Source organism: Dipodomys merriami, unplaced genomic scaffold, assembly GCF_024711535.1.
Source record: "Dipodomys merriami isolate MVZ:Mamm:240054 unplaced genomic scaffold, mDipMer1.0.p SCAF_29, whole genome shotgun sequence".
Taxonomy (NCBI): Eukaryota; Metazoa; Chordata; class Mammalia; order Rodentia; family Heteromyidae; genus Dipodomys; species Dipodomys merriami.
Genome location: NW_027204381.1, coordinates 18,911,626 through 19,016,400, shown reverse-complemented (window position 1 = coordinate 19,016,400; position 104,775 = coordinate 18,911,626). Strand labels below are relative to the sequence as shown.

Genomic DNA, 104,775 nt, shown 5'->3' with positions numbered 1-104,775 from the left:
GCCTTTAGCACAAAGAGGCTCAGGGACAGCACCCAGGCCCTGAGTTCATGCCCCAGGACTGGAGGAAAAAAAAAAAAAGAATTAAGAGAACAAGTTTCTATTACCCATCTACTCACCAGAACACAGGGCTTAGTTTGCATATCTGCAAGATGGGGACAATAGGGACTGTCATTTAGAATCTATAACAGAAGAAAAAAATATGACATAGTGTATGGACAACTCTTGCCACATATCCTGTCTAGCAGAAGGACTCATAATAATATAATTCCAAAGAGTTTTGCTTATATGGGGGGAAAAAAACTTTTCTCTCCTGTGTGGCCAGTCTCCATAATAAATGGAGCAAGGACAGCTTCAGACACTCTGCCAATAGGAAAATAGAAACAGAAAAGTGGAGATGTCTCATTGCTAGTTGAAGGGAAGGCAATAAGGCCAAGTACCCGATAGCCAGGACATGTAGGACTTGAACTCATGGCCTAGGCACTGTCCCTTTGATTTTTTCACTCAAGTCTAACTCTCTACCTAGTTCCACTTACAGCTTTTTTCTGGTTAATTAGAGATGAGTCTTCAGACCTTTCTGTCTGGGCTGACTTCAAACTGTGATCATTTTTAGATTTCAGTCTACTGAGTAACCAGGATTACAGGTATGAGTCACTAGTGCCCATCTAGGGATATGTTTTTTTAATTTCAAACTTGTTTGCCATAGTTCAACCTGTGTTTCCTCTCATCTCACTGCAGTTGATTCTTTTCCAGATTATTTTAATTGGTTCTCCTTCCTGTCCTCACTCCTTAAAAGTCTCACTAAGGCCCTGAGTTCAAACCACCTAAATAAGCAAACAAATTTACTAGACACTATGTTGAAAATGAACTACACAACTTGTAGGTGTGGACAGGAAGGAAAAACTGAGAGATAGCAAGGGAAGGGGTGTCATTGTCCAAAAAAGAAATGTACTCTTTACCTGACTTATATAACTGTAACCCCTCTGTATATCATCTTTATAAAAACAATAATAAGCCAGGCACCGCTGGCTCATGCCACTCAGGAAGCTGAGATCTGAGGATAGTGGTTCAAAGCCAACCGGGGCAGGAAAGTCCGTGAGACTCTTATCTCCAATAAAACACTAGAAAACCAGAAGTGGCGCTGTGGCTTAAGCAGTAGAGCTCTCGCCTTAAGCTGAAGAGTGCAGGGACAGCGCCCAAGCCCAGAGTTCAAGCCCCACAATGACCAAAATAATAATAATAATAATAATAATAATAATAATAATAATAAAATAAGTAGTCTTACTAAGGAGCCAAAGGAACTATTCTGAGAAGTACACCAGATCATCCACTACAGACCTTATAAATCAGGGACTTCAAAACACCATTGGGGGGGAGGGATAGTCATGGAGATGGGGGGGCAGGGATGGTAGGGGAAAAACAGAGGAGGAGGCAATAATGCTTGATAAGAAATGTACTATTACCTTGCTCATGTAACTATATGGTATTTTCACAATAAAAAAAAACTTATTAAAAAAACACCATTTGTATCTCCCTGTATCCAAAACTGCCATCAATCTTGTCCATTTTAATTATCATCAAAATGCTTAACTTTAGCTGGGTACTTTACAGGCTCATGCCTGTAATCCTAGATACTCAAGAGGCTGAGATCTAAAGATTGTGGTTCAAAGCCAGCTCGGGCAGGAAAGTCTGTGAGGCTCTTATCTCCATTTAACCACCAGAAAACAGGAAGTGGCACTGTGGCTCAAGTGGTAGAGCTCTAGCCTTGAGCTGAAGAGCTAAGGGACAGTGCTCAGGCCCAGAGTTCAAGCCCTATCACTGACAAAAAAAAACAACAACAACAACAACAACTTTAAACTAGGTGCCTGTGACTCACACTTATAATCCTAGCTACTGAGAATCTCAGTTTGAAGCCAGCCTGGGCTTTTCTCCAATTAACCACCAGAAACCTAGAAGTAGTGCTGTGGCTTGAATGGGTAGAACACGAGGGCTGGGAATGTGGCTTAGTGCTAGAGTTCTTGACTAGCATACATGAAGCCCTGGGTTTGATTCCTCAATACCACACAAACAGAAAAAGCCAGAAGTGGTGCTGTGGCTCAAGTGGTAGAGTGTAGGCTTGAGCAAAAAGGTGCTCAGGGACAGTGCCCAGGCCCTCAGTTCAAGCCCCAGGACTGGCAAAATAAAAGAGTGGAAGAGCACTAGCCTTGAGCACAAAAGCTCAGGGACAACACCCAGGCCCTCAGTTCAATCCCATGGCCAATAGCAAGGGAAAAAAAAAAAAAAGAAAGAAAAGCTTAACTTTTGGCAGGTATGATGGTCCAGACCATTAATCTCAGAAACTCAGAAGTCTAATGCAGGAATATTGTCAAGGACCTAGGATACACAATGAGACCTGAGTAAAAAATAACCATGACATTTGTCCTTAACATGAGTTCCTAGGTAATAAACTACAGGATGCTGTGAGATCTATGGAGTTATCCACAGTGATGAGCAAGTCACATTTTAACAGGTTCCCCCCATAGGTCCATACTTAGAAATGTGAAAGCCCATTTATCAAGTGCTCTCAGACAAACATACAATTAAGAAAGTAAGTCTTTGGAGGAACGTAAGAAAAATGACACATACCAAATCAGTAGTGAAGAGAGGAATTCTCAATCATCATAAATCTTCTTCTATTAAGGCTTTTTAATGAAACTCAGGAAACACGCAGACTGGACTACTTAAATATTTGGAACTTCCATCGAATCAGAAGTACCACAACACATTAGTAGTCCAATTCTGGCTCTTCCACTCAGTAAGTGGAAACCCACAGGCTCATTTCTTCACCTTCCTGGGATATCTCATTTCCTCATTTGCAAAATAGGATAATAAGAATATGACTTCAAGATGTAAGAAACAATGAAGTACTCCATGTAAGGCATTTAGAATGGTATGTGGTGTGTTGTAAATCCCAGATGTGCATGTATCTGGGGTGGACCATTATTTCCTTTGCTCTACTTCACTAATGAATTTCTTGGTCTCTATCTCAATGTGCCCTAACATTCTTCTTTGCAACAACATCAACAATCCATACCCAAGGGCTAGGTAAAGGCCTCCTCCCTTTGGAAGATGTTCCTGGACCTCACTGGTTCTAGTAACATATGAATCACACACACACACACACACACACACACACACACACACACACACACACACACACACACACACACACACACACACACACACACACAACGAGCTGCATGCTACAGATTGAACCCAGGGCCTTGAATATGCACAGCAAATGCTCTACCTCTGAGCCATACTTTAGTCCCTTATGTTTGTTTAGCTGAAGTCTAATCACATCATTGCTAGGATTTTTCTCTCATATCATATAATCTGCAAATAATGATCCTTTTGCTTTCCAATATTTATACCACTTGTTCTATTTGCTTACTGTATTAAGTTGGCCAGACTAATCTAAACCCTATGGAATAACAGTGGTGATAATGACCTTCCTTTCCTAAGCCCAACATCAGCGAGAATAACCTTAGCATTATGTGTGTGTGTGTGTGTGTGTGTGTGTGTGTGTGTGTGTGTGTGTGTGTGTGTGTGTGTGTGATACTAGGGCTTGAACTCAGGGCCTGAATGCTGTCCCTTAGCTTTTTTACCCAAGGCTAGCACTCCACCACTTAACCTTGACTACATCCTCATTTCTGGCTTTTTTGGTGGTTAAGAGTCTCACAGATTTTCTTGACTGGGCTGGCTTTGAACCATTATCCTCACATTTTGCCTTTTAGTAGCTGGGATTGCTGGTGTAAACCACCAATGCCCAGTATCTCTCTCTCTCTCTCTCTCTCTCTCTCTCTCTCTCTCTCTCTCTCTCTCTCTCTCTCTCTCTCTCTCTCTCTCTCTCTCTCTCTCTCTCTCTGTCTCCCCTCTCCTTCCTTTCCTTCTCTCTTCTCTTCTTCCTCTCTCTCTCTCATCCCCTCTCTCACCCCCTCTCTCTTTCTGCCTTTCTTTTGTCTATAATAGAGTTTGAATTCAGAATGTTACCATCCTGAGTAGCCAGAATTACAAGCATAAGGCATCAGCAGCAAACATTAGCTTTCTTTTTTCCCCCTGCCAGTTGTGGGGCTTGAACTCAGGGCCTAGTACTGTCTCAAGGCTAGTGCTCTATCACTTCTACCACTTTGAGCCATAGTGCCACTTCTGGTTTTCTGGGGATAATTGGAGATAAAAGTTTCGCAAACTTCCCTGTCCCAGTTGGCTTTGAATCACAATCCTCGGATCTCAGCCTCTTGAGTAGCTAGGATTGCAGGAGTGAGCCACCCGTGCCTGGCTAGCTTTCTTAACATATTATGTTTTCTAGACTCTCTATCATAATTAGTATTAATTATTAGTATCATCATTGCTTTTGTTTTGTTTTTGTCTAAGACCAGGATGCAAACTTGCTGATGCTTGCTTTTGCTCATTGGCTGGGCTCTACCACCTGAGCCATGCCTCCCTTTTTTTAAAAAAAAAATGAGAATGACTACTGGTTTTTTAAATACAATTTTGTTATTATGACTACTGGATTTTATCAAGGTCTCTCCATGCTTGATAAATAATGCGATGACACAATCATAAAGCGTTTTCTCCTTTAAGCTACTAAAGCTCTACAGCTCTTCATCTTAAGCTCTTTTCAATTAATATGCTGACACGTCTTGGAGAGATAACACTTCAAAGCTTTCCACAGCCATTTATCCTTGGCCTGGTAGCCTGGCGGTGCAGGAAGCACGGAGGGCGGGTCCTGAGGACCCAGACAGAGAAGACAGGGCTGGCTCCTATCTGCCCACAGATTGCAGACTTGGGAGGTGGGGGGAGAGAACACACAAAATCAAAACACACCGACTGCACATTCCCCTGTGAGACTCTGCTCCTGTGGTTTGCAGTCGAAAACACCCATGCATCCCTTTAATCTTGCTCCCCCAATCGCTGCTCCTGCGTAAACTGGGGTTCAAATTAAATACCAGCTCCTCCCGTGGCATCCTCCTACGGGCCACCCGCCATGGGTGCGCAAACCCCGCCGCGGCCGGAATCACCCCGTCCTCCCCTGTGGAATCAATTTTAGGGTGTGCTGGGTAGCCCCAGGGCTTGGTCGCACGCCCTGGGCGCTCAAGCCAACTGCAGGCAGGGCTGACAGGTGAGAGGGGCGCCGGCCACCCGTCCCCCTCGCTGCCAGGGGCCTGCAGGGTGGACTCCGGCTCGGCAGAGGGCATCCCAGACCCCTCTGCAGCTCCGGAAGCCCCGGGAAGACTACACTTCCCAGCGACGCCAGGGACAAGCGAGAACCCCGGGCTTTGACAGCCGTCGCCACAAGTCTTTCCGCCTCCCCGGCCCGCCTGGGAGCCGGAGCGGGATGGTGGTGTCCTGAGCGGCCGGCCCCTCTCCGAGCCGTGGGCCCCGCGCCGGGGGAGGACCGAGGACGCCGCCGGGCGCCCCGCTGCCATGGCCGCCCCTCCCAGCCGCCCCCCGCCGCGGCCGGCCGCCCCGGCCCCGCTGTAGCCCGGCGGGGTCCCCGGTGCCCGCCCGCTCCCTCCTCGCGCGCCCGCGCCGCGCTGCGGATTTCTCCGGCCCGCCGCTTCGCTTCCACCGGCCCGGACCCGAGCGGGTTGGCGCAGGGGCCCGGGAGATCTGGGGGTCCCGATGCCTCCGGGCCCCCGCTCCTGAGACCAGCCACCAGCGCCCGCACTCGGGGCAGGCGACAGGGGCGATCGTGGGCCGGAGAGCGCCCAGAAGGCCCGGGCCCACCATGGCCCCGGCCCTGCCCTGGCTCCTGCTGTGGGTGGGCTGGGGCGTGCTGCCTGCGCACGGCACCCAGCGGGGCATCCGGCTGCCCCTGCGCAGCGGCCTGGCCGGGGCTCCGCTCGGGCTGCGGCTGCCCCGGGACACCGACGAGGAGCCCGAGGAGCCCGGGCCGAGGGGCAGCTTTGTGGAGATGGTGGACAACCTGAGGGGCAAGTCTGGCCAAGGCTACTACGTGGAGATGACCGTGGGCAGCCCCCCGCAGACGGTAAGGGGATGGGGCCCGCGAAGCCCTCCTTCCTGCGCGCACAGGGGGACAGGACTGGAGTGCAGCAGCTAAGGGGGGGGTCACCCCCCAAAAGAACCTTTCCTCCTGGCCATCTCGTTTCCCCCGACCCCTAGGCCAGCTGCCCTTGCTTCTCTGCCTCTCTGCACAGTGTGGATTTGGGGACAGAGCAGTTTAGGGGTCTCCTGAGTTAGAGAAAGGGGTTTCAGGGGGAGCTCTAACAGGTGTCAGCCCCTCTGGTGCTGACCAACTCTTGACTCCCATCTGTCACCCCTCTAGGTTCTGGTCACCCGACTCCTCCTCCCATCCGTGTCCCCAGGCCCTCCCCCACCCCAGGCTTTCTGCACTCAGTCCCCTCCCCCACCTATGCCTCTCTGCACAGCCAGGAAGGAACTGAACTGAACCTGTGGAAAGAAAGAACTGTAGGAAAGGAACCCCATTCCTTTCCAGAGTGGGGTCCCTCTGGTGGCAAAGGGCCTGGAAGTGATGGAGGAAACACTTTCCGCTCCCCCTAACCCTCCCCACCACTGTCGAGGTGGTAGAGGTTGTGCCCTCATCTGCCCACCTGGCTATGGGAATGTGGGCCAGAGTGGCCCTCCATGTGGGGTGCCTGGCTGGCCTCTGTGAGCATCTGCCTCCTCTGTGGGTGAGTCTGGGCAGCAGGCGGCGTGGGTCTGTGTAGGCTGGTACGTGTCACCTTGAATCTGATCCTGCACTTCTCTCTCTCTGTGAGCCACCCCCAGATCTGTGTCATGTCTGTCCAGAAAGCTTGTCCATAGAGGGTGTGGAAAGTCAGAGTGTGTTGGATGTAGGAGGAGCGCCTGAGTCTGTGCCATCCAGGAGCATTTACATTGAGCACCCCATTCCTTCCCCCCCACCCCCTTCCCTACTAACTTTCCAGAAGTAGCATGCATCCTGTGCAGGCCCAGGCTAACACAATGCTAAGGATTGTCTGAGAGCAGGAGCCGCGTGGAGACTGAGGTTTACTCTCTTTACTGTTAGTCACATTGAGCAACTGCCCAGTCCGTATGACACATCTCAGGACCATGCTGCTCTGGCCCTGCTGCTGAACCAAAAAGACCAAGGGGTCAAACAGACCAAGAATGTCCAGCTTGTCCTGTACCCCTAATAGCTTTCCCTTTTCCCAGTTGTGTGGCCCTTAGACAACTTATATAACTTCCCTGAGGCTGTGGCTTTCACTTTAAAATGAATGAGATGCTATCTCCCTTGTGAAGATTTCATGAAATCTTGTAGGTGCAAGCACCTTGAACATAAGTGACCTTCAAAGAAGTATTACCTCACTTTCTCCTTGACTGGTCTGGCAGCTTCTGCCTCTTCTGTGCTCTACAATGAGGTGTAAACACCTGGATGGCTGAACCTCCATATTGTACACTCGGGAACTTGGGATTCTCAGCTCAGCACCTGGAAGAGTACCCTGTGCTCATCCATTCCTTTGAGTTCTCTAGAAGTTAGAGAAACGGGCTGAAACTTGCATGTCGCCCTAAGAGCCAGTGCCTGCTAGCCCTCAGTACAGCAATTCTGTGGACTGCACGTGGCTCCCCTTGGGGGCCTACGCCAGCCAGCCTCTGCTCTGTGGGCCGTCTGGCTACCTTTGATCCAGTCCCCAGCAATGTGTAAGAAGGGCGCTCTTTCTCCCTACATGGTTGAAGGCATCAAATGAGAAACAAAGAAAATGTAGGCAGCAAGTTTATGTTTGGAGACTGATCCACAAAGATCAAACCTAAAGACCTTAGATAGAATGGCAATGAAAGTAAGGGCCAAGGTCATCCAGAGCAGTACTGGGGCTTGAACTCAGGGCCTGGGTGTTGGCCCTTAGCTTTTCCACTCAAGGCTGGTGCCCTACCACTCGAGTCACAGCTCCACTTTGGACTTTTTAGTGGTTAATTGGAGGTAAGAAGAGTCTCACAAGCCGGGCACTGGTGGCTCATGCCTGTAATTCTAGTTACTCTAGAGGCTAAGATCTGAGGATCACAGTTCAAAGCCAGCCCAGGCAGGAAAGACTGTGAGACTCTTTTTTTTTTTGGGGGGGGGTCTGGTCGTGGGGCCTGAACTCTGGGCCTGGGCGCTGTCCCTCAGATCTTCAGCTCAAGGCTAGCACTCTACCACTTGAGCCACAGCGCCTCTTCCGGCTTTTTCCTTTTTGCTTATGAGGTGCTGAGGAATCGAACCCAGAGCCTCAAGCATGCAAGGCAAGTGCTCTACCACTGAGCCACCTTCCCAGCCCCAACTGTGAGACTCTTATCTCCAATAAACCACGTAGAAAACTGGAAATGGTGCTGTGGCTCAAGTGGTAGAGCACTAGCCTTGAGCTGAAGAGCTGAGGGACAGCACCCAGGCCCAGAGTTCAAGCCCCACAACCAACAACAACAAAAAAGAAGAATCTCACAGACTTTCCTGTCTGGGCTGGCTTTGAACCTTGATCCTCAGATCTCAGCCTCCTAAGTAGCTAGGATTACAAGTGTGTACCAATGGTGCCCCACAAAGAGAAATTATAAATAAAGGGATCATCTGTAGGTCCTTATCATCAGATCCTGCTAAGTAATTAAGTTCTCTGGTCCACATAGACCCCTGGAGTCTCTGGGAGTGGGGCCTGACCACTCTGTCTCATGCTTCAGGAACTCTGAGATGTGGAAGTGCAAGGGGTGAGGCTGGGGGATACGTATTCTAAGTATTCTGGAGATACAATGAGTTCATTTGGGAAGGCTTCACAGAGGAGGTGTGCCCTGAGCTGGGATTTGAAGGATGGTTAGGAGATGAGGGGCTCCTACTCCTGTGTACTGTAATTGCACTCTTCTGGCCTTCCCACTCTTCCTTCAGACTAGGAGAGGCTACCGTGAATGAGAGAATAAGCTGTGTATGATTGGGCTCCTGTATGTTTGTTCAGGAGACAGGAGAAAGCCACACCAGTTAATATTACAGCTTTATGCTGAGAACAGATATATCTGGGTAAATAAAATAGAGCTAAATTGCCCAAAGCCTTAAATGTCAACCTATAAGGTTTGGTCTTGGGTCTTCTTTGGTTAATGAGACAAACATGAATTCATTTGTACAGGGGAAAGAAATGAAAGAAAACCATCTCTTAGGAATAGATGTCTGAATAATAGGAAGAATGGAATAGAGAGATTTGGACAGCTGAAGGCTCTGTTGGGACAATCCAGGTGTGAGGCTGTGATAAACAGAGAGCGAAGGGAAGAGGAGGATGTGAGCAGGGTTCCAAGGTAGGACCTGTGATAGTTGTTTGAAGGCTGAGGAAGACTTCCTGGGAGAGTGTAAGTGGAGGGAAATGGCAGATGGCTAATGGAAAAGTCCGCAGGTGAGCATAATTTAATAGTACTGCTTTACTGGTTTATTCCAAGCATATGCAAAGTTTCTTTTATGTATTCTATGTGTATTATTTTGCTCTTTACAGCAATCCCTGCTATATACATATGTATACAGTTAGTATACATATCAGGGAACAGGCTAGTGAGCTGAGAACCTGCTCACTCCTTGTTCTTTCTACTGTGCTGTTGTCTTGCAGGAGAATAGTTTATCCCGAGTATCCCTCTTCCACTCCCCTATAACATCTTCTCTCACCCCTCTTAACAACAGTGGTTTTGATACACTGTAACTGATTTGGGTTCCCACATCAAACTTCAAGCTCTTAGGGCTGGAAATGTAATTCAGTGTAGGGTACATACCTCATGTGCAAAAGAGCCTGGTTCAATTCCTGGCATTGCAAGAAAAAAGTGGGGAGGGGAATCATACTGTATTTTTTTTTGTCGGTTGTGGAGGCTGAACTCTGGGCCTGGGCGCTGTCCCTCAGCTCTTCAGCTCAAGGCTGGCACTCTACCACTTGAGCCACAGTGCCAGCTCCAGCTTTTTCTGCTTATGTGGTGCTGAGGAACCGAACCCAGGGCCTCATGTGTGCAAGGCAAGCACTCTACCACTGAGTCACCTTCCCAGCCCTCACATTCTAATACCTATGACATTGTCAAGTTTAAAATATGTTTCTCAAAAATGTTGGGTGAGCCTGTCCGCCTAGCTATTCAGGAGGCTGAGATATGAGGATCAAGATTTCAAGCCAGATTTAAGGCTCTTATCTCTAATTAACCAGCAAAAACCTGGAAGTGGAGCCATGGCTCAAGTGGTCGAACATCAGCCTTGAGTGAAAAAGCCAGGCAATAGCTTGCAAGACCTTGAGTTCAAGCACCTCCAATACTGGCAGAAAAAAAAAAAGAATATTGGATGAGTGAATAAGTAAACTGCAAGAGATCTAAGCAAACTGCTTATGGGCAGTTATAAATGTTGAGGTGGAATTCCTGGAGAAAGTATTTATTCTTTTCACTAAAGAGGATATTATGATAATATGAGCATCATCAAGCAAACACGGGGTAATAATATATGTGTTATTAATGAAATTTGGTAATAATCAGGATAACAAATACTTATTGAGAACTCCTGTGTATAGAAAAGAAAGATAATAACATAGTCTTAGCCCTTAGCAAGCTCACAGTTCGATGTGAGACATACAAACAACTATCATCTAAGACCAGGTACACCTGTTCCAAAAGCAATAGGTCTTGGGAGTGCCTGGAGAGGCACAACTACGTGTGTGTGTGTGTGTGTGTGTGTGTGTGTGTGTGTGTGTGTGTGTGTGTGTGTGTGTGTGTGTGTGTGTGTGTGTGTGTGTGTGTGTGTGTGTGTGTGTGTGTGTGTGTGTGTGTGTGTGTGTGTGTGTGTGTGTGTGTGTGTGTGTGTGTGTACACTGGTACTGGAGTTTGAACCCAGGACCTTGCACCCACCCTTAGCTTTTTCACTCATGGCTGACACTGTACCATGTGAGCTGTACCTCCACTTCTGGCTTTTTGCTGGCTAAATGGAGAGAAGAGTCTCACAAATTTGCCTTGCCCAGGCTGGCTTCAAAACTATGATCCTCAGATCTCGGACTCCAGAGTGGCTAGGGTTACAAGCGTGAGCTGCCAGCTCCCAGCTGTTTCTACTTCTATACATTGTAATTCTGTAAACTTGTACATTCTGACAGGATACAGGCTTGCTTGAGAAGGAAGTATTCCTGTTACTGCCTTGAGATTTGACTATGGCTTTGAAAGATGATGAGACAGCTGTGCTCCATGGAGGACGATGTGGGAGGATATGCCTTTCCATGAGCTGTGATGAGAAAGAAGCTGGAAGTTGTAGTTGTGGTGGAGTAGAGTTTAGGAAGCCATCAGGAGCCCTAGTAGATATGAGAAGAGGGATGATGGCATCTAATTTTGGTTGGAGGAAAATGACTTCAGTGTGGAGGAGGACTTGAACAATCTAGAGCATGAGACAAGGAATCTGAATGCAGGAGGTGACAAAGAGGGCAGAAGGGAGGAAAGGTTTCACCGAGTGTCAGAATTCACAGCTCAGTCTTTCTTGGTCTCTGATAATATTTAAGGGGTGAGAGAGAAGGGTGAAAAGCAGTTGGCTTCTTGTTTAGCCTCAGACTTGTGTGTGTTTGGGAACATAGCAAAAGGAGCAAAGTGTGTGTGTGTGTGTGTGTGTGTGTGTGTGTGTGTGTGTGTGTGTGTGTGTGTGTGTGTGTGTGTGTGTGTGTGTGTGTGTGTGTGTGTGTGTGTGTGTGTGTGTGTTAGATTAAACTCTGGGCCGCATCCTGTCTATTAGCATTTCTACTCAAGGCTGGCTCACTCCCACTTGAGCCACAGCTCCACTTCTGGCTAATTGGAGATTAGAATCTCACAGACTTTCCTCTTAAGACTAGTGATGAACCATGATTCTTAGATCTCAGCTTCCTCTGTAGCTAGGATTACAGGTATGAGCCACCAAGGCCCAGCCTGGAGTAAGCTTTTAAAACACACTATAGTTGACCAAGTTCTGCATTTATTTTTCTGCTGTAATTATGAGGGCTCAGGTATTGGCATATGTCTTTTGGTAATGAAGAAATTTGGCTTAGAAAGATTTAATTGTCTTGCCCAAAGTTACTTGCTAGGAAGAACTGAGCTGGTTTCGGATCTAGTCTTTAGCAGTTTCAAATACCAGGTTTATTCCTGTGTTTTATCATTTTGGACATTGGTTGACATTGGGGTTTTGGTGGAAGGTCAGCACAGCTCTTCAGATTCTTGCTTAAGTAGCCCTAGATGAGTTAGGAGAGGTTTACAGAATTACAATGCACCTGACCTGCAGAGTTGGGTTCTGAAGTCTAGGTCTTGGTTTTGTTAAGCTAAAGATACCTTGTTCCTAGACCTCTTTGTTGTTGACCCCCCTTAGGCTTAAATAAAATCTTTCTTGAAACCTTGAGTGGAGGCCTCATGGACTTCTTGTGAAAGCCCTTGACCTTGATAGGCTATTTTGATCTTAATGGAAGCTAGTTACCTGTGAGTCTGCGACCTTATGATCGCTTCTTCCATCTTGGGTTTCCTGCCCACATTGCCAGCACTGCCAGCTGCTACCTGTGTGGCTGGCCATGGGCATCCTGGGTACCAGAAGGGCACTTAGAAGGGGAAACATAGATTTGGAAGTTATCCACAAAGGTGGTTGTAGAAGTCAAATTAGGTAATGGACTTGTTCTGTAAGAGAATGGAGAGCTAAAAGAGGAAAATGGTTAGAGAAAGAATGAATCTAGGCAAGGGAGCTGGAACACCATCAGAGCCATGAGGTTCAGGATCTCAAACCTACAAGTGATTTTTCTTTTCCTCCCTCTCTCTGTCCCCCATAACTGCCTTCTTTCCCCTCTTTCTTTCTCTTTCATGTGTATGCACACATGCCGGTCCTGGGGTTTAAACTCAGGGCCTAGGCACTGTCCCTGAGCTTCATTTTGCTCAAGGCTAGCACTCTACTACTTGGGCCACAGCGCCACTTCCAGCTTTTTCTGAGTAGTTTATTGGAGATAAGAGTCTCATGAACTTTCCTGCCCAGGCTGACTTAGAATTATGATCCTCAGATCTCAGCCTCCTGAGTAGCTAGGATTCCAGGTGTGAACCACCAGAGCCTGACTCTATAATGGTTTCTTTCTGTCTCTTTCTTTTCTTTTCTTTCTTTATTCTTTTGGCTAGTTCCTGAGGCTTAAACCCTGGGCCTGGGTTCTGTCCCTGAGCTCCTTTTGCTCAAGGCTAACACTCTATCACTTGTGTCACAGAGCCACTCCTGGCTTTTTCTGTGATTTAATTGGAGATAAGACTCACAGACTTTCCTGTCCAGGCTGACTTTGAACCTTGATCCTCAGATCTCAGCCTCCTGAGTAGCAGCTAGGATGACAAGTGTGAGCCACCAGCACCTGACATGCCTCACAGAGCTGTGTCAAGAGATCTCAAAGGCAAAAGGGAAGGTTAAGACAAACTTGAGCAAGCAAGGATCCGGACCTCCTGCCCTTCCTAGCACAGAGCGGTCCATCCTCTTATCTGTCCTCCTACTCTTTATTAATTTACACAGTGGACTTAGGTTAAAAAATCACTGAAGTCAAAGAGCCATCGTCCTAACCAGGCAAAGCAGGCAAAGATTGCAGCTGCCAAGTTGCCTCCCCAGTCCCTGTGAACACCCGTGGCCCTCCCGGCTGGCTGGCTTCGGGTGGCAAGCAGGCCTGCACTGAGCTCTTCAGTCATCTCACATGCTTCTCTTCCGCCTCCCCAGCTCAGGGGAGCTTTACCTGCTCAGCAGGGTAGAAGGTCAGGGGCCCTCCTGGAGCATCTCCAATAAAGAGCCAAGCAGAAACTCTGGTGGATAATGCAGGAAGAAGACACACTTCCCATCTCTGACAACTGTTTTCTGCTGGAAGCCCACTCTCTTGGGTACCTGAGCAGTAGAAAGTTCTGGAAAGGAGCCAGCCAGGCATGCACAGGTGTTCCCTGGGCACAATGCCAGCCAGGCGGTTCCTGAGGGTGGGTGGGTGTTTTGAGGAGGTCTCTGTATCATAGTCCCAGGGGTATTTGGACACAGGAAGTGGAAACTCTTGAGTCCTTCCCCCGCTACCCGTGCTACCGGTGGCCGTCCCTGCCCCGCCCCCCAACCCACAACCCCATGCAGAAATGGACAAAGCCGTGGAGCACTAACCAAGCTCTGACTTCCCCAGGCCAGTGTCAGCCCTTCCAACCTGCTTTCATCCTGTGGGTGTCTTCTCTGCTGCCTGCTGTACCTGCATTGTGTGCAGCCCAGATGTTCCCTCATAGGACTGATAAACCCCACCACGTCTCCCTTTCCAGTGCCTGGGGAGATATCTTTCCCCAGGAGGCCGACGGAGTGAACCCTGTGTGAAGAGCACAGGTGCCACTGAGGCCCTGACTGCCATGGGGGCAGCTGGGCAGATGCCAGAGATCTGCGGTCAGTTTCCACTGGGGTCGACCAAGACAAAATGAAAGTCACTCTAACTTGGAGTTGAGACAAAGTGAGACAGCAGGAAGGACTTACTGTCTGCTAAGGAGAAGGTAGCTGATAAGGCAGCTAGTAGCTCCTGTGGTACTTTGTAGAGAGGGGTTTTGCCAGGTAGGTTCTAGAGCACTGGCTGGTGACTCACACCTTTAATCCTAGCTACTCAGGAGGCTGAGATCTGAGAATCACAGTTCAAAGCCAGCCGGGGCAAGGAAGTCGATGAGACTCTTACCTCCAATTAACTACCAAAAAGCCAGAAGTGGAGCCCGTGGCTCAAGTGGTAGAGTACTAGCCTTGAGCAAAAATGCTCAGACATAGCACTCAGTCCCTGAGTTTAAGCCCCAGGACCAGCAACTCCCCCCCCCCCAACACCCTACAAAAAAATAAAAGGCCTCAAAAGTCAGTACAAGGGCTGTGGGGTGCTGCTCAGTAGTAGAGAGCAGTAGGTTAGCATGCATGAGGTCCTGGGGTGGATCCCAGATCCTCATCTACCCCTAAAAATATATTAGAAGCATTGTCTTGGAAGTGTTCTTTAAGAGCACTCATGAGCTGAGTGCCAGTGGCTCACGCCTATAATCCTCACCACTCAGGAGGCTGAGATCTGAGGATCCCAGTTCAAAGCCAGTGTGGGGAGGAAAGTCTGTGAGATTCTTATCTTCTATTAACCACCAGAAGACTGGAAGTGGCATTGTGGCTCAAAGTGGTAGAGCACTAGTCTTGAGCTGAAGAGCTCAGGGACAGCGCCCTGACACACAAGAGCACACACGAGGGCTGAGAATGTGGCACAGTGGTAGAGTGCTTGCCTAGCATGCATGAAGCCCTGGATTCTATTCCTTAGTACCACATAAACAGAGAAACCCGGAAGTGGCACTGTGGCTCTAGTGGTAGAAGGCTAGCTAACCTTGAGCAAAAGAAGCTCAGGGACAGTGCAAAAAAGCTCTCACATGACAGTTTTCAAATGTCCCCATCCATCACCTTATCTGAACCAGAAGCACTGATCAGTAGTAGTTGGGCTGGCATGAAGGTTGGGAAGAAAAGGAATATCCTGGCTAAAAGAAGGAATGAGGTAAGTTTGGCCCAGGGTGACCCAGCCACTTTGGGATTCCTTAGAAAACTAGCCTGGCAGGGATGGGTAAGTGGTGCCAGGGAGCCTGTCTGCTCCCTGGGCCCCAGCTGCAGCCGGGAGAGGAAGTGGAAGGTAGAGGATGTATCTGGGAAAGAGAGCCTATTTGCCGAGGGTCAGCTGTTTGGTTCAAGGTGGGAGGTGGAACCTGGACAGGGCCCAATCCTGGACCCAATCACAGGCACGAGCTGCTGTTGGCCATAAGCCACTCCCAGATGCTGACTTTTGGCTCTCACTGTCCTTCCTTGCCCCTTCTCTTAGTCTTGGACCAGCTCCAGACTGGGCAAATCTCCTTAGGAAAGCAGATAGAGCTGACTCCAAAGGCTCTGGGACCTAGGAGCTCTAGAGCCACCATGATGGCTTTAAGAACCAAAAGGCCCCAGGCAGACATCACTGTGCTTAGGTTTGGAGGGTATCGGTTGTCATGGTGACTGTGCACAGTGGTCATGTGCGGTGCCAGGTTGAGAATCACCCCTGCAAGGACCCTGGGGCTGAGAATTAATAGCCAGTGTCTGTAGGCTCATTGGGAACCAAACACAGAAAGTAAGGTAATTACTGTCAATTAAGAAAAACCAGTGTGGAGCATTACTCACCTACTGGGGTTAGGGGAAATTAGGTAAGAAGGGTGTCAAGGGCTCTCCTCCCTGTGGGCTCAAGGTGTGTGTGTGGTCGGGGGGGCAGGGGGGAGCAGATGACATTAAATGAGTGATTCAGGCTGGGGAAAGGGTAGCCAGAGAAGCCTAGGAGCTATTGAGGACCTGCTGGAGGGGGGCTGGAGGGTGGGAGGAAATCTTGCCTGAGGAATCAAGACTCTCAGGAGACAAGATGTTTCACTGAGCAGGAAGACAGGTGCAGGTAGGTGGCTTGTGTCTATAATCCTAACTACTCAGCAGGCTAAGGTTTTGTTTTGAATCCAGCCCAGACAGGAAAGTCCAAGAGACTCTAATCTCTAATGAACCACCAGAAAGCTATTAGTGGACTCAAGTGGTAGAGTACCAGACTTGAACAAAAAAGTTAATGAACAGCACTCAGGCTCTGAGTTCAAGTCTCAATACTACAGGAAGGAAGGAAGGGAGGGATGGAAGTAGGCAGGCAGGCAGGAATAGGGCACACAGGAAGAGAACATTCCAGGCAAGGGAAAATCATAAGCAACACTCCTCAGGAGGTCATGGACCTCCTAAGAAACATCACAAGAAGCAAGATGACAGTGGCAGGTGGTGATGCTCCCTGTTGGCCCATGGTTGATCAGATGTCCCCAAGGTCAAGGGTCCTAGGACTAAATTCACGGAGTGTGCGTCAGTTACCTGATATTTGGTAATAAAAATGCCAAAATATAGTGGCTTAAAATGAGTCATTTGTCAGGATTCTGTGGTTGGCTCGCGGTTCCTCCAGTTGAGCTCAGTGACGTGGCTGTGTTAAGTTGGCAAGTCAGCTAGGGCAGGACTAAGCCAGGTCTGCTGGGATTTTGGCTCTGAAGTCATTCAAACTCAAGGAAGCTGGACTGAGCTGCTTCCACAGAACCTCAGGGCAGGGTTCCAAGAGGATGAGGGTGATCCCGGGTGCTGTGTGAAGCACCTCCTTGTGTTTGAGGATGTCCTGTTCCTTAACGCAAGTGTTGTGCCTACTGACTTACACCCCATGCCCCATGCCCAGCCTAGGTTAATCACTGGAGATTGTTCAAAGTAGAAAAGATGTCTCCTGAAATGTTATTCTCATCCAAAGGGATCCGACCCAGCTCTGTCTGCTGGACAAAGCTGGGGTCAAGACTGGTAGAATTTGGGGGAATGAAGAACTCATGGGCTCTGATTTCACTCTCCAAAAGCGGTGGCTGAGCTCAGAGTGTGAGCCAGGGCAGGTGTGCCTTTCCCTGTGGGGCTTGTTAGCTCTTCCCACCTAGCTGCCTACCCTAGAGGCCCCTAGGGGGCACATTTGTTTATTAAGTGATTGGCACTGACCTAGCCCTGACCCCAGGCTACAGCCCCCTGGGCATCTGACTTCGGGGTCTGTCTGAGCCAGGGGACCAGGTAAATGGCTGCAACACCACAGGCAGCCTGCACACAACCTCCCTTGTGGGGCCTGGGAGCCAGGTGTGAGCTGGCGTCATTCCTCCAGCCTACAATCACTGGAGCCAGGGAGGGATGGCTCCTGCGCACCCACCACTACAAACAGGATAAAGCTCTTCCACCTTCTCTTTTCCTTAAGCATTCATTGATTCAAGAAAGACTTACTTCCAAGCACTGAGGCCACTCTAGGAATTTAAAAAAAAAAGAAATTCAATACAAAGGGAGGTCAGCATCAGAGTAGAGAGCTGTGGATAAGGGAAAGGGACCTAGGCTTTGTCCTCCAGGAAGCCCCTTTTCAGTTCAGACTGAAGGAAGAGGGATGAGCAGGCAAAATCCAAGCGAATGGTTGGTCCAGGCAGGATGAAGGCCTGCACAGCTGCTTCTGTAGGGAACACAGGTGTTAAGGACGTGCAATGAGGCCCCTGAGACTGATGGAGGCGGCTGAGGGGAGGAGGGGACAAATGGAGGCAGGGCCAGACTGGGGAGCCTCTTGTAGGAAACGTTCACGCTTAGAGTCTTTGTTTTAGTGGCAAGAGGAAAAAGGTTGGTTTAAGCCGGGCGCTGGTGGCTCACGCCTGTAATCCTAGCTACTCAGGAGGCTGAGATCTGAGGATGGCGGTTCAAAGCCAGCCCGGGCAAAAAAGACCGTGAGACTCCTATCTCCAATAAATCACCAGAAAACCGGAAGTGGCGCTGTAGCTCAAGTGGTAGAGCGCTCGCCTTGAGCTGAAGAGCTGAGGGACAGCGCCCAGGCCCAGAGTTCAAGACCCACAACCGACCAAAAAAAAAAAAAAAGAAAAAGGTTGGTTTAGGAAAAGATTGATTTAGGAGGGTAACCTGGTCCTGTTTGCACTTTGGAAAGATGGTGCAGAAAAGAGACTGGAGAGGTCAAGGGTGGGTGTGCGATGATCAAGTGGAGACATCCTTATCATAGCCCAGGGTGAGCTGATGCTAGCTGGGCCCTAGACTGGCAGAGTTTGGAGGACTTTCAGGCCTGCAGGCGCTTTGAAGGAGAATGATTGGCCAGGATGTGAAGAGGAGGGTGTGAAGATGTCTCTGAAGGTGCTGCCGGACCAAACAGATGGGTGATGACGTCACTCACTGGGACGGGGACCTGGGAAGGACACTGTAAGGTCAGCATTGGAGATTCTGGCTTTGAGGTGCTTGGGGGTGGAGGGGGTTCCATATGTGCCTTGGAGCTAAAAGGGAAGGAAAGGGTGAGCATTAGAAGCTTAAGGTCTAAGGACTCTGGGGGAGGTGCTCAAAGAGAGAGGAAAAATGAGGAAGAAGCTAAAGCCAGCCTGGGATGTGAACGGATGAAGATGAGGAGTGAGGACTGAGGTGGAGACTGACTTGCAGTGGTGACATGAAATCACCGTGAACTGTATGTAGTAAGGGCTGCTTGCGAGTAGAGGGCTCTTGGCAAACCCAGTTTTAGAATAGGTTGAGGAATGAGTGGGAGGTGAAGAAATGAAGACGGCTTGGCTGAGAGCTTACCCTGTGAAGGGAGAGAAGGGTGCTGGAGGCGGGTGTGAGGGGAAGGAAAGGTTTTTGTTGTTGTTGCTGCTGCTGCTGTTTTTTAAATGAAGAAACTCAAGCATTTGTAAATGCCAATTAGAAGAATCTAGTTTGGTGATGGGGGGGTGGGGCTGGGGAAGCAGGAGCTACCGGAAGGAAAATTAATCATTAATAGGCAGGTGTACTGGGAACAGAAGCACTTGCTTGTAATCCTGGCCACTTAGGAACAACTTGGTTTGTCACCAACTTAGGCAAAAAAGGTATCCATATCTCATCTCAACTAAACAAACTAGTCATGGTGCTGCCTGCCTACAGCATCCCAACTATGCTAGAGGTGAAAGTGAGGATCTCATTCAAGGCTGGCCTTGGGCGAAAAGCAAGACCCTAACTGAAAAACAGCCTGAAAGCCGGGCGCTGGTGGCTCACGCCTGTAATCCTAGCTACTCAGGAGGCTGAGATCTGAGGATCTGGTTCAAAGCCAGACCAAGCAGGAAAGTCTGTGAGACTCTAATTCATTACCAGAAAACTGAGAGTGGCGCTGTGGCTCAGATGGTAGAGCACTAGCCTTGCAATGAAGAGCTCAGGGACAGCGCCCAGGCCCAGAGTTCAAGCCCATGACTGACAAAAAAGAAAAAAAAAGCAGCTGGGAAGGTGGCACAGTGGTAGAGTGCTTGCCTTGCATGCATGGGGCCCTAGGTTCAATTCCTCAGCACATAAGCAGAAAAAGCCGGAAGTTGGCTCTGTGGCTCAAGTGGTAGAGCACTAGCCTTCAGCTGAAGAGCTGAGGGACAGCGACCAAGCCCAGAGTTCAGGCCCCATGACGGACAAAAAAGAAAAAAAGCCTGAAAAGCAAAAATGGTGGAGATGAGACTGAAATGGTAGAGTTCCTACAAGACCCTGAGCTAATGCCAGCAGGGAAAGGGAAAGAGAAAGGACCTGACAATGGAGGAGGCAAGAGGCTCCTGATCCTAGGTGGACGCTGAGGCCTGAGCCTGGTGAGCCGGCTGAGGGTAGGGGGTGGGGCGGCCACAGGCATAGATGATGGGTCGCAAAGTGTTCTCACTGAATGGCTCCAGCCTGGGAAATTAGGAGGTGAGATTCTTCTGCATATTTCTATCTCCATGCCCCCCGAACTGCCATGTTCCATGATGAGCAAGCACCATGTGTGACCCAGGCTGCTGCCTTGCGAGAGGGAGAGAGGCTGCTGGCTACGAGGAGGTTCCCATAGAAACGTTGAAGGACAGCAATCACTTCTCAGCTTCAGACATTTCCTCGGAGGGAATCTCAGTGTTTACTCTGGTTTTCCATTTTGTGGTGGAATATGGACAGGCTGAGGCAGAAAGAGCGAGGGCCTGAAACTGGGGATGGGAGCAAGGTGGTTTCTTTCCTGGGTTTGGGCTCCTTAGCGGTGGAAGAGGGAGACCAGAGGAAAGAGAACTGGACTGGAAGGGCAACAGGAGTACGTGGGGTCGGAGGAGAAGTAGCAGCCTGCAGAGAGAGGAGAGGGGGCCCAGGGAGGGGCTGGGGACAGCAGGATCCCCTCCCCCCAGATCAAAGCTCCATGCCACTGTCAAGACGTAGCCGTATTTGCTAGAGCTAGCCAGTTACACACACTGTAGGCAGCCCCTTGCTCTCACAGGCTACAGGGACAGTGTGGTAAGGCCTTCTTTCTTTGAAGTCCAGTGGCAGCAGATGAGGCCCACTCCTGGTGCTGGGGAAAAGGGGTCTAGGGGAGGGGACAGTGGAGCAGCTTTTTAAAATCATTAACCTGGTTGATTGAAATCAGACCCGGGGAGCCTCCCAGCTCTATTGATTTTCTCTGAAAGCCCAGCAGCTGGAGCTGGTAGCTGCCCAGAGACCAGGAAGAGGGACAGGAGGAGAGGTGGAGAGAAGGGGGCAGGGAGGGAAATGGGACCAGGGCCAGGACGGCAGGTTTGGGGAGGACTGGCAGCCAGTGCAGAGGGGTCTTTGGGATGGGAGGGTGGCCAGGAAGCCCAAGCAGGCATTGGGGGAGTGGCCAGCACAGCCACACAGGCTCCACGGAGAGCAGATGATTTGGCAGACGGACAGAAAGCAGCACAGTGACCTGCTCAAGGGGACAAGGTCAGAGCCTGGTTGCTGGAGGAAGCTCTGCTGACTTGGGTGCACTGAGGAGAGGATATAGAAAGGAAGGCCCTAAGGTCAGGGCAGAAGCTCTGGAACAGTGGTCTTTCTGAGGGCAGGACCTGCCTTCTTTTGCTCACAGAGATACAGTGGAGGGCTGAAGGAGGGGGCCAGGACAGTGGCATGTCACCGAACCAGGCCTGTTGTGTCTTCTGTGCAGTGTGCAGTTAATGAAATGACAAACTTTGCAAAGCGTTCATCTATGAGGTGGCTAAATATGAGGAATAAGAGCTCCCAGACTCAAATCTGTCTCTCTGAGGAGGTTTAGAGGGACTTATAGGGTAAAGAAACATAATTTCTATAGTTTGAATTGTCCCCCAGAGGGCCCATGTGTTGAAGGGTTGGTCCTCAGCTTGGTGCTATTGAGAGTAGAACCTGTATGAGGTGGAGCCTACAGGGAGGAAGTTAGGTAATTGGGGGTGTGTCCTTAAAGGGAATATTGGGAACTGAGCCCCTTCCTCTCTCTGCTTCCTGGCCATTGAGAGATGACCAGGCCTCCTTTACCAGGATATACTGTGCTGCCACTGGCCCAAAGCAGTATAGCCAAACAATCATGGACTGGAATTATGAGGCAAAACCTTCCTTTTAAGTTGATTTTCTAATACCATTATAGACAGAGTTATAGGAGGAGGAAGGGGAGACAAGTTAGATGAGATGCTAGGAGCACCTCAGCAAGGAACATAGAGAAAACACCTGTCTGTATTCCCTTAGCCAAAACAAGCATTGACAAGATGAATTTTCACCAGGACATCATATGGGGCTCCTGAATCTCCATAATTTCTAACAGTGGCACACGTAGCTGAAATGCCACATTCTGGTGGGCAGGGTCATACACACACATGTGCATCATGTGCCATCCTGGTCCCCATGACTCCACTTGCCAAAGCAAATGCCTAGAATATCTCTTCTTTTTTTTGGGGGGGGGGTCTGGTCGTGGGGCCTGAAGTCTGGGCCTGGGCGCTGTCCCTTGGCTCTTCAGCTCAAGGCTAGCACTCTACCACCTGAGCCACAGCGCCACTTCTGGCTTTTTTCTTTTTGCTTATGTGGTGCTGAGGAATGGAACCCAGGGCCTCATGCATGCAAGGCGCTTGCTCTACCATTGAGCCACCTTCCCAGACCCTAGAATATCTCTTCTGAGCTGAAAGGGGATGCACCAAGCTTCTTCATGGGAAAACTAGGAAAGGAGGGGAAGACAGACTCTGTCAGCTATACAAAGAGCAGAGGCTCACACCTATAATCCTAGCTGCTCAGGAGTTTGAGGTCTAAAGATCGTGGTTCAAAGCCAGTCCAGGCAGAAAAGTCCCTGTGAGACTCTTATCTCCAGTTAACCACTCAAAAACCAGAAATGGAGCTGTGGCTCAAAGGGATAGATAGCTATCACTTTGATAAAGAGCTCAAAGACAAGCCAGGTGCTGGTGGCTCACGCCTGTAATCCTAGCTACTCAGGAGGCTGAGATATGAGGATCTCGGTTCAAAGCCAGCCCGGGCAGGAGAGACCGTGAGACTCCTATCTCCAATAAACCACCAGAAAACCGGAAGTGGCACTGTAGCTCAAGTGGTAGAGCGCTCGCCTTGAGCTGAAGAGCTGAGGGACAGCACTCGGGCCCAGAGTTCAAGCCCCACGACCAACCAAAAAAAAAAAAGAAAATGTTAGGATTCCACAGACAGAAGCAGACACAAAATTCCTGAGGCCATACCAAGGGCATCTTAAGACCCAAAGTTCTGTCTATGGTTGTATCCAGCAGGTGCCAGCCTGACCAACCCTGCATCATGGAAATTCTGCCCTGGACACTCTAATAGGAGACTATACTATGGGGTAAAGGCCCACCAGGCTGGTGAGCCCAAAGCTACCTGGTTGTTTATACCTTTCTCTCCTTTCTGACAGCTCAACATCCTGGTGGACACAGGCAGCAGTAACTTTGCAGTGGGCGCAGCCCCTCACCCTTTCCTGCATCGCTACTACCAGAGACAGTTGTGAGTCATAGCGGGGAGTCCCAGTGGGGAAGAGCCTGGGCTGGACAGCCTTTCCCAATGGGAGTCAGGGGAGGGGTGAAGGGGGAAAGGTAAGAGCCTCAGATCCTTTGGTCCTGCTGGGGAAGTGGAAGGAAAAAGAAGCCAGCAGAGGTGAGGAGAGAAGGGTTGGGGGCCCATACCACAGCAATGGTGGGCAGCTTCCCAAGAGAGCGAGCTGCCTCATGGACTCACATCTGCTCAGGGGCTTGCAGTTTTCTGACATCAGCAGCTGACTCTAGGCTATCACGCTACAGCAATGAGCTCCCTTTGCTCTGTTTTTACCCAGGGGCCACTCCATCCAGGTGGCTTCGAATGATTCAAGGATGTGAAGGAAAGAATCTTCTCATAAGGCTGTGAGGGCCCTTATGTCCGATATCTCTTCTGTGGACCACCCAGAGTGCCAACAGCTGGAGGCAGAGGGGGTTACAGTGGGTTTTTAGGTAGGAGAGCCAGGAGGGGTGATCTGGAAGGCCCCCTAGCATACAATCAGGACAGGAAAGTGGTGAGAGGCTGTCTTAACATCTAAGGTAATCTGTGTGTGACAGAACATGAGCACCTGGCACTTCAAGGAAGATGTGAAGCCTTTTCCCATTTCCTGTCTTCTATGACCCCTTTTCCTTGAATCTTGAGTATCCTTAGCTAAGGAAATAGTTGGGGAGGGAGAGCAGGACCAATGGCAAGGCATTCATCCAGGCCTTTATCCCAGTCCCACCCTAGCGGCTGCCCCATGCCAGGAGACACCACCTCCCTGCTCTGCTAGGATGCATGTGCAAATCTCTTCCCTAAAACTTGCTGCAGAACTTCCATATTTACCCTGCTTGGCACATTCTCCACCACTCAGATGGCACCACCGTGCCCCAAGGCACCATGACTGTCAATGGCTCCTTTTCTCTGGGAGCTTGCTGCAGTGGGGGAGGAAGAGATGTCCGCGAGCTGTCCCTGCAGGAGCAGCAAGCACAATGCACAAAGCCCAGCTTGTTCTTCACAGGCCTGAGCTCCAGATCCAGGAATATGAGCTACAGACACAGGAGAGCAAGCCCCAGCACTAGCTTCCCGCCACCCGCCCCCACCCCCAATCTTGCAAGGTCATCTTACATTCTGTTCTGGGAAATAGAGCAGACTCTAGGACGCCTTGAGAGATGTTGGCATTGGGAAGTAGGTTTGATCCTGGATTCCTATGCCCATTGTGGGTTGACATCTATAGATCTCTGTTTACACTCCACAGGTCCAGCACATACAGGGATCTCCGGAAGGGTGTCTATGTGCCCTACACCCAGGGAAAGTGGGAGGGAGAGCTGGGCACCGACCTGGTGAGCATCCCTCATGGTCCCAACGTCACTGTGCGTGCCAACATCGCTGCCATCACTGAATCGGATAAGTTCTTCATCAATGGCTCCAACTGGGAAGGCATCCTGGGACTGGCCTATGCTGAGATTGCCAGGGTAAGAACAAGGCTTTGCACTCCTCAGAGTCTGCACCTTGCACATTGCATGGGACACAGGAAGGGATTGGGAGAAAGAAAGGGAGTGGACTAAAAGAGGAAAGCAAGTCAGTTGGAAGTATTATTGGACAGAGCTAGGGTGGCAATCTGAGAGCAGCTGTGATAGGCACTGGAATGAACAGATCTTGATTTCTATATACCTTGAGATCTTTAAAAGGCCTTGTAAATCTGAAGTACATTAGGCTATGGGGAAGAAAGACTATGGCCCTGTATTTTCCTGTATACATCTCCTGCTAGTGTTCTCTCATTCTTTCTTTCTGTCAAAGCTTAGTATCTCAGTCTTACCTAGGGAACACCCCAAGTTTTGCTTTTACCCTCCAACATAGGTAGGAATCTAGGCTTATTCATCAGGACTTCCACAAAAGGACTCACTCCTTGTCTCTTCCCACCACAGCCTGATGACTCCCTGGAGCCCTTTTTTGACTCCTTGGTAAAGCAGACCCACGTTCCCAACCTCTTCTCCCTGCAGCTCTGTGGCGCAGGCTTCCCACTCAACCAGTCTGAGGTGCTGGCTTCAGTCGGAGGGAGCATGGTGAGTATGTCCTCAGGGAGGGGAGGTTCTGACATTAGGAGAGATGGTACCAATGTGCCTTAGTGTCATGATAGTCTTGGCTCTACCACATAATACCAAGGGAAGCCATCTCTACTTGTTCCCCACTCTTTTCTTCCTTGCATTTGATCTGAAAGGCTTCAAGGCACTTGAGGGAAAAGTCAAAAATGAATTAGGGAAAAACCAGTTGTTTAAGGATACAGGTGGACCTGTTGCAACAATGAGAAGTACAAGTTGTCATGTCCAAAACGAGCTTTACAACGTTGGTGCGGGGGGGGGGGGGAGGGGGGAGGGGGAGGAAGGAGAAGGATTGGGATTGGGGGGGAGGGGGGAGGCTGGGAAGGGATGTGAAGGGTAAACCAAAGGAGGAGGGTGCAATGCTTGGTAAGAAATGTACGCATTATCCTGCCCATGTAATTGTAACCCCTCTGTACAGTATGTTCACAAATAAAATTAAATTAAATTAAAAAAATGGATTAGGAATAATTCAATGGAAATGGGGGTAAAACATACTAAATTTGATTTTTTTTTTTTTTGGTCGGTTGTGGGCCTGAACTCTGGGCCTGGGTGCTGTCCCTCAGCTTTTCAGCTCAAGGCTAGTGCTCTACCACTTGAGCCATAGTACTACTTCTGGCTTTTTCTGCTTATGTGGTGCTGAGGAATGGAACCCAGGGCCTCATGCATGCAAGGCACTCTACCACTGAGCTACTTTCCCAGCCTAAATTTAAGATTTTTTAAGTCTGATAGTCAGAAGGCAAAGATGTAAGGAAGTTAAAATCTATTTATTGACTAGGACAATAGTGAAAGGTTCCTCAACAGGCAAAGAAAATCAAACTTGTAACAGAAGCACATAATAATTCACTCAACATTTATTGTGCCAGTGTAAGTTTTAAATAACTTATATCAGGGCTATGGGACTCTGAAACAAATAATTAAAAATCCTGGACAGTCTCTTCCCTTGAACACACTTAAGAAAATATAAATCACTTGAGGGCATGATTTGATTAGAAGCTGGAAGGGAAAACAACGAAGTGTAAAGGACCTTTGTTGGCAGAAACAACAGAACTTATTGCTAGGTCTCCACGTGGCCTGCTCTCCCCTGGGCCAGGACATGGCTGTGAGCTCTTTTTTTTTCAGATCATCGGGGGCATTGACCATTCGCTGTACACGGGGAGTCTCTGGTACACACCCATCCGGCGGGAATGGTATTATGAGGTGATCATTGTACGGGTAGAAATCAATGGACAAGACCTGAAAATGGACTGCAAGGAGGTAAGAACCCATGGGGGAGCTGAGGGGAGAAAAAGGTTAGGCATCATAGTGAGGGGATGCTGTGCAGAGGTACAGGATCTATGAAGTTGGGGCTGGGCCCAGAAATTGGAAATTACTGGTCACACTAAGCCTGAAGTGCAGGGCGGCAGAGCACTCTTACCCAGGGCTTGTAGTGAGTGTAGAACTAGCTCCTGTCTGGACCCCAGACAGTCTGACTTCATGGCCTTGGGAAGCCATTTATAGGGTATGATGGAGTTAAAAAGACATGAATTGGAGTCTATCTGCTTTACAAGCTATGTGTCTCTGGGCCAATCAAAAACTGGTGAAAACAACTTCCTCAGGGACTGTGGAAAAGATTGGATAAAGTTCAAAGTGTTAATCCCTGAGGCTGGCAGTAGCCAACAACTGCCAGCTAAAGTATTTGGATCTCCTTCTCTAGATTCTTTTTGTTGTTTTTGGTCATGGGGCTTGAACTCTGGGCCTGGGCGCTGTCCATCAGCACTTCAGCTCAAGACTAGTGCTCTACCACTTGAGCCACAGCGCCACTTCCAGTTTTCTGAGTGATTTATTGGAGATAAGAGTCTCACAGACTTTTTCGTGCCCAGGCTGGCTTGGAACCGTGATCCTCAGATCTCAGCCTCTTGAGTAGCTAGGATTACAGGCGTGAGCCACCAGTGCTCAGATCCTTCCCTAGATCCTTACGCATGATAAATTAGAATAGATAGAAAACTACTGAACGGTATCCATATTCTAGAACTGAAGAATGCTTGCCCACGCTAGATAAAAAAAAAAGTTAACATTTACTGAGTGCCTCCTATCTGCCAGGGAAGTTTAATTTAGTCCTCACAATAACCTTTGAGGTAGAGACCCAGCCTCCTTTTGAAGATCAGGAAACTGAGGCACAGAGGTTAAGCAACTTGCACAAGGAGGTACACAGAGGCAAAACCAAGAAACCAACCCAGGCAGGACCCCAAGCAGCCAGGCTCATGCTCCAACTCTCCTCAGAGTGGGGCATCAAGAAAGCTATTCTCACCCTTTCTTTCCTCTCTTCTTAGTACAACTATGACAAGAGCATTGTGGACAGTGGTACCACCAACCTTCGTTTGCCCAAGAAAGTGTTTGAAGCTGCTGTCAAGTCCATCAAGGCAGCCTCGTCGGTCAGTAGACTAAGGGTGCGGGCGGGTACCAGAGATGGCATGGTATCAAAGGAGTCAGTGACACTCCCATTCCTCATAAGAGCTGAGATGCTTTCACTTAAAGCTCTTGAAAACTATTCTTGTAGCTGGGTGCCAGTGGCTCATGCCTACAATCCTAGCTACTTGGGAGGCTGAGATAAGGAGGATTATAGTTCGAAGCCAGCCCAGGCAGAAAAGTCCACAAGATTCCTCCAATGAACCAGCAAAAAAACACTAGGCTAGAAGATGCGTCAAGTAGTAGTGACAGCCAATCAAGCTCAAGTCACCAAATTCCAACTCCAGTACTGGAATTTAAAACGCCACCACAAAAAAAAAAAAAAAAAAAAACCAAACCATAAAAAAAAAAAAAAAACGAAAAAATTGTTCTATGTACTCACTATACAATCCTCCTTGTACAAAATGATTTTGTTTTGTCAGTCTCACTACAGCTAGCCCAGGCTGTAAACTCATGATACTTTGGCCTCAGCTTCCTATGAGCTGGGATTATAAGTGTGTAGCATGCACCTTACTGTCCTGATACATATTTCTCCTGCTCTCTCTTCCTGGCCTCTGGGTTGCAGAATTCCCCTACTTTGGATGTTTCCCAGAAATAGCTAAAGCAAATTAAGAGGCCAGTCAATGTTATATGAAAATGAAGAGGTGAAAGAGTGACAGGCAGATGATTAGTCATCTATTTCTCATTGCCACAGACAGAGAAGTTCCCAGATGGGTTTTGGCTAGGGGAGCAGCTGGTATGCTGGCAAGCAGGCACCACCCCTTGGAACATCTTCCCGGTCATCTCACTCTACCTCATGGGTGAGGTCACCAATCAGTCCTTCCGCATCACCATCCTTCCACAGGTAGGTCCCACCCTGAGACAGTGGGGTCTGTGAAGAGGACAAAACACCCATGGGCACCTATGGGGACAGCAAGCCAGTGTGGCCTCTGAGGACTTGGAAGACAAGATAAGGAGAGTTAGTGGTAAAGGGGTCTTGGAAAACCCAACCCCTCAGGGCTCAGGAATGAACCTGGTGGGCAGATGGGGTGAAGGATGGAATGAGGAGGGCACCCTCTCACCCTGCACTCATCTACCCCTAGCAATACCTGCGGCCAGTGGAAGATGTGGCCACGTCCCAAGACGACTGTTACAAGTTTGCCATCTCACAGTCATCTACAGGCACTGTCATGGGGGCCGTCATCATGGAGGGCTTCTATGTTGTCTTTGATCGGGCCCGAAAACGAATTGGCTTTGCAGTCAGTGCTTGCCATGGTAAGAGCACCAGGGACCAGGGTGGAGCCAGTCTATCCATATTCTTCAGTTAGGCTACCTGGATCTGTGCGGGAGGTAGGAATACATCCACATGGTGTACAAAGCTGGTATAAGTGCTGTTCTGCTGCCCCTGCCTGAATCGTGAAGCTCTGGGGCAAACCTAGAGCATCAGGAGAAGCTGAGGCATTGAGAAGCCCTGGATGGGGAGGCAGGAAGCTGAGCCTTTAGTTTAGTGAGCTACCCCACAGGGAGGTTGAATGCTAGCAAAGGTGGCAGGATCCACAGCTGGACTTGCACAGTGGCAGGGGAGTTTGCTATGGGTGTGAAGGGCTAGCTTCAGAAGGCCTCTTAGGTATCATACCTAAATGGGGTAAACGGGGAAGGGTGGCTGTCCAATGGCCCTGCGGGAGACGGTCACCTAGCACTGGGTTCCTTGCCTGCCCCCCCCCCCGAAAGGTGAATGAGCAGCCTGCAGGGGTAGGAAGTTCTTTTTATTGTGTGACAATAACAGCTCGCCTCCTATCTGCCCTTTCTCCAGTGCACGATGAGTTCAGGACAGCAGCGGTTGAAGGCCCTTTTGTCACCCCTGACATGGAAGACTGTGGCTACAACATTCCACAGACAGATGAGTCAACCCTCATGACCATAGCCTATGTCATGGCTGCCATCTGTGCCCTCTTCATGCTGCCACTCTGCCTCATGGTGTGCCAGTGGCGTTGCCTCCGCTGCTTGCGCCATCAGCACGATGACTTTGCTGATGACATCTCCCTGCTGAAGTGAGGAGGCCCGAAGGTGGAAGACAGAAATCGCCCAGGACCACATCTGGGTGGTTCGCCTTGGTCACAAGTCGGGGAGACACAGGTGGCCCTAAGGACCCTCAACCACCCACCAAATGCCTCTGCCTTGAAGGAAGAAAAGGGCCACAGGGGGATTCCAGGGCTTGCACCTGTAGGAAACGGAAGGGAAGCAGCAGCACACTGCTAGCGGGAATGCTTTCGGTCACCTCAAACTCCACTTGGGAAATTCTGCTGCTTAAACTTTCAGTGCTGAACTTTTGCCCACCATCCCTTTAGGTTTTCCAACCCAAAGTGTTCTTTCCTTATGTCTGGAAGTACTTGCATCATGCCCAGGCCATCCTAGTGTCTCTGTGGTACCCTGGCAGAGAGAGGGCCAACTTCATTTTTCTGCTGACCTAAGTGAAAAGATGCAGTTTGATATTTGTTTTAGAGATAGGGCCTACAGAAATAAGCCTACACTGGTGCAAAGACTGTTCCTGAATTAAACCAAGAACAATGGGATGGAATATTTGTACTTATGGGGGTGGTCAGAAAGAAAAGCTGGAGGCATAGCTCAGTGGTAGAGCACCTGCCTAGCAAGTGGAAGACCCTGAATTCTAACAGTTACCACCACCACCACCACGACCCCCCCCAAAAAAGAAAAGGAGAATAGAATAAAAAGACAAGGAGCAGTTGAAATGAAAAGCTAGAAAAGGCAGGAACACAACAATTGCCAACCCCAGTTTTAGACCTCATCTCCAAGACACAACTCCACCTCCTAAGATGGTGTGGTTCCCCCAGTGTTCAGTGGTAGAAGTGAGATGGGAAGAAGGCTGACACAAGCCAAAGAGATCTCTTCAGTGAAAAGTACCCACAAGGAAGTTCACATAAATGAATTCCTACCCTATTAATCCCACTTGTCTCTACTTACACCCTTCCTTTCAGGTATGATAGTGGCATTGAGACATCCCAACCACCAGAGCCCAGTTCCCTGTAGGAGAGCACTTGGAATGTAGCAGGGCAGGGTGGACACTGTCTTCCTGATCACAGGCTCACTAACCCCCCCCAACCCCCCATGATGGCTCTTGAGCTTTGTAGCCGAGGTGCTAAAGCTATAGAAAGGAGGCCTCTCCTACCTAATCCTAGTGAACCTTGAAGATTCATTCAACAGGTACAGGGTTGACACCTATAACCTCTACCTGGATTTCTTCTGATTAGTGGTACCAAGTGGTAAGACCTTTAACCCAGTACTGAGCAGTTTCACTGCTTTCTCTCCCTAATGGCCCTATATTTATTTGGCTTATGCATTCACACACTGACTAGTATTGCACCATGAATGTACAGAATAGAAGGCTTTCTCCCTTGGTCTTCAATATCAAGGCCACTTGGAGTAAGAACAGGAGCCTCAAAAAGCTTCTTGTTTTTCTTCTCCATCTTCCCCCACTGAAGGCCACCCTCTTTCCCTATCCTGTTCTCTGTTCCCCACTCCCAGTAGTACATGGGTACCCAGGCTGGTTCTTGGGCAAGGTCATGGGGCCACATTCATTTCCTCTGTCAGTTCAAATACCATGGTTCATGTGAGTGGGAAGGTAGCTGCTGCATAGCCTGTTCCTATCTGGTCTGCACAATGCCTCCAGGTAGGGCACCTGCCAAGGCAGAGGGAAATGTAAGGAGGGCCTCTGGAGTTGCTGGTCTGAGCCAGCTGCCCACAAGCCATAAACCAATAAAACAAGAATACTGAGTCACAGTTTTTATCTGGTTCTCTTCATTCCCACTGCACTTGGTGCTGCTTGACTGATTGGGAACTCCCCATGACTCTAAAAACAAACAGGAAGACTGAAAACTTGTCCACTTCCAGTTCAGACTTACAGTGTAAATCACCTAGAACTGCTGCAGGAAGAAAAGGACACATTCTGCTTTATAGTTCATACCTATGTCGGGGAAAACTGGCTCTTTCCAGGCATAAATCTCAACCTAAACATTAGTAACTCTTGTTGATCTATTGTTTGTGACTTGTTTTGTTCTTTAAAGAAAACTTGCATTTATTTTTCTTTTTACAGTTACTTCCTTTTTACCTTGAATCTATGAATTCTAAGTGTAAAAAAAGATCTTGACAACAGCTTCTTGCTTGTAAAAATATGCATCATATATCTCTATTTTCAAAATTTTATTCCTGAAATGAGATAGTCCCATCTCCACACACTGCGTTTGGGGCCTTCGTCACTGGGTCTGCAAAGCTTGAACTACTGAAGGCCAGTAAGCAGAGGGAGAAAGACCAGAATGCCCAAAGCTTAAGTGTGGCATCTGACTGATCAGGCCTCAACTCCCCATGTACAACTTTCTAGAACACTTGCCCTCCAGCCAGAGTTGGCCTCTCACAGGAAGCAGCTCTGCCCTCCTATTTAGCTCATTTTCTCATTTTTTTTTCTCTCTTTCAGCTTCAAAGGTTGTAATGGGGAAAGAAATAATATTCTTTATGCCAATTTCTGGATTTTCAGGAGACACAGGTAACTCAAGGCTGTGCAAAGTTGAAAGAAGAGAGAAACCTAAGATTGTAAAATAAAAAGTGAATCCTCCAAATGAAAAGAACAAAAGAACTGATCTTCCATTTTGCTACTTTTCCTGTTCCTCTTACTTCTCCTGTTTTCCAAACTGGAGAAAGTAATATTAGTAATAGGCAAAGGAAGTACATCATTTGACCTCTAAAGAGTTGGTACTGAGGCCATTCTAGTTGCCCTACAAGATGATGCCAAGGCAGGCCAGGGAAGTCCAGTTCTTTAGACTGATGCTTGTCAGTAAACCTGGACACATAAGGCAAGAGCAAGAAAATCTGTCTGTGAGCTAACAGGCAAGGATGAGAGACAAAGAGAAAGATGGTAACAAGAACAGAGAATTTAGGTGGATCTGAAAGGAAGTCTTTGCTACCCTGATACATATTACTAGAACCAATGGACTTTTCCAAGACTCAGAATGGGAAAATTTGATTGCTAATAACAGGGATACTGTTCCCCTGGAGCCACTAACACTTTATAGTTACTTGTTTAATTCTAAAAGAGAAGGGAGCTAAAGCTATGTCCTCTAGCAATAAAAAGAAAAAGATTTAAAGCTCTATTAGAGCTATTGCCTTCCCAGGTATAAAACCTAAAAAATGGAAGTGCTTAATAAGCAAAGGTAGAAAAATGACCCAGTTCCACATTAACCATAAAGTCCCACACCACCCTTTTTCATCACTTTGTTTTCTATTTTTCCAGAACAGGAAACATACTATACCCTCGCGTTCCACCTCTTCCCTCCCTTCCCACCCCCCATAGCTTTCTTGCTCCAAAAATTAACCCAGCATCCCAAGATAATATTTGGCAAGTAACTGCACAGACATCTCACCCCAGTGCCTGTCAGGAGCTCACCCAAGGTCACCCAACAACTTGGTTGTAAACCAACTGCCTTAACCTTTGAGGGGTTTTGGGGGTTTAGCCAGACTAGCAGACCAGAGGAATGGGTAGGAGTGAGGACTTCACAAAGCTGCATTTTCAGACCTTGAGTGGAAGCCAAGTCAGTGACCAAAAGGAATGGCTTAGCCTGGGAAAAACCTGTTGGTTGTGCTAATTACTACCCAGGAAATGGGGTGGACAGAAGCTTGTGGGGGAAATGGGACCTGGTTATATTGTTATTCTTGGACTGTGAATTTTGTTGATGTAAAACAATATTCTGTAAACCTGATGTCTATGTATAAATAATGAGCATTAACACAGTAAAATATTCAATGAGAAGTCAAACTACTAGGATTACATTTTTCCCTTCATGAGTCTTATTTTATCTGTTCAGAGTGGAACGGCTACAACACTGAGGCTTCCAGAGGCTCTCCACAAGCAAGGCATCTGGTTGGACAGCAGGTGAGCACCAGGCTGCAAATCTGCACACATGAGCCTTAAGAAAATGGACTAGGGGCTGAGCCAAACCAAAGCAGGATGGCCTTAGAGCGACAGCAGCTTCCTAGATGTATTTGAAAACAGGATATCATAATTTTGAGGCCAAACTAAACAACATCTTCTCTACAATCTGCCTCCCCCAAAAGGACTGCAAGATGAGGGGGAAACAATATTTCTGCGTTATATACATATTTTCATTTACGAACATCTGAATACAGACTTTCTATACACACATTACCTATAGAATAAAAATGTACATGGCATGAGTATATATCACTGTATAAATATAGAGTTTTAGAAATCTCCAACCCGTGCTTCCTGCTCACATCAGTTTCTCCTCTTCTTCCTGCTCAGACAGGTCAGTCATTTAAGAGTTGGACAAAAGGGACAAGTGTCATTTGTGTTGGTCTGGGCCCAGAATTTGATACACTGCAGAGAGAGAGAGAGAGACAGACACACCTCAGGTTTATCTGGAAAGATGAAGGGAAGGACAGAAAGAGGACCGCTAAGCTTCACAAGGTCTAATGCCAAAGTGTCCTGATTGGGGAGACTAGGCGGACTATTTCAATGGCTCTTTACCTCCCCACCCCCAAGAATCTCTACAGCAGGCAAACACATCCTTCTCTCAAGGACTAAGAACACTCAGGGTGCTCATGAGGCTGCTTTTTGTGGAGTAATAATGTGGCTCGCCTCCTCCTTATGATCATTTGGCCTAAGATGAGTTTCACTTCATATCCTTTTATCCCCAACCCTTATTCAGGGCTTTATCAAGAATTTAAGTATCAGTTCAGTTTCTACCTTTTGGAGAAACAAATGAACAAACCAAAATCATTAAGGAATAATGCCCTTGCTGCTGAGAAAACTGTCTCTGCCTAGCAATATACAGAACAGGACCGACCTGGGGGTTAGTGAAGATGTCTTGTTGTGTCAATGGAGCTGCTGATCTCATATTCAGGCTCCCTATCCACTCCTATTGGCTAAACAAATTCTCCTGACAATGTATATTTAAAACAACCACTAGACCTGAGGAGCTACCTTACTGGCAGTTTTCCAGTGCCCTAACGGAACTGAGATGGAAAGAAGCAGATACTAGCTGCAGTAGGCTGCTAGTATCTGCTGATGCTCAAGCTACAATTTACTGAAAACATCGTGATTAGATGTTAATGATGAGAGAACCAATCCAATGCTCAAGAGTAAAATGCTCAAGAGAAATGATCTCAGCTATTGGAAAAGAGTAGACCATGAGGAGTCCATAATACCCACCTCCTTGTGCAATACATGGGTACATGCCATTGGGTGCAGCTCACTGGGCTGGACAAGTTTCTGGCACATCAGACACAGCTTACAAGTGGCTGGAGCCTGCAGAAGAGAGAAGTGATGGTTTGGCCACCAAGGTAGGGAACTCTGGGTCCAACTTGCCTTTATGCCCATAACTACACCTGTTGTTTCCATGTAGATAGAAGGGTCTTACACCAGAAGAAAGAAAAGTCGAAATATAGATTCTTGCCTGAAGTACTTGTATACTCCCAGGAGGGCTACCAACAATGCAGCTAGTGATGGTTTCCTCCTGCAAGGTACCTGCAAACCCACTCCTTCCTTACTCTGAGCTGATGCATACCCTACTGTGCAGAGAAAAAGAGTTATTACCTGTGAAGACCTTCCAGAATATGAAACCTGGGCAGAAGGCAGGAACATTGGGGTACTGATTTGGGTCAATGGGGCAGGATACAAGGCCCGGATCCGACCAAGTGGCTGTGGGTAAAAATAATATAGAGTAAGAGAAGTCTGAGTAACACAGCATGCAGCAGAAAGACATAATTTCCTTCCAACTCCAACAAAGCAAGAAAGTGGAAGAGAAGCCCAGCTATAATGCTTCTTCCACCCCAACTTCTCTGGAGTCTGCCTCTCCACCTTTCAGGTGACCTCCGTTCTTTCAAGGCTACCCATCTTACCTGAGTACTTGCTGCTGCCCGCTCATGCTCTGCCAGCCGTGCAGCTACCAGCTGGATCAGCTCCTCCATGGTCAGGCCAGCCATGGTGGTGCGTGCTGTCTTGATCTGCTGAAGAATGTTGGTCAGCTGGGCCCTAAAAAAGAAAAAGTTGAGGATGGAGACCCCACACTACATCCATGGGGAACAGTCATGAAAATTATGAATGAATCCTTAAATCCACTTACTTATTACACTGTGGGAACCGAGTCAGCAGCTTCTCCAGGATCTTCTCCAGTTTGTCTACTGGTTGGGGTCGGGGAGTTTCAGTAGAAGCCTTAACACCGCCCAAGCCTGGGGGAGGCGGGATGGAGGCGGCAGGGGGCATGTGTGGACTGTGGGGGCTGACAAGGGAACCCAGACCAGGGCTATTTCTCCCATGGGAGCCAGGGAGGGGTGGGGAAGGCTGGTTGGACTGTGACAGGGCAGGGTTCAGGATTGGGAAAGACAAAGAACGAGGATCTGCACTGGGCATAACCATGGGCATTGTGACCTGCCCAATGGAGAAGGGCATCCGAGGAGCCAGGGAGGGACTGGGTTGAAACACTTGAAGCATGAAGTCTGTCTGCAGAGGAAAGAGTGGAAGGCAAGAGAGATAAGAACAAAGTCTAGGAATCTAGAGTAAAAATGAATAAACAACTCTTTACACTAAACAGGAATAGACCCAATAACTTTATAAATAAAGAAAAAGGTAGCAGGGCACCAGTGGCTCACGCCTGTAACCTAGCTACTCATGATTCAAAGTCAGCCTAGGCAGAAAAGTCCCGATGAGACTCATATCAACAATTAACCACTCAAAAACCAGCAGTGGCATTGTAGCTCAAAGTGGTAGAGCACTAGCCTTGAGCAAAAGAGCTCAGGGACAGTGCCCAGGCTGACAAAAAAAAAAAGAAAAAAGAAAGAAAGAAAGAAGAAAAAAGAAAAAGGAGAAGACTCTGACTCTGCCACCAATACAGAAAAGTAGAGTCCCAAATGCCAGTTCTCTTACCTCTGAGGGGGGCGGAGGCAAAGTGGGGGTGGGGATTTGAGGAAGGCTGCTTAGCTTGGCTCCATTCCTCACTAGCTGGATATGACTATTAAATTGGTCCTAGACAAAAAGGAAAAGAAAGAATCATCCTTCACTGTGAATGGAGTGAGTCTCTAAAGAAGCACAACATCCACTCTCATAGAAACCCTGAGCAGCAGGCAGGCCCAAAGTGTAACATAAAGACTGCCTCCCTACTGCCAGAAGAGCTGAAGAACAAACGAACACTGACTAATAGCTACCTGCTACTACACTTACTTACACAGACATTCTTCTTCATCATCCGAACTCCATTCAGTCTTGTTTCCCATTCCTGTTTGGAACGAACTGTTTCCAGTGTTGGAGGAGTTGACCTTTTAAGAAATCCAAAAGGAATTTATGCAATTAAAGAAAATCCCATTCCTGGTTCTGAGAGACAGCAAGAGCTTCTGGGTAATGGGCCTTGAGAGAAGAGGTAGGAACAGGTGCAGGAGCAGCCTAGGAGTCTAAGCCATCTGTCTCATTAAACTCTATTGTCTTTTAAGGCAAATAGTGGAGAGAGAACTACCCAGAGAGAGGGTTGTCTGCCTGAAAATATGCCCCAGGGCTCATCCAAATCCCACAGCAGGAAAAGGAGAAGTGGCTATATAAGACTCAAACCTCCAAAGCCTTTGTTATTTTGACAGCTTGACAGATTGCATTTATTCAAGTGACAGTAATACAATAAAAAGCGCTAAACTCTTTATTTTTTTCTTTTAAATTTTGTTATTAGCCTACATTAGTTATACAGAGGAACAGGGATTTCATTGTTACCTTTCCTCATATTTCAATGTATTCAAATCAATCTCACTACCTCTACCACTCTCCCTGCCTGTATTGTATGGAATTATATTGTACTGAATTGAACTGTACTGTACAATATTATAGAGGCAATGTAGTTTAGACATGTAATCCTAGCTACTCAAGAGGCTGAGATGTAGAGGACAGTGGCTGAAAACCATCTGAGGCAGAAATACTCTGTCTCCAAAATAACTAGCCAAAAAAAAAAAAAAAGCAGAGCTGGAGTTGTATGAGTTCAAATCCTAGTACTACCAAAAATAAATAAAGGCAAAAAACAAACAACCCACTCTAAAAGGAAAGAATGAGAAAGTGTAGAATAATCACTGAGCAATTATAACTGCATAGATAGAAATGGCTTTAAAATTCTCATGAAGATAAGGTAGGTACCAGGATTTCTGGCCTAGGGATTCAAACACCTGTAAACAATGAGTCAAGTGGCACTATGGCTCTAAGTGGTAGAGCATTAGCCTTGAACAAAAAGAACTCAGGGACAGTGCCCAGGCCCTGAGCTGAAGTCCTACTACCCACAAAAACTAAAATAAATAAAACAAGTAAAATAAAATACAGGCTTTAGAATGAGAAAGTACTTACTTGAGGTAAGTAAGATGTAGCTCCGCTTCTTTTTCTGCTTCTTCTAGTTTCAATACTAGCAACTCTTTCCGGCTCTCTAGTGATAAGATCTAAGGAAATCACACATATATACATACATCTCATTAATTTTATACACACAGAACACCTAGATAGTTAAATGCTTATCAGCTATTTAATACTATACCCAAAGCATATACCATTTGGGAGCCCCAAAACAAGACTTTCAAGATGTCAGATTTTCTCACCTCCGCCTTCCAGGCTCGTTCTGTCTCTTCCATGATATTACGATTAATTTCACCATCCTGATTCTTAAGTCTATCCAGTTCCATTTCCCACACTTCCCTGTAGGATAAGAAATAAAAAACATCAAGCAGAAAAGGTCAGATAAGTTGATATTAGGGAAATGAACCCTAAGATATGTATTCAAATGTTTTTTTCTTTCATGCAATTGTTTCTAACATATTTTTTTGGGGGGGGTGGGCCGGTCGTGGGGCCTGAACTCTGGGCCTGGGCGCTGTCCCTCAACTCTTCAGCTCAAGGCTAGCACTCTACCACTTGAGCCACAGTGCCACTTCCGGCTTTTTTCTTTTTGTTTATGTGGTGCTGAGGAATCGAACCCAGGGCCTCATGCATGCAAGGCAAGCGCTCTACCACTGAGCCACCTTCCCAGCCCTGTTTCTAACACATTTATAAGATTATTTCTTTGTTGCTTTGTATGTCCCTCCCCTACAGTATAACCCCTGCTTTCACTGTATTAGATGTCGGTATAATTTGTGGAGGGGAAAAGAAAAAACAAATCGTTTAAATAGGGATAGAGGTGGACCCATTGCAACAATGAGATGTACAAGTCGTTATGTCGAAAACGAACTTTACAACTTTGGTGGGGGCGGGGGGGGGGGGGAGGCTTGGGTAGGGGGTAGGGGGAAGGATGGGAAGGGTTGGGAAGGGGAAACAAAGGAGGAGGCTACAATGCTTGATAAGAAATGTACTCATTATCTTGCCCATATAATTGTAACCCCTCTGTACAGTATTTTCACAATAAAAAAAAATTGAAAATGTTAAAAAAAAAAAAAAGAAATAAAAAACAGGCTGAGTGCAGGTGAAGATGAAAACAATCGGGCTGGGAAGGTGGCTCAGTGGTAGAGCGCTTGCTTTGCATGCATGAGGCCCTGGGTTCGATTCCTCAGCACCATATAAACAAAAAAGAAAAAAATCCGGAAGTGGCGCCATGGCTTAAGTGGTAGAGCGCTAGCCTTGAGCTGAAGAGCTGAGGGACAGCGCCCAGGCCCAGAGTTCAGGCCCCAGGACCGGACCCCCCCGCCAAAAAAAAAAAAGATTAAAACAATGAATGATCTAGAAGGTGACTTAAGATTTTTTTTGGACACAAAATACATGAACTAGTCAGGTACTGGTGGCTCACATCTGTGATCTTAGCTACTCAGGAAGCTGAAATCTAAGAATTATGCCCAGCCTTATCTCCCATTGACCACCAAAAAGCTGGAAGCAGAGCTATAGTTCAAATGGTACAGCACTAATCTTGAGTAAAAAAGCTAAGGGAGGGCTGGGAAGGTGGCTCAGTGGTAGAGTGCTTGCCTTGCATGCATGAGGCCCTGGGTTCGATTCCTCAGCACCACATAAGCAAAAAGAAAAAAGCCGGAAGTGGCGCTGTGGCTCAAGTGGTAGAGCGCTAACCTTGAGCTGAAGAGTTGAGGGACAGCGCCCAGGCCCAGAGTTCAGGCCCCACGACCGGACCCCCCCACATACACACAAAAAAAGCTGAGGGATAGTGTCCAAGCCTTGAGGTTCAAACCTTAAGACTGGCACAAATAGTAACAAACAACACAAGTCTTCAATACCAAAACAATACAAGCAACAAAACTGTTATCAATCACCATTTATAGTTATTCAACCAGAGGGAAAAGAAAATACACATCAAGCTGGCTGCCAGTAGCTCACACCTGTAAATCCTAGCTACTGAAGAGGTTGAGATCTAAGGATTGCGATTTGAAGCCAGCACAGATAGGAGAGTCCATGAGATGCTTATCTCCAATTAAGTACCAGAAAACTGCATGTAACACTGCGGCTCAAAGTGGTAGAACACTAGACTTGAGCAAAAAAGCACCTAGGGCCTGAGCTCAAACCCCACATAAGTATGTATCAACAAGAATCAAATCACAAAGCCCACCTCCCCAGTGCCTACTCTTTAGGAGATCTGTTAAGCTGCCACATGTACACGTCTGGAAATATGCATCATCCTTGCCACATAGACCATGAAAACAAAGCAGAGACCAATGCTGCCGTAGGGCCAGTTGCTGATCACTGTCAATGCTTGCACAGTGTACTGCTCTGCAGTACTCTACGACACTGCTGGGAAAATGGTCACCATGAATGACTGACTCATCTCCACCACACAGTGTGAGACTAGATTCTCAACAGAACAAGTGAGTGCCCTATAGGCTTTCTCCCCAATGTTCTCCTCATAGAAGCTTCCAGTTACTTCTCTCAGACTTGAATACTGATTCAGCAAGTAGCTTACTACTTGTAATTTCACTCTCTCTCACACATTTGCAGAAGCCAAGATTTTCTCAATAAATAAAAGTGCATGTTAGTGAATTTGAGTAAAATCAATACAATATTCAAAGCTAATTTCCAAGCAGCCTATTGTAAGAAATCTGAGAATCTGACCAAATTCTATGCTCACCTGGCTCTTCCTGCAGTACCCAGATGATTCTCTCACGAATAACTTACAATGTTATTTCTAAAATTGCTTTTGGTGGGCTGGGAGCATGGCTTAGTGATAAGAGTGCTTTCTCTAACATGCATGAAGCCCTGGGATCGATTCCTTAGTACCACATAAACACAAAAAGCTGGAAATGGTGCAGTGGCTCAAATGGTAGAGTGCTAGCCTTGAGCACAGAGAGGCTCAGGGACAGAGCCCAGAACCTGAGTTCAAGCCCCAGGACTGGCAAAAAAAAAAGGTAAAATTGCTTTTGGTGCTGAATAACATACATCTTATAATCAGTCAAAATATTCTCATGGCCTAAGCTTGTTTTAAAAACTCAGGTTTTGTTGGGGGGGGGGCGGGGGGAAAGGGATGGTAGGGGAAAAACAGAGGAAATGTACTCATTACCTTACTCATGTAATTGGAACCCATCTGTACAGTATTTTTACAGTAAAAAACAAATTTAAGAAATCTCAGGTTATAAAGCAAGTGAAATAGTGCTAAATGCCAATCAAATTGTTTTGTTTTGAGTACTGGAGTTAAAACTCAGGGACTTGCCCTTGCTAGGCAGGTGCTTTGCTGTTTGATCCACACACCTAGTTATATTAGTTCTTTGTCCAATTCCGTCTTACATTTTTGCCTGGGCTAGCCTGAACTATGATTCTCCTCTTTTTGCTTCCTGCATAGCTAGGATGACAGGTGTGTACCAAGCCCAGGTTTTATTTGTTGAAATGGTGGTCTCATGGACTTTTTGACCAGGCTAGCCTTGAATCTGAGCCTCCAAATCTCTACTTCCATAGAATTACAGGATGCCACCTTAGCTGGCTCAAAATTTTGATCATATTTAGAACTCAACAATTTAATGCTATAATTTTTAATACTTTTTTTTTTGGGGGGGGGGGGGTCCGGTCGTGGGGCCTGAACTCTGGGCCTGGGCGCTGTCCCTCAGCTCTTCAGCTCAAGGTTAGCGCTCTACCACTTGAGCCACAGCGCCACTTCCGGCTTTTTTCTTTTTGCTTATCTGGTGCTGAGGAATCAAACCCAGGGCCTCATGCATGCAAGGCAAGTGCTCTACCACTGAGCCACCTTCCCAGCCCTTTAATACTGTTTTTATTAGCATACATTAGTAGCACAAAGAGATTTGATTGTGATCATTCCATAGATGCATGTAGTGTACTCTGATTAAATTCACCTACTCTATTATATTCCTCCCCCAGCTTCTGCAAACAGAGAGAGAGAGACAGAGAGAGAGAGTGTGTGTATATGTGTATAGATAGCATTATGAAAACAGTTGAAACTTTTTTTTTTATGCCATTTGTGGGGGTTTGCACTCAGGGCCTGAGTGCTGTCCCTGAGCTTTTTCAGTCAAAGCTAGCACTCTACCACTTGAGCTACAACTTCACCTCTGGCTTTTTGGTGATTAACTGGAGGTAAGTCTCACAGACTTTCCTGCCCAGGCTGTCTTTGAACCTTGATCTTCAGAGCTCAGCCTCCTGAGTAGTAGGATTACAGGCGTGAGCCAACGGCACTATCCTTGAAACATTTCTTATGACATAAGGTGTTGAGAATGCCAAGTCACTGGGGAAATTTTACTTGGGTGTTTGTTTTATAACTACAAATACATTAAAAGAAAAGAAATTAGCTGGGCATTGATAGCTCATGCCTATAATCCTAGTTATTCAGGAGTCTGATACCTGAGGACCACAGTTCAAAACCAGCATAAGCAGAAAGTCCATGAAACTCTCATCTCCAATTAACCACCAAAAAGCTGGGGCTCTAGTGGTATAGTGCAAGCCTTCCACAGAAAAGCTATGGGATAGTGCCCAGGCCCTGAGTTCAAGCTTCGGTACTGACACTACAAACAACAAACAAACGAACAACCAACAAACAAAAGCACCAAACACAGAAAAGAAAAAGAAAAGAAGAGAAACTAGCCTGGTGGCATACCCTTGTAATCTCTACACTGGGAGGCTGAGATAACAGACCACAAGTTCCATTCCAGCCTAGGATAAATAGTGAAACATACAAGTGGGACTGGTCCATTATGCATATGTGTGCACATGTGTGTGTAAGGGTTTCATTCTTAACAGTAGCATTACATTACCTTCTGCCTTTCTCACAAAGCTTCTCAATTTCAGCTTTCAGATCCTGCTCCTTCTGCAAAAACTCCTTTTTTTCTTTCTCTATTTTCTTCTTTGTTTCTTCCCGCTTTATGGTCACATCCTGAATAGCCTTCAGTATCTCCTATAGCCCAAACAATTACAGTCACACAAAAGAAGGAAACAAATTTGTTCTTCTGACCTGAAAATCTTTTTCTCTCCCCCTACTTTATTTTTTTTTTGTGGTGCAAGGGTTCAAACACAAGGCCTTACACATGGTAGGCCTTAAATTCACTATGTAGCCCAGGCTGGCCTCAAACTCTCAATCCTCCCACCTCTGTCTTATGAGCGCTGGAATTATAGACCTGGGCCTGACAATACGAATTATGAATAACCTTTCCAACAGGTCATTCACAAATCATATTATTACCACATTTGAAGTTCACTTTACCTCGCGCCCCTGATAACTTACTATATAATGGATCTTTATTTATAATTTCTGAGATTTCTGCCTTGCTTAAAATGACCCCTTACAATGTGAAGTTTTAAATATTTTAATTTTTTTTGTTTTTATAGGTGGATTTTTAATCCACTTGGAACTATAATTTTTACATCTGAGACAGGAGAGTAAACAAGTATTTCCCAGGTAGTTAACTTAAAGCATATTAAATAAATCACTTTTTTCTATATGAACAAAATAGAACTAAGAGTTTAAACAAGAGGATACAAAGCTTCTTTGTATCCTTAAGCTGGGCATGATGGTACATGCCTAATTTGGTACTCAAGAGCTTAAAGCAGGAGAGTTCAAGCCTAGCTTGGGCCACACAGCTAGACCCTGTCCCATACAACAGCAGCAACAACAATCATTAAGAAGTAAATACTGAACTGGGTATATATAAAACACATATGGGCTTTGTGCTAGTGGTTCACACAATCTTAGCTACTCAGGAGGCTGAGATCTGAGGATTGCAGTTCAAAGCCAGCCCAGGCAGAAAAGTCTGTGAGAATCTTATCTCCAATTAACCACCAGAAAACCAAAGTGGCACTGTGCCTCAAAGTAGTAGGGTGTTAGCCTTGAGTGAAAAAACTTAGGGTCAGGCCCTAAGTTCAAGTCCCATGACACACTTAAAAAAAAAAAAAAAGTAAATACTGATTTTCTTTTTCTAGTGACTCAGAAACATACTAAAAGTCTGATATTATTCACTGACAACTTAATTTTTATTTGATTTGTTTTTCTTTTTCTCCTTTGCAGTACTAGGAATCAAACCAATGGCCTGAGTTATATCTTCAGATGAACAATTCAAATATAAGCAAAATACCTGGTGATTCTTCATTTCTTCCTCTCTCCTTTGCTGCAGTTGTTTTAGTTGCACTTGGAGCTGATTCTCCACCTGTCTCTGCTTGTCCAGGACTTCCTGGTAACGTTCCTTCAACAGAGTTCTTTCTGTCATCATTTTGTCCTGTTGGAAAAGCACAAGAAAAGCTAATTCCCAATTTAATAACAAGAAATAACGACCCAGTGGCTGTCAAGAATGTTATAAAGAGCTGGACACCAGTGGCTCAAACCTATAATCCTAGCTACTCAGGAGGCTGAGATCTGAGGTCTGCAGTTCAAAACTAGGCTGAGCAGGAAAGTTTGTGAGGCTCTTATCTCTAATTAACCAACAAAAAGCCAGAAGAGGAGCTGTGGCTCAAGTGGTAGAGTGCCAGTATGAGTAAAAGCTAAGGAAGAGCCGGTACGGGTGGCTTACGCCTGTAATCCTAGCTACTCAGGAGTCTGAGATCTGAGGATCATGGTTCAGAGCCAGCTCGGGCAGAGAAGTCTGTGAGACTGCCGGGTGTTGGTGGCTCACACCTATAATCCTAGCTACTCAGGAGGCTGAGATCTGAGGATATCAGTTCAAAGCCAGCCAGGGCAGGAAAGTCCATGAGACTGTGATCTCCAATACACCACTAGAAAACTGGAAGTGGTACTGTGGCTCAAGTGGCAGAGAGCTCGCCTTGAGCTGAAGAGCGCAGGGACAGCACTCAGGCCCAAAGTTCAAGTTCCAAGACTGACAAAAAAAAAAAAAAAATTAAAAAAATTAAAAAATTAAAAAAACAATGTCTAAGGAAGAACAGGGCCCAGGCCCTGAGTGCAAGCCCTACCCTAGTCACATACAGGTGCAGACAAGTACACATGAACACACACACATATCTTTTTTTTTTTTTTGGGGGGGTGGGGGGTGGGGTCTGGTCGTGGGGCCTGAACTCTGGGCCTGGGCACTGTCCCTCAGCTCTTCAGCTCAAGGCTAGTGCTCTACCACTTGAGCCACAGCGCCACTTCTGGCTTTTTTTTCTTTTTGCTTATGTGGTGCTGAGGAATCAAACCCAGGGCCTCATGCATGCAAGGCAAGCGCTCTACCACTGGGCTACCTTCCCAGCCTCCCCCCACACATATCAAACAAGCAAACAAAACATTATAAAGAATTCTATCACTGCACTAACCATATGTAGCTATCTTGAAATTAAATACGATTAAAAAAAAAATCCAGGCCTCAGTAGCCCCACTTTAAGTGTTCAAAAGCCACATTTGACTAGCGAGTACCATCCCCAACAGCACAGATGAAAACCATCCCCAGAGCTGGAAAGGTAGCTCAGTGGTGAAGTGCTTGCATTGCAAGCATGAGGCCCTGGGTTCAATTCCTTAGTACCACTTAAGCAGAAAAAGCTGGAAGTGGCACTGTGGCTCAAGTGATAGAGCGCTAGCCTTGAGCTGAAGAGCTCAGGGACAGAGTTCAGGCCCACAACCAACAAAAAAAGAAAGAAAGAAAGAAGAAAACCATTCCCATCACAGCAGAAAGTCCTATTACACGACACTACTCTATTTTTTTATTTATTATTATTTTTTTTTTTTGTTGGTCGTGGGGCTTGAACTCTGGGCTTGGGCGCTGTCCCTGTGCTCTTCAGCTCAAGGCGAGCGCTCTACCGCTTTAGCCACAGCGCCACTTCCGGTTTTCTGGGGTGTGTGTGTGGGGGGGGTTATTGGAGATAAGAGTCTTTCCTGCCCAGGCTGGCTTTGAACCTCGATCTTCAGATCTCAGCCTCCTGAGTAGCTAGGATTACAGGCATGAGCCACTGGCTCCCAGCTATGACACCATCCTAAAGCAAGGCTGAGCCAAACTCATCTACTGGACAGCCATTGCCTGTCTTTTTTTGTTGTTGTTCTTTATTTGTGTTTGTTGTTTAGTGCTGTATATGAAGCCCGGGGCCTTGCATTCGCTCAGTCTTAAGATCAGGTCCCTAGACCTCTTCGGTAGATCTGACAAACTATCGCTTCCTCTTATCGTTCAGAGCAAGGGTTAGCAAGTGTTTTCCGTAAAGTGTCAAATAGGAAATATTTTGGCTTCTGTGGGCTCAGTGCCCTTGGTGTAACCAATCCATTCAGCTGTTACAGTTGGAAAGACCCTGTAAACCAATGGGCGTGGCTGTGTTACAGTAAAAATGTCATTAACAAAATAGTAGGTCTGGGAGTGGCTCATTGGCACAGCACTTGCCTAGTGTACCCAAAGACCTGGGTTCAATTTCCAGCACCACAAAAAAAAAAAAAAAAAAAAATACAACCACACATACATAGCATAAGGCAACCTGTGGAGAGGTTTAAACTGAGACCATTAAACCAAGTTTGTTCATCAGCAGATTACTATTTTCAAAGAAAAGGAAATTTCCAGAATATGGAAAAACTTACCATATCATGACCATAAAAAATAGGCCCTCAAGATGATTTAGCTTTGGGATAAACTAGTCTGCAGTCCACGCTCTGAAATGTGACTACAGCTACCCACACAGCTGTTTCCTCAGCTCAAATCTCTGCAGGAATTCTCAATCTGGAGTCTGTAGACAGCCCTTGGGATCTTTGAGTTTCATGTAGGGGTGCGTGTGTGTGCATGCATGTGCACGTGTTTATTTTACTGAATAAGTATTCACAGATTTCAAGATTCTGAAAGAGGCCCTGCACTTAAGAAAAGTTAAAGTTTGAGAGGCAGTCACTCAAACTAGTAGTTAAGAGGATTCTTTTCCTTTTAACCACAACCTTCCCTTTGTCTCATGGTACCTCCCTTGTCCATGATACATGCTTAAACAGCACAGGAGAAGGGGAAAAGTGTTCACATCATGGAAAGAAGTCTATTAGCACATATAGAATAGCACATACTATTAGCACACAGGAATAGACACACTAAAGGCATACAGTAAATCACTTAATCCACTGTTACTTTGTTCCTAGAACCGGAAGTAACAGTTTGAATTGCAAGTAGTTGGCTGATGACCTTAAATATATGGAAAGGGGAGAAAATAAACAAGTCTAGGGATATAGCTGATTGGTAAAGTGCTTTCAAGAAAGAAAGAGAGGGATGGAGAAAGGAACAGAAGAAGAATATAAACAGTGACATGGCACAGGCCTATGACACTTATGAGATAGAGGCAGAAGGATAAAGAGTCCAGGGTTCTAGCTTGACCTAAATAAGACCCCACCCTAAAAATAAAAAAGGACTGGGGTGTGACTCAAATGATAGAATGTTTGTCTAGAAAGTGTGAGGCTCTCAGTTCAAACTCCAGTATTATCAAAGAGAAAAAAAAAAGGAGCTAAACAGAACCCACATTTCTTATACTGCCATCAAGCTTAACACCCACCTGAGCAGGAAAAGTCCATGGGACTCTTCATCTTTTTTTTTTTTTTTTTTTGTCGGTCGTGGGGCTTGAACTCTGGGCCTGGGCGCTGTCCCTCAGCTCTTCAGCTCAAGGCGAGCGCTCTACCACTTGAGCCACAGAGCCACTTCCGGTTTTCTGGTGGTTTATTGGAGATAGGAGTCTCATGGTCTTTCTTGCCCGGGCTGGCTTTGAACCGCGATCCTCAGATCTCAGCCTCCTGAGTAGCTAGGATTACAGGCGTGAGCCACCAGCGCCCGGCTGGGACTCTTCATCTTTAATAAACTACTCCCAAGGGGCTGGGAAGTTGGCTCAGTGGTAGAGCGCTTGCCTTGCATGCCTGAGGCCCTGGGTTCGATTCCTCAGCACCACATAAGCAAAAAGAAAAAAGCCGGAAGTGGCGCTGTGGCTCAAGTGGTAGGGCACTAGCCTTGAGCTGAAGAGCTGAGGGATAGTGCCCAGGCCCGGAGTTCAGGCCCCACAACTGGACCAAAAAAAAAATAAAATAAACTACTCCTAAGGGGCTGGGAAGGTGGCTCAGTGGTAGAGTGCTTGCCTTGCATGCATGAGGCCCTGGGTTTGATTCCTCAGCACCACATAAACACAAAAAGCTAGAAGTGGGCACTGTGGCTCAAGTGGTAGAGAGCTAGCCTTGAGCTGAAGAGCTCAGGGACAGTGCCCAGGCCTAGCATTCAAGCCCCACAACCAACAAAAATATAAAAAATAAAAAATAAAATAATAATAAACCACTCCCCCAAAAACAAGTTAGAAAGGCAGCTGTGGCTCAAGTGGTAGAGTGCTATCCTTGAGCAAAAGCAGCTCAGGGCCAATACCCAGGCCTTGAGTTCAAGTCCTAGGACTGCTATAAAAAAACAAAACACTGACAAAATGGGACATGTGAGGTGGAATATACCAGGATGACAGGATAAAAGACTGGAAAGAAAAAGTACACATGAAAAGAATGGTAAAAACCTGTGCAGATGTTTCACTGCAAGGCTCAGACTAGATGGAGAGTGGGTCTCTGTGGGAGGGATGTGGGTTGGTGGGCGTCTGTGGGAGGAATGCAGGGTGGTGGGCATCTGTGGGAAGAATGAGGGATGGTGGGCGTCTGTGGGAGGGATGTGAGGTGGTGAGTATCTATGGGAGGGATGTGGGATAGTGGGCATCTGTGAGAGGGATGCAGGGTGGTGGGCGTTTGTGGGAGGAATTTGAGGTGGTGAGTATCTATGGGAGGGATGTGGGATGTGGGTGTCTGTGGGAGGGATGTGGGATAGTGGACATCCATGGGAGAGATGTGGGAGTAGTAGGCATCTATGGGAGGAATGCAGGGTAATGGGCATCCGTGGGAGGGATGCCGGGTAGTGGATGTCTGTGAGAGGGAGGAAGCCTAAGTTTCTGGAGTCAGCAAGTAGAAGTGGACCATCCATAAGAGATTTTTAGGGGGAGGGGACAGTCCTGGAGCTTGAACTCAGGGTCTGGGTACTGTCCCTGAGCTCTCTGTGCTCAAGGCTAGAGCTCTACCACTTGAGCCACAGGGCTACTTCTGGCTTTTTCTGAGTGTTTTTTTAGAGATAAGAGTATCATGGACTTTTCTGCCTGAGCTGGCTTTGAACCAGTTGTCAGATGTCAGCCTCATGAGGAGCAAGGAATAAAGGCAACCAGCACCTGACTCCATGAGGGATTTTATAAATGAGATTCCTACACATTTTCCAACTTTGATAATAACAATGACACTTTACTTACCAAATTCTTTTCAATATCTTGATCTGTGTTTACCTCTGAATCCGTCGTCTTAAAGTCAGTCTATAAAGGAAAAAATAGTACATTCAGAACTTTAGAAGAGGCAGAATTATTCTATACTTTTTTTTTTTCCAGTTGTGAGGCTTAAAACTCAGGGACTGGGCACTGTCTCTGAGCTCTTTTGCTCAAGACTAGTGCTCTACACCATTTTGAACCCCAGCACCACTTCCAGGTTTTGAGTGGTTAATTGGAGATAAGTTTCATGGGGATTCTCTGCATGGGCCAGCTTCTAATTGCGATCTAATCCTCAGATCTCAGCCTCCTGAGTAGCTAAGATTACAGCCGTGAGCCACCGGTGCCTGGCTTATTCTATATTTTCATTTAAAAATTTGCCTCAAACAACTAAGATACTTTACCAACTTCACTGTGAGTGAAGCAAGGCAGTTCTGGCAAATGGACACCAATATCTACATTTGTACCAATCATTCAGCTCACAAGAAAGCCTAATCAAGAGCCAGGTGCTGGTGGCTCACGCCTATAATCCTAGCTACTCAGGAGGCTGAGATCTGAGGATCACAGTTCAGAGCCAACCTGGGTAAGAAAGTCTGTAAGACTCATCTCCAATTAACCACCAGAAAACCGAAGTGGTGCTGTGGCACAAGTGGTAGAGCGCTCACCTTGAGATGAAGAGCTCAGGGACAGTGCCCAGGCCCTGAGTTCAAGCTCCAAGACCACCACCAACAAAAAAACTAATCAAGACCAACACTTAGCTATCCCCAACAACCTACTGTGCCCATAGATCTTCCTATGACAGAGCTCTGCAATTAGAAGGCATGACACACTGTACTAAAAGGTAGGTTATGGAATTAACATGTGAGGATAAAGATCGGACATAGAAATGCTTATGACAGGGACCTATATACCACTTATTCTCAGAGCCCATGAAATTTTGACTGCTGTAAGAACTGATACTGGCTAGTGACTTATTTCTACGCTAGAATCAAGTCCCTGTATGGCAAATGTATGAAAGCAGCATGATGGCTGCTAGCATGAAACAGGACAGTACAGTTCTCCACAAATATGCAGAAGTGTTGCCTGCCCGCAATGTTCCCCCCAGCTCAATTCCATTCTAGTAGTGGAAACTTGATGTTCAACCTGCACAGCAATGTTCTGAGAAAGCTTCAGGGAAGAGCTGTCCTGATCATCCTCCGGCTCCACTTGGACTCCTTCAACCCCATTTGCTGGAGGCACTCCAGGTCGGAAATCCAAGCCTGTGTCTCTGCTAGCTTCTTTTAGGATGGAGGCTTGTGGGGATTTCTCTTCTGAACAATTCCTGGAGGCAAGCTGCTTTGTATGGCACCCTGCCTTAAGAGACCGAGTGACTGGATGGAAGCTCTCCTGGAGGCTCATGTCTCCTTCCTCTCCTGCTGTGGTGGCCAAGTCCTTCAAATCAGACTGAGAGCCACTGCCAGAAAGACAAAGGGCTGTGGCTACCAAGTTCTCTCCTAAAGCCTCCTGGTGTGCCACTGCAGGGTCACCCACTGATGAACCAGGATTCTGCTCGGGGTGATCCACACGTACATTTCTGTTATTCTCCTTCATTATCATGTGGCTATTTACAGTTGATGGAGGCGAGTTCTTCTGCTTCTGTGGAGGGTCTTTGGGGCTGTCAAAAACACAATATGAAAATGAATTATACAACTTGTGGTGGGGACAGGAGGGAAAAACAGAGAGAGCAAGGGAAGGGATGAACTGTCCAAAAGGAAATGTACTCCTTTCCTGACTTATGTAACTTATGTAACTGACCCCCTCTGTATATCACCTTTATAGTAACAATCTGAGGATCATGGTTCAAAGCCAGCCTGGGCAGGAAAGTCTGTGAGACTCTTATCTCCAAATAACCACCAGAAAATCAGAAGTGGTACTGTAGCTCAAGTGGTAGAACACTCACCTTAAGGTGAAGAGCTCAGGGACAGCACCTAGGCCCAGAGTTCAAGCCCCATGACTGACAAAAATAAATTAATTAAATAAAAATTTAAAACAAAAATAAAATGAACTATACAACTGTGGGTGGGGACAGGAGGGAAAAAATGAGAGGAAGAGGTAACATTGTCCAAAAGGAAATGTACTCTTTACCTGACTTATGTAACTTATTTTTATTTTTTTTGTCGGTGGTAGGGCCTGAACTCTGGGCCTGGGCGCTGTCCCTCAGCTCTTCAGCTCTAGGCTAGCGCTCTACCACTTGAGCCACAGCACCACTTCCATGTAACTTTTTTTTCGCCAGTCTTGGAGCTTGAACTCAGGGCCTAGGCACTGTCCCTGAGCTGTTTTTGCTCAAGGCTAGCACTCTACCACTTGAGCTACAGCTCCACTTTCAGCTTTTTCTGTTTAGGTGGTACTGAGGAATCGAACCCAGGGTTTCCTGCATGCAAGCACTCTACTACTAAGCCACATTCCCAGCCCAACTTACATAACTTTAACCCCCTCTGCACACCACCTTTATAATAACAATTTTAATTTTTTATTTTTATATATAATATAGAAGGTGAAATGTTTCTGTGCTGGGGGGTGCAGTTCAGTGGAATGGCTGCCTGTATGCACGAGGCACTGAGTTCTATTACTAGCACCACAAAAAAGACGTTTCTCTTTTCTCCCGATGTTAACAAAGATTAACTAGAGAATGAACTAACTTTTCAGATGAATACAACTGGTCTACATAAACCCTCTCAATCACCAGAACGAAGATGTTTCTATCCAATAATCTTCATCTCATAAGCAGGGAATCTAGCTCGGTGGGTGACAGTCTATAGGAACTATCTCAACATAAATGACCTTGAAGACCCCAAGAAATTTTGAGGGCCAATTTGAAGAACTTTGGAGCAAACTAATAAAAACAAAATGATGCTAGTCAATGTCTGATTATAAGAATTTATTTACAGGGGCTGGGAAGGTGGCTCAGTGGTAGAGCGCTTGCCTTGCATGCCTGAGGCCCTAGATTTGATTCCTCAGCACCACATAAGCAAAAAGAAAAAAGCCGGAAGTGGCGCTGTGGCTCAAGTGGTAGAGCGCTAGCCTTGAGCTGAAGAGCTGAGGGACAGCACCCAGGCCCAGAGTTCAGGCCCCACGACCGGACCCAAAAAAAGAATTTGTTTACAAATATTTGTGAATAAAATATTAACTTACAAATACTGTTGGGTTTGGGGGGTTATTTTTTGCTTTTGGGGGCACCAATCCTGGAGCTTGAGCTCAGAGCCTGGGCACTGTCTCTGAGGCTAATGCTCTACCTACCACTGGAGCACAGCTCCACTTCTGGCTTTTTTTGGTGCTTAATTGGAGACAAGAATCTTACAGACTTCCCTGCTAGGCAGGCTTCCAACTGCCATCCTCAGAACTGAGTCTCCTGAGTAGCAAGGGTTACAAACGTGAACAACTGGCACCTGGCTAGGAATACTGTTTTTATTTTCATAATTCATAAAAGTAATTGTCCTTCAGACCCATTATACAAATTTTTGACCACAATTAATTTCATAACTCAACAGTTTTCCAGAGCATAGCATCACTTCATGCTGTCAAAAGCACCATTTTGAATCCAAACAGAAGTTGTCAATAGAAAATGTATCCTAGACAGCAAGTAACAGAAAGATTTAACATTGGGATGATTACTTTGTTGTTTATCACAGACAGTGTACTGCCTTCACTTCCTGTTCCCCAACTGAGGGATCAGACCCAGAACTTGCACATTCTCTAGGCATCCTCTCCACAGAGCTTCTCACCCAGACAAAGCATTGATTTTTAAAGAGATTTTTTTAAATGATATTTACAATGATACCCAACATTGACAAAAGTCTTTCACTCAGGAGTTTAATCCCGTTAAATTTCTTTTCTCTCCACGTTGTAGCACTGATTGAGGCTGCAGGTCAACGTATGTCTTTCCTTAACAGTATCTGTTCAAAATAAAACAACTGCTGGGCACTGGTGGCTCACATCTATAATCCTAACTACACAGGAGGCTGAAATTAAGGACGGTAGCTTATTTAAAGTCAGACCAGCAGATAAATCCATGAAATACCTATCTCTAATTAGCCACCAAAAAGCTGGAAGTGGGGCTATAACTGGAATGATAGAAGTACCAGCATTTAAAAAAAATTTCTAAAAAGGCTCCCCAGTCCTGAGTTCAAGCCCCAGTACAGCCTCACACAGGCAGGCACACACACACACACACACACACACACACACACACACACACACACACACACACACACACACACACACACACACACACACACACACACACCGTACGTATAGTACAGCCTCACACAGGCAGGCACATACATGCATGCACGCACGCACGCACGCACACACACACACACACAGAACAAAATGCATACATTAAGCAATAGACCATATAAGTAAAAATGTACGTATATCTAACTATATAACGAGTATGAATTTGATAAATAAACCTATGGTTAAATGAACATACAGTCTATGTTACAGAGGAAATATTTTGATGGACTGATGGTTATAGTCTGACAGCTTTATCCAATAAATACATAGCATGCCTGCTGAACATCAGAGGCTGTGTTGAGTACCAGAATTACAAAGCTAGGCAATCCCTTCCTTTAAGCTTAATCTAAGCCAAGTGCTGTGGCTCATGCCTGTAAGCCTAGTTACTCAGGAGGCTGAGATCTGAGGACCAGCTCCAGTAGGAAACTCTCATCTCCAATAAACTACTAAAAAAAAAAAAAAAAAAGCCAGGGGCTGGGAAGGTGCGCAGTGGTAGAGAGCTTGCCTTGCATGCACAAGGCCCTTGGTTAGATTCCTCAGCACCACATAAGGAGAAAAAGCCAGAAGTGGTGCTGTGGCTCAAGTGGTAGAGTGCTAGCCTTAAGTTGAAGAGCTGAGGGACAGCACCCAGGCCGAGAGTTCAGGCCCCACGACCGGCAAAAAAAAAAAAAAGCCAGAAGTACAATTGTGGCTCAAGTGACAAAGTACTATCCCTCAGTAAAAAAGTTAAGGAACAGCACCCAGACCCTGAGTTCAAGCCTCAGGCTCAGCACCAAAACAACAAAACTCAATCTACTACAGTGCAGTTACAACCACAAAATCACGAAGAGGTAGAATGAGCTACAGAGTCATGAACCCACACATTACCTTAGAGCATCAGGGAGCCCTTCATCTGATTTGGATTCTGGAGGACTAGGGGCATTGGCCCCAAGTCCAGCTACCTCAGAAGCCGCCATGGTGCCCTGTACCTTCAGAAACAAATGACAGGGTACAAGTTTCAAAAGTTTAATAAACTTATCAACCCCCCCAACCAACGTCCACACAACAGAGTTCTTTCAATAGTTACAAAGAAATATTCATGGGCTGGGAAGGTGGCTCAGTGGTAGAGCGCTTGCTTTGCATGCCTGAGGCCCTGGGTTCGATTCCTCAGCACCTCGTAAGCAAAAAGAAAAAAGCCAGAAGTGGCGCTGTGGCTCAACTGGTAGCACGCTAGCCTTGAGCTGAAGAGCTGAGGGACAGCGCCCAGGCCCAGAGTTCAGGTCCCCGACTGGACCCCCCCCCAAAAAAAAATTCATTTAATAAGAGACAGTATTAAAGGAGCTACTGCACACAATTAAGTCCTGGGGGGCACCGAGCCTCAGAATCCATCTTTCTTTTTAAATAGGAGTCTGTGCAAAGCTTTTGTTTTCTCTTTTGGCAGAAATATAATCAGTTAAAATAGATTTTTGCTGGGAGCTTATAGAGAATGCCTGTATTCCTAGTATTCAGAAGACTGAGATCTGAAGATCTTGGTTTAAAGCCAGCCAAGGCAGGAAAGTCCATAAACTCTTATCTCCAGTTTAAAAATAACAGATGTGGAGGTGTGACTCATATGGTAGAGCACTTGAGTTAAAAAGCTGAGGGAAAGCACCCAGGCCTTGAGGTCAGGCCCTGGTACAAGCACAAAAAATAGACAATAATTGGTGAGAATCTTCTAAACAGCTCACGTATCTACCATGTCTACTACCATTTATAAATGAAGAACTGTTGATCCAGTATCAATAAAGTCTTATGCCTTACGTCACTTTGTGGCTGTTACATTCAAGGCATTTTCCATTAATTTAAGTGAAGTTTTTCGAAGGTTTTTTGCGAGAACAAGCAATACCATATTGAGCAATCCCCAGTGTCTTTTATCCATCAATGTAATGATGCCCACAGCCTGAGCAAAGTACAGGCTCTTCTGGGCTAACACAGTGGTGCAAAAAAGGATGAGACTTGGTAACCTAGCAGAAAACTGAGAAGCTAAAAACATATGATAAGGGAACCCAGGCAGCTTTATTATTAAATCAAAAGATCATCCTTTCCGCTGCAAGACAAACTCATAGCTTTCTATGGAGAGATGGAGAAAAAAAAAGCAAACCCCCCAAAAAACAAAACACAAAACAGCCTTGGGAGTGGGGCTGGATTCCGTGGTTATTTTGATAGCATCACAGGTAAACCCTCAACCTTGAAAGACGCACAGAGCAGGCGGGGAGACGTGGCTGGCTCAACCCTGAAGACAGCCTCAGTTTCCCTCTTTACACAAAACACAGAATCGACGCCGCCCCGCCCCGCGACAACTCCCCCCTCCCACTCCCCGCAAAACAAAAATCACCCTTTGCTGCTCTCACAGAGGCAAACATCCTGCCTCGACAGTCCAGTGTCGGGGGTCACCGGTGCCCCATCCACAAAGCCCCAGGACAAGGGTCACAGGCCACACGGCCGCGGGCGAGGGGCGGGGGGCCGAGCACGGCCGGCGGGGACCCCGGCGCGCCCCGCAATCCCGCGGCCCGGGGTAGGGGGGGGTAGGGGGGACAGCGGGGCCCGCGGCGCGGGGACAGCCGGGGGACAATGGGGCCGGCCCGCGCCGGGGGTCGCGACCACCCTCCACGGACCCCCGCCTCGCCCGCCCTCCGCTCCCACGCGCCCGTGGGCCAGGCTCCCCGCCCCCTCACGACCCCCGCCTCAGGCCCCGCAGCCCCCCCACGCTCCCCCACGACCCCCCGCCTCAGGCCCCCACGGCGACCCCCGCCTCAGGCCCCGCAGCCCCCCCACGCTCCCCACGACCCCCCGCCTCAGGCCCCGCAGCCCCTCCACGCTCCCCCCGCGACCCCCGCCGCCTCGGCCCCCGTCCCCTCAGCCCCAACACGTCCCCCCCCCCCCCCGCCTCCCCGCCGCAGCACCCCCCCGCCCGGCGCGCCGCCCCGCACACACCTCCCGCGCCGCGCCCCTCGAGGACGCACCTGAGGCGGGCGGAGCGGGGGGAGGGGGCGGCCGGCCGCGGGGGGAGGGGTCGAGCACGGCCCGCGCGCGTGACACCGCCCACTTCCGGCGGCACGAGCGGAGGGGGCGGGGCCCGGGTGGCTTCAGGAGAGGCCGCGGCGGCCGCGCGCCGCCCCCGACGGCGCCCCCTGGCGGCGACAGCGGGCACTGCCTCGACACCCCACCCCACCCCACCCCTCCCGGCCGGGATGCCAGACGAGATCCCGGGAGATCCGAGGGTCCGGGCTCCGGGGGAAGCGGGGACGCCAGGTCACCGGGAGGACGGTGACCGAGCGGGAGGCCGGAGCCCCTCCGGGGAGGGCATGGCGATCGGACGGAGAAGACAGAGCCACGAGGCGAAGCGGGCCGCCCTTCTCAGGGGACGCCGTGAGGAAGGAGAGCCCTCCGAGGCGGGCTCCGGTGGCCGGCGCCCTCCGAGCCGGGGGCTCCGGAAGCCCCCCGCAAGCAGCCCACGGCCCTTCCCGCTCCCCGCGCCCGCGGGTCGAGCGGCCGCAGGACCGGCCGCTGATTGGCTGCGGCCCGGGGCGGAAGTGATGCCGCTGTCACTGGCTGCCCCGGCTCCGGGGAAGCCGCGAGTTTCCGCAGGGAGGCGGCGGCGACAGCTGCGGGCGGCCGGGTGCGTGGGGAGCCGGCGGGGGGCGGCGTCCGGGGGCGCGGGCGCGGCGCCGCGGGCCCTGCGTGCTGGCAGGCGGCAGCCCAGCGGGGCCGGGGCCGTGGTCCTGGATCCGGGACGGGGCGGGTGCTGAGGAGGAGCGGGGCTCCCTGCACCGCGCGGGCCAGGCCGGGAGGAGCGGTCGTCGGGACGGCAGCCCCTGTTGGTGGCCCGGTTGCTAGGAGCGGGGTGAAGAGGATGCTAGACGGTCGCTTGGGAGCAAAGACTTGGACTTTCAGCGCTCTCCCTCCCTCTTTCCCTCTCTTTCTTCTTCCTTCTCTTCTTCCTCCTCCAACTTCCTCTCTTCCTCTTCCTTTTCTTTCTCCTTCTCCTTCTTTCTTCCGCCTAGAAGTTGTAGTTCAGAAAGTATCTAGCTTTTGTGGTGTACGTCCTGATAAACAATGTCCTTCTGCCTCCGGGACACACAGAGCTCCCGTCTCTGTCTCTTCTAGAAAGGTGTGTGGCATCTACTGAGAACCCAGGAGCCTACTACCTTGATGGGTCTCTTCCTGGCTTTCTAACAAGATTCTGGGTTGTCCGAGGCTGTGCGGAGAGGCACCTGAGTTAGCTCCTTTGGGTGTGTGTCTTGAGTGCTGCACCGGCTCTGGGGTGGACTCAAGTAGGCAGCCACCCACTTCCGCTCCTCCGTTCTGCCCCCTTTCCCCTTTGGTTGGATCAAACCCGGGCACTTGGGGACCCGATCTGGATCCTGTGTCCTGACTCAACTCTGAGCCAACCTACTGAGTTAGTTAGGGCAGCTCTTTAGTGCTGCTTTGCGATCATTTCTTCTCCCCTAAGTGCCCACCTGCCCTTTATATCTATCATTTTCTGGCTCTCCACCCCAACTCACCCTGCCTTCTGTCTGAGTTTCAGGGAAGTGTATTGCCTGCATTCCCAGCAAGGCTTTTGGTAACCGTTAAACCTTCTGCTGGATCTCTAGTGAAGCAAAGGATAAGAAGTTGACATGAGAACTAGAAGTAGGGCTTTGGGGTTTTGTACTGATTTGGCCTGACTGTACCAGATCTCCTCCAGTCTCTGATCTACCTTAGACCCCCTGAAATGATGCTCATTGGGCTGGGAAGGTGGCTCAGCGGTAGAACGGTAGAACACTTGCTTTGCATGCTTGAGGCCCTGGGTTTGATTCCTCAGGCACCACATAAGGGGGGGGGGGCGGCCGGAAGTGGCGCCGTGGCTTAAGTGGTAGAGTGCTAGCCTTGAACTGAAGAGCTGAGGGACAGTGCCCAGGCCCAGAGTTCAGGCCCCACGACCAGACCCCCCCCAAAAAAAAAAATGATACTCATCATTGGCCACTTTCCTTGGCCGCTGGTCCTCTTCCTGGCTAGCTTCCACTTGTTCAATTTCTCCCATTCTTTGACCCACAGGTCTGCAGCCTGTGTCTGGAATCAACACTGATCAGGGTGAAGGCGATGCCTGTATTCCAGTTGTACAAAATGAGTGTGACGTGGTCAGCCAGACCTGGAGCTCAGCCTCACAGAGAGTCCAGGTGGGAATGGGATCCCACAGTGGGAGTTAGCCCTGAGCACACCCCAGCTGAGAAGTCAGCTGGGGAAAAATCTATTTCACCTATAAGGGAAGAGGGGAGCAGGGTCCTGATGCAGCCAGTGGTTCATGGGAGCTTCGTGTACTTGGAGCCCTATGAATGGGAAGAGCAGCTGGACACTACTGGGATATCTAACTGCGGCCATCCACTGCAGTTAGTACTCACCCAGGGCTTACCGTGATGATCAGGAATAAATGTGATTTAAAAACAAACAAACAAACAACTTCTTTTGGATCAGATGTTTAAGGATTTGAAAGGAATAGGCTCCAAGGGGTCCTCTCAGCTTCCCGCAGCCCCAGGCGCTTTCATCTCTCCTGTCTTCTCCCTTTGTCCGCAGCCTGCTGCTCTGATGCCGAGAGGGAGGCAGAAAGTGCCACATTTGGATGCCCCCCTGGGCCTGCCCACCTGCCTCTGGCTGGCATTAGCCGGGCTCTTCATACTGGTTCCCTGGGTCATGGGCCTGGCAGAGACCAGTGGGCCTGTCACCCAGAGCGCAGGGGGGCTGAGCTGGGCCGTGCATCTAGACAGCCCGGAAGGCGAGTGGGAAGAAGAGAATCTGGCACGGCAGGCAAATGCCGTGGCCAAGGCAGCAGGGCTGGTGAATGCTGGGCGCATCGGAGAGCTCCAGGGCCACTTCCTCTTTGTCCAGCCGGCCGGGCACAGAGAGGCTGCCGAGGCAGAGGCCATGCGGCATCAGGCAGAAGCTGTGTTGGCTGAGCATGCAGCTGTGCGCTGGCATTCCGAGCAGAGACTGCTGAAACGGGCCAAGCGCAGCATCCACTTCAATGACCCCAAGTTCCCTCAGCAGTGGCACCTGGTGAGTTCGGCTCTGTGTGCTCCACTTCCGGCAGGCGGGATCTGCAGCCCTTTCCCTGAGTCCCTCTCCAGCTGCTCTTTGACTGTGGGGTCACTCCTGTGGGGATGAGGTGTGGTTTGCCCTCTGCCTTTACCTCCCCTGGTTTCTGCTTCCGATGAGTGCGTGTGGTGCTCCCAGGCTGCCTGTCTCCACACACTCACATGTGCCTTTGGGCAAGCTGCTTCACCTCCCTGTGCCTCCGTTTCCCCATCTGTAAAACAGAGATTATAAAAGGAGCTACCTCCTAGTCATGGCTGGATAAATGAAGTAATATATATCAGCACTTAGAACTTGCCTGGCACCCGGTACACACTGTTGCGTACATGCTATCACCTACCACCTGGACCCTGTTGCTCTGAAACCTCTGCCCGGCTCTTTAGTGGAATCCCAGGGGCGAGAAGGGCCTGCTAGCTGTCGTTTGCCTATCTCTGGGCCAGGCTGTGTGTCATTGGATTCCCACCCCCATCCCGCCCACAGAATAACCGTCGGAGCCCTGGCAGGGACATCAACGTGACAGGCGTGTGGGAGCGCAACGTCACGGGGCGAGGGGTGACTGTGGTGGTCGTGGATGATGGAGTGGAGCACACCATCCAGGACATTGCACCCAACTACGTGAGTGGGCCGGCGCGACCCCTCCCTGCCACGTCCCTCTTCCTCATTGCCCCATTCCTGGAGGGCAGCTCGCCAAAGCAAACAGCCTGGGATGTGGGATAGAATTCTTCCTCCCACACTGGCACAGCCGGGGACCCAACCCCATGGGAGGGTAATCCCAGACAGTACTTCCTGTTTCCTGTGGCTCCTCTCTCTCTGTGCAGAGTAAGGAGTGGGCCCTGAGGGTGACTCCCTTCTCCCCTCTAGTCTCCCTACAAGGCGGGACGTTTGGTAGCCCCCAGGCTGCTATCTATCCCAGGCTTCCCAAGCCAGGGAGAAGCGGACACATTCCTTCACTAGGCCAGAGCTGTGGCCCTTGTCCGTTTTGCCCCAGAATCCTTTGCTTTTCCCGTGTAGCCCTGATGAGGGGCGCAGAGAATTGCCTTGCTGCCCCGACTTGGAGGTGAAAATTCCCAGGTCCTCTAGGACCTGACCGCTTTTAACCAGTGAATGACTGACCATGTGTCCTCTCCTCATTATTTCAGTGCCCGGAGGGTAGCTATGACCTCAACTCTAATGACCCGGACCCCATGCCCCACCCAGACACGGAGAACGGCAACCACCATGGCACGAGGTGTGCGGGAGAAATCGCTGCTGTGCCCAACAACAGCTTCTGTGCGGTGGGCGTGGCCTACGGGAGCCGCATAGCAGGTACCTCCTGCTTCTCCATAGGCTTCTGGGGGCATAGTGGGCATCGCCTTCCCCTCCTCACCCCAGCATCCATAGCCTAGTGCCAAGGAAGGCCTCTAACAGGGCTGATTTTTTTCACTGCAGTTGTGTGTCAAACGTGTATTTTAGCAGTAAGCTCTGCTATATAAAACAAAAGCAGAAAGGGTCTTTACGTCGGTCAGAGGCCCCAAGCCACACCTGCTCACTCTCTTCTTCCTTTCTTTTCTTTTGTCCCCTGGCGGCAGTGGGCTTTGAACTTAGGGTTGCACCTGCTAGTCAGATGCTCCACCACTTGTACCACACCTACAGCCCTTTTATTGTTTTAGCTATCTTTCAGATAAGGTCTCTTGTTTCTGCCCAAGTACCGGTCCTGCGCACGGCTGAGGTCACCAATGCACACCTCCACACCCTGCTTGCTGGTTGCGATGGAGCTTACTTAACCTTTACCCAAGTGAGGCTTGAGCCTTCCAGGTTTCTGTCTCCCAAGTAGCTGGCGTTACAGGCGTGAGCCACTACACACGGCTTTCTCTTTTCCTTTTCTTACCATGGCTATGTGATGATCACAACACCTTTGACATGATTGCATTGTATTCATCTTCTTATAATTTACCAAATGCCTTCTAGTTCTCCCTCCACAGCCCCACAGTCCCATCTTTCCTGTCCCCCCAACCCTTCCCACCATTGCTTTCCCTCCTTTGAAGACAGCCCAGTCCCCCACTAGAGGTGGCTCACAGTTCCTTCACCTCAGTCTTTCATCAGTCAAGTAGAAGGCAAAGAGAGTGAAAGAACTCCTGCCATGATTCCTGAAGGACACTAGAACCAGACCCCCAGACTGGATGCAATACTCTGATTTTCCAGCAGAGGGCTGCATCCCTCTGCGGATGAGATGATAGAGAGAGGAGGTATAGTAACTGAGGGTTTGAGCCCCTTTTTCTGAAAGCCCCATCTGCCTGTCTGTGGTCATCAAAACACAAACTACTCCATTTTAGAGACAGAAGTACCTGGTCATGGGAGTACCTAGTCCTGAGTACCATTAGTGAACACCATTTTTGAGTCAAGCACTCAAAGAATAAGAATAAAGATGAAGACCTCTTGATTTCTCCCATTCTAGCCTGTCCTTTTTGTCACCAAACTCCGGGACTTTTAACGTTTCAGCATGACAGTAAGAAACATTTTTTGACAGATCACATATCTACATGCTATAAGAATTCAAAACAGGACAGAAAAAGAGAATACAGGGGAGGGGTGCATCTCCTACCTGTAGGGTCCCGGGGCCCCTCCTCCCCAGTCATGAGCTGCTGTGCTTCCATATCTAGGGATCCGGGTGCTGGATGGCCCTCTCACAGACAGCATGGAGGCTGTGGCCTTCAACAAGCACTATCAGATCAACGACATCTACAGCTGCAGGTAAGGCAAAGCAGAGGGTGCACAGAGAGGGAAGAGGGGTGAGGGGCAAGCACCTGGACCATCTGCCAGGGCCAGCCCAGCGAAGAGCTCTGGTTTGGGCAGAGCCCCCAGCAGCAGAGCCCCACACTGGGCTCAACAGATAGGAATGTTGCCCTCATTCCTTCAACTCAGCCAGGAGGTATTCCGTCATCCCGGTAATCCCAGTGTCCCAGTCTGCCCACACTTATTTTCTAAATTTGTAAATTCCCTGGGAGATGGTGAGCTTTCTTCTCCAACCACAGGCCAGAGGAACACTGGGGTCAGCTCCCACCATCCCCTGAAAGCACCTGCTGCACCAGGCCGTGACTTTGGTGGGCTATATAAAGAGGAACCCAGGTTGGCTGGTCCCATGACACGCATGGCACCCGTTCCTCCTCCTAACCAGTAGCCCTTCAATGGTTGCCATTGTCTCAGAGATGTTTCTCCTTTGAGAAAGAAGAGAGAATTCCTCAGCCCCAGGCTGCCCCGCTGTCAAGAGATCTCAGAGAAGTGAGCAGGTCCCTCTCTGCCCCTACGGATGTCTCCCGCTCCCTAGGACCCGAGAAAGGGGCAGGATAATGAGCCTTAAGCCAGGGACATTTCCAGGAAAAGAACCTTAACACAGACTTCCATTTTCCATGACGGAGAAGGAATGGACCTTTGAACCCTGTCTTTTACTCACAAGAATCCTGCCACAGGCAGAAGAGGGGCCCGCTTAGACTAGCAGGCCCTGGGCGGGTGGCCCCAGCCTGGCTCTGCGCTTCCCTATGGGTTTTTCTTAACAGCTGGGGCCCAGATGATGATGGGAAGACAGTGGACGGCCCGCACCAGCTCGGAAAGGTAACGGAACCGCGTGGAGACTCCAGTCCTTTGAAGTACTGAGAGTCAGCCCTCTTCCCACTATATTCAACTCTCAGTGCCCCACTTAGGCCACTCATCCCTGCTAGAAAGAGGTAGCTAGCCAGGTGTAGTGGTACACTCCTGTAATCCAAGCATTTGGGAGGCTTGGGCAGGATTACCTTGAGTTTGAAGAAGGAGGAGGGAGGGAAGACAGGGAGAGAAGGAAAAGGAGGAAAGAAAGGGAAGGAGAACTGAACGTGGGACAGAGGAGGAATGGGGGCCGAGTTCTTAGAGCAACGGAAAGAACCTTGTAGTTACTGCCCTCCCATCCTGTGCTTGGCCCATTCCCAGCCTCATCTGTCATCTGAAAACATCTATCAAGCACTGTTCAGCTTGGGCTTCCTCCTCATCTTGTGCCCTCTCTCTATCCTCCCCCACGCCCAGTGCCCTTTGAGGCTTTTTTCCCTTTCTTTCTGGAAGAGGAAGAGAGGTGACTGGGTAGTAAGCAGAGGTCTTAATATGAGTTTCTTGGTGTTAGCTCAACACTGTTTTTCCCCCACAGGCTGCCCTGCAGCATGGGGTGATGGCTGGTCGCCAGGGGTTCGGGAGCATCTTCGTGGTGGCCAGCGGGAACGGAGGCCAACACAATGACAACTGCAATTATGATGGCTACGCCAATTCCATCTACACCGTCACCATAGGTAGTAGTCTGGTAGCTCCATTGTGTGTGTGTGTGTGTGTGTGTGTGTGTGTCCCTAGCTTTGTGTGAGCACCCGTGTCTCTGGGCTCAGATGTACCAGTCCTGATCTCTGAGGACCCCAGTGTTTCCATGGAAACCTGGAGATATCTCACACACGCAGCCCACCCTCCCACCCCACACCCGGCTGCCATTCCCACCACCACTGAGACCTCTGCTTTGGTCTCTCTTTCTGTGGACCACCTGCCTCCTAATGAAGCCTTCCTTCCCTGCCTCCTCATCAACCTAAACTAAGGACCTTCTGCCTATGCTCAAAACTGATTTCCTTCCTTACCCACCTCCTGAGATCCCCCTAGTCATGGATCCTTAGTGCTCGGTAATCACCTAGCTCTCTCCACTACCGCCCTTCCTGTTCTCCACCCTCCCAGGATGAGGCCTTTTCCCTGTAGCCCTAATGCCTAGCACAGTGTGTGACGCAGTGTCTGCTTAGGTCATATTTTAAAAAATGAAGCCAGGTACCTGTGGCTCACACCAAGACACCTATATACTCAGGAGGCTGAGATCTGAGAATCCCAGTTAAAGTCAGCCCCAGCGGACAAATCAGAGAGATTCTTATCTCTCATTAATCAGCAAAAACTTGGAAATGGAGGCATGGCTCAGGTGGTAGGGTGCTAGCTGTGAGCAAAAAAAGCCAGCCAAGAAGGCAAGGCCTTAGTTCAAGCCCCAGTACCAGCGCCATATAAAAGGAAGGAAGGAGGGAAGGAGGGAGGGAGGGAGGGAGGGAGGAAGGTAGGCAGGCAGGCAGGTAGGCAGGCAGACAAGCACACTGGGTATATTACACCTCTTCTCTGCCACTCAACCCACTCACTCAGATAAGGGGTACTCAGGTCATTTCTAAAGCTTGAGATCACCCCCAGATGATAACTCAAAGGTGACTTGGGTTGCACATGGCCCCAGTGCAGGACCAGCTCTATGTGGGCTCCTGTCTCCCTGTGTGTCCAGGTGCTGTGGACGAGGAAGGACGGATGCCTTTCTACGCAGAGGAGTGTGCCTCCATGCTGGCGGTCACCTTCAGTGGTGGGGACAAGATGCTCCGAAGCATTGTGAGTGCCTCCCCGCCCTCCTCACCCCTGCCCCAGTGGTCAAGACTTGTCTCAGCTAGGTACAGGTAGCTCATGGTCATAATCCTAGCTACTCAGGAGGCTGAGGTCTGAGGATCTCAGTTCAAAACCAGCCAGCGTAGGATTCATCACCAAAACAGCTAGAAGTAGAGCTCAAGTGATAGAGCACTAGCCTTGAAAAAGTCTCATTCGGACAATACTCAGGCCCTGAGTTCAAACACCAGAGCCAGTACAAAAAGAAAGATGTCAGCCATCACAGGGTGTTTTCCTTGGTCCCAGCTTCCTGCCCCTGCCTGGATCCTCTGTCCTTGCAGGGCCATGTCTCTTTCAAGGCACGCCGCCGCTGGGGAGAAGCTCCCAGGACTCTCAAATTCCACACATGTGAGAATGCTCATATTCTTAGAGAAACAAGAGCGGCCTTGATAAAAACAACCTCTCTGCAATGTTGGGGCTTTCACTGCTTTGTGTGGACTTAAATAGAGATCGTGCTTGCTTTGCTGTCCGACCTTACATAAATACCGTAAATACTGCCAGTGAGTCTTCAGAAGTATCTTATTAGCCGGGTGAATAGGAGACTCAGTGGACAGCCGTTCCCCACTGGAGATTGGAGATTGGAGCCAGGGAGTAGAGCTTCTCTAGTCCATGGCGGGCCGGGCCCCCGGGCTGTGGTCCTGGACCTTCCTGTCCCTCACGGTGGGAAGCGGGTGGCTGTGCTGGCCCCTGGGCCGCCTTGGGAGCTCTCCTTGGGGCCACTGGCAGTGAGGCTGCTCCGTCTTCCAGTGGGGTCAAGCCCATTTTCCAAAACTAAAATTTTGTCATGGCAGTAAATGACTGCTGGTCAACACAGTGTTCCAGGGCACTGTGCCAGCTCGCCCTTGCTCCCTCCCCCTCCTCCTCCCCCCCCCCACCCTGGGGAGAAGAGAAAAGGAGTGGAACAAAGAGAGGGGGAGGCAAGAGAAGGTTTGCAGGCCACCCCGTTAGGCCAGGCTTGGTTAGGAGGCTCTGTTCTTCACCCCCACCACACCCCTGGCAGCGCTCTGGGGACCCAGCTCACCCCTAGCCCAGGCCTGAGAAGGGTCCATAACCTTACATGAGGCTGTGTGGTTCCTGGCTTTCCCCCTCCCCCCACGTCCCTCTGTACTATCATTTGTCCAGAAATGAACAGCTTTGATTTAGCCAAGTTCCCATCTTCAGAATGTCTTGCCTTGGAAGCCTGCTGTTAGGGGTTTCTGTCTAACAGCCAGGGCAGCGGGATGAGGCTATTTCCCAGGGTGGGGGTGGGAGAGGGCTTACCCACCCTCTGACTGCCCAGAGAGCCTCCCTGCACCCCTCCAGGGCTGTAGCCACCCAGGCCCAGTTCACAGGCTTCATTTCTGCACAGTAGACTGTCACCGTGAGGTCACTGCCTTAACAGGAAAAAATCAATCTGCTCCCTGGCACCAGCCAGGCTCCCGCGCTCATTGAGACTACAACAACTTGGAGTGTTTTCCCCTTCCTCCTACGAGTGCACAGTGTCTGGGTGAAAATTACATGCCTTGGCAGCTGCCCTAACAGCTGGGAGGAAGGCAGTGGAGGAAGGCAGCCTCGAAATGGATGTTGGCACCCTGGTCCCTGACCCAGAATGGAAGTCAGGAAGAGACGTTCTGTAGGCTGTGTGCCCGGACCAAGTGCCTCTGTACAATAGGAAAGTTTAGCAGGACCCTCCTCAGCAAGGCCTTTTCTGTTTTGTTTGTTTGGTGTTCGTCCTGGGGCTTGAACTCAGGATCTGGTAGCTGTTCCTGAGCTTTTCTTCTGTTCAAGAATAGCTCTCTACCACCTGAGCCATACCTGCTTCCAGCTTTTTGGTAGTTTATTGGAAATAAGAGTCTCCCAGACTTGCCTGCCTGAGCTGGCTTTGAACCACAATCCTCAGAGCTCAACCTCTTGAGTAGCTAGGATTACAGATGTGAGCACCTGTGCCCCGCTGTTTGGCTGATTTCGTTCATTGTTTTCGTGGGACAGAGTCTCACTCTGTAGCCCACAAGGTTTGAGGTTGGCCTCAGACTTCCTGTGTAGCTCAAGCTGACCTCAAACGTGCTGTCCTGCTTTAGTCCCTAGGGTGCTAGGATTATAGGCATGTGCCATCATACCCAGCTCTTAGCTAAGCCTTTTGAGGTATTGCAGGGATGTGAAGAGAACTTGACGCCAGATGGATGTCTGTCCCCACTCTTACCACACACCTGAGAGCGATGGTGGAAAAGAGGGCTCGTGGAAGCCACCCTGCGGGCTGGGGAGGCAGCTCATCTTGTGCATGGCCAGTAGGCTGTTGAAGCCATGATGCGCAGCAAGCTTCCTGGGTCTGCGCCAGTGTTCCAGCCACTGCCCAGCTGCCAGCTTGCTTTTTTTTTTTTTTTTTTTCCAGTTGTGGGGCTTCAACTCTGGGCCTGGGCGCTGTCCCTCAGCTCTTCAGCTCCAGGCAAGCGCTCTACCTCTTGAGCCACAGCACCACTTCCAATTTTTCTGGTGGTTCATTGAAGATAAGAGTCTCCTGGACTTTCCTGCCCTGGCTGGCTTTGAACCATGGTCCTCAGATCTCAGCCTCCTGAGTAGCTAGGATGACAGGCGTGAGCCACCCATGCCTGGCACCAACTTACATTTCATTATCTGGGGCTCTCCTTGCCCAGTAGCCCCCCTGACCGTGTCCTGGGGCTCACTGGCAGGAATTAGAGTTAGGATGGGAACAAGAAGAGAAGGAGACCCAAATCCTCGTGATCCCCCACTCCTTTCCCACTCTACCCATTTCACCAGGCTGAGGTCCCAGAGGAAGCTGAACACTTCGGGTCTCCCGTCAGCCTCTTCTAGTCAGCCATGCAGAGGTGGCCAGGAACAGTCCCCAGCTACGAGACTGGGGACTTCAGTTTCCTCCCTCCACAGCACTTTTTTTTCCCCCCCAGTCCAGGGACTTGAATTCAGGGCCTGGGCACTGTCCCTGAGCTTCTTTAGCTCAAGGCTAGCACTCTGCCACTTGAGCCACAGCACCACTCCTGGCTATTTTCTGTGTATATGGTACTGAGGAATCGAACCCAGGGCTTCATGCATGCGAGGCAAGCGCTCTACCACTGAGCCATCTTCCCAGCCCCCTCCACAGCACTTCTGACTCCATTCTACTTCCTAGGTGACCACCGACTGGGACCTCCAGAAGGGCACCGGCTGTACCGAGGGCCACACGGGGACCTCAGCGGCCGCTCCCCTGGCAGCCGGCATGATCGCCCTCATGCTACAGGTGCGGCCCTGCCTCACGTGGCGGGACGTCCAGCACATCATCGTCTTCACAGCCACCCAGGTGAGGACCGCCCTGGCCCAGCCACCCAGAGCCTGGCGACTCTAAATGTCCTGAATGCAGGGTGCCAAGTCCCTTCCAGAGTGGCATGGGTTGAGTACATGTATGGGGACCCCCATCAAGGCCACAGACCTGCTAGATGCCGGTGGCACACGGGTGTATTCGGCAGCCTGAGGTCTGAGAGTCTTGGTTTGAAGCCAGGCCCAGGCAGGAAAGTCTATGAGACTTTTATCGCCAATGAACTACCATAAAGCTAGAAGCACTGCTGTAGCTAAAGTGGTAGAGTGCCAGCCTTGAGCAAAAAATAAAAACTCAGGGACAATGTCCAGGCCCTGGGTTCAAGCCCCAGTCCCGATACACCCACAAACAGACCTGCGCTCACGCATACCTCTTCTGCTGATACCATTGCCTGGCTGTCCCCCTCCCCCTTTGGAACTGCTTTCTCCCGGCTCCCTCGCAGGAAGCTAGCCACTGCGGTGGTGACGTCATGGGACGATGACCTTTTTGTCTCAGCTTCCCCGGGGGAATCCATTCCCAGCAGCCTCGGTGGTAGGGTCTGAACTGGATCCGCCAGCAGGCCAACAGGGAAACGAATCTGGCTGGCAATGTGGGGAGCTCACCACCGCCTGTGTCATTTCGTTTCAGTATGAGGATCGGCGGGCAGATTGGCTCACCAACGAGGCGGGCTTCAGCCACAGCCACCAGCATGGCTTTGGCCTGCTCAACGCTTGGAGACTCGTCAATGCAGCCAAGGTGAACAGGTGTTGGCCCGGCAGGGTGCTCAGTGTGGCATGATTGTGGGACACAGCCCAGTGCCTAGGATACTGTCAGACACACTGGAGGCACTTAATAAATGTTCATTCCAGTGACCTGACCAGGATTATCCTCACCCTAGCTGATAGGTTTCAAGTGGAAAGCACTGGGGCTCAGCTCTGTAGTGATAAACACCCCGAGTGCAGCAGGCTCCCCAGATGTGCTGGTTTGCGTCTCCCACCCCAGATGTGGCCCTTTCCTCTGGCTCCTCAACCTGGTGATCTCATGAACATCCGGGCCACCAGCAGGCGCCTCAGGAGCAAAAGTGGTGATACAGAGAGGAAACCTAGAGAGCGAGGCTTTGAAGATCTCATTATCCCCTATGTGCGTGCGTTCAGGAGCTCACACACGCGCACACACATGTGCATGCATCTTTTGAGAATGTGAGCGTGATCAGTCTTGTTTGTTGATCTTCCACCCTCACCCCCCCCTTCCCTTGAACAGATCTGGACATCTGTCCCTTACTTAGCTTCCTACGTCAGCCCCGTATTGAAAGAGAACAAGGCTATTCCGCAGTCCCCCCGCTCGCTGGAGGTCCTGTGGAATGGTAAGTAGTCAGCACAAAGGGTTAATCTTAGATCCAGGGCCTGGGGCCAGTACCGGGGGAGCTAAGCTCATCCTAGCTGGGTCCTCCCTCCCTTCAGGAGCTGAGCTCCAGCCAAACCTGCGGAGTTTTCTTTGACCATTTTAGGACATGTTGCTGCTTCTGACTTGGCTAGTGAGCAGGACCTTTCTCCTGAGCTCCTCTAGTGGAGCTGTGAGCAACCCAACTAGGAAGGCAGGGGGCAGAGGGGGAGTGGGGCTGAAAGTAGTTCCTCTGATTCCCAGGCTAAGGTCTTGCCAGATAGTTCTAGCCAGCCCAGTGGCCTTCTGATGAAGTAAAGGAGTTGGGGATTCCTTCCTCTGTTGGTCCCGGGGATCATCTCAGAGGGACAGAGGAGAGAGAGCCAAATGTCATCTGCTGAGGGTGGGACAGAGGCATGAGAAGTCCCGTGGGCTGCAGTTGCCCCTCCTCTCCCCCGGTTCCATGGCACCAGGTTGCTAGAAATGGCTCAAGGGGCCCCCAAGGCAGCAGTATGGATCTCTGCTGAGCACAGGGGTGGAGGCCTTCCCAGAGAAAAGGGAAGCTGGGTCAGGTACCCGTGCTAGAGGAGGCCCTATCTGCACTGCTTTGTTGTTATTGTTGTTGTTGTTGTAGTTGTAGTTGTTGGAGTGCTTGCAATGGAACCCAGGACTTCACGCATGCTAAGCACAGACTCTGCCACTAAGCTGTGCCTCAGTCCCTCCGTCCACGCGTTTCCTGATTTTCGCTACTCAGTTCCTTGGGGGATTTTCTTCCCCCCCCCCTCCCCCATGAGTATTTGACACTCTATCTTATTCATTGTTTTTTCTGGAGATCGAGAGGTGCTGGGCCCCATAACCTCACCAGAACTCAGTCCTTCCTTTTCCTATCTCCCAGGCGCCTGATAGGGGAGAAACAGCTGGAGCAGGGGACCTTGGCAGGGAGAGAGGCAGCCCATTCTCAGTGGAGGTCCGTGTGGGAAGAGTTTATCTAAGCACATCCCGCCCTCGCCAGTTCCCTTCACGCGGACAGAGACCTGAGGCCCGGTCACTGCCTTTTCTGTGAAAGGAATGCTCTCTTGGAAAGGGCAGAGCATCCGTTCAGAAATGTGCCCAGGAATGCAACTCCCTCCAAAGCCCCTGGCTCACACGGCCTCCCTGAGGAGCTTTACCTCAGTCCCAGCCGTTACAGATGAGGAAGTTGGCTTTGAAGATCTGGGGCCTCCCAATAGCCAGGGGACATTGTCCCTCACAGTCTTCTTCCCAAAGGAGCGAGGAACCTGATGAGTGCTTGTCACTGGGAAGCAGCAGAAAGGAGGGTGGTTGTCCTGGGAGTGGGGAGTGGGAGGAGGCGAGGTGCAGAGCAGTCTACAGAGGAAGGAGGGGATGACGGCTAGGCTAGTAAAGCTCTTCATCTGCTTGGAGGGCAGCAAGCAGGCTTGCCACCCATTTCAGAGGCCAGCAAAGGTGACTTCTCTGAGCAGAAGGAACAGATGGGCTGGCCACCAGTAGCTCACACCTGTAATCCTAGCTACTTGGGAGGCTGAGAGCTAAGGATTACAGTTCAAAGCCAGCCTGGGTAGCAAATCCATGAGACTCTTATACCTGCTTAACCACCAAAAAGCTGGAAGTAGAACTGTGGCTCAAGTGGCAGAGCATCATCCTTGAGTAAAAAAGCTAAGGGACAGAGCCCAGGCCCTGAGTTCAAGTCCCAGTACTGGCCAAAGAAGGAACAGGTATCAGCTGAAGAGTTGGCATGGTGGCTGGAGGAAGGAATCTTAGGTGATACAGAACTGAGACACCTCCTCCCCTGCAGATCCAGCAGGAGCTGGGTGACTCCATGTCTGGAGCTAGAAATAACCCTTTGGAAAGGAAGAAGTAGCTGGGTACGCCAGTGCTTCACACCTGTAGTCCTAGCTGCTCAGGAGGCTGAGATCTGACGATTATGGCTTGAAGCCCTTCCAGGCGGGAAAGCCTGTGAAACTCTTATCTTCCAATTAACTACCAAAAGAAGCCAGAAATGGAGCTGTGGCTCAAGCGGTAGAGCACAAGCCTTGAGCAAAATAGCTCAGAGACAGTGCCCAAGCCATGAATTCAAGTCCCAGGACACCACACACACACACACACGCACGCACGCACGCACGCACGCACGCACGCACGCACGCGCGCGCGCGCGTAGCTGGGCATCCTTGAGACAGAAGAGGAGTCAGAACCCCCTGAAGCCCCCGGAGCAGTATTGTCCCCCAGGACTTCCCCTCCTGACAGAAATGCTCATGCGTGCCACCGCGAGTCTGTCGAACATTCACTACGTGGGCAGTGTGATTTCAGAGCCCAGTTTTTTATCGTATCTCATCATGATTAAGCAGCCGAGTGTGACTGGCGGCTGCCCTCCCAATCAGTGCACCTGAAGGGCCAGCCAGGTTTTCACTCTCGCACCCACAAGTGAGCAGGCAGAGAAGAGGGCACCGGCTCCGCATGTCTTCCAGGGGACGGAGAGAGTGGGCTGCGAGGGTGTGTCTCCTCCACCAGGGAAGATTCTCCATCTCCCACTCACACCTGTCCTTTGTCCTCTTGTGCAGCCGGGGTGAACCAGCTGACCCACTGCCCACCCCCTTGGCCCTCCTGCCCTCCGCCCTCACACACGCTCCCGCTCAGCCTGCTCTTCCCTGCCCTGCGGACTCTTCCTCCTGTCTTCCAGCTAGAGGTCCTGCTAGGGCGAGACAACAAATTGATATCATTACAGTCCAGAGCTCATTTCAGTCCTCAGCAGTTTCCCTTGCTCTGCATGCATGTAGTGTGTGCAGATATCACAACCAGGATCCTCTGTGTTAACTCTTCATGGCTGTGTGCACCCCCTTTACCAACCCCTCGCCCCCAGGCATGAATGTCACGTGCGTGGAATTACACAGCAAATAGCCATTCAAGATTGGCTTTATTATTACTTTTTTTTTTTTTCTCAGTCCTGAGGCTTGAACTTGGGGCCCAGGCACTGTCCCTGAGCTGCTGCTTTTTTTGTTTGTTTTTTTGGTGGTGGCGGTGGTGGTGGTGGTTGTTGTAGGACTCGAACTCTGGGCCTGGGCGCTGTCTCTTGGCTCTTCAGCTCAGGCTAGCACTCTACCACTTGAGCCACATCACCACTTCCAGTTTTCTGAGTGGTTTATTGGAAATAAGAGTCTCACAGACTTTCCTACCCAGGCTGGCTTAGAATTGCGATCCTCAGATTTAAGATTACAGGCGTGAGTCACTGGTGCCCAGTCCTGCGGTGCCCAGTAGAGCGGTGGCTCTACTTCCAGCTTTTTCTGTTTATGTGGTACTGAGAAATTGAACCCAGGGCTTCATGCATGCTAGGCAAGCACTCTACTGCTCAGCCACATTCCCAGCCATCATCATTATTCAGCATAACTTCCTTGAAGTTCATCTCCTTCAGTCATTTTTGAAGTGACTTTTGTGCAGTCTCATGTCTGGGATTTGAACCACCTTATCTTTGCGCATGCTGTTCTTCCTTCTAGAATCCCTTCTGTCCATCAGTCCATTTCCTTCTTTAGTTCATCTCCCTACTCCGTGCCTCTACTCATTCATCTCACGTCTTTCCCTTTACCAGTTATGTGTATCATGTATCATATCATCCATCATATTGCCTCCATGTGTGGGTAGAAGGCAGCACATGCCCAGCTTAACTCTACACTCCCAGCGTCTGGTTCAGAGACTGTACTGTAGGAGGTATTTTTTGAATGAACGAATGATCGAAGCTGGTTCTCCGATTGTATCTTGGCCAACTAGACTGTGAGCTTCGTGTGACTTGAAAGCAGTACCGCCATCCGCCGCTAGGGCGCACAGCCCCGGTTGGCTTCTGTGATTGTGGACTTGGTGAATGTTGGGTGCGGGAGGGCAGGAGTGTGGGTGGGCTGCTTTCCCAGCTGCCCGCCTGACTTCCTGTAGTCAGCAGGATGGACCTGGACATGTCGGGGCTGAAGACACTGGAGCACGTGGCCGTGACCGTCTCCATCAGCCACCCACGGCGCGGAAGCTTGGAATTGACGCTGTTCTGTCCCAGTGGCATGATGTCCCTCATTGGTGCCCCCCGCAGCATGGACTCGTACGTACAACCACCCACGGCCTCCTGAGCTCTCTATGCAACATAGACCTTCCATTTCGTGCCAGACTGAGCAGCGTGGTCCTGGCTGACACCATTGATCCCATGCTTTATTGTGGTGTTGGGAGGCGGGGGGCACCGTCACACTGTGCATACCCTTTTCTGTATCCTTTTAAGAACTCGGGAGCAGAGAACACATGTAAATACCCACAGTCCCAACCTTTGGAAGACTGAGGCAGGAGGACTGAAAGCTGAAGCCATCCTGGGCTACAGAGTAGACCCCGTCCTCCTCCAAAACAGCAAAAACCAGCCAGGCACCAGTGGCTCATGCCTAGCTACACTGGGGGGCAAGATCTGAGGATGACAGTTCAAAGCCAGCCTGGGCAGGAAAGCCTGTGAGACTCAAACTAACCATCAAAAGGCCAGAAGTGAAGCTGTGGCTCAAGTGGTAAAAGTGCCAACCTTGAGTGAAAAAAACTTAAGGGACAGTTCCTAGGCCCTGAGTTTAAGCCCTTGTACTAGTGCATGCACGTGCACACACACACACACACACACACACACACACACACACACACACACACACACACACAAGTAGACTTTGCAGTCTCCTGTAGTAGTGGAGGAAGAAGTCATAGCAAGTACCTGAGACAGTAAAGATAACTCGAGACCTCTGGGCTCTGGGACTCAAGCCCAGCGCTCTCTCCACGCTGGTATTTCCCACTACACCAATGCACACAAGTCCCTCTCTTCCTGAGACCCCAGGGGCAAAGCACAGTCAGTGCCTGAGGACCCTTCCTCAGCCTCCCAAATGGCTGCAGCTGATTTCGTGGTTCGGGGAGGCAGGGCGGCTCCCTGCGTGTGCCTTCCATGATTTCTGCATGGTTCTTTCCCCAGGGATCCCAATGGCTTCAATGACTGGACCTTCTCCACTGTGCGCTGCTGGGGGGAGAGAGCACGAGGCATCTACAGACTTGTAGTGAGAGATGTGGGTAAGCTCCGCCTCTCCATTGTCACCTGATTCCTCCCCATCTCAGGGACCCTATAGAAGGGCTCCCCCTCCCCATGAGGAATCCAGATGGTTGCCATTGGTGAAGAGAGTAGATGTCAAGAAATGTGCCCCATCCTAAATAATGGGCACTGATCCCCAAAATAATACTATTCATCCAGCCTCTCTTGGAGAAGTGACCAATCCACTCTTCTTTAGGATAGCAACAACAACAACCGCCCCCCCCACCCCCACAAATCCTTGTTGACAAACCACATTTCAAGTCATTTCGCATATAGCCACCCTTCGGCCAGCCCTCATAGGCAGGGAAGGGCAGGTCTCACTTTCACTTTTTTTTGCTTTTTGCTTTGTCTTGATTTTTAAACTAAGGCCTAGAGGTTTGAAGTGACTCATAAGATCACAGCAGTAGCAAAAGCCTTACCCACAATGCATATTGAAATATCTGACGCGAGTACTGGGCTCACACCTGTAATCCTAGCTACTCAGGAGGCTGAGATCTGAGGATCACAGTTCAAAGCCGGCCCAGGCAGGAAAGGCCATGAGACTCTTATCTCCAATTAACCACCAGAAAACTGGAAGTGGCGCTACAGCTCAAGTGGTAGAGCGCTAGCCTTGAGTGCCTGGGCCCTGAGTTCAAGCCCTATGAGCAGCATTATTAGGAAGGAAGAAAGAAAAAGAAAAGAAGTATCTGTACTATTAGTAAATAAGCCCAACTTTCCAGTGAAGTGAAGTGTTCACCTAACCTTTGGTTTTCAAATCTTCAATGTGGTAGAAAGATTTTCCCTTTCCTTTTTCTTTTTGACAGTTTTGGGGCTTGAACTCAGGGCCTGGACGCTGTCCCTGAGTTCTTCTGCACAAGGCTAGCACTCTACCACTTTGAACCACAGTGCAATTTCCAGTTTTCTGGTGGCTAACTGGAGATAAGTCTCACAGACCTTCCTGCCTAGGCTGGCTTAGAACCTTGATCCTCAGATCTCAGCCTCCTGAGTAGCTGGGGTTACAGGTGTGAACCACCAGTGCCTGGCTAAGACTTTCTTCCTTTCAAGCAAAATTCCTGAAATAGGAGAGATAAAGACAAAACTCTGTTTCCAGTACATTTTCAACCTCCCTGTCCCCCCAGGGTACCTGGTGAGATGTCACTATACAACCTGGGGTCTTTGGGGCCTAGTTAACACAACCATGTCCGCACACTGGTCTGCATCTCCCTGGGTGGGGTGGGCGCCGGCTCTGCTGTTCTGGCCCGGCTCACTGAGCAATCCCTTGCTCCCCTAGGAGATGAGCCGCTCCAGGTGGGCGTCCTGCAGCGGTGGCAGCTGACCCTGTATGGCTCCGTGTGGAGCCCCGTAGACATCAGGGACAGGCAGAGGTAGGTACAGCACACAGGATGCTCAGGAGGGGATGGGAAGAGGCCGCCTAGGGAAGCCCGTCTCCCAAGCCCCAGCTCCGGGCTCAACCCAGAGGACAGAGCCATAGCCAGGAAACCCACACTGTGCTGGCCAGCTTTGCCATGGGGCTGTCCCCAGGGGAGAGGACGGGATGGGAGCCACGATCCCTTCTTCCCCACAGGCTGTTAGAAGGTGCTATGAGTGGAAAATACCTACATGACGGCTTCGCTCTGCCCTGCCCACCTGGGCTGAAAATCCCTGAGGAAGATGGTTACGTCCTCACTCCTAACACCCTCAAGGTACTGACACCAAAACTCAACCACTCTGGCGGGCAGGATGGCCCCGGAGGATTTGGTTTCCGGTGCTACCCAGAGGGGTGAAGGGAATGAGAGCAGGCAGCCTTGTTCCCATCTTACTAGCCGACTTAGGGGTGCTCCCTCGGGTAGGTGGGGAGCAAGGTAAGATGGGGAGGCAGTCCAGGGAGGGAAGTGCACGGTTCTGAGCTGGAAATAGCCCCTAACATAAACGTGTGGCTTTTTTCCCAGATGCTGGTGCTGGTGGGCTGCTTCACCGTCTTCTGGACTGTTTACTACATGCTGGAACTGTACCTGAGCCAGAGGAATATGGCTTCCAGCCCTGGTTGTAGGAGTGGACCCTGCCACTGGCCCCCACGGAGCCGGAGACCCAGGGAGGAGGGGACAGAGCTAGAGTCGGTGCCACTTTGCAACAGCAAGGCTGCAGACAGCACGGAGATGGAGAATGGGGGCCCTTCCAGGACCTCGGAGCGCCGCACGCCAGACCTGCTTCCTGAAGGGGACTGGAGCCTCGCCCAGAACAAGAGGGCCTTGGACAGGCCTCATCAGCACCCACCCACAGACCTGCTGCAGGGAAAGGAGGATCAGATCTGCTGACCCCAGGGCCTGACGGACTCCGGGAGGGACAGGGCTGCCTCCCTCCCACCCATGGCCAGCTCCAGGGGAAGTTCTGCTTCCTCCCAGAACGGAGGCGTTCACAGCATCCTCTGGCCACCCACAGTGAGGGTTGTCTTAATGACAAGTGGTATGGACTGCTGCCAGAGCCCCGGGCCGCCTCCAGCCAATCAGAAGCTTTGGGTGAGGCAGCATCGGACGAGGGATTGGCACCCACACCCAGCAGGCTTCCATCCCGCTCTCTCGGGTGAGGCCAGTGACCCAGGTCACGGGGACCCTGACCCACGTGTAGACTGAGCAGGTCCCGCACTGCCAGGGGAGCACGCAACAGGAAGCGTGGACCCCAGTGGGGTCAACTGGGACGAGGGCACGGGGGAGAGGCTGGGGCGAGGCCCTGGCGGGCCGGTCCTGCAAGCAGCTGCCTCCAATATCCTCTCCTGCGCTCCTGGTTCGAAGCCAGCCTTGAACTCCGCCATCGCCCCTGCCCTTCCTCCTGAACCATGAGTCTGGGCCAGGCTCCTGGCGCCGCTCGGGAGCCACTCGGCGCCAGGGCTTGTGCCACCTCATTAAGGAAGTCTCTGGTGAGACGAGAGCAGGCGTGAGACCCCCCAGCCGGCCACCACCCTGTCTTCCTCCGTAAAGTGCTCAGGGAAATGGCCTCTCCCACCGGCCGTTATCAGCTTGACAGCCTTTGACTTTTCCCCTCAGTCTTTGCCTCCTCCCTTCTTCTGAGCTAACTGACTTGATTTATTTTTTAATACCTAAGATTTGATGATTTTCTCTTTCCACCGCAACATTTTCTTGAATCCTTTTTTTCTGCACAGCTTTTCCAAAATAAAGTCCATCTGAACGGTTGCAACATTCCCCAGCCTTTCCTTTCTTCACCCACCCCCACCCCCAAATCCAACGCAGGTGGACCGGTGGCACTTCCTCCCCGTGTTCCCATCTACCCCCTCGTCCTGCTTCCTCTAGCCGGCCTGAGCCTGAGCGGGCAGGAAGGCCACCAGAAAAGAATGGCCAGGAACACACACCAACCCCAGTTGCTACCTTCTCCCTGTTCAAATGTCCTAGAACCTTAACTGTAAGTGATCCGAACAAGCAAAAGGCTGCCAACCAGGCCTGAGAAAAAAGACATGTATATATTTGTTTCTTTTTTTGAATTTCAATCCCAAAAATATTCCAGCAAAAGGAGATGGGGGAGGGCGAGGCGAGGAGGTTGGGCCGGGTCTCCTTCAAGACACCTTTGTGGCCAAGGAGGACAGTGGTGCTGGCCATATACCCAAGCCCACTGCCCCCTGCTTAGCCCAGGACAGAGAGAGACAGTAGAGGTGGGTGCATCTGGCAGAGGGGTCAGGGCTGTGGTGCTTGGAGGTAAGAAGCTGGCCAAAGCAGGGACGTGGAGAAGCTGCCTATGTGCGGTCACCTTTGCCCAGTGACAGCCCCAAAGCTTGGCCAGGGCTAAGAACCTACACAGGTGTGAGTGAGGCTGGCTGGCTATGCAGGACGGCTACAGCTGGAGAGGGCAGGGCTCTAGCTGATGATCTGCCGGGGCCGGCCGTAGCCTGTCATGCCGGCCTGGGAGGCCCCTCTGTTGCTGCCCATCTGCAGGCCAATGACATGCTTCCCCTCCTGCAGCTGGCTCTCTGTGAATTCCCTCTTGTGCTCCTGGGCTTTCCTGGAAGAAGAGGAACACGGTAAGATTGGCAGAATGTAGTCTTCCCCACCTGTTCTCATCCCTTTGTTTCTTTGTCCAGTTCCATTCCCTTCCTGTTTTTCCTCTTCCTTTTCTTCTTTTTTTTCTTCTCCCCTTAATCCAGCTGGCTCCATGGGCTATGGATTTGAGCACACAAGAGTAGAGAGAAAGAATTTGACAGGTGCCAGCGGCTCATGCCTGACATCCTAGCTACTAGGGAGGCTGAGATCTGAGGATGATGGTCTGAAGCAGGCTGGGCAGAAAAGTCTGCGAGACTTTTATCTCCAATTAACTAGCCCAAATCTAGAAGTGGGGGCATAGCTCAAGTTGTTAGAGCTCTAGTTTAAAAAAAAAAAAAAAGCAAGAAAGAATGAAAAGATCTGAGTTCAAGTCTCAGTACCAGCACCCCAAAAAAAGAAAAGGAAGGAAGGATCAAGAAGTATAAAGCTTCCCAGGTGCTTGCTGGCAGCTCCTGCCTGTCATCCTAGCTACTCAGGAGGTTGAGATCTGAGGTTCATGCTTTGAAGCCAGCCTGGGCAGAAAAGTTTGTCAGATTCTTCTCTCCAATCAACTACTCAGAAAAAGCCTGAGGTGGTGTGTGGCTCAAGTGGTAGAGCACTAGCTTTGAGCCAAAGAAGCTCAGAGACAGTGCCCAGGCCCTGAGTTCAATTCCCAGGACCACCAGCAAACACACACACAAAAAAGATGTATAAAGGTCCCACTTCTTTAATTCCCTCCCTGGATACCTCCCTGGCTATCAGCCTCACCTGACTGTCTTCCTAAACTGACCAGCCGCAGCCACCCCACCCCACAAAGAGATCCGAGCTAGCGGGCAAGGATGCCCCAGGCCACATACTTCATAAACCAGTTAGGATCGCCACGGTAGTGTCCATCATTCTTGGTTACTGCCAAGCTGCCCAAAGCCATCAGAGTCCTCTGCACTGCTGCCAGATCTTTGCCTATGAGAAAAAGAGGTGGTGAGAGGACAAACTTCAGGACGAACCCTCAAGCCAGTGTCTGCCCCAAAGGGAAGTGCCCTTGCTAGGACTTCAGTAAGTCCTGCAGTAAGTCCTTTAGCGGGGATCGAACCCAAGGCCTTGTGCACGCTGGAGAATAGTCAACTGCTGAGCTACACCCCAGCCCCTGTGGGGTGAACTGGGCTATTATTCCATTCCTGCTAGGCATAGATTGACAGATCCCTGTTTTGATTACTCCCCCTCTTTCCCTCAGAATCTTCTCCACCTGCCCACCAGCCCCTGCCCTGGGTTTCCTCCGTACATTCAAAGAGGTCAACAGTCTGGAACATGTCAGTCTTGGTGACCCCATAGTCCTCGGCAGCCTTCAGGAACTGAGCCACCTGCTCCATCTGCTTGAACACCATGGAGGGCGGGTTCTCCGGCACCTTCACTGGCTTGGAGCCCTCCGGATACAGGCTGTTCACCAGCTTGCTCAGAATCTGCCAGGTACCAGACACAGCAGGGCACTCTCCTTACAGAGCCTGCCTGGGACTTGCAGGACAGGACACCCCCGCGCCCTGCCCAGGGAGTCACTTACCACGCCATTCTTCAGCCACACCTGGAAGCCCAGGCGCCCACGGTCCGGGCGACCCACATCGGGCCCACACTGCATGACGATCCACTCGACTAACCGTTCCTCCAGATCCTCGTCATACTTCTTCTCAATTTTGGATTGCACTTCGCGGCTCATGCCATAGGAAGGACCCTTGTTGGCCATGTTGGGGCAGAGCTAAAGCGGGACAGGGCAGACGAGGCGGGGTCAAAGGATCAGATACTAGCACTGCTCTCCCTTGTGCCAGGCACGACTTCCAGCTCTGCGTGGGACCTCCACGCGGGTACACATTTTCCACAGCCCTGCCCACCTAGGCCAAGCTTACCCCCTAGGGCAGAGGCTTCCCTGGACTTGAGCCCTAGGAAATCAGACACTAGATGTGTGGAGGTCTAGAGCAGGGGTCTGTAAACATTTTTATTTTCAGTCATGGGGCTTAAACTCTGGGCCTGGGCGCTGTCCCTCAGCTCTTCAGCTCAAGGCTAGTGCTCTATCACTTGAGCCACAGCGCCACTTCTGGTTTTCTGGTGGTTTATTGGAGGTAAGAGTTTCATAGACTTTCCTGCCTGGGCTGACTTTGAATGGCGATCCTCAGATCTCAGCCTCCTGAGTAGCTGGGATTACAGGCGTGAGCCACCGACACCTGCTTTCTGCAAACATTTTATGAAAGGACCAGATAGTAAATAGTCTAGGACTTGTGAGTCTATTATTGTGGCCTCAAAGCAGCTGTAGGCAATATGTAAACAATTTAGTATGGCTGTGTACCAATAACACTACATCTACAAAAACCCACAACACGGTTGGGTGCCCATGGCTCATACCTATCATCCTAACTACTCAGGAAACTAAGATTTAAGGATCGCAGTTTGAAGTGGTGCTGTGGCTCAAAGTGGTCGAATGCTAGCCTTGAGCACAAAAGCTCAGGGATAGTGCCCAGGCCCTGAGTTCAAGCACCATGACAACAACAACCAATCAAATCCGCAACAGGCTAGATTTGGCCCATAGAAATCAAGGAATAAATTGCCTCCAACGCTTAATCTTCTAGGCTAGGAGCTAGAAAAGCAAGACTTCGGTTTCTTTGCCAAGTCGGCTTGGCCTCTGGCCTGCAGCTGAAGAGGCTCAGATTTACCCACACCTGGCAAAGCCCAAAGCATCTGTATTCTTAGGGGGGTCGGGGTGGGGAGAGAAGAGAGGAGCTGGGTGCCCATCCACTTCCTCTGTGCCCTCAGGCTGTGGCACCATCTGCCCAATGACTGAAGAACCTTCCAGAAGAGAGGCCAACGAGGCCCAAACCATCCCTCCGCCTCCCAAAGCAGAAATGGTATGAGGACGGGGCAGTGGGCAAGTTCCCCAACCTCTACCCTGGGACAGCTGAGCCCTCTCCCCCGCTTCCCTCCCCCGGCCACCTCCACCCCGTGGGAAGCATAGTGAACATCATCACATCACTCTGGGCCCAGGCCTGCAGCCAAACTCTGATGTCTGCCCTTCCTTTCCCCATGGCTGCCAACCTCCTGGAGCTCCGAGAGTTCCCCAGCTGTGAAGTGGAAATAATAGGATCTGCTTCAGAGGCTGTAAAAGTGACCGTGTCTGTGAACTACCTCCCACACTGCCTGGCCCTGAGCAGAGCTCCTAGAAATGCTGGCCTTCGGGAGGATACCTGGGAGAGAGCCAGCGCTGGCCCAGGAGCCATCTTCCTCCCTACAGCCCCAATCTCCTCCAGGGGTTTAAACTCAGGAACTTTGCGCTTGCTAGATTGGCACTCCACTACTTTGGCCACACCTCTATCTCTCCTCTTTGTTGGTTATTTTGGAGAGAAGAGTCTGGCAAACTTTCTGCCCAGGCTGGCCTCGAATCGTGATCCTTCTGATCTCAGCCTCCCCCAGGTGCTACGCTGACAGGCCTAATCCCCTTCTGAAAATTATTCTGGGATCCCATGACCAAGTTTGAAAGGAAAACACAAATGTCTCATCCCAATGCCAGCCACCGGAAACCTCGCCTCCCTGAATCTGCTAGCTGATTTTTTTTAAGGTGGGGAGGGGACCAATGGTGAGAACGTTGATTTTGGAGCATCCTTTCCCAACAGGCGATGCTGGAGGACACAAAGGTCTAAGTAGCTCAGTCTCTCCCTTCCTCACCATCCTGCCGTAGGTCTGACCTCCTCCCTTCACCCAAACACCCTTTGGCAGAGTAAGCCAACAAGGCAATGGGATCAGGTGACTGCAGCCATTCTCTCCTCCTGGCCCCTACCATCTCAGATAGACACATACTAGCTCCTGCCTTGCCTGTGTCTCCCACGCACCCACCTTCCCTTCATGCGAGGAAGGGAAGGGTGGAAGGAGATGGTCCCTTGCCCACAACTTGCAAAGAGCTTCAGAACTGACAGGGCAAGTCAAGGAGTCAATGCTGGTGAAGGCAGGACACAACACTATAGCCAGGCACGGAGAGGCAGTATTGGGATTTGGGTCACAGCAAGGGGAGGGGAAGGAAACAGCCCCAACTGGCTGCTACCCAGCACCACCCCATTTCCCTGGCTGCTACCTGGCAGAGAATCTGAGAGCAGAAAGTCCCAAGAAATCCTAGAGTCCTCCAATGAAGGCCTTTGGGGAGAGGAGAGGGAGCAGAAGATGCCCACGCAGGGGCATTTCCACATGGGGGCATCAGAGGGCAGAAGACTGCGGGGGCTTGGCTTTGACCCTCCGCCCACTGTGACTCCTGCCAGGCAGGATGAGAGGGAAGTTGGTGGAGTGGCACCAGCTCAGGAGCCCAGAAAGACAAGAAGTGGGATCTTCTCCAAGACTGAAGTCCCAGACCTCATCACCACGAAACAGTGAATTCGGGAGACCCTCTGGACCCTCAAGAGTACATGCAGGGGGGAGGGGGTGGGGGGAAGATACAGTGGGGCAACCCCACTTCACCAATGTGATCCAGCCTCGGGGCAGCCTCATAACCACAAAGGGAAACCACTAACATCCTTTGGGCCGGGCAAGAGTGCCAGGACTGAGCAGACCCTGCCACAGCTCCTCCACCTGCAGCCCTCTCACCTCCCACCCCAGGCTGGAAGGAACCACATGCTTCTAGAACAGTCATCTAGCCAGGCCCTGCACACGGCCAGCCAGCCTGTTCTGTGTGGTTGTGCGTGTAGCTCCATGGCCGGAGGTGAGCCTAGCACGCACCTGATGCAGGGGCCTGGGTTTGATCACCAATCTGGGAAACATGAAAAGGTCCAGGGTCCTTCATAGTGCCACCCCGGGAGGGGGTGGGGTGTTTCTCCTGTGCCCCTCAAGTCTGCGGACCAGCCTGGGGAGCAGCCTGGGGAGCAGCCTGAACTAGAGCACTCGCCACCCTTCCCCTCTGTTGGGCATTCTTCTAGAGGGAGACAGACAACAAAGACTTGGCCAAACCAGCCTCACACACGGCCTCAAATGGTGGGCCTCCCTCTCACCCTCCCGTGGCTTCTACCATCAGATCCTTTGCAGCAGCCAAGCCACTCTGGCCATCTTAAACAAGACCAGGCAGCCTGGTTGAATTGAGAGCCATATGGGTATTTGGGGAGTGAAAGGGGGGGGAGAGTTCCACCCTGGGGGGTCCACCCACCCACCAAGCCATCATCTGAGGACACAGCCAGGGAGCCTGTGAGGAGGGAGCTGTTCAGAGCTCAGCCTGACCTGTCCCGCTCCAAGTTCCCTGAGAAAGCAGGCGCACTCACGTTGCTGCAGGAGCGCTCGGTGTCCGTGTCCGGGTGGGCTGGGTGTCCGGGCTGGGGCAGACAGGCTGGGCGCTGCGGGGGAGAGAGGTTTAAAGGGCTGATGTCAGCCACCCCCCGCTGGCTCGCCCCTAGCCCCCTCCTTGCTGGAGGAAACCGGCTCTGCTCCCCACCTCCAGCTCCCCCAGTGACTCCACACAGGCTCCATATTTGGGGAAAGACACCAAGTTGGAGCAGACTGTTCGGGCTGCCCGAGACATTCCCTGCGTGCTTTGGGGATGGAGCGGCCGGGGCGGGGCGCGGCCGGGAAAAGCCTTTTATGGGCAGGACCTCGCCGGCCTTGCCTGCTCTTGGGATTTGGGCTGTTCCTTTCTTTGTGGCTCCCCAAGTTTGAGTGGAGCAGATATTCAAGAGAGCTTAGCAGGAGAGGAAAGGGGGCTGGGGAGGAGCTGGGAGGGGGGTCCCTGGGCAAACCAACCACCCTGTCCTCTTGGGGCTGTTGCATCTAAGTGATGAGCAGAACTCATTACTGAGGACCTGTTCCGTGCCAGGCACTGTGCAGTGACTCTGTTTCGTGTTAGTATCCCATTGTGCAGAGCAGAAAACCGAGTCTCAGAGTGGTGCGTGGTGACTGGCAGGGCCTGGGCACCCCTGTCCACCCCTGGGTATGTATGTGTACCCCTCTGTGCACCTGAGAGGCTTGCACGCCCTCGCTTTCAGTGTTGGCCGCCCTGCCCAGGCTGGGGACAGCATTCAGGTCTTGCGCTGCAAGCTTCAGTGTGAAGGTGAGAGCTGAGCGGTCAGCTGCAGTGAGTGGAACCTGACTATGCCCAGAGGGCAGTAACAATGGGAGGGGCTCCAGGCCCTGACAGGGATAGGCACGAATGCTAGGGGTCCCAGGGAGCCAGGTGGTCCCTCTTTCATCCCATCTATCCTGTTAGATGATTCGTCATTCTCACCTGCCAACCACTGCCAAGATGCTTGGCTCCAGCTGCAAGGATCTTTCGAAGGGACCGTTGAAGAAAAATGAGAGACATACATTGGGGTCTGGGGTACTCTCCATCCTAGGCCCCTGGTAAGGAGCCTTTAACACTCTCTGCCTTATAACACACACACACACACACAGCACACACACACAGCACACCACCCAAGACAAACAAGGGCCCCAGGAGAGGGGCGATCAAACCAGGCAGGCAGGGGAGGACTTGCCTCAGAAGCTCTGCCCAACACTGCCAACCTTGTGAGGATCCTGGTGGTGTGAAGAGCTAGGGCGCCTCCTAGTGGTGTCTGTGTGGAAGAGCAGGGAGGGGAGCCCACACCCTTTAGTGTCCTCTGCTGGTGTCCGGAATTCACCAGACTCTTCAGCCTCTAGAGCTTATCAATCCTTTGCCTGATGAAATCTAAATCAACCCTCCAAAATGTTTCAAATCTCCTAGCTCACAACTGGAATCCCAGCTATGCAGGAGGCTGAGACCTGAGGATCAAGGTTCAGTGCCAGCCTGGGCAGGAAAGTCCCTGAGACTCTTATCTCCAATTAACCACCAAAAAGCCTGAAGTGGAGCTGTGGCTCAAGTGGTAGCGCACCAGCCTTGAGCAAAAAAGCTCAGGGATAACATCCCTGCCCTGAGTTCACACCCCAGGAACAGCACGCGTGCGCGCCGCATACACACACACACACACACACACACAAAGCCAGAAGTGAAGAGGTCACTCACTCAATTGGTAGAGTGCCAGCCTTGAGAAGAAAAAGCTAACTGAAATCACCAGGCCCTGAGTTCAAGCTCCTAAACTAGAGCCAAAAACCCAAACTTCCTCTTGGTGTCTATCAACCATCTTGCCACCTTGCCCTGCATGTTCATCCATGAAAGCCAGGGCAGAGGTCACTGCCAGGCTGGCCAGAGGGAAGGTGACCTCTGCCCAGTGGGTGGGGCCAAACGGCAGAGGCAGAGAGGGAAGGCATCACAGCGGAAGGGGTCTCTGCACAGCACAGAGCCTTGTTCAGGGCAGCTTTCTGGTAAATGATTCCTGAGTCCACGTATTCCTGAGGAAAACTGCAAGGCAATCGAGGGGCTGCAGTTCCCAAGGTGATAAGTGACCAAGGGACAAGGAAAGCTAGAAGAAATGTGGCCTGGAAGCCCCTGTCCCCGCACTGACTCCACATTCCCACGTAGGACAGGGGCAAACAAAGACACAGGAACAGAGTCGGGTTCTTTATTGAGTGCACTCATTCATATAAAACAAATGCAACCGTAGCATGGAAAGACATAAAATGGGGCTCTGACACCAAGACCTAGACCCCTTCTCTCCCCAGACCGAGGAGAGCTATAGAAACAAGTCAAGGGGAATAGAACACATTCCCAGCTCCAAGGCGGAGGCCCAACCTTGCCTGCCTATCCTTGGCACCTGGACTGGACCAAGTGGAGGGAAAGGGAGCCAAGGATCAGAGCCACGAAGGGCCCAGAGCTGGGGTGACTCCATGTAAACTCCAAGGCTTTGTGTGTGTGTGTGTGTGTGAGTGCGTGCGTGCACGCACACCTGCACACACATGTGCATGTTAACACAGAACGTGGCTGAAGGTGGACGGAAACTCAAAAGCCAGCCCAGGGTCCTAGCATGAGGCTGGGACCTGGGACACAGAAGAAAATGGCACGTCTCCTCTTAAGCCCCTTCCTAAGACAGGCACTGGGGCTCCAAGGCTGTCGGGATGCAGGCTGGGCTGGGTTCTGTGCGCATCCCCTCCTTTGCCCCTGGACACACTTGGGCAGTGTGAATGGCACTGAAAGGGCCCCCGGCTGGGGCCTGCAGGACGGTGGGCGTGGAAATAGACAGGTGAGCCCCATTTGTCTCCAGTTCTGTTGCTGGAAGCTGATGGAATAAGGAGCTGACCTTTGAATTCATCCCCTCAAGACTGCAGCAGCTTTCCAATGGGGCTGATCCTCATTGCTAAAAAGCCAGCCTGGAGCACGGGTTGGGGGAGGGGTCTTGCTCAGGGCCCCTTGAAGGCCTTAGCACCAAAAGCCTGGCACCAGGTGGCCAGCCCCCAAAGTCCTACGGCTGCATCCATCCTGGCTGACCAGTGGGCAGTGATGGCAGCCCCAGAGAGGACCGCAGCTCGAGAGGAAAGGCGGGCTTTGGGGCCCCGGCTGGGGGGGAGGGGAAGATGGCAGAATGCAAGGCATGAAATGGGGCCAGGAAACACCTTCACTCCTTTATCCCTCCTGTAGAGGGATAAAACAGATGGACGGACAGACGGACGGACGGACGGACGGACGGACGGACGGAGAGCCAATGGACAGAGGCCCACGGAAGGCCCAACACTGAGAAGAAAGCAGCAATCTGGCCAGTGTCTGGGGAAGCAGGGGAGCAGCCTCCTCCCTGGCAGAGGGCAGCCGCAAATCTCAGTGCCCACCCCCTCCATGACTGTCCTGACCTGGGCCTGGGCTAGACCTCACTGTCCCACTGATGTCCAGTGCTGGGCAGCTGGGCTGGGACTCAGCCCCAGGCCTACAGAGGCACCTGGCAGGGGACGCAGGGGAGCTCAGAGCCCCATGAAGTGAAGCCAAGGGTCCAGTGCAGGCTAGAAGACGTAGATCTTATCCCGCTGCACTGTATCCAAGTCATCATCCAGTGTCAGCAGCACCTGCGGAGGACGCTGGGTCAGCATGGACAAGAGGCAGCCCCCGCCTCTACTCCGCCCTCCAGGCTCTGGGCCAGGGGAGCCCCGCCTACCAGGAAGGACCCAAACATGGCGATGGAGGACAGGAAGTGCCAGATGTCATGGTCATCAAAGAAGTTGAGGAGGATGCAGTCCCGGTTGTGCTCCCTTGACTCCGCAGGGGTTTTCTGGGGCAGGGACAGGGACAGCAGCCTGCTGGTCCTGCTCTGGCCAGGCCAGAGCCACTACCCCCTTATCCCACATCAGAGCACCAACCCCCAGTTCAGGCAGGAAAGCATTCTGCCCTAACCTGTCCCTCACCTCCCTAAGAAATGGCCTCTGTGACAAATTCCTTTTCTTTTGTTTCCCATTTGTTACAAGGTTTCTGTTCTTCTCATTCTGCTCCCTTTAGACTCTCTTCCTCTTTATCTTAGGGCAGCAGCCCACGTTGCCTGCAGCCCCCTCTGACCCAGGCATGCCAGAAGCCCACTGCTCTGTCTTGGATTTGACCCTGTTCTCATCCACCCTGAGTCAACTGTTTGCTCCAAAGCGCCATACCAAGCCAGATCCCCTGCCACATGACCCCAAGGTCCTCCCTGCTCTGCCCCACAAACATAGCCTGTGTCTACCACAGTCTGTGCCATGCTCAGGCCCCACCCTGGCAGCGCTCACAGTCCTCATCTGTTTCCTCATCTGTCAGTACCTTAACTGACTTCCCCATCTGCCTCCCTCATTCCTGCCTCTGAATCATGACTCAGAGCACAATATCTGCACTGTGAGGCCCTGGTCCCCATCACCCACAGCCTTTATGACGGAGAGCAAATCACAAAGCCTGCTTCTCCCAGGAAGCTTTCCTGGACCTTGCCAGCCTCTCCTGAAGTCTTCCTACCCAGCTGGCCTTTGATCTTTACCATATTGTAAACAGCATGACCGAGGGGCTCAAGGCATAGCTCCTGGTAGATGCACGCTCAACATGTGCAAGGGCCCAGGTCTGATCCCCAGCATAAAAGACATGGATGGCATTTCTTTGAACTAAACAATGAGCACCACATAGCCAAGAGATGATGTGGAACTTGATTCTACAGAGTTATAGCCTGACACCCAGTAGGTGCCCTTGGGAGGTGGCAGAGTATCTGGCAACTATGCCTTCAAACCCAAGCTGCCACTCATTGGCTGTGTGCCTTTTGGGAGGTCTCTTAGCCCCTCTGAGACTCAGCTCCCTCCTAAGTAAAATGTGAATGACTAGAATATTAAGCACTGGGAAGACTGGATGGAAGGGCAGCTACATGGAAGCGCTGGACCATCGGAGGGACTGGCCCAGGCGGTGACTCATAGGAACCTCAGGTGCCCACTCACCTGCCAGGTGCTGAGCCCCTGGAAGAAAAAGAAGAGTGCAAAGCCCCAGACCACAGAGGTGCAGACGATGCAGAGCAGGGGGATGAGCTTGATCGTCTCTCCACTCCGGAGCTGCCATGGGGAAAGGGGTGTGTGCTGAGGGTCAGGCTGCCACCCAGGCCACTTCCTGCCCTTCCCAGACTCCTCTCCCAGGGCGGCTTGGACACTGAGGATGCATCCTGCAGGAAGCCCCAGCCAGAGCTCACGCAGCCTTCTGTCCTCCTCATGTCTACCCAGAACCCTGCACCAGCAAAGGATGCTTTCCTCTTACTCAGGATGGCACCTGGTCCCCGGTCCTCCCCAAGCCCTCGCCCCCCACCCCCTGCTTCAGTTCCTCCTGCAATGAAAGGGGCTCTGGATTGGGGGCACAACTTGGTGTAGGGTACCAATACATAGTAGTTGGCCCCTCCGGAGCATATGAAAGCGCTCTCATCTCTGGACCAGTCTCTGGCATAGATAGAGGCCCATCTCCACCCCCACAAAACAGTGCTGTTAGACACGGCTAAGCCCTCCCCAACTCACCTTCATAATAATGTAAAAGGCAAAGTAAAGCAGCAGGTTGCAGATGCCAATGGCCAACAAATAGGAAGCGAAATCATTGGGGCGCATGATGAGCCCATAGGCAGCCCTGCCAGGAGGGGTGAAGGGCTGATGAAGCAGAACGCCTTTCCCTGGCCCCCTCTGCACCACGCTTTATGCTCATGTTAAGGTGGGCTCAGAAGCCCACAGAAAATTCTAGAAGGCTAGAGCTAACGCACCTGTCTTTTCATCTCCCACCCTACTCCGCCCACATCCCCATCCCATTAAGTTCCCCAGGCAGTCATGGTTGCCAGGGTCATGGCTGACCACATCCCCTGCTGTCCACCCAGCCAGGGGCCACCACAGCCAATGGCCACACTCACAGCGACCAGTTGATAATGTTCCCCATTACCAGCAGCACCATGCGGTCCTGGGGGGAAGCAGAGACACGGAGACTGAGAGGGGGAAGAGAGACAGGGAGAGAAGTGGCAGGAGGCCCGAGTCAGATGGTTCCCCACTCCTGCCCTGATCTCCCCTCTACGCCTCCCTGCCCCCACAGAGAAGAGAGTGGACGGAGGAGGAAGGGGCCGGGACGCTGGGCAGGTACCACGTAGAGGGGCCCGCTGCACTGCCGGATGCAGTCTGTGTAGAGCACATGCAGGATGCGGCGGAAGATCCCCGAGTCTGCAGAGAAGGGCACGGAGATGAAAGGCTTTGGGGTTCCCTCCTGTGCTGAACCCCTGGGGGGGAGGGGTGCCTGCTGAAAGGTGCTAGGGCATCAGAGGGTACAGCAAGGCCGAGGTCTTCTCTAACTTCTCCCTCAGTGAGTCCTCCAGACCCCCGTTCAAAGGATATAATCCAAGGGTCTCCTGTGTGTCCAGGGCCACTGACCCCTGACCCCAGGCATCCCCCAGTGCCCCTCCCACACACACACATGCGCTCCTGGGTATGCCCCTTACCCAGCTTCCAGCGGCCCATGTAATAAAGCTGTGTGCTGAGGAGCAGGGTGGCAATGATGTGGATGACCGAGAAGACGATCCAGAACGCCGTGTTCCCTTTACCAAAGACCTGTCAGGAAGCCCCCAGGGGCAGGGGTGAGGCAGGCGGGGCTAAGGGCAGCTGCTCCCCTGCTTCCCAGGCTCATCCTTGCTGGGGCTGGCTGCTCAGCCAGGGGAAGGCTCTCAGAAAGGCCTGGGAAGGAGCAGGAGTGTGCAACAGGAGTCAGGCCCTCACCACGCCCAGCACGGAGAAGAAGATGACGATGGCCAGGCAGGCATAGGCACTGTACGCGCTGGCGTTGATGTCCGGGTGCCGCTTCTGGTAGAGCTTCAGCATGCAGAGGCCGGCGATCATGTACATGAATGACGTGTCTGCATCGGGGATGGTGGCTGACTGGTACTTTAGCTCTAGTCCCTGCACCATCTCTGGTTCTTTAGCACTAGTCTCTTAACTATCCCTGTCACCCAGAGGGAAGCCCCTGGCAAGGAAACTTAGGGTGTCCATCTATATAAGTACCCTGAGATCAGGGAGCATTTCTTGTTATCTCTACTTTCTCAGTATTTCTGCAGGAAAAGTTCAACAAATGGCCCTTTTCTATATGCCAGGATGTGTGTGCTCAGCATCAGAGCCACCTATAGGCTGAGTCTTGGGGTGGGTGTGGGTGGCTTAGAGATGGTAGAAAGCTCAGACAGGTCCCTGCTCTAGGTTCTAGCAGCAAAGATAAGGGCTCTACTCACCAAACTGGAAATTGGTATAGTTGGGGCAAACATGATAGCAAGCACTCAGCAGTCCCTCCATCATCAGAGCTGTGCCCATGGCATAGAACAGCCCAAAATGCTTGGGGATCCCACATTCCTGTGCAGAGAGAAAGAAGGAGAGGCAGGGCAGAGGTGAGGTGGGAAGGGAAGAAGGGATTCCAAAGAAGGAACCCCAAGAGGACAGGTAGGGCAGGGCTGTCCTGGGTAGGGAAGGCCTAGGCAGGGCAGAGCAGGACTGGGCGTGGTAGGTCAGGTCAGGGATGGCCTGGGCAGAGCAGGGTAAGCCAGGACAGAGCTAGGCAGGACAGGGCAGGGCAGAGTGAGCCTGGGCAGGGAAGGTCTGAGCAGAGCAAGGAGAGAAAGGGCAGGCCAGAGCTGGCCAGGGAAGGCCTAGACAATTGAAGGCAGAGCTGGACTGGGGAAGGCTGGGCTGAGAAGGATAGGAGGACAGCACAGACAGGACAGGGCAGGACAGATCCAGGCTGAACAGAGCTAGCTGGGCAGGGCCGCGTCTTGAGGAGGTCGGAGAGCAGAGGCGGGAGAGGCGGGAGAGCCTGTCAGTGGACAGGCAGGTGCTGACTCACCAGGGCGTAGAGGTCATTGCGCATCAAGGCCCGGTTGTGGTTGATCTCCCGCTGCAGGATAATGAGCAGGAAGAGCAGCCCCAGCAGGATGTACCCCAGGTTGCTGAGGATGTTGTTGAAGGCGCTAAAGGGAGCAACAGCCAGGTACTTACCTCCAACCTCACACTCAGGCCTCTCTCCTGAGGCCCAGACAGGCACTCATTCACAACCCCCCCACCCCCAGCTCTGCCCTGGAGAAGGGACAGTCCCACAATAACCAGCATGATCCCCACCTGAGGTTGCCCAGTGGGTGAGCACAGAGGAAGTTGTAGTAGCAGATGTCCTGATTCCCTGTGACATTCACCACCTATGGAGGGGGGGGGGGGGGGGAGGAAGGGGAGGGGCAAGGAGCGGAGCCGCTCATGTGCCAGCCTTGCTCCACAGCCCACACCGTACCACCTGATCAGCCAAAAAGAGCAAAAGAGTAAATCCCCTGTGGCCAACACACACACACACACACACACACACACACACACACACACACACACACTCTCTCTCTCTCTCTCTCTCTCTCTCTCTCTCTCCCCCCAGGCACGTGGTCCCCGTGACCAGAGGGATGCCAAATGGCACAGTCGCTGCCCCCTTTGTAAAACTTTGTGCCAGTGTGCCAGCACTGGGGCTTGAACCCAGAACCTGTCCATAAGCTTGTGTGCTCAAAGCTAGCACTCTAACACTGGAACCACAGCGCCACTTGAGGCCTTTTGGTGGTTAGAGATGAGTCTCACAGACTTTCCTTCCCTGGCTGGCTTTGAACCATGATCCTCAGATCTCAGCCTCCTGAGCAGCTAGGATGACAGGTCTGAGCCACCAGCACCAGGCCTGTCCCCTCTCTTTACATGTGGCTCTTTACAAGGCAGGACCATGACAGTTCTTGCCACACAGTGCCGAGAAAAAGGAAGAGAAACAAACACATGCAAAGTCCATCATCCCTACCACAATACTTTCGAGCTAACACCCCCAAATTTTGCAGATGAAGAAGAAACTGATACTTGGGGAGGTTTTTTTTTTGTTTTTGTCGGTCATGAGGCTTGAACTCTGGGCCTGGGCACTGTCCCTCAGCTCTTCAGCTCAAGGCTAGGGCTCTACCATCTGAACCACAGCACCATTTCCAGCTTTTTCTGCTTATATGGTGCCGAGGAATTGAACCCAGGGCCTCATGCATGCAAGGCAAGCACTCTACCACTGAGCCACCTTCCCAGCCCCTTGGGGAGGTTTTATGACTTGACCAAGGTCTCTTTGCTGGTAAAACAGAGGCAGAATTGTATATGTGTGTTTGTGTGTGTGTGTGTGTGTGTGTGTGTATGCGCACACATGCACATATATGTGGGTACCAGTACTGGGACCTGAATTCACGGCCTAGGCTCTGTCTCTTAGCTTTTATTTCCTTAAGGCTGACACTCTACCTTTTGAGTGATAGCTCCAAGTCTGCATTTTTGCTAATTTAACTGAAAGATCAGAGTCTCACAGACTTTCTTGCCTAGGCTGGCTTTGAACCACGATTCTCAGATCTCAGCCTCCTGAGTAATAAGGTTACAGGTGTGAGCCACTGGTGCTCTGGCTTCAGAGATAGATTTTTAAAGCCTGTGACCTGTGCAGTGTACACTGCAGAGCCCCTGGCTGAGTTGCTCTGAATGTAGGGCAGTCCCCAAAGTGTAGGCAGGTGAGCTGGTGCCTGCCCCCTCACCGTCTGGTAGGTGATCACCAGTTGTACCACAGGAAGAGCGTAGAAGACGGCAATGGTAGCGATGTTCCTAAGGAGAGTAAGGGAGGTGTTGAAGTGGACAGGTCCTGGGGAGCCGCCTTCTCCCCCCAGTAGCAGGGTCGTTCCTGCTTGGCCTGCTCACCAGAAGTAGATCTGGTACTTTTTCCGCAAAACACGCTTGTCCTTCCGCGCCAGGTCAGCCACACAGAGGTATTGCTGGAAAGAAACCAGAGTGAGCCCTACTCACTCACCCCGCAGAGTTAGGAGCCTCCCTGAGCACTCTGGTGGGCAGGGTTCTAGGCTAGCCCCCACTGCCAGGTAAGCCAGGAGAACTTAAGAGTCAGAAGGTGCGTTAGTGTCTCCTGGGATGTCTCCTTCCCTCCCCTGCTTCCCCACTGCACCGCATCTGGACCGAGACCTCATCTTCCTCCAGAAAGCCCTGACCAGGCCCATGAGTGTCAGACCTTGGTGCGAATGACATTCTTGTCTGAATCAATGTCAGTCAGGGTGTCATAGTCATCCTCCTCCACGGAGCTCATGGAGTCCAGGCGTGGCCGAGAACCCACTGGTTCAAAGGAACGGTCTGGGAAAGGCAGGAAAAAAGAAAGAAAGAAAGAAAGAGGCTGGGCTGGTGGATACAAAGCCCCGTCTGCCCCACCCATCTAAGGCAACTGTCAAAATTACTGGGCACTTGGGAAGAGGCCAATTATGGCCCAGGGCTCAGAGCAGGAGTAGAGGTGGGCTCAGGCCCTGGGCGGCGTCAGAGGGGGAGGAAGGGGAGCTCTCCAAGAGGCCAGCAAACAAGGCCACCCCGGCTTTGCCCCACATCTGGCTCCCCTTCCTGAGCTAGCTCCCCAGATCAGTCACTGAGCAGATCCAGGGTCCTGGACACAAGCAACAGGATTCAACTCTACTGATCACAGCGGCTGGAAAGTGCTCAGTCTTGTGGCTTCTGAAGAGATACTGCCTTGGCCGCCCCTAGGGTAAAGCCACTATGGGCTTGGGGCACAAACAAAGGCAAGAGGCTGCCTCTAGGCTGCCTTTAGAAGCTCTCAGAGGCCCAGAGGCCCAGAGGCCAGGGAAGGGAAGGAAGAGGCCAAGACAGCAAGCTAGAACATCTGGCTTAGGAGTCGCCAAGGTGCCTGCCCGCTGTCATTGGCGGCCAGTGCCTATCTCAGAAGACACAGGAGCTGGCATCATTGGCATTAGATGGGGAAGCCATGCACCAAGCATCCTTCTGGCTCTGGAGCCCAGAGGCTCCAGTCAACCGCCCTGGCAGGAGCTGATTGGCAGGGCAGCCCCACCCCCTCCCCACATCTACCCATGGCAATGCACAGCTGCCGCATCTGGCCAGAGGGGAGGCGTCGCTTGAACTGGTCGTGCCCTTCAAAGGAAAGGGAAAGTTACAGAGGGACTGAGGAGGAAAGAGGGAGAGAAGGGGCGGGAAAACAGCAGCCCTTCCCGAGTTCCAGCATCTGGCAAAAGAGGCAACCGCCCACCACGTTTCACCCAGCCAGTAGCAGCCCTGCACCACATGCCCCCTTCCCGCCTGGCCCACTCACCCTGATAACTGTAAGAGAGGTCCCCAGTACCCGTGCTGTCAACCAGACCATCAGTGGATCCAGAACCAGTGTCTGCAGGGAATATAGGAAGGGAGGTTGAAGGGAGTGACCTTGGGGAAGGGGAACCCAGAACCATCCACCCCTAGGTGACTTAGGCAACCTTAACCAAAGGAGACCAGGCAATGAGTAGCCATGTATAGTCTCTAGCACTGACACATACCAAAGGAGCCATAGTTGTAACCCTCGTAAGGGGCACTGCCAGGAAAGGAATCAGCCAGGACCCGAGGGTGACCTGCAATGAAAAGTCAAGCTCCCTTCAGCTCTGGAAGCAGAGAGAGACCTAGAGCCAGGGGAAGAGTGAAGGGAGAATCCAGCGGAGACGTGAGAATCATAGAGGGGTCATGCCAGTAGCAAAGAACATGCATTTATCTGATCAGCCCACTTCATCCACCACTCCCACCAACCCCCCCCTGCACTCCAACTCCAACGTGCCTCTCAATGGAAACACGCACCCTCCTGTGTCTTCCCTTCATAGAGAAAGACAACTAAGAAGACTGGCAGCTAGGACAAATGACATCCAGCTGCCCAGTTCCCCTGAGACACCTCCCTCCCCAACCTGGGCAGCGGCTCCTATGCCCACTGCACCTAAGGCTTACCAAGGAGAGAAGCTGAGAGGGAAGGTCCCCAGCAGGAAGAGAATAGAAAGAGATGACGGGTGGAGGAAAGGGAGAGAGAACAGGTTAATAATCCCAGATATAGACTTCCTGAGGCAGACAGTGCCACCAGACACAGAACAGACCGAGCGACACCTTTCAGGACCTGCATGTTAGGGAGCACCAGATCCTGGCTCCATTTCCACCTGTGGTGTATCTCTCACGATCTGAACATGCAAAAGCCCCAACCCAGCTCCTCCAGCTCCCAAGGGAACTAGCCACCATTTGCCCTCCTCAAATACTATGTAAATCCTGCCCATTCCTCCCCCCCCACCCCCAAGAGACTCCCGTGAGGTACCACTTTCTGGAGAGGCTCGGTCAATGGCCATCAGTAGGGTCTTCTTCCTCTGCCTACAGGGACAGGATCCAGAGGATACCCACATGAGAACCTTCTGGGTTGGGCTGTCCTTCTTTCTACCCTCTCCACCTACTCTGATCCCTGTCATTCTCTCTTCACCCTTGGTCCCATGGTCTCTCCCAGGCTGGGGAACAATGCAGGATCTTCCTGCTTGGGTCAGCCATTGAGGGAGAAGAGCCCATTTCCAGGGGAGTAGCCAGTGATGGACCACAGACCCAACAGGATAACCTGTCTTGTTTTGTCCCAGGGACAGTTCCAAGATAACTCTGGGCCAGCACAGATCCCTTAGGGCTATGTCCCCCATACCTCCCATCCAGTCCACTCCAGAGCAGGGGGCGCCCAGCAGTTCCACTTTACCTCCAGTTCTCCCAACAGGCCAGGAGGACAGTCAGCAGGTAGAAAGAAAGAAATATGCCCAGGCAAAAGAGCATCCCACCGACATAGGCCTCTGCTGCAGGGAAGGAAACATGGCAAACAGAGAGGTGAGGATGGCAAACCTTCCAACACCGCCCACCATGATATCCAAGGGCCTTTGTGAGTCCAACCCAAGCTCTCCCCACTTCTCTAAATGTTATATCCAGCTTATATGAACAACTGGCAGTCCCGCAACACACCAAACTCAGTCCTGATTCTGACTTTGCTCACGTCACTTCCTGTGCTAGAGGTTTCTGTCTTCTTGAAAACTCCATCTGGACTTAACCATGGCTCAGAGACTGTGCCCTTGAGGAGGGCTTCCCTGTCCTAATTTCTGCAGTGACACTACAGCTCTAGTTACCCTGCAGAGCCTCGGCCTCAGTTCCTCTACACAGTAGCTCTCTTGAGAACGGCAGCCTGGCACAGCACCTGGCCTGCAGGAGGGGCTCAATAAATATTTGCTGAATAAATAAGCCAGACAGAAAGACTCAGCTTCTTTCCTTTCCTACCATAATCCTTTTCAGTTTATAGAAGGCCTTATTTAATCACTCAGTAAATATTATTGAGCATAACTAAGGTTCTTTTTTTAAAATTTTAAAAATTCTTTTGGGCTGGGCACCGGTGGCTCACGCCTGTAATCCTAGCTACTCAGGGGGGTGAGATCTGAGGATTGGGGTTCAAAGCCAGCTCAGGCAGGAAAATCCGTGAGACGCTTATCTCCCATAAACCACTCAGAAAAACGGGAAGTGGTGCTGTGGCTCAAGTGGTACAGCACTGGCCTTGAGCTGAAGAGTTGTGGGACAGCGCCCAGGCCCAGAGTTCAAGCCCCACGACCACCTCCTCCCCCTCCCCCCACAAAAAAAATTCTTTTGGCAGTTCTTGGGTTTGAACTGAGGACCTTAAGATTACTAGGCAAGTGCTCTAAGCTTAAGTCATGCCCCACCAGCCGAGGCCCTGTTTGCTTATTTTGTGCCAATCCTGAGGCTTGAACTTAGTGCTTAGCCGCTATCCTTGAGCTTTTGTGCTCAACTCTAGAGCTCTACCCCTTGAGTCATAGCTCCACTTCCAGTTTGTCTAGTAGTTAATGGGAGATAAGTGTCTCACAGACTTTCCTGCCCTGGCTGGCTTCGAACTGTGATCCTCAGCTCTCAGCCTCTTTAGTAGCTAGGATTACAGGTGTGAGCCATGGGTGGTTTGCTCATGGATTTGCTCAGTCTTTGCTCATGGATTCTGTCCTGCATTACACTAGGACCCACCCTCTCAGCGATTCTCACCGTAGAGCCCACCTCCCCACTTAGAACACCCCTCTCCACTCATCAGCCTGCTTGGGCAAACGCCTCACCACCCTTGCCTTTCAGAGAACAGCCTCCTTCCTGGCTGTGACAGGAAGAGCCTGGGAGCTCATCTATCATCTGTCCCACTCAGCCACCCACACTCACACGTGACCGCTTCGGAGACCAGCACTGACAGGGTTTTCTGGCGATGCCCTTGATCAACCGGTTCATCTGGAAGTAAAATGTCAGAGAATGTGGTCAAGAACTATTGCTTGCAGAGTGTTTAAAGTTGGTGGGATCAGGCTTTGGAGGGTCTGGGACCCCAAACCCCAGGACCCATCACATCTACCAAAAGACAAGCAGGCTTTCTACCTCCCGGGAAGCTACTAGGCCCTGCCTGTCCCTAGCCAGGCCTAGGGCACAAAACATACCTTCCATAAAGGGGTAGAAGGGCAAGGAACCTCCACAGGCCTGGTCTTCAGTCTTCACCACGACCACCACGTAAAAGCTGTTGCTGGGGAAATCTTTGCGCTGTAAGATAATGAGGAGGGTGAGAGGGAGAACTATCCCCACCCTTGCCCTCACCCGTTCTGAATACTCACTTTGGATCAGACATTCTGTTAAGCTCTTGATATACATTATTTTATTTAATTCTCACAAATATCTCTCCCCCTTTTGTTTGTGGTAGTGGGAGTGGAACACATGGCTATGCACTTGCCAGGCAACGGCTCGACTACCCAGCTCTATCTCTGGCCTCACAAAGGATCCTTGGGAAAGTATTATCATTATCCTTGTTGGACAGATTCAGGGAAGTGAGGTACAGTCACGTTGTCAGTAAGTGTGAGAGCCAGGATTATCTGATTGCTGGTTTTGTGCTAAGCTTGACAACTGAGTGAGTCTAATGGGACCTGTCTGATTACTTCTGTCACAGAGCTAGGAAAGTGGGGTTCAGTGGTGCCCTGGGGCTGATGAGTGAGAATGAGTGGGAATTTAGCTCTACAGTCTTTGTTTGTGGTCTGTCCTGCATCACACTGGGACCTAGTAGTGCCCAAACACTGGACTTACACCTTAGCCAGATAAAAAAAAAATGCACGATAAGGCACCGCTGGCTTACGCCTGTAATCCTAGCTACTCAGGAGGCTGAGATCTGTGGATCATATTCAAAGCCAGCCTGGGCAGGAAACTCCCAAACGTAGAACTGTGGCTCAAAGTGGTAGTCTTGAGCACAAATGATCAGAGACAGAGCCCAGGCCCTGAGTTCAAGCCCCAAGACCAAAAAAAAAAAAGAAAAGAAAAGAAAAAAAAAGGAAGGAAGGATGGACAGATGAACAGGACATTCGTGGACACACGTATGCCTTCTGTCATCAGATAAGCCATCCTGTTTCAGGTTGGACATTGGCTAGGAAAAGAAGTGGAAGTGTCACATTGCCCATCAGCTGCATGGCTTCCCCCTTCCCTAGCCTTTTTCCCCTTGGCCTTCACCAAGAGTAACACTCCTCCCACCCTCAATGAACAGGACCCTAGCAGTCTCTCCTCTCCTCACTACAACAGCAAGAAAGGAAATCTGCTCTTTCCTGTCCCCAAAGGGATTAGGATCGTGGCTCCATTCTCAAATACCTGAGGGGATCCAAATCAGAAGGGGCTGAAGTACAGAGACTCAGTCTTGTAAATGGTAGGATGGGGCAGAGGAAAAGGAACAGGGCTTGGAGAAGTACCCAGTTTACCAGCCCCCACAGCTCCCAGAAGGCCTTGTGCACTTCCTACCTGTACAGTGATGGCTGCCTTCTTGGTCATGGTCTGGTACATGCCAATGAAGGCTACATTGTTGTCCAGGTCATAGACAGGACACTAGAGAGAGAGGAGGGAAGAGGCAGATGAACCTGAGCCCTATCTCTTTGTCCAATTGATCTGCTACACACTGGTGAGTGGTCAAAGGGCAGGGAACTTACCAGGACATCTTGGATGGAGATGACTGAGCAGGGGAAGGCCTTGTTCGAGGTCACCTTGACAATCACAGAATCCACTCCCTCAGGGAACTCATACTTGAAGTACTGAGGGATGGAGAAGGGCAAGGAGAGCATCATTTCGGGATGATGTTCCCACAATCCTCTGAGGTTGAGCAGGCAGAGTATGAGCATTCCCATTTGCTGTGCAACATCCTCTTTAACTCAGGATAGCCCCTGAGAGGTGGAATTAGAAAAACCAAGCCCAGCACCAGAGCCATGTCTCTGCACTGTTCCCAGATGCCTACCTTTCACCACCAGAGCTCCTGCTTCTAAAAGGGCCCACCATGGGGAATGAGACTGCTAGAAGTCCTAGCAAGACTATCAACTACTCCTGCTCAGTGTCTCCCATGTCTCCCTGGGAGGGGGGTCGACAGGATTTTACCTGGGGCTGGGCTGCAGTGGTATTGAAGCTAAACAGCTCTCCAGTCCTATAAGGCAGAGAAGAATCCCCAAGTCACTCCCAGGGCTAGGAAGGGGGCCAGGCCATATGGTCTCCTCATTCTACCCTGCACTCTACCTGAGCACGAAGTTGTCCATTCGGCTGACTCGGAGCTGGTACTTGGTGTTGACGGGTGACAGAGTAGACACATCCACATAGAAGAACTGGACCTCGGATTCATTCTTGGTGGGAGGTTGACACAGCGTCCGTTCCACCTTTTGGTAGAGGTATTTCCGCTGATACCTATGGCCCAAGGCAGATGGTCAGGATGCCTGGCACTCAGAGGAGCAAGCCCCGCTTCTTTCTTGCAGGTTCCCAGACTTCCCAAGCCCTAGGCTGACAAGCTCCAGGCTTGTCCGTGGCTCTCCTGCCAGTGAGCAGTTTCTGGGTTCAGGGAGCGGATAGGAAAACAGAGAGGGATCCTGGGTCCGGTTGTGAACAAGGCCAGAGCTAGGCCAACCCTCCCAGATCCCCAGGTCCTACTCACAGCCCTCGCAGGATTAGGGGCACCTGGAAGGACACCACAGCCTCCTTCTGGCGAACCACGAACAGCAAAGGCGCCCCTTTCTGCTTGTTCAGGACATTCACAGACACACGCACACCCTCGGTCTGCAGGTGACAAGGAAGTGCCCTCAAACCCTGCCCAGCCTGTCCCCAAACACGTGGCTCCAGATTCGGGGCCCTGCCCTCCCTCATCCATCCTTGCCAGGCAAGGAAGCCATCTACGCTCCTTCTGCCAGAACAGGTGGCCTAGTCTCCACATGGGACTGCCTCCTAGAGGCAACTGCATGTGTGTCCAGCGGGACCCAGGCAACTGCAAGGCCTAGTACATACACACGACCCACAGAAGAGACCTTGCAAGTCCCCAGGATACCTCATTTCTATCCACGTGCATGAGTTGCACAGGTCTGTCTGCACACACATGCACATAAGCACACAGACACACAGACCCAGGATAGCGAGAAATTTTCAGTCTTCTTCCTTGTGACCCAGGAAACCAGCAAGAAGCTCTGGTTCAATAACCAGGAAGCCAGAACCCATGAAAGATGGGGAAGAATGATAAGGGGAAGTGTTAAAAACCAAACTGTATCTTTAGCTTTTTTGTTTTTTGTGCTAATTAAACTCAGGGCCTGGATGCTGTCCCTGAACTTTTGTGCTCAAGGCTAGTGTTTTACCACTTTGAGCCACAGCTCCATTTCCAACTTTTTGGTAGTTGATTAGAGTTAAGAATCTCACAGGTGGGGCACTAGTAGCTCACACCTGTACTCCTAGCTATTCAGGAGGCTGAGATCTGAGGATCACAGTTCAAAGCCAGCTTGGGCAGGAATGTCTGTGAGACTCTTATCTCCAATAAACTATCCCAAAAAAAGCCAGAAATGAAACTGTGGCTCAAGTGGTAGAACACTGGCCTTGAACAAAAGAAGCTCAAGCACAGAGCCCAGGTCCTAGGAGCAATGTGGGCACGTGTGCGCGCACGCACATACACACACACAAAGTCTCACAGATGTTCTTGCCTGGGTGGGCTTTGAACCATGATCCTCAGATCTCGGTCTCCTGAGCAGCTAGGATTATAGGCACCAGTCACTAGTGCTCACAGGCAAGGGGGCCACCGGCACCTGGCTGAATCCTTAGCTTTGACCAAGGAACAGGCTGTGAGGAAATCATTTCACATCTGTGACCCTCAATTTCCTTGTCTACAAAGTAACACTTTCACCCTTAGCTATGGAGGAACTTCTACAGAATAGTGAGAGCTGAAAGAAAAAAAAAAATCCTAGGATTGCTTGTTATTGGGCTGCTGCAACCCAACCAAGCCTTAAGTTAGCATTTCCTTAAGGTTTAAACATTGCAGCTTGGATTGAACGGACACTCCAGAAAGTAGACAAAAAGGAAAGTAAGGGCCGGGAAGGTGGCTCAGTGGTAAGAGTACATGCCTTGCATGCATGAGGCCCTGGGCTCCATTCCTCAGCACCACATAAGCAGAAAAAGCCGGAAGTGGTGCTATGGCTCAAGTGGTAGAGTGCTAGCCTTGAGCTGAAGAGCTGAGGGGGAGCGCCCAGGCCCAGAGTTCAGGCCCCCCAACAGAGCAAAAAAAAAAAAAAAAAAAAAAGAGGAAGGTAAGACTCTAAGCAAGGGATCCGACTTCAGAGAAGGCAGATCCTCCCCTGCCAGAAATCAAACCCCTTTCCATCCTGAAGAAAACCCCAGATTCAATGCTCTCAACTCCACTGCCTCCCAGTAAACACAGCTCTGGTCCTGGAGAAGCGATGGAGAGAGAGCTAGGTGGGAGACCACACAACTAGGTGGCCAAGGATTCTTTCATCTGTTCTGACTGCTGGGAACTTCTCAGACCAAGCTGGGCTTTCACTACTGGGAAGAAATCAGTGAGAAGTCAGGATGACTTTGGATCTTCATGGGTAATAAACCCCCCTTTGCTTGCCACCCAATATGCGGTTGGCCTTATCTCTGCCACCCTCAACTTTCAAGGCCAGCTGGCTTTCTGAAATCGGGAGAGATCTGAGCAGTCCCTCCATTCACCTCCCTGGGGAGTCTGAAGTGTAAACTTGCCTGGACAGAGCCTTTCAGTCCTGGGCCTGCTTCGTCTTCTGGTGCTGTCTGGGCAGGCTCAGAGGCAAACCTGCTTCCCCTGTCACCCAGACCCTACTGAGCTCCAGGTCTTGAGGGCCAGGAGGTAGGGAGCGGCCCGGGGCCTGCTCCCATCACAGCTTGGAGGAAGAGGAGATGGGGACCAGACCACTTCAAAACCTGCCCAGCTGGAGCCTCAGAGCAGCAAGGATGGGAAAGTAAGACCTGGTCCGGAGGCGCCCGTTAGGGTACTGGGGTCGGGAAGCGCAGGCCGGCGGCTGGCTCGGCGGGCCTCGGGCCGGGCCCGGTCCGCTCGCCCCCTCGGCACCCCCCGGCCCCGGCCCCGCTCCCCACCGCCGCCTACCCGGTTGCGGGTCACGGTATGGTTGAAGGTGTAGATGTTGACCAGCTCGCTGTTGACCTCGTGGGAGTAGGTGTGCTCAAACTCGGCATCATTCTGCGAGACGTTCTTGGGCCCCAGAGCCCCCAGATGGCTCTCGACCGAGGCCACCAAGAGCGCCACCAAGTAGGGCAAGCCGCGGGCGAACATGGCCCCGGCCGGGCGGCAGTGACAGCGGCGGCGGCGGCGGCGGCGGGCGGCGGGACGGCTCCGGGGCGGGTGGCGGCGGCCGCCGCGGCCTCCAGCATCTCACCCGGACCAGAACTTTAACCCCGGCCCGAGATTAGGAAATGTCCCCTCCCTCGGGGCCGCTCCCCGGGGGGCCGTGGAGGGGAGGGGGCGGCGGGGCGGGGGCGGGGGCGGGCGGGGCGGGGGGCTACCGGAAGGGACCCCCAGCTCGCGAGGGGGCCGAGCACGCGGCCGCCAGCCTGCAGCCCCGGGCCGGCGTCGGGAGGGGGGGCGTGGGAACCGGGGCGGCCGGTCGCCGGGAGCCCGGGACGCCGGGAGAGCCGCGGGGCGGCGGGGGGCGGCGGCGGCGGGGGCGGGAGGGGGGCGAGGGCGCGGGGCGTGCTGGGCTGGCGGCGCGCTCCCGGGGCGCGGGCCCTTTAAGGGCGGGCAGACTGGGTGCCCCGGGCTCGGAACTCGGGGCGGCGAGCCGGGCAGCGCCGCGGTAAACAGCGCGGCTGCCGGCCCGCCCGCTGACGTCAGGGGAAACTGACTCGGATTTAAAGGGCCCGGTGCCGCGTCCGCCTTAAAGGGGCAGCGCCTCCTCCCGCCCCTGCGAGCCGCGACGCCTTCTCCGACTACCCCGCTTCCCCCCTCCTCTTTCCTTATTGCGCCAGTCGCTGGAAGTTCGCGTGGGAACCGGCGGGTGTTTTTCAAGAAGGATCTGGAAGTGTTAGGTTCTGGTTGAGAAATCCTTCTCTTTGCGCAAACACGGGGTGACCCCGCCCCACGGCCATCACAGCCGACATTCGCCACCTCCACTCCACCCCCCCCCCCCCGCCACTTCCCGGGTTCTTAAAAAGAGAACTGAAAGCTGTGGGACACGGGACACCGGACGGGGGGGGGGCTGAGGGAGAGCTGCGGCGGGAGCCC

The 104,775-nt window shown here is 50.9% G+C and overlaps 5 protein-coding genes across 11 annotated transcripts; 2 read left to right on the top strand and 3 right to left on the bottom strand.

Annotated features, from left to right (window-relative positions):
• The first annotated feature begins 5,311 nt into the window (after positions 1-5,311).
• Bace1 (beta-secretase 1) lies at positions 5,312-34,068 on the top strand. Its single transcript, XM_070038550.1, has 9 exons — positions 5,312-6,028; positions 23,163-23,251; positions 24,516-24,732; positions 25,186-25,323; positions 26,479-26,613; positions 27,669-27,770; positions 28,499-28,648; positions 28,887-29,058; positions 29,597-34,068. The coding sequence occupies exons 1-9, from the start codon at positions 5,768-5,770 to the stop codon at positions 29,836-29,838; spliced, it is 1,506 nt and encodes a 501-aa protein (XP_069894651.1). The 5' UTR covers positions 5,312-5,767; the 3' UTR covers positions 29,839-34,068.
• Rnf214 (ring finger protein 214) lies at positions 29,531-56,788 on the bottom strand. 3 transcript variants are annotated; one of them, XM_070038547.1, is made up of 15 exons: positions 56,698-56,788; positions 54,584-54,684; positions 50,585-51,095; positions 49,433-49,492; positions 44,323-44,463; positions 43,009-43,148; positions 38,428-38,524; positions 38,183-38,271; positions 37,035-37,125; positions 36,737-36,835; positions 35,937-36,313; positions 35,713-35,845; positions 35,408-35,512; positions 35,024-35,119; positions 29,531-34,189 (listed from the first exon to the last, which is right to left on the bottom strand). In XM_070038547.1, exons 2-15 carry the CDS (start codon positions 54,670-54,672, stop codon positions 34,124-34,126), a joined length of 2,094 nt encoding a protein of 697 aa, XP_069894648.1. In that variant the 5' UTR covers positions 54,673-54,684; positions 56,698-56,788; the 3' UTR covers positions 29,531-34,123. The 3 variants fall into 3 exon arrangements, with proteins under 3 accessions (XP_069894648.1, XP_069894649.1, XP_069894650.1); XM_070038548.1 differs by having other exon boundaries at positions 56,669-56,713; XM_070038549.1 differs by lacking the exon at positions 56,698-56,788 and adding an exon at positions 56,070-56,113.
• Positions 56,789-57,297: 509 nt separating this feature from the next.
• Pcsk7 (proprotein convertase subtilisin/kexin type 7) lies at positions 57,298-78,440 on the top strand. Of its 3 annotated transcripts, none has more exons than XM_070038543.1 (17): positions 57,298-57,353; positions 58,772-58,893; positions 59,288-59,767; positions 60,284-60,418; positions 60,943-61,108; positions 62,443-62,533; positions 63,337-63,391; positions 63,954-64,092; positions 65,091-65,191; positions 68,364-68,531; positions 69,174-69,281; positions 69,786-69,888; positions 73,842-73,998; positions 74,890-74,984; positions 76,274-76,367; positions 76,568-76,685; positions 76,932-78,440. In XM_070038543.1, the coding sequence occupies exons 3-17, from the start codon at positions 59,300-59,302 to the stop codon at positions 77,295-77,297; spliced, it is 2,364 nt and encodes a 787-aa protein (XP_069894644.1). In that variant the 5' UTR covers positions 57,298-57,353; positions 58,772-58,893; positions 59,288-59,299; the 3' UTR covers positions 77,298-78,440. The 3 variants fall into 3 exon arrangements, with proteins under 3 accessions (XP_069894644.1, XP_069894646.1, XP_069894645.1); XM_070038545.1 differs by lacking the exon at positions 57,298-57,353 and adding an exon at positions 57,682-57,845; XM_070038544.1 differs by lacking the exon at positions 57,298-57,353 and adding an exon at positions 57,682-57,966.
• On the bottom strand, positions 78,436-84,352 carry Tagln (transgelin). The gene is made up of 5 exons (XM_070038546.1): positions 84,281-84,352; positions 80,563-80,754; positions 80,287-80,464; positions 79,865-79,967; positions 78,436-78,990 (listed from the first exon to the last, which is right to left on the bottom strand). Exons 2-5 carry the CDS (start codon positions 80,740-80,742, stop codon positions 78,846-78,848), a joined length of 606 nt encoding a protein of 201 aa, XP_069894647.1. The 5' UTR covers positions 80,743-80,754; positions 84,281-84,352; the 3' UTR covers positions 78,436-78,845.
• A 2,122-nt stretch (positions 84,353-86,474) lies between these two features.
• Sidt2 (SID1 transmembrane family member 2) lies at positions 86,475-104,310 on the bottom strand. Of its 3 annotated transcripts, XM_070038539.1 has the most exons (27): positions 103,642-104,310; positions 101,182-101,303; positions 100,773-100,937; positions 100,638-100,683; positions 100,199-100,300; positions 100,014-100,097; positions 98,681-98,780; positions 98,415-98,480; positions 96,919-97,012; positions 96,502-96,554; positions 95,711-95,782; positions 95,491-95,562; positions 95,250-95,312; positions 94,393-94,511; positions 94,071-94,144; positions 93,911-93,977; positions 92,460-92,533; positions 92,188-92,311; positions 91,583-91,700; positions 91,080-91,216; positions 90,806-90,914; positions 90,454-90,530; positions 90,230-90,276; positions 89,850-89,955; positions 89,289-89,399; positions 88,007-88,120; positions 86,475-87,917 (listed from the first exon to the last, which is right to left on the bottom strand). In XM_070038539.1, exons 1-27 carry the CDS (start codon positions 103,825-103,827, stop codon positions 87,855-87,857), a joined length of 2,565 nt encoding a protein of 854 aa, XP_069894640.1. In that variant the 5' UTR covers positions 103,828-104,310; the 3' UTR covers positions 86,475-87,854. The 3 variants fall into 3 exon arrangements, with proteins under 3 accessions (XP_069894640.1, XP_069894641.1, XP_069894642.1); XM_070038540.1 differs by lacking the exon at positions 95,250-95,312 and having other exon boundaries at positions 103,642-104,309; XM_070038541.1 differs by lacking the exon at positions 103,642-104,310 and having other exon boundaries at positions 101,205-101,294.
• Between the last annotated feature and the right edge of the window lie 465 nt (positions 104,311-104,775).

Coding starts and splice junctions, on each gene's coding strand:
- Pcsk7 (XM_070038543.1), top strand. CDS start 59,300: ATGCCGAGAGGGAGGCAGAAAGTGCCACATTTGGATGCCCCCCTGGGC. Junction 68,532..69,173: donor TCGTCTTCACAGCCACCCAG/GTGAGGACCGCC, acceptor ATTTCGTTTCAG/TATGAGGATCGGCGGGCAGA. Junction 69,889..73,841: donor GCTGGAGGTCCTGTGGAATG/GTAAGTAGTCAG, acceptor GACTTCCTGTAG/TCAGCAGGATGGACCTGGAC.
- Bace1 (XM_070038550.1), top strand. CDS start 5,768: ATGGCCCCGGCCCTGCCCTGGCTCCTGCTGTGGGTGGGCTGGGGCGTG. Junction 23,252..24,515: donor CGCTACTACCAGAGACAGTT/GTGAGTCATAGC, acceptor TACACTCCACAG/GTCCAGCACATACAGGGATC. Junction 28,649..28,886: donor GCATCACCATCCTTCCACAG/GTAGGTCCCACC, acceptor ATCTACCCCTAG/CAATACCTGCGGCCAGTGGA.
- Sidt2 (XM_070038539.1), bottom strand. CDS start 103,827: ATGTTCGCCCGCGGCTTGCCCTACTTGGTGGCGCTCTTGGTGGCCTCG. Junction 100,098..100,198: donor TCTCCATCCAAGATGTCCTG/GTAAGTTCCCTG, acceptor CTCTCTCTCTAG/TGTCCTGTCTATGACCTGGA. Junction 95,563..95,710: donor TTACAACTATGGCTCCTTTG/GTATGTGTCAGT, acceptor TATTCCCTGCAG/ACACTGGTTCTGGATCCACT.
- Tagln (XM_070038546.1), bottom strand. CDS start 80,742: ATGGCCAACAAGGGTCCTTCCTATGGCATGAGCCGCGAAGTGCAATCC. Junction 79,968..80,286: donor GACTGTTGACCTCTTTGAAT/GTACGGAGGAAA, acceptor TTTTTCTCATAG/GCAAAGATCTGGCAGCAGTG. Junction 78,991..79,864: donor GATCCTAACTGGTTTATGAA/GTATGTGGCCTG, acceptor CTCTTCTTCCAG/GAAAGCCCAGGAGCACAAGA.
- Rnf214 (XM_070038547.1), bottom strand. CDS start 54,672: ATGGCGGCTTCTGAGGTAGCTGGACTTGGGGCCAATGCCCCTAGTCCT. Junction 36,836..37,034: donor TGATGAAGAAGAATGTCTGT/GTAAGTAAGTGT, acceptor CTTTTTGTCTAG/GACCAATTTAATAGTCATAT. Junction 36,314..36,736: donor TGCCTCCGCCCCCCTCAGAG/GTAAGAGAACTG, acceptor TTTCCTCTGCAG/ACAGACTTCATGCTTCAAGT.